The sequence below is a fragment of the Cavia porcellus genome, unplaced genomic scaffold (assembly GCF_034190915.1).
Source record: "Cavia porcellus strain 051 isolate PalLab524CR breed Dunkin Hartley unplaced genomic scaffold, mCavPor4.1 scaffold_33, whole genome shotgun sequence".
NCBI classification, from domain to species: Eukaryota; Metazoa; Chordata; class Mammalia; order Rodentia; family Caviidae; genus Cavia; species Cavia porcellus.
Window position 1 is genome coordinate 9,759,312 of NW_026947516.1, and position 144,179 is coordinate 9,903,490.

Consider the following 144,179-nt stretch of genomic DNA (forward strand, 5'->3'; position numbering starts at 1 on the left):
CTATGTTGGTCCTCTCCCTTTCTTTGGTTCCCTAGAGCTATTGGGTGCTCTGGGGCATGCATTTACCTTAAAATTCCCTTCAAGGGACATTCGAACCTTCCTTGTTTTTTGGGTACTTGGAAGGACATGAAGAGATAACAGGAGTGATCTAGTTTGGAGAAGAACATGGATTAGGAACAGGGGCTTCAGTAAAAGGGGTACAGTCTACGAAAGGTAGGGGTCTTGAGGAGTGTCAAGGGAAACAAAGGGAGGAGCTTGGCTGATCCACTTACCTCGCCCTTCAATCCAGGTGGTGAAGGAACCCCTGTCTTTTCCTAAACATAGGTAATTTGACCTGTTTGTGCTGCGTTTGCACTCTGAGCCAGCGGTATGAATCTAGGTTGTGATGGAGCCTTATTCTCTCTCATCAGGGTGACTGGGCCTTCTTGTTCAGCATCTGCCTGAGGCACTACTGGCTTTCTGCCCATCTTTCTCTCTCCTCCCAGTGGAATATGGGCTGACCTCTCTTTATATACCTGTGCCTAGGATGGTCATGTCCATTGGCATGCTTGGTCATGAAGCCACTAGCTAATAGTAGCTATCCAGGGAGGGGCTGAGATACCACAAAGCATCAGCCATGGGGGGAGATAGGGAGGGAGGATTGATGAGCCCAGAAGGAATGGTGGAGAAGGTAATGATCTGCTCAGCATGCACACAAATCTCTCTCACACTTATCTTCTATCCCTCTTCTCTCCATAGACTCAGCACCACTTAAGAATTATTAGGCAGCAAAGGGGATTTAGGTGCTTTGTGTGGGAAGTGGTAGCAGAGGACAGGGTAGTAGGCTGAATTTAATACTAGAAAAGTCACTGATACCAAATGTTGCAACCGTAATATTTAGCTTGGTGCCTGGTACAAAGCTGTAGCACAAGACATATTTCTCTTTCTTTTTTGGGGGATAATGGGGATTGAACTCGTGATCTTGTGCTTGACAGGCAGGTGATTGTGCTGCTGGGCTAAACCCCCAGCACAAGACACATTTTTTGCACCAAAATAAATGCAAACAAATTGCATTGCTTGGGGTGTTAATCTGAAAAATAATCCTTTTATGGCATAATTTATATAGAACTTATGTTCTAAATCTTTAAAATCTTACAAATAATGTCTTAAAACACAATGTACCCAAGATTTGTGAACTATGTCTTCACATTTTGGAAAATTTATTTTTCTTCCTTGTTCTTTGTAATTTAAAAAAAGGCTGCACCATAAACAGTGGATGAAGTTATTTTCATTGGGGTTCATGGAAATGTGAGTTCTGATGCTTTCTGGACACCATCTCATTTCCATTTGATTTAGGCAATTAGCAAGAGAATCTCAGCTGCTTATCAAAACTTGGTTTCACTTAAATTTCTAACCATTAGAAATTAGCAAGTAGTTTCAAAGGTAGCTGGAAAACAAGTATACTGACTTTTGGTGTTTGAGATGGTTTTCTATCAGTCCTGTTTTAATTTGTTTTTTGTTGATGTCTCAGTTTGTTAATAGAAGAAGTGTTAGGTAACATCACATTCTAATGTTCCAACGTGAAGTGCTGGACTGACACACTTGCATCATAAAGGTGGAAGCACATGAGAGAAGCAGAGATCACTTGGCCAGATTTGAAGCCAGGAACGGAGAGAGAGAGAGAGAGAAAGAGAGAGAGAGAGAGAGAGAGAGAGAGAGAGAGAGAGAGAGAGAGAGAGAGAGAGAGATTTGGTTTCACAACAGCTTACTCTTGGGAGAACTAACCAGGGTCCCATGAGAAGTATTTTAGTCCCTTCTGAGAGCAGCAACTGCAGTAACCTAAGGCTCTCCCACTGGGTCATACTGTACCTCTTAAAGGTTCCACATCAGCACTCACATTGCCATATTGAGGACCAAACCTCCAATGCATGAATAATGGGGAACAAATTACATCCAAACCATAGCAGGATTGATGAGGTCTCTGCTTCTATGACCCAAACTCCTCCGAGTAGCCTCCTCACTTGCCAACCCTGCTACAATGAGGAATCAAGAATCACATACATGAACCTTTGGGGGAACAAACAAATAGCAAAATGATTCATAGCTTCCATCAGTATCAAGGATTGTGTGATTTGAAAAACAGAAAGATACAGAAATTTGAAAATACAGTTATAAAAAATGATTCACAGAGAGATATATGTTGAGTTTCATGGAAATCTATCTTATGTGAGGAAAGAACGCTGTATTCTTCAATGTTTCCTTTGTGCTGAGGACAAGGGCACATATTGTGCTCAGTAATTCAGCGTTTTTTCTTGTGACATTTGCATTGGTTTGATTCCTTCTCGGTTCCTTCACTATTTCCCAGATAACAGTGAAAGGATTTGAAAGTTGAACATAGGACAAAATAGAACATAATGGCAACCCAAAGTAGGTTTATAATGCAGCTTTTAAGACATCAGCCTAGACTGCCAAAATCTGCACTTTTAAAAATTCATCAAATGACTTTTGTGGTATTTGTTTCCAGCCATACTGTAAGAAGCTCTGATCTGTTATTTTCCAAGCATGATGCTGGTTTGAAAAAATAAAACAAATTAAATATATAGGCACACCACAAATCTAATTTCTCAGCTATCTGTGTTTATGAGTGCTGGACATCTCTTTTCTTATTACACTTCCAACTAGGGTCATTTTCTCCTGAGTCCAACTCCCTGGTGCTCTGAGCTTAAATCAGAGAACTTTTTCTTACTTGTGTTTCAAATTGCTCAGAAGAGATACTGTGGCTGGCTTTGCACCTCTTCTCCATATGCTAGGTTGCCAGATACCATCTCAGAGGTTCACCTAGTACTTTGTACAATCATTGTAGTTTACAAAGTGACTTTTAAGGCATTTGTTTCTGAAACATTGCAAAAGACATGATGCAAACAAAATAGCATTCACATTGTAGGCATGTGGTGAGAAATTTCCTTTTCCCCCTAAATTTGAGTGCACATTTGCTGAGAAGTATTTATAGAGAAAAGTGGAGCTCTTTAGGAGTAAAGCCAATAACATACATTGGGGACACGTGCAGCCTGGAGGAAACATGGTGGGCTGAGATGGATTGAGATTTTAGGTGTTATACTTTGAATAGAAAAATGTATCAATTGAGAGTATATGTTATGGCTTCTGTCTAGATGTTTCCCCAAAGTTGCATGCAGTCCTAGGTGTGGCTTCTTCAGAGGAGACTGAATCTAGAGCATGTGACACTGGAATTGATTCAAGGTGCAATGCTAGGACCAAGGGCACTGGGGCTAAAGGTGTGTTGACTTTGATAAGTAGATTGGATAAAATATGAGAGATAGAAAGAGCTGTGCTCATCCCTTGCTTTTTTTTTAATTTATTTATTTTTTTATTTTTTTTTATGTTTTTGCTGCCTCCTGTCCACCACGGAACATTTTTCTTCTTCAATGCCCTTGTCATGCCACTCTGCCTTACAGCCAGCCAATTATGAACCAAAACCCCTACATATTGTAAGCCAAATGAACTTTTCCTCTTTTAACACGGTGTGGCGGTTATTTTGTCTCAGTAATGAGACAAGTAACCAAGACCATGTACTAATTTTCTTACTTGAGGAGCGCCTAGGCCAGGTGTTGAACTGCCTATTTGCTTATATTCCTTTTCTTATCCCATTTTAATCACATTATCATGAGGAAAGGCTTTTTAATTTCCATATTGTGGAAAGGGAAACTGAGATTCAAGGAAACACTCATTTTATGCACATCATAGAATTACCAAGTGAGGAATCCAGGGTTCAATACCAAAACCAACCATCTTCTGGTCACTATACATTTCTGTATGTTAATGTCTAGGAGGGGATGCAGAAGAAGGAGAGATAAACAGAGAAAACATTAGAGACTGAGTATGTAACAAGCATAAGTTCCTCCCTGACTTATCGTTGTGCCAAGTTTTGTGATATTCTTATCATTATGCAAACATTACTCCTTTTATGTTGTGCTTGGAAAATGTTTCCATTACTGCTTAAGCAGAGGCATTGCTGTGAAAACAAGTAGATGGAGGTAATATTTTGAAAATAATAACCCCATATACTTTATATTTCCCTATAAGTGGTATTCCCCTTCCACTCTCTTTTGAACCTTAGAGTTAATGAATGATAGGAATCAATGATTATATGCAAGAAAAAGACAATAAGAAAGAAATACTTTTACTCCCCAAGTAAGGGAAGTTCTCTGCATCTTGAGAGAAAAATAACAGAAAGAGAAAGAGAGTTAAGAAATTAGTTACCACTCTCTTTGCTTCTCATGCTAAGGGCTGAAGATGAATTTGTAAAAAATGTCCATGTAGTTTGAATGGTGATGTGCAATGGATGGGGTTTTATAACCTATCTCATCTTTGGGACTCTAGAAAGAAACCTTATAAGGTGTCTCCAGATGCATTTCATACTCAAAGATTGTCCCAGAAGATAACCTAGCTTTTATTTAATTAATCTGTTTGAATCCTCTATGAAGTATTGATATAATTTCTTTAGACAGCTTTTAATTTAGCTTTTCTAATATGAAGAGTTCTCTTTATCAGTTGTATTCTGGCAACATATGTGCTTTATTTTTTATTTCTGTTTTGCTCTGGTACTAAAATAATGAATAAAATTTTATAAAAGACCAGAAAAAATGTGACATCTTCTCTGGATGCTGAAACTTTTGATATTTTATATGCCAAAGGGTACTACTGTGTTCACCTTTCCTGATGATATATGATAAATATGAGCCAAGACATTGACACTTCAGGTTCACAGTAGATACAACCAAATAGAAGGCAGAAGTTGCAGTGCATCCCATGGCTTAAGGGATGCTTCGTTTGAATTCATTGTACACAAAAAGCCTGACTTGACTTATGAAAATGGAATAGAATATTGCTGTTGCTGAGTATACTGAAGATTGACAATGATCTAAGAATGTCTTGAAGCTGTTCAGTTTTTGGAACAGTAGTCCCTTGGTGTCATCAACTGTGTCCCGAATCTCAACTTTAAATGCTTGGTGGTTTGATTGTAAGGATGATATTTTATGGTTTCCAGTATCCACGCACATTTGTAGAACTCTCCCACATGTCCATGTGGGCTTAATCTCATCGCATAGCTCATTTTGTACTGCTAAGGCCAAAAGCCTGGTTCTTGGTATTAGATACAGAAAAGGAATTTAGTTAGCTCAGTTTTGGAGTCTAAAATTACAAGGTTAGTCAGCTTCACTTGGTTGTCCATGTAACACGAAGAGTGACATCACACAATGGGTGTTCATAGAGAAAATACCGTGATAGATTAAATGCAAAGACAGCAAGAAGTAGTAGAGAAGGATGGGGTCAGGCTCACTTTGATATGACAATGCACTTTTTTGAGAAATTAATGTTGCCCTATAAGAACTACATTAATTCCCTCTGAAGATAGTATCATTAAAATATTTCTTCCCTTAAAGGCCCCACTACCTCAATACATTACTTTGTTACATTGAGGACCAAGCTTCAAACACATGAATTTTTAGGGGACACACACAAGTCATATCTAAATCACGGTCTGAACTTCTGCTTTGATCAATGGGTGAATAATATAGCTTATGATACACAGAGACTCCAAATGTCCTTATAGATTGCATCTTGCCTTCTTATTTTTCCTAAAATCTTAACAACACTTGAGCTACCATGCTGAAGGATGAAGTACCATATTGAGCACAGAGTTGATTCCTTGACAATCACCATTTCTCCAGTCAACCTGACAGCAAATTGCAAGTATATGCATGAGTCCCAGCAGAAGTAAGACAAAGTACATCAAATCACCAGAAATAACCAGAGTAGTCAAACCTAACGTGGTGAGGCACAGATCTATGCATGCTTTAAGAAGTTGTGGTTTTAAGCTACCACATGTTTGTAGTGGTTTGTTATTCAGCTGAATTAATACAGATACCAAGAACATGATTTTGTCAGTTTGTTCAGCATTCTTTCAGTTGGTAGGGATGACCTTATGAAGGACAGATGAATAAAACCAGGAAAATTATCAACGCACTCAAGAGCAGGTCTGATGGGTAGACAAGGTTATTATCTGTGAACTTTTTCCTTTAGAATGATTTTTATTGTAACCTAATTGTACTCAAAATCAGCCTATGGAGTAAAACATCAGGCTGAGGGATGTGACTGCTTGATTTTATGCTACCTTGCATCTATGTCCTTTTTCAAAGTATAAAATATTTTTGGAGAGGAAGAAGAGCATATACACAGAGAGGGTGGGGAGAAGTGAGGAGAGAGACAGAGAAACAGAGACAGAGAGAGACAGACAGAGGGACAGGTAGACAGACAGAGATAGAGAGAGATAGAGAGATAGAAATGGAAAAACAGAGAGACAAAAGACCAATTAACATGCTTCTGTAAATGCTGGAGTCAAATATACAAATTCTTCCATTTTAGGTTCCCCTTACCCGGAATCCAAGAGAACTTCATGAAATATAGGTTTCCAAAGTGAGATCCAGGTTCCTTTGCTTGCATTCAAAATTATTACATCTCACATATCAGTTTATATATTAGGTTGCTCCTACGGCATTTCATGTGTAAGATTTTAGCTTTTATGTATTTTAATGTTAAATGAGGTATAGATGAGATTAAGATGAATAGTTAGTAGACATCAGTCAAGATGCTACTGAAGTGGACCAAGCAGGGAAAATGATGACTACGAGTAAGTTGTTCGCTGTCCAGATGGAGTGGTACATGGTAAGGACAATGATGAATTAGACAATGCTGTTAACTGAACAATGGAGAAAAGCAGATGGGCTAAAGAGAATTTGTAAGCATGGCAGTCAGGATATTATATAAATGTAGGGAAAAAGGGAAGACTCAAGATTGAGGCCTTTTATTTTAAAGAATATGAAACAGAATAAAATCAATGCATACAAACCAGTGTAAGAGATACAGGATGTCAAAATCTTACAAAATCAACAATAGTTACCATAATGCCATTTGATGTCATCGAAACAGCTGCAGAGAACTTTGGACATAGTAAAAATCAAACAATAGAATAGAAATATAAAAGCAAAACAATGAATGCAATAAAGGATTTCAAGACAAACCAATAGTAAATCCAAAATTGCCATCATAATATCACTTGCTATCTTTGAAATAGCTGCTCCTGCCATCAGATTTGACATAATCAGATGAAACATAAGAGAATAAAACCCAACCCAACAAAACAATGAAGCATGACAAAGGGCTTCCTTAACAAGACCATAGTGAATCAACAATGGCTGCCATCCTCAGAAGGAGATACTCCCTAGATGCCATACTGTGTACCACTATCCTCTCAGCCTATGATCAGATCACTGGCTCTACACATGCAACGTTAGTGAAACAAAGCACCAACAGGCGTTGAACTACATTTCACTATGATCACAGCTGATGTTTCTCTGGATAAGGTGGACACTTACGGTGACCAGGGGAATCGGTACTTCTTGTTTGTCAGCGTGCCACTTGAAGGGGCTGGGGTCTGGCTGTTCAAGTCCAGTGGCAGCCCTTGCATGGTGCTGCTTTCTAGACTGGGTTTGCTTCAAGGTGTGGCCATCTCTCTATCTCTGGTCCGCAAATGGCTCTGAATCATGGGGAGAGGCTGAGATCGGGCTGTTCCAGTCAAGAAGCAGCTACACATGGCACTGGTTCCCAGACTGGGCTTGCTTCAATACCTGGTTTTAAGATAAAATAAATTAGTGGTACTATTGCCACAGGTGGTAAGTGTATTTATTTTCATTTTTAATTTTTTTCGTTTGTTCTACTGAAAAAAGGTAGAAGGTCAAAATGTTCTGTAACTGGGATGACTTGGCACACTACTGACACCACTTAGTCTTTAGCAAATGTCAGGATTTATTTTCAGTCCCTAGACACACAGCCAGTCTGTCTTGCTTTAAAGTCTATACTTTAAAGAAGCACTTCTCAAATTTTAATACTCTTACAAATAAACTGGGCATCTTGTAGAAATACAGATTTTGATCCAGCAAGAGTGGAGTAAGGCCTTAGATTCTTTCTTTGTCGTCATATTCTAGGTAAGACTGATAATGCTGATCTACAATGGTTATTTGAGCAACAGGGAACTGGAGCATTTAATCAATATGGGACTATTGTAAACACCATTGGTAGTCATCATGTCACTTTAGATCTAGGAATGGAGGAAGGAAATTAGGAAGCTTGACTGTGGTAAGAGTCTTGGATTAGACATTCAGCAATTTCCTTTAAATATGTGTATCTGTATCCATGGATTTTCATTATTTTAGTGGAATCTGATCTCAGAACGATTATTAGCATAGGGTATTAGTCACATTACTATTTCTGGACAAAGTACCTGATATCCACAACTTAGAAGAGGAAAGTTTACTTTGGCTCATGTTTTCAGGGAATTGAGACCATGATCAGGTGGCTCCAAGACAGAAACTCACAGCAGAAGGGCATGGAAAAAGAAAGTTGCTTGGCCTATGACAGCCTGGAATCAGTAGCGGAACAGTGTTAGAAAGGAAGGAGCCAGGGACCATAGGTAGTACCAGGGAGATGCCTCCATAACTCACCCAGATATATCCAGAAATGTGCTTTATTAATCACCCAGGTGGGTCCCAAATCAATTTGGATGATAATTCTTCTTAACCATTGTAAGTATGACATATTTTTATGATGTTGTTAGTCACAGATTTGACAGGATCTTGAGACTGGTTCCTCCACAGTGATTCCCCCATAGCGTGGCAGAACCCTACAGCGTCTCACCACAGTTGATGACTATGTATGATGTAGATGGACCTATCCAAATTGCATGGAAATACTGAAATTAATGGAATATTTTTGTATGCACTCCCCTGATTTATGCTCACTTACAGACCAGTCAGTCTGTAAGTGAGCATAAATGAATCTGTAAGTGAGTCCAAGATTTGGAAAATCTTGGACTTAGACAATCTTGTAGTGCTGAAACAGTAACAACATATCAACACTGGACTCACAATAGCAAATTTGAACTTTGGGCACCATCTAGTGCTGAAAGGGCAGAAGTAAGTGCCGGCTTGGGGAAAATAAGCAGTCTGCTTAGGACTTCTGGAAATACAGGTACAGACAAAACCTGATTGTGAAGATGGCAATGGAGAACTGATCCTTCTGTGCCAAGATAACATTACACATCAGGTATCAGTAGCTTCCAGGAAACCAGTACCTCACGTAACATTCAAAATTATGGCCTCACAATTGACCTGGTAGTAATCAGTATGACTGACCTCCAAAGTGGGAAATTTAAAACAGTAGTTTTAAGGAAACTCAATGAGTTTCGTTCAAGAAAAGACAAGGAAGTAATTCAGTACTTCAGTGCTGTAATTCAGTGCCTCAAGAAAACATAGGGAATTAATTCAGTAATCTATCAGATAAATTAACAGTGATGGAAGCAATTTGCAAAATCAAACAGAAATTTGTGACCTGAGAAATATCATAAGAAAAATGAATAATATAATACAAGCAATCAGTAGCAGGATAAATCAAATAGAAGAAACAATTAAAGAGCCTGAAGACAGGATATTTGAAAACACAATAGGAGCAGAAAAAGGGAAAACATTGAGAAGGAATGAAGAAAACACAAGAACTTGAAGAACACAAAATTGAGAATATTCAGATTATTGGTGTTCCATAGAGATCTGAGAATTTCAAAGAGGTAGAATGAACAGAAAATTCCTCAAACCTGGAACAGAATAGAATAGTAATAACCAGGTATACAAAGTTCAAAAGTCATCAGTGAAATTTAACTCAACCAAGTCTACTTCAACTGTGATATGTGTGTATATCAATGTCAAGTATTATTACATTTGTCTACATTTTTTTAACAGATAGACTTCCCTTTGAGAGAAGAAAATGTGTCTTACTAATAGTTGTGTATTTATCCAAAGTCAATTCCTAATAAAATATAGCAGGCATTCAATAAATACCCGTTGCTCTGTGGATTTATTAAGGCATTCAGACAAACAATCAGAGAAGCTTTGTATTGTGCCCATTAACACACCCTCCGTCCTTGCTTGCTTCAGGACTGAGGGGGAAGGCAGAGTGAATAGGATTATTTTGTAAAGAAGATGATTCCTAAGGAGCTGCCAAATAGTTTGTGACTTATAATTGGAGCGCTTACTGCCACTAGTGGCACGTGGGCATGGCTTTTAAGATTTCTGCAGTAAGAGGCATATCAAAAGGGGGTATTTCAGGGAATCTTAGCAAGTGGATTTATAGGAAAATTACCTAATCCCAGAAGCCCTTGAAACATAACAGGCTGGATCTCAGAGAGACCACAGAACCCAGTGAAATCCCTCCTAAAACCAAGGAGGTTTTCAATTTTACTTGACTTAATATACATTTTAATTCCTTTCAGAGAAATACCAAAAAGAATTTCTGGGTGAAAAATCAGTGTGTGATTAAATTTATAAGGAAACTCAACTTTGCCCAAGTGATTATACTACTTCATATTTCTACTGCTAATGCATATAGGATTCAATTCCTTTCCACCTCAACACATGGTTTCTTGATTACACTTGTCTTGTTGCTGGAACAAAAGCTGGGTACCTGAAGTTAGAGGAAAGGTTTATTTATCTCACAGTTTGTGGAAGTTTCAATATATAATACGCTGGCTTCAAGGCGGTGTGATGTATGGCAGAGGGCAACAGTTCATGGTTGCAGAAACCAACAAAAGTAAAAAGAACGAAAAGAAAGGAGTGCATGAGAAGACTATTTGTGTCCTATGTATTGTATGTAGGCCACAACCACTTGTGTGTAGCACTCGCATTCATAATCCCAGCATTGAACCATCAATCAATCACAAATTTTAGAAGCCTGCTCCCAGGGCTGCATGAGGCTTTGGGGGACATCCAGATACAAACCACAACATATGGTCTGATATGTGCTTTTCTTTTCCACCAGTACTGTAGATTGAATCTGGAACTTTCTCACTGAGCTACATGGCTATTACTTTTTTTTCTTTGGAGCCAGGATCTTGCTACTTTTCTAAATTGCCCAAGCTGGGCTCAAACTTGAAATACTGCCTCTCTGAAAGCTGGAATTACAAGCATATACAACAATATATGGCTACTTAGTGCTTTACTTTTAATAATTCTGGTGGGTTTATAATCCTAATACATTGTGCTTACAATTTCCATTTTCCTGATGATTAATGATTTTAAAAATTGTTTCATATGTTTACTGACCACTCATGAAGGACTTTCAGCAAAGTACATTTTCAATATTTTTGCCCAGTGTCTTATTGACTGCTCTTTTTATTGGACTATAAGAATTCTTAACTTGGCCATACTTTAAAAAGTGACTCACAAATAATTTTCAGATAATTTTATAAAAAGAAAAGTGTTTTGGTTTATGGTATCTTATTAGGATGCATCCACATGTACTATTTAAAAACCTTAATCATATTTACAAATAGTGATATCTCTTATACTTCCTTGCAGATTAAACTGTCGAATACTTTCATCTTACAGCTAAGTCACATGATTTATACCACATATTTGCCATAATATTCCAGTACAATAGGAAAAATTCAGGTGCAGTGGTTCTATTTTTCATATTGTTATGAAATCTACTGATTGAGAGCTATTTGTATCTGAGAGCCTTCCCTAAATAGAGGGGTCATGTTCATTGTCACAGATTTTGCTCTTCTAAATCAAATCAACCCCCCCACAAGCCTTTACTGATTTTTCTAACTCATTTCTGTAAGTCATTACATATTAAATTCCACTTTACAAATGCAATTCCTTCTTTTTGGCCCCTAGTTTTAGTTGCTTTCTTATGAAAACTTGTATTAGGCACTTTCATCATTTTAGAAGCCAGATAGCCAATAGTGAAATCAAATTATTTTCCTGAAACTTAATGTTATCATAATTTCAGGATAAGTAAAACAATATCATTAATAAAACATTAGTGTTTCATAATAATTTATAGTATGTGCATACAACTCAATTATGCTAGATTACCTTTTCATGGATAGAAATTACTTCTCTGTTTCACTGATAAGAAAAGAATTACAGGAAGAAACTGATTTGAGATGGAGGCCGAGCATAATTGTATGATGTGTAAGATGAGAATGAGCCTTCGGTGATAACAGACTTCTGCAGATCTACCAAAAACTACCTACATTTAAGTTAAGGAAGCCAGGTGCCAGATTATAATGTGAATTTCTAGTATAATAATATGAAAAGATGTATTGAAGAAGGCAGGAAGGAAAGAGTTGCTGATATCACTTCTTGCCCAACTCTACTCATTGTGAATAGAGAGGACACCAACTTGGAGAAGGAGGGGAAATTAAGTTCAGGCCTTAGACTTAAAATCCTGTACAGATTTTGCTGAGGTGAACCCTAGTCTCAGCCGTAGCACCACAATTCCGAGGCCCACAACAGTATCCACAGAATGAACTTTTGGAAGCACATTAGCTAAGAAGCTGACTGCCTCCTAGCTGTCCTTATCCTGTCTCAGGTAGCATTGGTAGAGCTTGACTCCACACATTGTGTAGCAGAATACAGAAGCCAGTACAGGAATTTGTCTGGGAGCTCAGGGCTGGGCCTACTATAGCAAGACTCAATGCCAGGCATAAACCAAAGGCCTTGTGTGGAGGCCAGAGCTCAGAGACTGAGTTTCTAGAACTTCCCTGGTGCCAGGTAGAGAATTGCACACCAGTGGATGAACTTGAGTTTTTTGCTCAGGTCCCTGTAGCTATGTGGAACCAAGCTTAGTATTAGCCTTGGTGGCCTAGGACAAGTGCACCAACCTCAGGTAGCACACTTGTCCCCATGTCAGTATTTACAGATGAGGCCTCTGGTTCTGTTCCAGCACCAGGCACAGATGTTTGACCACAGTATTATGGACTTGTGCTGTGGCCTACATTAGAGTCAACTGTGGTGTTGACCTGTGTGACTTGTACCGCTGAGATTCAGCAATGACCCAGCTTAGTATCAGTCTTGGTAACCAAGGAACTGCCTTCACTAGCACTACCTACCAGGAAGAAGAGCATGGAGCAAGACTGATTTTACTGAGACTAACAAGGGTAGTTAGCACAGGACTTTGCCACAGACTTCAGTGCCAGGCTGGCAAAACCTAATGCATGGCAGATCCTGTCAGTGTCTGTCTCCAGGCCAGTGCCAATAGACACATCGCTGGAAAGCAATGGTATCTGGAAGAGTCTCTCAAACTATTCTAGCCAGCATCAACTGGGGCTGGTTGCAGCAGCCCTGGGCCACAAGTCCACTGCAGCAGTAGGTAGCCCTTAGCTCTCTGGGCCTTGGCCAACCCACATGCTGTGTTAGTCTTGGCAGGCTCTGGGTTCAGGGTGTGTTTGAGGAAGCTCTCCTGTCTCTCAGACACCTCCCTCCCTTCTCACACACCTGCCTGTTCCCTTCCTTCCTCCCTTCATCTCACCCTCAATGAGCAGACAAAGACACACACACACACACACACACACACACACACATTTCTCAAGAAGTTCATTATATTTTCTCCATCATTTCAAATTGTTGGTGTAAAATTTCCCAGCTGCTTCAGTGGCTATTTCTGGAGACATTTGGTGCAGCCTTGAGGTTGGGGCCTCTGGCCCCTGGCTGCCCAGATCACCACTAAGTGTGGTGAGGTCTCCATATGATGCTAGCCCTCTCTTTTTCTTGAGTTCCACAGAGCTGGACCTCTAGCATGCTCTGGGGGATGCCTTTGCCTCCAAATTGCCTTTAGTAGTTCCTTTTGCCTTCCTAGGTTTCTTGGGCATCTGCAAAGAGATCACAGGAGTGATCTGATTTGAGGAAGAGGGTAGACGAGGGATAGGAGCAGGGGCTTCAGGAGAAGGGTACAGTCCAGCTAAAAGGTAGGAGTGGTCTTGAGAAATGTCAAGGGGAACAAAGTGTGGAGCTGGGCTGATCCACTCACTTTCCCTCAAGCCCAAGTGGTGAAGAGGCTTTTCATTTTTCCTGCACACCAGTACTCGGACTTGCTTGTGTGGTATTTGCATATGATGCCAATGGTGAGTATCCAGATGGTGGCACAACCCTTCTCTTCTCTCTAGTTGGGGTGCTTGGCGTGGTTTTTTCACTCTCTACCTGAAGTACTGCTTGCTTCTGTCCCACCTTTAATGCTTGCTGCCTCCCAGTGGGCTACCCCAGGAGAGACTGTCCTCTTTGTATACCTGGCCAAAAGATAGCCACACCCTTGCACTTTATTTGGTCATGAAACTACTAGGTCATAGTAGCAATGGGGGGTGTTTAAGTACCACAAAGCATCACCCATGGGGGGAGAGAGGAGTTTGGAATGATGAGCCCAGCATGTATGGTGGAGAAGGGAGGGATGTGCTCAAGATTCATGCAAATCTCTCTCATACTTATCTTCTATCCCTCTTCTCTCCCTAGACTCAGTACCAGTGGATCAGCGATGATGGAGGGTGATTCCTCCACAACCTTCCCAGGTGCACCTTTCAGCGGTACATTGCTTCCTTCACTGTCTTGACCACCAGAGAAAATAGAGACACACACTGGTAGGTTCACAGAGCTAAGTTTTATTACCACCATCACTGGAAAGTGTTGGTGTATAATTCCAGGCCTACCTCTGTTGCTCAATAGCAGTACACAGACCATGGGTCATTCCTCAGTTTATATGGAGGTTGTGGGCTCTGCACACAAGAGCCTGTGGTGCCCTCTTCTGTGAGCAAGGGCTTCCATGGCTTCAGGCGAATCTCTTTGTGCCAACCTGGTGCTGTTTCTCTTGTGGCCTCTATTGGCCTGGCCTTTCTGGGGCCACACCCAAGAGGCTGGTCTTCCACAGGGTCTCAGGGAAGCACTCCTGCATCAGGGCCAGTGCCTGGCTTTTTTCAGCCAGTAGGTGAAACTGTCCAAACCGCACTGCAACTTTCCATCTCTTCGGGTCACCACAATGCATGGGAACGCCCAGGGAGACATTCTCATCCTTGGTTGGTGGCTCTTGGCCCTGCTCCAATTCTTGCTTGCCTGGAAGACACAGAGATCACACAAGAGCACTGATTTGGGGGAGAAGGGATCAGCAACAGGATCAGGGCCTTCATGAGAAGGGACAAAGTCTGAGGACAGGAAAGGGTCTTGGGAGGGCTGTCAAGGGACAAGGGCAGGAGGAGGATGGGCTATTCAACTTGCACTTAAATTTTGGCACAGGCATAGGCCTTCTCTTCCTTCTCTAGAGGGATCTTGATTTTTTTTTTTTTTTTAGTGGATCTAGGCAGCCCACGTTTCCAAAGCTGATACCTTGCTATCCCTATTGGGTGAGCTCTTCCCAGTGGTGTGCTCAGATGGGCCTGGCCTCCATTTATACACTGTCCCTCTGTGGCCACACCCATGGGCTTTCTTTGGTCAGCAAGTCACCAACCAATGGTAGCCCTGGGTCGACAGAGAGGCTCAGACATCACAAGATAGCAGCTGGACAGCTCCATGGGGAAGAGGGGTACCATGAGTCCAATATGATATGGTTAGAGAAGGGGGGAATTTAATCTAGCAACCCTAAAAGCATTATAGACTGGTCTCCTATCCCTTCTATCAACCTGTAGTCAATTTTCAGCGATCCAGTTCCAGGCAGAGGGTCTTTCCTTCATGTTATTCCTAAGGCCTCCGCCATTCAGTAGTACTTTCAATTCTGTTACTTTTCCTCCCTTTAGCAAATTTGTGTCTTACTTGATCTTTCTTCATATCTCTCCCATGGGAACGCCCAGGGAGACATTCTGGGACTTGCTAGGGTGCTCTTGGCCCTGCTTGATTTCTTGCTTGCCTGGAAGACATGGAGATCACACAAGAGCATTGATTTGGAGGAGAGGGGATCAGCTATGTGAACAGGGCCTTCATGAGAAAGGGCACAGTCTGAGGACAGGAAAGGGTCTTTGGAAGGTTGTTAAGGGACAAGAGCAGGTGTAGGATGGACTACTCAAGTTGCACTTCAAATTTAGGCGCTGGCATAGACACTGCCTTCCAGCTCTGGAGGGATCTTGATTGTATTTTAGTGGATGTAGGCTACCCACCCTGCCCAAGCTGATACCTTGCCATCCCTATTTGGTGAGCTATTCCTAGTTGGGTGCCCTGCCTGGGGCTGTCCTCCATTTATATACTGTCCCTGTGGTGGCCACACCCTTGGGCTTTCTATGGTCAGCAAGTCACTGACCAATAGTAGCCCTGGGTGGACAGAGAGGTTTAGACATGAAAAGAAAGCAGCTGGATAGATCCATTGGGTAGGGGAGAGTTTGGTGCGCCCAATGTGATATAGTTAGAGAGGGGGAAATTTTACTTTAACAGTCATAAAAGGATTCCCAGAGTGGTCTCCTATTCCTTCTATCTACCTGTACTTAATTTCAGGGATCCAGTTCCAGGGAGAGGGTCTTTCCTTCACGCTATTCCAAAGGCCACCACAATTCAGTGTTACATTCTGTTCTCTTTCTTTTACTTCCATTACCAAATTTGTGTCTCAGTTGTTCTTTCTTGCAATCCCATTCATGGGAACCCTGGAGAGACATTCACTCCCTTGGTTGGGAGCTATTGGCCCTGTTCAATTTCTTGCTTGCCTGAAAGTCACAGAGATAACACAAAAGCACTGCCATGGGGGAGAGCGGAGCAGCAATGGGAACAGGACCTTCATGAGAAGGGACAAAGTTTCAGGACAGCAAATGATATTGGCAGGGTTGTCAAGGGACAAGCGCAGAAATAGGATGGGCTATTCACCTTGAATTTAAATTTAGGTGCTGGAATATTGTCTTCCTTCTCTGGATGAATCTTGATCTTTTTTTAGTGGATCTAGGTAGCCCACACTGTACAAGCTGATACCTTGTATCCCTAATGTATGAGCTCTTCCCAGTGGTCTCCCGTGCCTGGGACTGGCCTACATTTAAACACTGTCACAGAGGTGCCCACACACTTGGGCTTTCTTTGGACAGCAAGTCACCAACCAATGGTAGCCCTGGGTGGACAGAGAAGCTAAGACATCACAAGACACCAGCTGGACAGCTGCATGGGGAAGGGGGGTACTGTGAGTCCAATGTGATAAGGTTAGATAAGGGGGAAATTGACCTTAGCAACCCTAAATACATTCCCATACTGGTCTCCTATATATTCTATTTAAATGTACTCAATTTTCAGGGATCCAGATCCAGTGAGAGATTTTTTCCTTCGTGTTATTGCTAAGGCCACCCCCATTCAGTGTACATTGTGTTTTGTTTCTTTTCCTCTCATTAACAAGTTTGTGTCTTACATGATCTTCCCGACTATACCATGAATGGGAAGGCCCTAGGCTTTATTCTTGCTGTTGGTTGGGGGGCTCTTGGCCCTGCTTGACTTCTTGCTTTCCTGGAAGACACAGAGTTCACACAAGAGTACTGATTTGGGGAAAAAGGGAGCAGCGATGGGAACAGGGCTTTCATGAGAAGGGGCAAAGTTTGAGGACAAGAAAGGATCTTTGGAGAGTTGTCAAATGACAAGGGCAGGAGTGGGAAAGCCTAATCACCTTGCACTTAAATTTATGTGCTGAAAAATCCATTGCCTTCTTTCTCCAGAGGGATCTTGATCATTTATTAGTGGATTTTGGGAGCCCACGTTGCCCAAGATGATAACTTGCATCCCTCTTGGGTGAGCTCTAGTCGCCTGCCAGCCTGGGCATACACTCCATTTATATACTGTGCCCGAGGTGGCCACACCCTTTGGCTTTTTTAACCAACAAGTCACCAGTCAATGGTAGCCCTGGGTGTTCAGAAAGGCTTAGACATCAAAAGAGAACTGCTGCACAGCTCCTTGGGTAAGAGAGGTAGGTTGAGTCCAATTCTGATAAGATTAGAGAAGGGGGAAATTTACTTTAGGAACACTAAAAGCATTCACCAACTGGTCTCCTATCCCTTCTATCTACCTGTACTCAATATTCAGGGATCCAGGTCCAGGGAGAGGGTTTTGCTTCACGTTACTACTAAGGCCACCCCTACTCAATAGTATATTCTGTTCTGCTTCTTTTGCTCCTGTTATCAAAGTTGTGTCTTACTTGGTCTTTCTGGGTATCCCATGCAAGTGAAATCCCTGGGATGTATTCTCGCCCTTGGTTGGTGGTTCTCAGCACTGATCGATTACTTGTCTGACCCTAAGACATGGAGATCACAAGAGAGCACTAATTTGGGGGAGAAGGAGGAGTGATGGGAACAGCAACTTCATGAGAAGGGGCACAAGTTTAGGACAGCAAACAATCTTAGGAGTGTTTTCAAGGTACAAGGGTTAGGACTAGGGAGTGCTAGTCACCGTGCACATAAATTAAGGTGCTGGAATATCCCTTGTCTTCCTTCTCTGGAAAGTTGTTGATCTTTTTTTAGTGCATCAAGGAAGCCCATGATGTACAAGCAAATCCAATGCCATCCTTCTTGGGTGAGCTCTTCCCAGTGGTCTTGTCTAGCTGGACCTGGCCTACATTTAAATACTGTCACAGAGGTGACCACACTCTTGGGGTTTCTTTGGTCAGCAAGTCATCAACCAATGGTAGCCCTGGGTGGACAGAGAGGCTAAGACATCACAAGACACCAGCTGGACAGCTCAGTGGTGAAGGGAGGTACAGTGAGTCCAATGTGATAAAGTTAGAGAAGGGGGGAATTTACTTTAGCAACCATAAAAGCATTCCCATATTTTTCTATCCCTTTTTACCTAAATGTGCTCAATTGTCAGGGATCCATTTCCAGGAAGAAGGTCTTTCCTTCATGTTAGTCCTAAGGCCAACCCCATTCAGTGGTACATTCTCTTGTGTTTCATTTCTCCCATTACCAAAGTTGTGTCTTACATGATCTTTCTTTCTATTTCATGCATGCGGATGCCATGCGAGACATTCTCACCCTTGGTTGGGGCCTTTTAGCCATGCTGCCTACAAAACATGCAGATCACACAATAACACTGATTTGGGGAAAAGGGGTGGTGCGATGGAAACAGGTCCTTCATGAGAAGGGGCACAGTCCGAAGACAGGAAATGGTCTTGAGAGCGTTGTCAAGGTACAAGGGCAGGAAAAGGATGGGTTAATCCCCTTGCACTTCAATTTAGGTGCTAAAACATCCCTTGTCTCCCATTACCATATTTGTGCCTTACTTGGCTTTTCTTGCTATCCTAGGCTTTGGAAGTGTCCAGGAGACATTCTCCCATTTGTTGGGAGTTTAAGGCACTGCACGATTTCTTCCTTTCCTGGAAGACACAGAAGTAACACAAGAGCACTGATTTGGAGGAGAAGGAGCAGTGAGGCCAACAGAGCCTCCATGATTAAGGGCATAGTCTGGGGACCAGAAATAGTCTTGGGAAGGTTGTCAAGGGACAAGGGTAGGAGTGTGATGTACTACTCAACTTGCACTTCAGTTTAGGCGATGGTATAGGACTTGTCTTCCTTCTTGTGAGGGACTTGATATTTTTAGTGGATCTAGGCAGCACACGCTGCCCAAGCTGATAACTTGCCTACCTTGCCATTCCTCTTGGGTGAGCTCTTCCCAGTGGCCTTCCCTGTCTGGGACTGGCATGCACACACACACACACACACACACACACACACACACACACACACATATATATATATATATATATATATATATATATATATATATGTATAGTATCCATGATGGAGCCACACCCTTGGGCTTTCTTTCTAAGCAAGTCACCTACCAATGGTAGCTCTTGCTCCACAGAGACGCTTATACCTCAAAAGACACCAGCTGCTCAGCTCCATGGGGAAGGGCTGGTATGGTGAGTCCCAATGAATATGGTTAGAGAATGGAGATATTGATTTAGCAACCCTTAACGTATTCACAGACCGGTCCCCTATCCCTTGTATCTACCTGTCTTCAATATTCAGGGATCCAGTTCCAAGGAGAGGGACTTTCTTCATGGTATTCTTATGGTCACCCCCATCCAGTGGTACATTCTGCTCTGATTCTTTTCCTACCATTATCAAGTTTGAGTCTTACTTGATCTGTTTTGGATCCCATGCAAAGTACAACTGTGGAGATATTCTTGCCCTTGGTTGGGGGCTCTTGGCCCTGGTTGGTTTCTTGCTTGCCTGGAAGACTCTGTGTTCACACAATAACACTGATATGTGAGAGAGGAGAGCACCAATGAGAACAGGGCCTTCATGAGAAGGGGCACAGTCTGAGAAGAGGAAATGGTCTTGTGAGGTTTGTCAAGGCACAACGGCAGGAATAAGATGTACTAACCACATTACACTTAATTTTGGGCACTGGAAAAGCCCCTGTGAATCTTCTCCTGACAGGTCTTGATCTTTTCCTTGTGGATTTATGCAGCCCACGCTGCCCAAGCTGATACCTTGACATGCTTCTTGGGTGAGCTCTTCCCAGTACACTGCCCTGTTAGGGTCTGGCCTCCGTTTATATATTATCCCTGATGAGGCTGCACACTTGGGCTTTTGTTGGTCAGCAAGTCACCTACCAGTGGTGCCCCTGGCTTGAAAGAGAAGCTTAGACATCACAAGACCCCAGCTGGACATGTCAATGATGAAGGGAGGGTTATGGTTTGTCCAATGTGATACTGTTAGAGAAGGGGGAAATTCACTTTAACAATCTAAGAGAATTTCCCGACTTGTCTCTTTTCCTATCTATCCACCTGTACTCTATTTTCAAGAATCCAGTTCAAGGCAGAGGGTTTTTCCATCATGCTATTCCTAAGGACTCCTTCATTCAGTGGAACTTTGTGTTCTGTTTTTTTTTTTTTTTACCCATTACCAAAACTGTGTCAATTATATCTTTCTTGCTCTCCCATGCATGGGAATGCCCGGGAAACATTTATTCCCTTGGTTGGGGCCTCGTGGCCCTGCTGGATTTCTTGCTTTCCTGCAAGACACAGAGATCACACAAGAGCACTGAATTGGGGGAGAGGGGAGCAGAGGTCATACGAGGGCCTTAGTGAGAAAGGGCAGAGTTTGAATTTAGTAAAGGGATTTGGAAGGGCAGCATTTGAGGTTAGTAAAGGGTTTTGGAAGGGTTTTCACAGAAAAGGGAATGATTTGGATGGGCTACTCACGTTGATTTAAATTTAGGCACTGGAAAATCCATGGTCTTTCTTCTAGGGAGCAATCTTGATCATTTTTAGTGAATCTATGCTACCCACGCTGCAAAAATTGATTCCTTGTCATCCCTCTTGTATGTACTCTTCTCAGTTTTGTGCCCTGCCTGGACCTGACCTCAATTTGTATAGTATACCTGATTTGTCTACGCCCTTGAGCTTTCCTTGGGCAGCAATTCACCAAGCAGTGGTAGCACTGGGTAGACAGAGAGGCTTATACATCACAATACACCCCTGGACAGCTACATGATGAAGGAGGGGTTATGGTGAGTCCAATGCGATAGGGATAGAGAAGGCAGAAATTTATTTTAGCTACCTTAAAGGCATTCCCAGACTGGTCTCCTATAGCTTCTATCTACCTATCCTCAATTTTTACGTATCCAGATCCAGGGAGACAGTCTTTCCTTAATGTTATTTTTAAGGCCACCGCCATCCAGTGGTACATTCTGTTCTGTTTTTTCCTCCCATTACCAAAGTTGTGCCTTACTTGATCTTTGGTGCTATCCCATGAATGGGAAAGGACAGGAAAACATTCTTGCCCTTGGAAGGGGGCTTTTGGCCCCACTTGAGTCTTGCTTACCAGGAAGACATGGAAATCACAGAAGAGCACTAATTTGGGGGAGAGGGGAGCAGGGAATGTAACAGGGGCTTCATGCGAAAGTGCACAGTCTTAGGTCAGGAAAGGTTCTTGGGAGGGATTTCAAGGACAAGGGCAGGAGTTAGGATATGTTTCACACCTTTCACTTAAGCTCAGGTGCTGGCATATGCCTTGACCTCCTTCTCAGGAGGGATCTTTATCGTTTTTTTTTTTTTTTTTTTTTTTTTTTGTATATCTAGGCAGGCCAGGCTTCACAAGATGATACTTTGCAATTTCTCTTGGGTCAGCTCTTCCCAGTTGTCTGTCTTGCCTCAGCCTGGCATCCATTCATATACTGTACCTGAGGTGGCAACATCATTGGGCTTTCTTTGGTCAGCAATTCACCAAACTATGGTAGCCCTGGGTGGACATAGAGGCTTAGACATCACAAGACACCAGCTAGAGAGCTCCATCGGGAAATTGGGGTTTTCCTGAGTCCAATGTGATAAGGTTAGAGAAGGGGGAAATTTACTTTAGCAACCCTAAAAGGATTCCCAGCCAGGTATCTTATCCCTTCTATCTACCTGTTCTCAATTTTCCGGACCCAGTTCCAGAGAGAGGGTCTTTGCTTCATGCTATTCTTAAGGCCACCCCCATTCAGTAGTACATTCTGTTCAGTTTCTTTTCCTCCCATTATCAATGTTGTGTCTTACTTGGTCTTTCTGGGTATCCCATGCAAGTGAAAGCCCTGGGATCTATTCTCGCGGTTTCTCAGCCCTGATCCATTAGTTGCCTGGCCATAAGACATGGAGACCGAACAAGAGCACTCATTTGGGGGAGAGGGAGGAGCGATGGGAACATCCCCTTCATGAGAAGGGGCACAGGTTCAGGACAGCAAACAATCTTGGGAGGGTTTTCAAGGTACAAGTGTTAGGACTAGGGTGTGCTAGTCACCATGCACTTAAACTTAAGTGCTGGTATATCCCTTGTCTTCCTTCTCTGGACAGTTATTGATCTTTTTTTGGTGCATCTAGGAAGCCCACACTGTACAAGCAGATACATTGCAATCCTTCTTGGGTGAGCTCCCTGGCTTTGCCTGGCCTACATTTAAATACTGTCACAGAGGTGGCCACACTCTTGGGCTTTCTTTGGTCAGCAAGTCATCAACCAATGGTAGACCTGGGTGGACAGAGAGGCTAAGACATCACAAGACACCAGCTGGACAGCTCAATGGGGAAGGGGGGTACCTTGAGTCCCATGTGATAAAGTTAGAGAAGGGGGAAATTTACTTTAGCAACCATAAAAGCATTCCCATAATAGTCTTCTAACCCATTTTATCTAAATGTGCTCAATTGTCAGGGATCCATTTCCAGGAAGAAGGTCTTTCCTTCATGTTAGTCCTAAGGCCACCCCCATTCATTGGTACATTCTGTTGTTTTTCTTTTCTACCATTACCAAACTTGTGTCTTACATGATCTTTCTTTCTATTTCATGCATGGGGACGCCATGCGAGACATTCTCACCTTTGGTTCGGGCCTTTTGCCCATGCTGCATTTCTTTCTTACCTGCAACACATGCAGATCACACAATAACAGTGATTTGGTGAAAAGGGGTGGTGCGATGGGAACAGGTCCTTCATGAGAAGGGGCACAGTCTGAAGACAGGAAATGGTCTTGAGAGGGTTGTCAAGGTACAAGGGCAGGAAGAGGATGGGTTAATCCCCTTGCACTTCAATTTAGGTGCTGAAATATCCCTTGTCTTCCTTCTCTGGAGGGATCTTGATCTTTTTTTAGTGGATCTACGCAGCCCACACTGCTGAAGCTTACACCTTGCAATCCCTCTTGTATGAATTCATCCCAGTGGTCTGCCCTGCCTGGGCATTTCCTCCATTCATATACTGTCCCCGAGGTGGCGACAACATTGGACATTCTTTGACTGACAAGTCATGAATCAATGGTAGCCCTGGGTGTACAGAGAAGCCTAGACATTACAAGTCACCAGCTGGACAGCTCTATTTGGAAGGAGTGTATGGTGCGTCCAACATGACACGGTTAGAGAAGAAGGGAATTTATTTCAGCAACCCTAAAAGAATTCCCTGACTTGTCCCCTATCCCTTCTGTCTAACAGTACTCAACTTTCAGTGATCCAGGTCCAGGTAGAAGGTTTTCCTACATGCTATATCTAAGGCCACCCCCATTCATTTTCACATCGTAATCTGTTTATTTGACTGCCATTAGCATATTTGTGTCTTATTTGATCTTTCTTGCTTCCCATGAGTGTGACCACCTAGGGGGACATTCTTACCATTGGTTGGGGGCTCTAGGCCCTGCCCAATGCGTTGCTTGCCTGCAACACATGGAGGTCACACAAGGGCTCTGATTTTGGGGAGAGAGGAACAACGATGGGAACAGGGCCTTCCTGAGAATGGGCAGAGTCAAATGAAAGAAAAAGGTCTTGGGAGGGTTGTCAAGGGACAAGGGCAGGAGTAGGATGGGCTACTCACTTTGCACTTTAATTTCTGTGCTGCACAGCTGTTGTCTTCCTTCTATGGAGGGATCTTCATCTATTTTTAGAGGATCTAGTCACAAAACGTTGCCCAAGCTGACACCTTGCATGTGTCTTGGGTTAGCTCTTCCCACTGATCTGTACTTCCTCGGTATGGCCTCAGATTATATAATTTCCCTGAGTTGGCCACCACCTGGAGCTTTCTTTTTCAGCCAGTCAGCAACCAACAATGGCCCTTGGTGGCAGAGAAACTCACAGCTCACAAGAGAACAGCTGGAATGCTCCAGGTGGAGGTTCAGTATGCTGAGTACAATGTCATATGGTTAGCCAAAGGGGAAATTGAGTTTAGCAACCCTAAAATCATTCTAGACTCGTCTGGTATCACTTCTATGTACCTGTACTCAATTTTGAGGGATCAAAGTCCAGGGAGATGGTCTTTCCTTCATGCTCTTCCTAAGGCCAACCACATTCAGTGGCAAATTCTCTTCTGTTTCTTTTCCTCCCATTGCCAGATTTATGTCTTACCTGATCTTTCTGGCTATTCGAAGATTTGGAATGCCATGGGAGATATTCTCACTTTGGCTGAGGGTTCTTGGCCCTGCTCTATTACTTTTTTGCCTGCAAGACATGGAGATCACACAAGAGCACTGATTTGAAGAAAAGGGGCAGCAATGGGAACAGGGACTTAATAAGAAAGGGCATAGTCTCAGGACAGCCTCAGGTCTAGGGAGATTTGGCAAGGGACATGGGCAGGAGTAGGATGTGCTACTCACCTTGCACTTAAATTTAGGTGCTGGAGCAGTGATGGGAACAAGGCCTTCATGAGAAGGGACAGAGTCTGAAGATAGAAAAGTGTCTTGGGAGGGATGTCAAGGGACAAGGGCAGGAGTGCGATGGACTAATCAACTTGAACATAAGTTTAGGCATTGGCATAGCCCTTGTCTTCCTTCTCACAAGGGATATTGATGTTTTTTTAGAAGATCAAGGCAGAACATGCTGCACAAACTGATACCTTGCCATCACCCTTGGGTGAGCTCTTCCCTGTGTCCTTCCCTCCATGGGCTTGGCCTCCTTTATATATTGTCCCTGAGGTGGCCACACCTTTTGGCTTTCTTTGGTCACCAAGTCACCAAACAATGGTAGAGCTGGCTGGACAGAGTGGATTAGACATCAAAAGACATCAGCTGGACAGATGCATGGGGAAAGAAGGTGTAGGTGAATACAATGTGTTATGGTTAGAGAAGGGAGAAATTTACTTTACAAACCCAAAAATCATTCCCAGACTGGTCTCCTATCACGTTTATCTACCTGTACTCAATTTTCAGGGATCCAGTTCCAGGTATAGGGTCTTTCCTTCATGCTATTCCTAAGGGTACCCCCATTCAGTGGTACATTCTCTTCTGTTTCTTTTCCTCCCATTACCACATTTATGTCTTACTTAATCTTGATTGCTATCCTATGCACTGGAAGTGCTGGGAGACATTTTCGCAATTACTTGGGGCCTCATGGCCCTGGTTGATAACTTGCTTGGGTGGAAGACAGGGAGATCACACAAGACCACTGATTTGGAGTAGAGGGGTGCAGCCACGGCAACAGGGCGATCATGAAAATGGGCACAGTCTGAGATCAGGAATGGTTCTTGGAAGGGTTGTCATGGGACAAGAGCATGAGTAGGATCAACTAATCACCTTGCACTTAAATTTAGGTGCTGTCATAGTCGTTGTCTTCCTTCTCTGAAGGAATCTTGATGTTTTTTGGTGGATCTCGCTACCCCACGCTGCTCAAGCTGATCCCTTGCAATCACTCTTGGTTGAGCACTTCCCAGTGGTCTGCCTTGCCTTGGGCTGACCTCCCTGTATATACTGTCTCTGAAGTGGCCAGATTTCTTTAGTCACCAAACAATGTTAACCCTGGTGGACAGACATGCTTAGAAATCACAAGACACCAGCTGGTCAGCTGCAAGGGTGAATGGGTGGTATGGGGAGTGCAAAGTGATACGGTTAGAGAAGGGGGGATTTACTTTATCTACCATAAAAGCATTCCAATGCAGGTCTCTTACACCTTCTATCTCCTGTACTCAATTTTGAAGGATTCACTTCCAGGGAGAGTGTCTTTCATTCATGCTATTTCTAAGGCCACCCCCATTCAGTGGTACATTCTGTTCTGTTTCTATTACTCCCATTACAATATTTGTGCCTTACTTGGTTTTTCTTGCTATCCTAGTCTTTGGAAGTCTCCAGCAGACATTTTCGCATTTGGTGGGGGTTTAAGGCACTGCACAATTTCTTACTTGCCTGGAAGACACAGAGGTAACACAGGAGCACTGATTTGGAGGAGAGGGAGCAGTGAGGGCAACAGAGCCTTCATGATTAGCGGCATAGTCTGAGGACCAGAAATAGTCTTGGGAAGGTTGTCAAGGGACAAGGGAAGGAGTGTGATAGACTACTCAACTTGCACTTCAATTTAGGCGCTGGCATAGAACTTGTCTTCCTTCTTGTGAGGGACTTGATATTTTTAGTGGATCTAGGCAGCACACGCTGCCCAAGCTGATACCTTGCCATTCCTCTTGGGTGAGCTCTTCCCAGTGGCCTTCCCTGTCTGGGACTGGCATATATATATATATATATATATATATATATATATATATATAGTATCCTTGATGGAGCCACACCCTTGTGCTTTCTTTCTAAGCAAGTCACCTACCAACGGTAGCTCTTGCTCGACAGAGAGGCTTATACCACAAAAGATACCAGCTACTCAGCTCAATGGGAAAGGGCTGGTATGGTGAGTCCCAATGAATATGGTTAGAGAATGGATATATTAATTTAGCAACCCTTAAAGTATTCACAGACCGCTCTTCTATCCCGTGTATCTAACTGTACTCAATATTCAGGGATCCAGAACCAGGGAGAGGGGACTTTCTTCATGGTATTCTTAAGGTCACCCCCATCCAGTGGTACATTCTGCTCTGTTTCTTTTCCTACCATTATCAAGTTTGGGTCTTACTTGATCTGTTTTTGATCCCATGCAAGGAACAACTGTGGAGATATTCTTGCCATTGGTTGGGGGCTCTTGGCCGTGCCTGGTTTCTTGCTTGCCTGGAAGCCTCTGAGATCACGCAAGAGCACTAATATGGGAGAGAGGGGAGCACCAATGAGAACAGGTCCTTCATGAGAAGGGGCACAGTCTGAGAAGAGGAAATGGTCTTGTGAGGTTTGTCAAGGCACAAGAGCAGGAATAAGATGTACTAACCACATTACACTTAATTTTGGGCACTGGAAAAGCCCCTGTGATTCTTCTCCTGACAGTTCTTGATCTTTTCCTTGTGGGTTTACGCAGCCCACGCTGCCCAAGCTGATACCTTGACATGCTTCTTGGGTGAGCTCTTCCCAGTACACTGCCCTGTTAGGGTCTGGCCTCCATTTATATATTATCCCTGATGTGGCTACACACTTGGGCTTTTGTTGGTCAAAAAGTCACCTATCAGTGGTGGCCCTGGGGTTGAAAGAGAAGCTTAGACATCACAAGACCCCAGCTGGACATGTCAATGATGAAGGGAGGGCTATGGTTTGTCCAATGTGATACTGTTAGAGAAGGGGGAAATTCACTTTAACAATCTAAGAGAATTTCCCGACTTGTCTCCTTTCCTATCTATCCACCTGTACTCTATTTTCAAGAATCCAGTTTAAGGCAGAGGGTCTTTCCATCATGCTATTCCTAAGGACTCCTTCATTCATAGCAACTTTGTGTTTTTTTTTTTTTTCACCCATTACCTAAACTGTGTCTAATTATATCTTTCTTGCTCTCCCATGCATGGGAATGTCCGGGAAACATTTATGCCCTTGGTTGGGGCCTCTTGGCACTTCTCCATTTCTTGCTTTCCTGGAAGACACGGAGATCACACAAGAGCACTGAATTGTTGGAGAGGGGAGCAGAGGTCATACGAGGGCCTTAGTGAGAAAGGGCAGAGTTTGAGGTTAGTAAAGGGTTTTGGAAGGGCAGCATTTGAGGTTAGTAAAGGGTTTTGGAAGGGTTTTCACTGGAAAATGGCAGGATTTGGATGGGCTACTCACCTTGCATTTAAATTTAGGCACTGGAATATCCATTGTCTTTCTTCTAGGGAGGGATCTTGATCATTCTTAGTGAATCAATGCTACCCAGGCTGCACAAATTGATTCCTTGTTATCCCTCTTGGGTGTGCTCTTCTCAGTTTTGTGCCCTGCCTGGACCTGGCCTCAATATGTATAGTATACCTGATTTGTCTACGCCCTTGAGCTTTTCTTGGGCAGCAATTCAAGAAGCAGTGGTAGCACTGGGTAGACAGAGAGGCTTATACATCACAATACACCCCTGGACAGCTACATGATGAAGGAGGGGTTATGGTGAGTCCAATGCGATAGGGTTAGAGAAGGCAGAAATTTATTTTAGCTACCTTAAAGGCATTCCCAGACTGGTCTCCTATAGCTTCTATCTACCTATCTTCAATTTTTACGTATCCAGATCAAGGGAGAAGATCTTTCCTTAGTGTTATTCTTAAGGCCACCCCCATTCAGTGGTACATTCTGTTATGTTTTTTTCCTCCCATTACGAAAGTTGTGCCTTACTTGATCTTTCGTGCTATCCCATGAATGGGAAAGCACAGGAAACATTCTCACCTTTGGGAGGGGGATTTTGGCCCCAGTTCAGTCTTGCTTACCAGGAAGACATGGAAATCACACAAGAGCACTAATTTGAGGCAGAGGGGAGCAGCGATTGTAACAGGAGCTTCCTGAGAAAGTGCACAGTCTTGTTCAGGATAGTTTCTTGGGAGGGTTGTCAAGGGACAAGGGCCGGAGTTAGGATATGTTTCACACCTTTCACTTAAGCTCACGGGCTGGCATATGCCTTGTCTTTCTTCTCAGGAGGGATCTTTATCGTTTTTTTTAGTATATCTAGGCAGGCCAGCCTTCTCAAGATGATACCTTGCAATTTCTCTTGCGTCAGCTCTTCCCAATTGTCTGTCTTGCCTCAGCCTGGCCTCCATTTATATACTGTACCTGAGATAGCCACATCTTTGGGATTTCTTTGGTCAGCAATTCACCAACCTATGGTAGCCCTGGGTGGACATAGAGGCTTAGACATCACAAGACACCAGCTGGACATCTCCATGGGGAAGTGGGGTTATGCTGCGTCCAATGTGATAAGATTAGAGAAGGGGGAAATTTACTTTAGCAACCCTAAAAGAATCCCCAGACTGGTCTCTTATCCCTTCTATCTACCTGTTCTCAATTTTCCGGACCCAGTTCCAGAGAGAGGGTCTTTGCTTCATGCTATTCTTAAGGCCACCCCCATTCAGTAGTACATTCTGTTCAGTTTCTTTTCCTCCCATTATCAATGTTGTGTCTTACTTGGTCTTTCTGGGTATCCCATGCAAGTGAAAGCCCTGGGATCTATTCTTGCCCTTGCTTGGATTTCTCAGCCCTGATCCATTAGTTGCCTGGCCATAAGACATGGAGACCGAACAAGAGCACTCATTTGGGGGAGAGGGAGGATCGATGGGAACATCCCCTTCATGAGAAGGGGCACAGGTTCAGGAGAGCAAACAATCTTGGGAGGGTTTTCAAGGTACAAGTGTTAGGACTAGGGTTTGCTAGTCACCATGCACTTAAACTTAGGTGCTGGAATATCCCTTGTCTTCCTTCTCTGGACAGTTATTGATCTTTTTTTGGTGCATCTAGGAAGGCCACAAAGCATAAGCAGATACATTGCAATCCTTCTTGGGTGACCTCCCTGGCTTTGCCTGGCCTACATTTAAATACTGTCACAGAGGTGGCCGCACTCTTGGGCTTTCTTTGGTCAGCAAGTCATCAACCAATGGTAGACCTGGGTGGACAGAGAGGCTAAGACATCACAAGACACCAGCTGGACAGGTCAATCGGGAAGGGGGGTACCTTGAGTCCCATGTGATAAAGTTAGAGAAGGGGGAAATTTACTTTAGCAACCATAAAAGCATTCCCATAATAGTCTTCTAACCCATTTTATCTAAATGTGCTCAATTGTCAGGGATCCATTTCCAAGAAGAAGGTCTTTCCTTCATGTTAGTCCTAAGGCCACCCCCATTCAGTCGTACATTCTCTTGTGTTTCTTTTCTCCCGTTACCAAAGTTGTGTCTTACATGATCTTTCTTTCTATTTCATGCATGGGGATGACATGCGAGACATTTTCACCCTTGGTTGGGGCCTTTTGGCCATGCTGCATTTCTTTCTTGCCTGCAACACATGCAGTTCACAAAATAACACTGATTTGGGGAAAAGGGGTGGTGCGATGAGAACAGGTCCTTCAAGAGAAGGGGCACAGTCGGAATACAGGAAATGGTCTTGAGAGGGTTGTCAAGGTACAAGGGCAGGAAGAGGATGGGTTCATCCCCTTGCACTTCAATTTAGGTGCTGAAATATCCCTTTTCTTCCTTCTCTGGAGGGATCTTGATCTTTTTTTACTGGAACTAGGCAGCCCACACTGCTCAAGCTGATACCTTGCAATCCCTCTTGTATGAATTCATCCCAGTGATCTGCCCTGCCTGGGCATGTCCTCCATTCATACACTGTCCCCGAGTGGGCAATAACCTTGGGAATTCTTTGATTGATAAGTCATGAATCAATGGTAGCCCTGGGTGTACAGAGAAGCTTAGACATTCCAAGTCACCAGCTGGACAGCTCTATGTGGAAGGAGTTTATAGTGCTTCCAACGTGATATGTTTAGAGAAGGGGGAAATTTATTTCAGCAACCCTAAAAGTATTCCCTGACTTGTCTCCTATTCCTTCTGTCTAACAGTACTCAACTTTCAGTGATCCAGGTCCCGGTAGAGGGTTTTCCTACATGCTATATCTAAGGCCACCCCCATTCAGTTTTACATCCTAAACTGTTTATTTGACTGCCATTAGCATATTTGTGTCTTATTTGATCTTTCGTGCTTCGCAAGAGTGGGACCGCCCAGGGGGACATTCTTGCCCTTGGTTGGGGGCTCTAGGCCCACTCAATTCCTTGCTTGCCTGGAAGACATGGAGATCACAGAAGAGCTCTAATTTCGGGGAGAGAGGAACAGCGATGGGAACAGGGCCTTCATGAGAATGGGCAGAGTCAGATGAAAGGAAAAGGTCTTGGGAGGGATGTCAAGGGACAAGGGCAGGAGTAGGATGGGCTACTCACTTTGCACTTCCATTTCTGTTCTGCACAGCCTTTGTCTTCCTTCTATGGAGGGATCTTGATCTATTTTTAAAGGATCTAGTCACAAAACGTTGCCCAAACTGACACCTTGCATGCGTCTTGGGTGAGCTCTTTCCACTGATCTGCCCTTCCTCGGGATGGCCTCAGATTATGTACTTTCGCTGAGGTGGCCACAACGTTGAGCTTTCTTGTTCAGCAAGTCAGCAACCAACAATGGCCCTTGGTGGCAGAGAAACTCAGACCTCACAAGACTACAGCTGGACAGCTCCAGGGGGGAGGCGGGGTATGCTGAGTACAATGTCATATGGTTAGCCAAAGGGGAAATTTTGTTTAGCAGCCCTAAAATCATTCTAGACTCATCTGCTATCACTTCTATGTACCTGTACTCAATGTTGAGGGATCCAAGTCCAGGGAGATGGTCTTTACTTCATGCTCTTCCTAAGGCCAACCCCATTCAGTGGCAAATTCTGTTCTGTTTCTTTTCCTCCCATTGCCAGATTTGTGTCTTACTTGATCTTTCTGGCTATTCCAAGCATTGCAATGCCATGGGAAATATTCTCACATTGTTTGGGGATTCTTGGCCCTGCTCTATAACTTGCTTGTGTGGAAGACATGGAGATCACACAAGAGCACTGATTTGAAGGAAAGGGGCAGCAATGGGAACAGGGACTTAATAAGAAAGGGCATTGTCTGAGGACAGCAACAGTTCCAGGGAGGTCTGGCAAGGGACAAGGGCAGGAGTAGGATGTGCTACTTACCTTGCACTTAAATTTAGGTGCTGGAGCATGGATTGGAACAAGGGCTTCATGAGAAGGGGCAGAGTCTAAGGACAGAAATGGTTCTTGGGAGGGATGTCAAGGGACAAGGGCAAGAGTGCGATGGTGTAATCAACTTGAACTTAAGTTTAGGCGCTGGCAAAGCCCTTGTCTTCCTTCTCGCAAGGGATCTTGAGATTTTTTAGTTGATCAAGGCAGCACATGCTGCACAAGCTGATACCTTGCCATCACTCTTGGGTGAGCTCTTCCCCGTGATCTGCCCTCCATGGCTTGGCCTCCTTTATATATTGTCCCTGAGGTGGCCACACCATTTGGCTTTCTTTGGTCACCAAGTCAGAACAATTGTAGCCATGGATGGACAGTCCCTTAGACATCAAAAGACATCAGCTGGACAGATGCATAGGGAAAGAGGGTATAGGTGAGTTCAATGTGTTATGGTTAGAGAAGGGAGTAATTCATTTTAGAAACCCAAAAAGCATTCCAAGACTGATCTCCTATCACGTTTATCTACCTGTACTCAATTTTCAGGGATCCAGTTCCAGGTATAGGGTCTTTCCCTCATGCTATTCCTAAGGGTACCCCCATTCAGTGGTACATTCTCTTCTGTTTCTTTTCCTCCCATTACCACATTTATGTCTTACTTAATCTTTATTGTTATCCTATGCACTGGAAGTGCTGGGAGACATTTTGGCCATTGCTTGGGGCCTCATGGCCATAGTTGATAACTTGCTTGTGTGGAAGACAGGGAGATCACACAAGACCACTGATTTGGAGTACAGGGGTGCAGCCATGGCAACAGGGCAATCATGAAAATGGGCACAGTCTGAGATCAGGAAAGGTTCTTGGAAGGGTTGTCAGGGGACAAGGGCATGAGTAGGATCAACTAATCACCTTGCACTTAAATTTAGGTTCTGTCATAGTTGTTGTCTTCCTTCTCTGGAGGAATCAGGATGTTTTTTAGTGGATCTCGCCACCCCACGCTGCTCAAGCTGATCCATTGCAATGCCTCTTGGGTGAGCTCTTCCCAGTGGTATTCCCTGCCTTGGTCTGAACTGCTTGTATGTACTGTCTCTGAAGTGGCCAGATTTCTTTGGTCTCCAAGTCACCAACCAATGTTAACCCTGGTGGACAGAGATGCTTAGAAATCACAAGACAACAACTGGGCAGCTGCAAGGGTGAATGGGTGGTATGGGGAGTGCAAAGTGATACGGTTAGAGTAGGGGGAAATTTACTTTATCAACCATAAAATCATTCCAAGGCAGGTCTCTTATACCTTCTATCTCCTGTACTCAATTTTGAAGGATTCACTTCCTGGGATAGTGTCTTTCATTCATGCTATTTCTAAGGACACCCCCATTCAGTGGTACATTCTGTTTTGTTTCTATTACTCCCATTAACATATTTGTGCCTTACTTGGCTTTTCTTGCTATCCTAGGCTTTGGAAGTGTCCAGGAGACATTCTCCCATTTGTTGGGAGTTTAAGGCACTGCACGATTTCTTCCTTTCCTGGAAGACACAGAAGTAACACAAGAGCACTGATTTGGAGGAGAAGGAGCAGTGAGGCCAACAGAGCCTCCATGATTAAGGGCATAGTCTGGGGACCAGAAATAGTCTTGGGAAGGTTGTCAAGGGACAAGGGTAGGAGTGTGATGTACTACTCAACTTGCACTTCAGTTTAGGCGATGGTATAGGACTTGTCTTCCTTCTTGTGAGGGACTTGATATTTTTAGTGGATCTAGGCAGCACACGCTGCCCAAGCTGATAACTTGCCTACCTTGCCATTCCTCTTGGGTGAGCTCTTCCCAGTGGCCTTCCCTGTCTGGGACTGGCATGCACACACACACACACACACACATATATATATATATATATATATATATATATATATATATGTATAGTATCCATGATGGAGCCACACCCTTGGGCTTTCTTTCTAAGCAAGTCACCTACCAATGGTAGCTCTTGCTCCACAGAGACGCTTATACCTCAAAAGACACCAGCTGCTCAGCTCCATGGGGAAGGGCTGGTATGGTGAGTCCCAATGAATATGGTTAGAGAATGGAGATATTGATTTAGCAACCCTTAACGTATTCACAGACCGGTCCCCTATCCCTTGTATCTACCTGTCTTCAATATTCAGGGATCCAGTTCCAAGGAGAGGGACTTTCTTCATGGTATTCTTATGGTCACCCCCATCCAGTGGTACATTCTGCTCTGATTCTTTTCCTACCATTATCAAGTTTGAGTCTTACTTGATCTGTTTTGGATCCCATGCAAAGTACAACTGTGGAGATATTCTTGCCCTTGGTTGGGGGCTCTTGGCCCTGGTTGGTTTCTTGCTTGCCTGGAAGACTCTGTGTTCACACAATAACACTGATATGTGAGAGAGGAGAGCACCAATGAGAACAGGGCCTTCATGAGAAGGGGCACAGTCTGAGAAGAGGAAATGGTCTTGTGAGGTTTGTCAAGGCACAACGGCAGGAATAAGATGTACTAACCACATTACACTTAATTTTGGGCACTGGAAAAGCCCCTGTGAATCTTCTCCTGACAGGTCTTGATCTTTTCCTTGTGGATTTATGCAGCCCACGCTGCCCAAGCTGATACCTTGACATGCTTCTTGGGTGAGCTCTTCCCAGTACACTGCCCTGTTAGGGTCTGGCCTCCGTTTATATATTATCCCTGATGAGGCTGCACACTTGGGCTTTTGTTGGTCAGCAAGTCACCTACCAGTGGTGCCCCTGGCTTGAAAGAGAAGCTTAGACATCACAAGACCCCAGCTGGACATGTCAATGATGAAGGGAGGGTTATGGTTTGTCCAATGTGATACTGTTAGAGAAGGGGGAAATTCACTTTAACAATCTAAGAGAATTTCCCGACTTGTCTCTTTTCCTATCTATCCACCTGTACTCTATTTTCAAGAATCCAGTTCAAGGCAGAGGGTTTTTCCATCATGCTATTCCTAAGGACTCCTTCATTCAGTGGAACTTTGTGTTCTGTTTTTTTTTTTTTTTACCCATTACCAAAACTGTGTCAATTATATCTTTCTTGCTCTCCCATGCATGGGAATGCCCGGGAAACATTTATTCCCTTGGTTGGGGCCTCGTGGCCCTGCTGGATTTCTTGCTTTCCTGCAAGACACAGAGATCACACAAGAGCACTGAATTGGGGGAGAGGGGAGCAGAGGTCATACGAGGGCCTTAGTGAGAAAGGGCAGAGTTTGAATTTAGTAAAGGGATTTGGAAGGGCAGCATTTGAGGTTAGTAAAGGGTTTTGGAAGGGTTTTCACAGAAAAGGGAATGATTTGGATGGGCTACTCACGTTGATTTAAATTTAGGCACTGGAAAATCCATGGTCTTTCTTCTAGGGAGCAATCTTGATCATTTTTAGTGAATCTATGCTACCCACGCTGCAAAAATTGATTCCTTGTCATCCCTCTTGTATGTACTCTTCTCAGTTTTGTGCCCTGCCTGGACCTGACCTCAATTTGTATAGTATACCTGATTTGTCTACGCCCTTGAGCTTTCCTTGGGCAGCAATTCACCAAGCAGTGGTAGCACTGGGTAGACAGAGAGGCTTATACATCACAATACACCCCTGGACAGCTACATGATGAAGGAGGGGTTATGGTGAGTCCAATGCGATAGGGATAGAGAAGGCAGAAATTTATTTTAGCTACCTTAAAGGCATTCCCAGACTGGTCTCCTATAGCTTCTATCTACCTATCCTCAATTTTTACGTATCCAGATCCAGGGAGACAGTCTTTCCTTAATGTTATTTTTAAGGCCACCGCCATCCAGTGGTACATTCTGTTCTGTTTTTTCCTCCCATTACCAAAGTTGTGCCTTACTTGATCTTTGGTGCTATCCCATGAATGGGAAAGGACAGGAAAACATTCTTGCCCTTGGAAGGGGGCTTTTGGCCCCACTTGAGTCTTGCTTACCAGGAAGACATGGAAATCACAGAAGAGCACTAATTTGGGGGAGAGGGGAGCAGGGAATGTAACAGGGGCTTCATGCGAAAGTGCACAGTCTTAGGTCAGGAAAGGTTCTTGGGAGGGATTTCAAGGACAAGGGCAGGAGTTAGGATATGTTTCACACCTTTCACTTAAGCTCAGGTGCTGGCATATGCCTTGACCTCCTTCTCAGGAGGGATCTTTATCGTTTTTTTTTTTTTTTTTTTTTTTTTTTGTATATCTAGGCAGGCCAGGCTTCACAAGATGATACTTTGCAATTTCTCTTGGGTCAGCTCTTCCCAGTTGTCTGTCTTGCCTCAGCCTGGCATCCATTCATATACTGTACCTGAGGTGGCAACATCATTGGGCTTTCTTTGGTCAGCAATTCACCAAACTATGGTAGCCCTGGGTGGACATAGAGGCTTAGACATCACAAGACACCAGCTAGAGAGCTCCATCGGGAAATTGGGGTTTTCCTGAGTCCAATGTGATAAGGTTAGAGAAGGGGGAAATTTACTTTAGCAACCCTAAAAGGATTCCCAGCCAGGTATCTTATCCCTTCTATCTACCTGTTCTCAATTTTCCGGACCCAGTTCCAGAGAGAGGGTCTTTGCTTCATGCTATTCTTAAGGCCACCCCCATTCAGTAGTACATTCTGTTCAGTTTCTTTTCCTCCCATTATCAATGTTGTGTCTTACTTGGTCTTTCTGGGTATCCCATGCAAGTGAAAGCCCTGGGATCTATTCTCGCGGTTTCTCAGCCCTGATCCATTAGTTGCCTGGCCATAAGACATGGAGACCGAACAAGAGCACTCATTTGGGGGAGAGGGAGGAGCGATGGGAACATCCCCTTCATGAGAAGGGGCACAGGTTCAGGACAGCAAACAATCTTGGGAGGGTTTTCAAGGTACAAGTGTTAGGACTAGGGTGTGCTAGTCACCATGCACTTAAACTTAAGTGCTGGTATATCCCTTGTCTTCCTTCTCTGGACAGTTATTGATCTTTTTTTGGTGCATCTAGGAAGCCCACACTGTACAAGCAGATACATTGCAATCCTTCTTGGGTGAGCTCCCTGGCTTTGCCTGGCCTACATTTAAATACTGTCACAGAGGTGGCCACACTCTTGGGCTTTCTTTGGTCAGCAAGTCATCAACCAATGGTAGACCTGGGTGGACAGAGAGGCTAAGACATCACAAGACACCAGCTGGACAGCTCAATGGGGAAGGGGGGTACCTTGAGTCCCATGTGATAAAGTTAGAGAAGGGGGAAATTTACTTTAGCAACCATAAAAGCATTCCCATAATAGTCTTCTAACCCATTTTATCTAAATGTGCTCAATTGTCAGGGATCCATTTCCAGGAAGAAGGTCTTTCCTTCATGTTAGTCCTAAGGCCACCCCCATTCATTGGTACATTCTGTTGTTTTTCTTTTCTACCATTACCAAACTTGTGTCTTACATGATCTTTCTTTCTATTTCATGCATGGGGACGCCATGCGAGACATTCTCACCTTTGGTTCGGGCCTTTTGCCCATGCTGCATTTCTTTCTTACCTGCAACACATGCAGATCACACAATAACAGTGATTTGGTGAAAAGGGGTGGTGCGATGGGAACAGGTCCTTCATGAGAAGGGGCACAGTCTGAAGACAGGAAATGGTCTTGAGAGGGTTGTCAAGGTACAAGGGCAGGAAGAGGATGGGTTAATCCCCTTGCACTTCAATTTAGGTGCTGAAATATCCCTTGTCTTCCTTCTCTGGAGGGATCTTGATCTTTTTTTAGTGGATCTACGCAGCCCACACTGCTGAAGCTTACACCTTGCAATCCCTCTTGTATGAATTCATCCCAGTGGTCTGCCCTGCCTGGGCATTTCCTCCATTCATATACTGTCCCCGAGGTGGCGACAACATTGGACATTCTTTGACTGACAAGTCATGAATCAATGGTAGCCCTGGGTGTACAGAGAAGCCTAGACATTACAAGTCACCAGCTGGACAGCTCTATTTGGAAGGAGTGTATGGTGCGTCCAACATGACACGGTTAGAGAAGAAGGGAATTTATTTCAGCAACCCTAAAAGAATTCCCTGACTTGTCCCCTATCCCTTCTGTCTAACAGTACTCAACTTTCAGTGATCCAGGTCCAGGTAGAAGGTTTTCCTACATGCTATATCTAAGGCCACCCCCATTCATTTTCACATCGTAATCTGTTTATTTGACTGCCATTAGCATATTTGTGTCTTATTTGATCTTTCTTGCTTCCCATGAGTGTGACCACCTAGGGGGACATTCTTACCATTGGTTGGGGGCTCTAGGCCCTGCCCAATGCGTTGCTTGCCTGCAACACATGGAGGTCACACAAGGGCTCTGATTTTGGGGAGAGAGGAACAACGATGGGAACAGGGCCTTCCTGAGAATGGGCAGAGTCAAATGAAAGAAAAAGGTCTTGGGAGGGTTGTCAAGGGACAAGGGCAGGAGTAGGATGGGCTACTCACTTTGCACTTTAATTTCTGTGCTGCACAGCTGTTGTCTTCCTTCTATGGAGGGATCTTCATCTATTTTTAGAGGATCTAGTCACAAAACGTTGCCCAAGCTGACACCTTGCATGTGTCTTGGGTTAGCTCTTCCCACTGATCTGTACTTCCTCGGTATGGCCTCAGATTATATAATTTCCCTGAGTTGGCCACCACCTGGAGCTTTCTTTTTCAGCCAGTCAGCAACCAACAATGGCCCTTGGTGGCAGAGAAACTCACAGCTCACAAGAGAACAGCTGGAATGCTCCAGGTGGAGGTTCAGTATGCTGAGTACAATGTCATATGGTTAGCCAAAGGGGAAATTGAGTTTAGCAACCCTAAAATCATTCTAGACTCGTCTGGTATCACTTCTATGTACCTGTACTCAATTTTGAGGGATCAAAGTCCAGGGAGATGGTCTTTCCTTCATGCTCTTCCTAAGGCCAACCACATTCAGTGGCAAATTCTCTTCTGTTTCTTTTCCTCCCATTGCCAGATTTATGTCTTACCTGATCTTTCTGGCTATTCGAAGATTTGGAATGCCATGGGAGATATTCTCACTTTGGCTGAGGGTTCTTGGCCCTGCTCTATTACTTTTTTGCCTGCAAGACATGGAGATCACACAAGAGCACTGATTTGAAGAAAAGGGGCAGCAATGGGAACAGGGACTTAATAAGAAAGGGCATAGTCTCAGGACAGCCTCAGGTCTAGGGAGATTTGGCAAGGGACATGGGCAGGAGTAGGATGTGCTACTCACCTTGCACTTAAATTTAGGTGCTGGAGCAGTGATGGGAACAAGGCCTTCATGAGAAGGGACAGAGTCTGAAGATAGAAAAGTGTCTTGGGAGGGATGTCAAGGGACAAGGGCAGGAGTGCGATGGACTAATCAACTTGAACATAAGTTTAGGCATTGGCATAGCCCTTGTCTTCCTTCTCACAAGGGATATTGATGTTTTTTTAGAAGATCAAGGCAGAACATGCTGCACAAACTGATACCTTGCCATCACCCTTGGGTGAGCTCTTCCCTGTGTCCTTCCCTCCATGGGCTTGGCCTCCTTTATATATTGTCCCTGAGGTGGCCACACCTTTTGGCTTTCTTTGGTCACCAAGTCACCAAACAATGGTAGAGCTGGCTGGACAGAGTGGATTAGACATCAAAAGACATCAGCTGGACAGATGCATGGGGAAAGAAGGTGTAGGTGAATACAATGTGTTATGGTTAGAGAAGGGAGAAATTTACTTTACAAACCCAAAAATCATTCCCAGACTGGTCTCCTATCACGTTTATCTACCTGTACTCAATTTTCAGGGATCCAGTTCCAGGTATAGGGTCTTTCCTTCATGCTATTCCTAAGGGTACCCCCATTCAGTGGTACATTCTCTTCTGTTTCTTTTCCTCCCATTACCACATTTATGTCTTACTTAATCTTGATTGCTATCCTATGCACTGGAAGTGCTGGGAGACATTTTCGCAATTACTTGGGGCCTCATGGCCCTGGTTGATAACTTGCTTGGGTGGAAGACAGGGAGATCACACAAGACCACTGATTTGGAGTAGAGGGGTGCAGCCACGGCAACAGGGCGATCATGAAAATGGGCACAGTCTGAGATCAGGAATGGTTCTTGGAAGGGTTGTCATGGGACAAGAGCATGAGTAGGATCAACTAATCACCTTGCACTTAAATTTAGGTGCTGTCATAGTCGTTGTCTTCCTTCTCTGAAGGAATCTTGATGTTTTTTGGTGGATCTCGCTACCCCACGCTGCTCAAGCTGATCCCTTGCAATCACTCTTGGTTGAGCACTTCCCAGTGGTCTGCCTTGCCTTGGGCTGACCTCCCTGTATATACTGTCTCTGAAGTGGCCAGATTTCTTTAGTCACCAAACAATGTTAACCCTGGTGGACAGACATGCTTAGAAATCACAAGACACCAGCTGGTCAGCTGCAAGGGTGAATGGGTGGTATGGGGAGTGCAAAGTGATACGGTTAGAGAAGGGGGGATTTACTTTATCTACCATAAAAGCATTCCAATGCAGGTCTCTTACACCTTCTATCTCCTGTACTCAATTTTGAAGGATTCACTTCCAGGGAGAGTGTCTTTCATTCATGCTATTTCTAAGGCCACCCCCATTCAGTGGTACATTCTGTTCTGTTTCTATTACTCCCATTACAATATTTGTGCCTTACTTGGTTTTTCTTGCTATCCTAGTCTTTGGAAGTCTCCAGCAGACATTTTCGCATTTGGTGGGGGTTTAAGGCACTGCACAATTTCTTACTTGCCTGGAAGACACAGAGGTAACACAGGAGCACTGATTTGGAGGAGAGGGAGCAGTGAGGGCAACAGAGCCTTCATGATTAGCGGCATAGTCTGAGGACCAGAAATAGTCTTGGGAAGGTTGTCAAGGGACAAGGGAAGGAGTGTGATAGACTACTCAACTTGCACTTCAATTTAGGCGCTGGCATAGAACTTGTCTTCCTTCTTGTGAGGGACTTGATATTTTTAGTGGATCTAGGCAGCACACGCTGCCCAAGCTGATACCTTGCCATTCCTCTTGGGTGAGCTCTTCCCAGTGGCCTTCCCTGTCTGGGACTGGCATATATATATATATATATATATATATATATATATATATATATATAGTATCCTTGATGGAGCCACACCCTTGTGCTTTCTTTCTAAGCAAGTCACCTACCAACGGTAGCTCTTGCTCGACAGAGAGGCTTATACCACAAAAGATACCAGCTACTCAGCTCAATGGGAAAGGGCTGGTATGGTGAGTCCCAATGAATATGGTTAGAGAATGGATATATTAATTTAGCAACCCTTAAAGTATTCACAGACCGCTCTTCTATCCCGTGTATCTAACTGTACTCAATATTCAGGGATCCAGAACCAGGGAGAGGGGACTTTCTTCATGGTATTCTTAAGGTCACCCCCATCCAGTGGTACATTCTGCTCTGTTTCTTTTCCTACCATTATCAAGTTTGGGTCTTACTTGATCTGTTTTTGATCCCATGCAAGGAACAACTGTGGAGATATTCTTGCCATTGGTTGGGGGCTCTTGGCCGTGCCTGGTTTCTTGCTTGCCTGGAAGCCTCTGAGATCACGCAAGAGCACTAATATGGGAGAGAGGGGAGCACCAATGAGAACAGGTCCTTCATGAGAAGGGGCACAGTCTGAGAAGAGGAAATGGTCTTGTGAGGTTTGTCAAGGCACAAGAGCAGGAATAAGATGTACTAACCACATTACACTTAATTTTGGGCACTGGAAAAGCCCCTGTGATTCTTCTCCTGACAGTTCTTGATCTTTTCCTTGTGGGTTTACGCAGCCCACGCTGCCCAAGCTGATACCTTGACATGCTTCTTGGGTGAGCTCTTCCCAGTACACTGCCCTGTTAGGGTCTGGCCTCCATTTATATATTATCCCTGATGTGGCTACACACTTGGGCTTTTGTTGGTCAAAAAGTCACCTATCAGTGGTGGCCCTGGGGTTGAAAGAGAAGCTTAGACATCACAAGACCCCAGCTGGACATGTCAATGATGAAGGGAGGGCTATGGTTTGTCCAATGTGATACTGTTAGAGAAGGGGGAAATTCACTTTAACAATCTAAGAGAATTTCCCGACTTGTCTCCTTTCCTATCTATCCACCTGTACTCTATTTTCAAGAATCCAGTTTAAGGCAGAGGGTCTTTCCATCATGCTATTCCTAAGGACTCCTTCATTCATAGCAACTTTGTGTTTTTTTTTTTTTCACCCATTACCTAAACTGTGTCTAATTATATCTTTCTTGCTCTCCCATGCATGGGAATGTCCGGGAAACATTTATGCCCTTGGTTGGGGCCTCTTGGCACTTCTCCATTTCTTGCTTTCCTGGAAGACACGGAGATCACACAAGAGCACTGAATTGTTGGAGAGGGGAGCAGAGGTCATACGAGGGCCTTAGTGAGAAAGGGCAGAGTTTGAGGTTAGTAAAGGGTTTTGGAAGGGCAGCATTTGAGGTTAGTAAAGGGTTTTGGAAGGGTTTTCACTGGAAAATGGCAGGATTTGGATGGGCTACTCACCTTGCATTTAAATTTAGGCACTGGAATATCCATTGTCTTTCTTCTAGGGAGGGATCTTGATCATTCTTAGTGAATCAATGCTACCCAGGCTGCACAAATTGATTCCTTGTTATCCCTCTTGGGTGTGCTCTTCTCAGTTTTGTGCCCTGCCTGGACCTGGCCTCAATATGTATAGTATACCTGATTTGTCTACGCCCTTGAGCTTTTCTTGGGCAGCAATTCAAGAAGCAGTGGTAGCACTGGGTAGACAGAGAGGCTTATACATCACAATACACCCCTGGACAGCTACATGATGAAGGAGGGTTATGGTGAGTCCAATTGCGATAGGGTTAGAGAAGGCAGAAATTTATTTTAGCTACCTTAAAGGCATTCCCAGACTGGTCTCCTATAGCTTCTATCTACCTATCTTCAATTTTTACGTATCCAGATCAAGGGAGAAGATCTTTCCTTAGTGTTATTCTTAAGGCCACCCCCATTCAGTGGTACATTCTGTTATGTTTTTTTCCTCCCATTACGAAAGTTGTGCCTTACTTGATCTTTCGTGCTATCCCATGAATGGGAAAGCACAGGAAACATTCTCACCTTTGGGAGGGGGATTTTGGCCCCAGTTCAGTCTTGCTTACCAGGAAGACATGGAAATCACACAAGAGCACTAATTTGAGGCAGAGGGGAGCAGCGATTGTAACAGGAGCTTCCTGAGAAAGTGCACAGTCTTGTTCAGGATAGTTTCTTGGGAGGGTTGTCAAGGGACAAGGGCCGGAGTTAGGATATGTTTCACACCTTTCACTTAAGCTCACGGGCTGGCATATGCCTTGTCTTTCTTCTCAGGAGGGATCTTTATCGTTTTTTTTAGTATATCTAGGCAGGCCAGCCTTCTCAAGATGATACCTTGCAATTTCTCTTGCGTCAGCTCTTCCCAATTGTCTGTCTTGCCTCAGCCTGGCCTCCATTTATATACTGTACCTGAGATAGCCACATCTTTGGGATTTCTTTGGTCAGCAATTCACCAACCTATGGTAGCCCTGGGTGGACATAGAGGCTTAGACATCACAAGACACCAGCTGGACATCTCCATGGGGAAGTGGGGTTATGCTGCGTCCAATGTGATAAGATTAGAGAAGGGGGAAATTTACTTTAGCAACCCTAAAAGAATCCCCAGACTGGTCTCTTATCCCTTCTATCTACCTGTTCTCAATTTTCCGGACCCAGTTCCAGAGAGAGGGTCTTTGCTTCATGCTATTCTTAAGGCCACCCCCATTCAGTAGTACATTCTGTTCAGTTTCTTTTCCTCCCATTATCAATGTTGTGTCTTACTTGGTCTTTCTGGGTATCCCATGCAAGTGAAAGCCCTGGGATCTATTCTTGCCCTTGCTTGGATTTCTCAGCCCTGATCCATTAGTTGCCTGGCCATAAGACATGGAGACCGAACAAGAGCACTCATTTGGGGGAGAGGGAGGATCGATGGGAACATCCCCTTCATGAGAAGGGGCACAGGTTCAGGAGAGCAAACAATCTTGGGAGGGTTTTCAAGGTACAAGTGTTAGGACTAGGGTTTGCTAGTCACCATGCACTTAAACTTAGGTGCTGGAATATCCCTTGTCTTCCTTCTCTGGACAGTTATTGATCTTTTTTTGGTGCATCTAGGAAGGCCACAAAGCATAAGCAGATACATTGCAATCCTTCTTGGGTGACCTCCCTGGCTTTGCCTGGCCTACATTTAAATACTGTCACAGAGGTGGCCGCACTCTTGGGCTTTCTTTGGTCAGCAAGTCATCAACCAATGGTAGACCTGGGTGGACAGAGAGGCTAAGACATCACAAGACACCAGCTGGACAGGTCAATCGGGAAGGGGGGTACCTTGAGTCCCATGTGATAAAGTTAGAGAAGGGGGAAATTTACTTTAGCAACCATAAAAGCATTCCCATAATAGTCTTCTAACCCATTTTATCTAAATGTGCTCAATTGTCAGGGATCCATTTCCAAGAAGAAGGTCTTTCCTTCATGTTAGTCCTAAGGCCACCCCCATTCAGTCGTACATTCTCTTGTGTTTCTTTTCTCCCGTTACCAAAGTTGTGTCTTACATGATCTTTCTTTCTATTTCATGCATGGGGATGACATGCGAGACATTTTCACCCTTGGTTGGGGCCTTTTGGCCATGCTGCATTTCTTTCTTGCCTGCAACACATGCAGTTCACAAAATAACACTGATTTGGGGAAAAGGGGTGGTGCGATGAGAACAGGTCCTTCAAGAGAAGGGGCACAGTCGGAATACAGGAAATGGTCTTGAGAGGGTTGTCAAGGTACAAGGGCAGGAAGAGGATGGGTTCATCCCCTTGCACTTCAATTTAGGTGCTGAAATATCCCTTTTCTTCCTTCTCTGGAGGGATCTTGATCTTTTTTTACTGGAACTAGGCAGCCCACACTGCTCAAGCTGATACCTTGCAATCCCTCTTGTATGAATTCATCCCAGTGATCTGCCCTGCCTGGGCATGTCCTCCATTCATACACTGTCCCCGAGTGGGCAATAACCTTGGGAATTCTTTGATTGATAAGTCATGAATCAATGGTAGCCCTGGGTGTACAGAGAAGCTTAGACATTCCAAGTCACCAGCTGGACAGCTCTATGTGGAAGGAGTTTATAGTGCTTCCAACGTGATATGTTTAGAGAAGGGGGAAATTTATTTCAGCAACCCTAAAAGTATTCCCTGACTTGTCTCCTATTCCTTCTGTCTAACAGTACTCAACTTTCAGTGATCCAGGTCCCGGTAGAGGGTTTTCCTACATGCTATATCTAAGGCCACCCCCATTCAGTTTTACATCCTAAACTGTTTATTTGACTGCCATTAGCATATTTGTGTCTTATTTGATCTTTCGTGCTTCGCAAGAGTGGGACCGCCCAGGGGGACATTCTTGCCCTTGGTTGGGGGCTCTAGGCCCACTCAATTCCTTGCTTGCCTGGAAGACATGGAGATCACAGAAGAGCTCTAATTTCGGGGAGAGAGGAACAGCGATGGGAACAGGGCCTTCATGAGAATGGGCAGAGTCAGATGAAAGGAAAAGGTCTTGGGAGGGATGTCAAGGGACAAGGGCAGGAGTAGGATGGGCTACTCACTTTGCACTTCCATTTCTGTTCTGCACAGCCTTTGTCTTCCTTCTATGGAGGGATCTTGATCTATTTTTAAAGGATCTAGTCACAAAACGTTGCCCAAACTGACACCTTGCATGCGTCTTGGGTGAGCTCTTTCCACTGATCTGCCCTTCCTCGGGATGGCCTCAGATTATGTACTTTCGCTGAGGTGGCCACAACGTTGAGCTTTCTTGTTCAGCAAGTCAGCAACCAACAATGGCCCTTGGTGGCAGAGAAACTCAGACCTCACAAGACTACAGCTGGACAGCTCCAGGGGGGAGGCGGGGTATGCTGAGTACAATGTCATATGGTTAGCCAAAGGGGAAATTTTGTTTAGCAGCCCTAAAATCATTCTAGACTCATCTGCTATCACTTCTATGTACCTGTACTCAATGTTGAGGGATCCAAGTCCAGGGAGATGGTCTTTACTTCATGCTCTTCCTAAGGCCAACCCCATTCAGTGGCAAATTCTGTTCTGTTTCTTTTCCTCCCATTGCCAGATTTGTGTCTTACTTGATCTTTCTGGCTATTCCAAGCATTGCAATGCCATGGGAAATATTCTCACATTGTTTGGGGATTCTTGGCCCTGCTCTATAACTTGCTTGTGTGGAAGACATGGAGATCACACAAGAGCACTGATTTGAAGGAAAGGGGCAGCAATGGGAACAGGGACTTAATAAGAAAGGGCATTGTCTGAGGACAGCAACAGTTCCAGGGAGGTCTGGCAAGGGACAAGGGCAGGAGTAGGATGTGCTACTTACCTTGCACTTAAATTTAGGTGCTGGAGCATGGATTGGAACAAGGGCTTCATGAGAAGGGGCAGAGTCTAAGGACAGAAATGGTTCTTGGGAGGGATGTCAAGGGACAAGGGCAAGAGTGCGATGGTGTAATCAACTTGAACTTAAGTTTAGGCGCTGGCAAAGCCCTTGTCTTCCTTCTCGCAAGGGATCTTGAGATTTTTTAGTTGATCAAGGCAGCACATGCTGCACAAGCTGATACCTTGCCATCACTCTTGGGTGAGCTCTTCCCCGTGATCTGCCCTCCATGGCTTGGCCTCCTTTATATATTGTCCCTGAGGTGGCCACACCATTTGGCTTTCTTTGGTCACCAAGTCAGAACAATTGTAGCCATGGATGGACAGTCCCTTAGACATCAAAAGACATCAGCTGGACAGATGCATAGGGAAAGAGGGTATAGGTGAGTTCAATGTGTTATGGTTAGAGAAGGGAGTAATTCATTTTAGAAACCCAAAAAGCATTCCAAGACTGATCTCCTATCACGTTTATCTACCTGTACTCAATTTTCAGGGATCCAGTTCCAGGTATAGGGTCTTTCCCTCATGCTATTCCTAAGGGTACCCCCATTCAGTGGTACATTCTCTTCTGTTTCTTTTCCTCCCATTACCACATTTATGTCTTACTTAATCTTTATTGTTATCCTATGCACTGGAAGTGCTGGGAGACATTTTGGCCATTGCTTGGGGCCTCATGGCCATAGTTGATAACTTGCTTGTGTGGAAGACAGGGAGATCACACAAGACCACTGATTTGGAGTACAGGGGTGCAGCCATGGCAACAGGGCAATCATGAAAATGGGCACAGTCTGAGATCAGGAAAGGTTCTTGGAAGGGTTGTCAGGGGACAAGGGCATGAGTAGGATCAACTAATCACCTTGCACTTAAATTTAGGTTCTGTCATAGTTGTTGTCTTCCTTCTCTGGAGGAATCAGGATGTTTTTTAGTGGATCTCGCCACCCCACGCTGCTCAAGCTGATCCATTGCAATGCCTCTTGGGTGAGCTCTTCCCAGTGGTATTCCCTGCCTTGGTCTGAACTGCTTGTATGTACTGTCTCTGAAGTGGCCAGATTTCTTTGGTCTCCAAGTCACCAACCAATGTTAACCCTGGTGGACAGAGATGCTTAGAAATCACAAGACAACAACTGGGCAGCTGCAAGGGTGAATGGGTGGTATGGGGAGTGCAAAGTGATACGGTTAGAGTAGGGGGAAATTTACTTTATCAACCATAAAATCATTCCAAGGCAGGTCTCTTATACCTTCTATCTCCTGTACTCAATTTTGAAGGATTCACTTCCTGGGATAGTGTCTTTCATTCATGCTATTTCTAAGGACACCCCCATTCAGTGGTACATTCTGTTTTGTTTCTATTACTCCCATTAACATATTTGTGCCTTACTTGGCTTTTCTTGCTATCCTAGGCTTTGGAAGTGTCCAGGAGACATTCTCCCATTTGTTGGGAGTTTAAGGCACTGCACGATTTCTTCCTTTCCTGGAAGACACAGAAGTAACACAAGAGCACTGATTTGGAGGAGAAGGAGCAGTGAGGCCAACAGAGCCTCCATGATTAAGGGCATAGTCTGGGGACCAGAAATAGTCTTGGGAAGGTTGTCAAGGGACAAGGGTAGGAGTGTGATGTACTACTCAACTTGCACTTCAGTTTAGGCGATGGTATAGGACTTGTCTTCCTTCTTGTGAGGGACTTGATATTTTTAGTGGATCTAGGCAGCACACGCTGCCCAAGCTGATAACTTGCCTACCTTGCCATTCCTCTTGGGTGAGCTCTTCCCAGTGGCCTTCCCTGTCTGGGACTGGCATGCACACACACACACACACACACATATATATATATATATATATATATATATATATATATATGTATAGTATCCATGATGGAGCCACACCCTTGGGCTTTCTTTCTAAGCAAGTCACCTACCAATGGTAGCTCTTGCTCCACAGAGACGCTTATACCTCAAAAGACACCAGCTGCTCAGCTCCATGGGGAAGGGCTGGTATGGTGAGTCCCAATGAATATGGTTAGAGAATGGAGATATTGATTTAGCAACCCTTAACGTATTCACAGACCGGTCCCCTATCCCTTGTATCTACCTGTCTTCAATATTCAGGGATCCAGTTCCAAGGAGAGGGACTTTCTTCATGGTATTCTTATGGTCACCCCCATCCAGTGGTACATTCTGCTCTGATTCTTTTCCTACCATTATCAAGTTTGAGTCTTACTTGATCTGTTTTGGATCCCATGCAAAGTACAACTGTGGAGATATTCTTGCCCTTGGTTGGGGGCTCTTGGCCCTGGTTGGTTTCTTGCTTGCCTGGAAGACTCTGTGTTCACACAATAACACTGATATGTGAGAGAGGAGAGCACCAATGAGAACAGGGCCTTCATGAGAAGGGGCACAGTCTGAGAAGAGGAAATGGTCTTGTGAGGTTTGTCAAGGCACAACGGCAGGAATAAGATGTACTAACCACATTACACTTAATTTTGGGCACTGGAAAAGCCCCTGTGAATCTTCTCCTGACAGGTCTTGATCTTTTCCTTGTGGATTTATGCAGCCCACGCTGCCCAAGCTGATACCTTGACATGCTTCTTGGGTGAGCTCTTCCCAGTACACTGCCCTGTTAGGGTCTGGCCTCCGTTTATATATTATCCCTGATGTGGCTACACACTTGGGCTTTTGTTGGTCAGAAAGTCACCTATCAGTGGTGGCCCTGGGGTTGAAAGAGAAGCTTAGACATCACAAGACCCCAGCTGGACATGTCAATGATGAAGGGAGGGTTATGGTTTGTCCAATGTGATACTGTTAGAGAAGGGGGAAATTCACTTTAACAATCTAAGAGAATTTCCCGACTTGTCTCCTTTCCTATCTATCCACCTGTACTCTATTTTCAAGAATCCAGTTTAAGGCAGAGGGTCTTTCCATCATGCTATTCCTAAGGACTCCTTCATTCATTCCAACATTGTGTTCTGTTTTTTTTTTTTTTTTCAACCATTACCAAAACTGTGTGTTCTTATATCTTTCTTGCTCTCCCATGCATGGGAAAGTCCGGGAAAATTTTATCCCCGTGGTTGGGGCCTCTTGGCCCTGCTTGATTTCTTGCTTTCCTGGAAGACACGGAAATCACACAAGAGCACTGAATTGGGATAGAGGGTGGCAGAGATAATAAGAGCGCCTTGGTGAGAAAGGGCAGAGTTTGAGGTTAGTAAAGGGTTTTGGAAGGGCAGCATTTGAGGTTAGTAAAGGGTTTTGGAAGGGTTTTCACTGGAAAAGGGCAGGATTTGGATGGGCTACTCACCTTGATTTAAATTTAGGCACTGGAATAACCATTATCTTTCTTCTACAGAGGGATCTTGATCATTGTTAGTGAATCTATGCTACCCAAGCTGAAAAAATTGATTCCTTGTTATCCCTTTTAGGTGTGCTCTTCTCAGTTTTGTGCCCTGCCTGGAACTGGCCTCAATTTGTATACTATACCTGATTTATCCACGCCCTTGACCTTTCCTTGGTCAGCAATTCACCAACCTATGGTAGCCCTGGTGAACATAGAGGCTTAGACATCACAAGACACCAGCTGGACAGCTTATGGGGAAGGTGGGGTTATGCTGACTCCAATGTGATAAGGTTAGAGAAGGGGGAAATTTACTTTAGCAACCCTAAAAGGATTCTCAGACTGGTCTCATATCCCTTCTGTCTACCTGTTCTCAATTTTCAGGACCCAGTTCCAGAGAGAGGGCCTTTGCTTCATGCTATTCTTAAGGCCACCCCCATTCAGTAGTACATTCTGTTCAGTTTCTTTTCCTCCCATTATCAAAGTTGTGTCTTACTTGGTCTTTCTGGGTATCCCATGCAAGTCAAAGCCCTGGGATCTATTCTCGCACTTTCTTGGGGTTTCTCAGCCCTGATCCATTAGTTGCCTGGCCATAAGACATGGAGACCACACAAGAGCACTGATTTGGGGGAGAGGGAGGAGCGATGGGAACAACCCCTTCATGAGAAGGGGCACAGGTTCAGGACAGCAAACAATCTTGGGAGGGTTTTCAAGGTACAAGTGTTAGGACTAGGGTGTGCTAGTCACCATGCACTTAAACTTAGGTGCTGGAATATCCCTTGTCTTCCTTCTCTGGACAGTTATTGATCTTTTTTTGGTGCATCTAGGAAGGCCACAAAGCACAAGCAGATACATTGCCATCCTTCTTGGGTGAGCTCCCTGGCTTTGCCTGGCCTACATTTAAATACTGTCACAGAGGTGGCCACACTCTTGGGCTTTCTTTGGTCAGCAAGTCATCAACTAATGGTAGACCTGGGTGGACAGAGAGGCTAAGACATCACAAGACACCCGCTGGACAGCTCAATGGGGAAGGGGGGTACCTTGAGTCCCATGTGATAAAGTTAGAGAAGGGGGAAATTCACTTTAGCAACCATAAAAGCATTCCCATAATAGTCTTCTAACCCATTTTATCTAAATGTGCTCAATTGTCAGGGATCCATTTCCTGGAAGAAGGTCTTTCCTTCATGTTAGTCCTAAGGCCACCCCCATTCAGTGGTACATTCTCTTGTGTTTCTTTTCTCCCATTACCAAACTTGTGTCTTACATGATCTTTCTTTCTATTTCATGCATGGGGACGCCATGTGAGACATTCTCACCCTTGGTTGGGGCCTTTTGGCCATGCTGCATTTCTTTCTTGCCTGCAACACATGCAGATCACACAATAACACTGATTTGGGGAAAACGGGTGGTGCGATGGGAACAAGTCCTTCATGAGAAGGGCCACAGTCTGAAGACAGTAAATGGTCTTGAGAGGGTTGTCAAGGTACAAGGGCAGGAAGAGGATGGGTTAATCCCCTTGCACTTCAATTTAGGTGCTAAAACATCCCTTGTCTTCCTTCTCTGGAGGGATATTGATCTTTTTTTAGTGGAACTAGGCAGCCCACACTGCTCAAGCTTATACCTTGCAATCCCTCTTGTATGAATTCATCCCAGTGGTCTGCCCTGCCTGGGCATGTCCTCCATTTATACACTGTCCCTGAGGCGGCAATAACCTTGGCATTCTTTGATTGACAAGTCATGAATCAATGGTAGCCCTGGGTGTACAGAGAAGCTTAGACATTCCAAGTCACCAGCTGGACAGCTCTATGTGGAAGGAGTTTATAGTGCATCCAACATGATACGGTTAGAGAAGGGAGGAATTTATTTCAGCAACCCTAAAAGAATTCCCTGACTTGTCTCCTATCCCTTCTGTCTAACAGTACTCAACTTACATTGACACTGCTTTTTTAAATCTTTCATTCTCCGACTGATGTGGGTTAGCATTCTTTCTGAAGGCCAATGAATAAAGGGACAAAAGTTGGGTCAAAGTCAGTCATGGAACTTGAGTATGAACTTGGGATCCATGAGTAAACATAGAAACCCCATAGGCTGCCCAAAACATGGAGTATGTCATGAAGATGAGAAAGCAAAGTGAGAAACATGGCCAACATGCAGGGAGGAGGAGGGATATGCAAGACTTCAGTGTACACCCACCGTGACCCGCCTCTCCTCACCATGCTTCACATCATAGCATCACATTCAGCTCCAAATTCATCAGTATCACACACCCAGGATTCTATCACCTCCCCAAATCACCATGTAGGAGGGCATTAAGACTTTTGGGGGTCATCTTCAGATAATATATAAGACCCAGAAAAGGTGGCCAGGAGTTTGGAATTGGGGATCTATGCTGTGTGGTCAGGGCCGGCTGTGTACCTCTCCCTGGAGGGAACCAGGAATCATCCCTGCATGGTGAAAATTTCATGTACTCCTTCATTTCCTCACCTGTGGCTGCTTTGTCCTAAGTGTAGTTGAAGGAATGGTTCAGAGTGTGACTCCAAAGAGGAAAGTTGAAATAATCAGGAGGGAGGCAAGGAGAGAGCAATGAGGGTTGGTGGAAGGTAGGAAGGTGAAAGGAAGGAAGGAAGCAAGCAAAGAAGGAAGGAAGGAAGGAAGGAAGGAAGGAAGGAAGGACAGATGGAAAGAAGGAAGGAAGGAAGGAAGGAAGGAAGCAAGGAAAGAAGGAAGAAAGGAAGGAAGGAAGGAAGGAAGGAAGGAAGGAAGGAAGGAAGGAAGGGAGGAAGGAAGGAAGGAAGTGAGGAAGGAAGTGATGGGTTCCACCCAATTGTGGCATCACTAGTTTCACCATAGCAGTGATCATGTACAACCACAGCAAATTTCTCTCTTCTAATCCCAAAATGGACATTTTGCTCTTCTTTCCCACATGTGCACCCAAGATCCTCCAATTCTCTCCCTACACCACAATCCAGTCTGCTCCATCAGCCCTACTCCATAAAAGCCATTCCCCAGGTTCCTCATGGGAAGGTCCTGGCAATTTCCTGAAGGCCTCTTGCGCTGTCAATAAAGGCTTTTGCTCTCAACTGGGCCAAAAAATCTGACAGGGAGGAAGCAAGAAGTAAAAAGTTAGTTTATCATTCTTCATGGTGAACATAAAAGCCAGGAGGGAGGAGGCAGCAGTGGCGCAGGAAGTGCCAATTTTGAAAGGTTGCTGAGGAAAAGCCAACCAAGAAGATGGTATCTGATTCAGAGCTGACAGAGTGGAAGAAGGAGCTGTGGCATTTTCTTGGAGGATAGAAATTGTGCAGTACCTACTGCAAAAGCAAGCAGAGACATTGGATGGATAATGAGGTGGGTGACACTGAGGGGAACAAGGAAGCCTGCACAGAGAAGCTAAGCATCTCTCCTGTTCCAGTTGGCTTGAAAGCTCATCTTCCTAACATGTCACAGTGAAGCTAAGGCCTTTGATCTATGATGCACATGGAATCCCAAGTAAACAGTGAAATTCTGCTCTTCTAAATGGTTCAGTTTTCAGTATGCTGACACAACTGGGTTTGGTCCTACTCTTCAACAATCAAAGGCTCCAAGAATCTTTGAAAAAATGATTGACTCCAAGCAGGGATAGAGAAAATGCCAGCCTGAGTTTTGAGGTTTCAAGAAAGGAGGGAATGGTCAAAAAACAATGCATGTAAGGTGAAGAGACATAAGTAAGAAGATGGGGGAAGAATGGTGGCTCCTGCTTGAAGAAAAATCTGATAACTGCAGGAGGACATAGACATACAAAATCAATATGAGAAAAATGTAGTAACAGCTGGGGTGCTGGTGCATTCCTCTAAATCCAGACTCTCCCTAAGCTGCTATGTTGGGGCCCACATGGGGTACCTTTGTTTCAAAGTAGTCTCACACAAATATTTACCAATTATAAGGGACAGGGAAATAGAAAGTATGAAATTACCCATGGAGAAATCATCAGAACCTCACTGTTTGACTGAGGCCAGTATCACCAGTAATCAGACAGAGTCGCCTAGAGCCCTTCAAATAAATCAGTGGGAAAAACACACCTCATTCCCCAGTTCTCCTTGGCACATTAAATTGCATCATTGTGGTCCTGAGTTAACAACTGACAAACCCAAGCTTGAGGACCAACAGGAGTCAAGGATGGAAGATTTTCACACTCCTTTTACTTGCACTAATAGCCATCCAGGCCCCATGTGACATTGCAATGCACCCTTCAGTCACAGGCAGGAATCTTAAAGATAGCAGCAACAATCACAACCCCTTCAAATGGGGGACTCTCTGAGCTAATGCGAGGATCGAGAGGTGGCCTCCATTGAGGTCCTGTGCACTACTTTGGAGAGACAGATGGACCATAGGATGGGAAGGTTCTGGCTCTGGGTAGAATTTACTGAAAATAGGATTTGAGGACCTCTGGTGATCTCTGTTAAGTTTGGTTTTAATCTTTTCTAGAGTATCACAGGTAATAATGTTACAATTGAATGTGTCCAAAATAGTCCAGGTTTTTGTGTTCCATTCAGAATGAATTGCTTGGCATGCACCTTGTAGTATGCAGTAAGTAGCTACGTATATTGAAAATCAAAATGTGAGTGAGAGAATAGTTAAAAAATCAATAGTTCATGACTCTGTTAAGACAAGATATGCTCATCCAGACCACCACATAGTTGGACTATCAGAGTCACTTAGCCTTGACTGACCATGCCAGCTGCACCTTAGAGAGAGTGCAACCTGACTCAGTCTGGTCACATCCATCTTGTCTTCCTGTACTGTCTGGCATCTAAACATAATCTATTTTCAAGTACACTCTAACTGAGATAAACTAGTCAATACCATACTTAGTTTCAACCATCCCCTCATCCCCAGCTCCCTCCCTAGTTTCTACTGCCTCATGACAAACAATTCCTTTTTAAGTAAACCTGCCTAGAGCTAATCTGCTTAACAACGTATGATGACGTAAACTGATTTGCTATTGGCTTTTGTACTTTCTGCTTGCAACCATATAAAAACTGAACCTAAAATTGACTGGAGGCTGGTGATTTGAGTACACTTACATAACAAACAGTTGCTTTCCAACTCCAAGTTTCAAAGTATTTTCCATTTGGTTTTATAGCAGATTTCCACAACAACAGGACAATAGCAGCAGGAACAGAAAGAGGGATAAAGGGGAAAAATCAGCCTGGATAACTCTGAGTTCTGGTATTTAAAGAGTCAGACGCCTCTGTTTCCAGGTGCTGTCCACTGTCTCTCTCACTAGTGTCAGTGATGTGAAGCCTCTGGCATGGTGATCTCCTAAATTTAAACCTAGGTAATCACTAGAGCAGTGCTATATTTATTGTCCTGTGGCAGGAAGGGTGTGTCTCACAGGAATTCCCTGTTTCCAACTTTCCTAATTTTTTCGGGTTATGGAAGAATGGGTCATCATTTGAGGGTGTGGACTTTAGAGAAGGGAATGATTCACTCACCTCCTTTGTTTCTAACTGTACTATTTCCTTTCTCACTGTACTAAGAGTTCTGGAGTATTTTATGGAAATATATATATATATATATATATATATATATATATATAAAACCTTAAATATTTCATGTGTGTTTATGGTGGATACATGATTATTGACTCATTTTTGTATGACAATTCCAGCAATGATGTGTAGAAATGTATGCATAGATGCATACACTATTCATTTCACCCGGCTAGGAGCAGACTTGCCTTAAATCTTTGCTTGCCCCATCCTCATACGTTTTGCATCTTGGATTCTTGATTGTTAACAAGAGTGCAGTAATAGTAAGTGGATGAGTTTACATAAAATGTTGATTTCATTTGCTTAATTATATGTGCAGCTGACATCTAACCTGTTGATCCAGTGACATTTGGGTAATGAATGTGCAGTAGGGTTTCAAGCTATATTTGTCAACTAAAATATAATACTTATAGTTTATTAAGTCATATATGTCTGGTTAAACATAGCTCCATTTTATTATATACTGACACTTATGTATAACATTTATGATAAAACAATTCTTATAAGATCATCAGTTATGCAACACTGTATAAGAGAGTATGTTAAACCACGTATACTTGACCCAGGTACACGGACAAGTTTCATTAAATTAGTGTTTTCTTATCAAGATGTTTGTTCATTGGCCAGACCATTGTGGTGGTGATACTTCAGGCTCCTGTTAGATTTGTAACATTTGTTGTGGTGATCACCTTTTGGTTTTTGCGACAAAATCTCTGACATCAGAAATTTAAAAGGTGGAAGGGTTTATTGGCTCAGTGATTCCTAGCTTTGGGTTCAGTGTCACTTATTCTATTAGTTTTGGAAATGTGATTAGCTAGCACATCAAAGAAAAAGCAAGTAGTAGAGGAAAATTGGTCACCTCACAGCAGCCAAAAGTTAAGGAAGTTAAAGGAGGCAGTGTGGTCCCAGAATCCTCTTCAAGGGCACCCTTTCCAGTGACTTAACTCTTCCCATCAGGCCCTGTCTCTACCATATACCACTGGCTGTCAGTTTTCCCACTGGCTTTAATACATGATCTTTGCAGCAACACTTGTAAATCACGTTTAAGAATCATCCTGCTTCCTGACTTGATATTCAGGTATTAATATCCATTAATTAAACTTCATCACTGGAATGAAAAGTATAATGTTCTGATTCTATATTTCTTATTTTATTATTTGAAGTTATTTTGAAGCTAGGCATCTTTTCTTATCCATCATTTATATGAAGCAAAATGATAACATAGTTTCAGTGTTTTATTATGCTATATTAAGTGTGTCCTTATTGTAATTATTAAAACATTATTTAATTAATGTTACTAATGTTTATTTCTTTCATAAATGATAATGTTTATGTTTTCTGTTATATATATTTCTACTGTTCAGTTTACAGGTTGATTTTGTCGTTTTCTAACTTATCAAGATAGAATTTGCCATATTTGATACCTTGTAATGTTATACATTTTGTAATTTTAAATTTTATTTATTAAATTTTTGATTTTATTTTGAAGGTAATAAAAACACAACAGAAGAAGACAGAACAAAGCCAATTGAGACAATGCAGTGAAATTGATACAGACCTTAACATCAGGATACTGGCATACTATTAATAGGTATTATAGTATATCTTGTTATATTGACAATAATTGTCCATTCAACTAGGACTAGTAAAATCAAACTCAAAACAAAATATTATAAAACCAATGGAAAGAGAGTACTGAATACAGCAAAATAAACAGAACAAAACAAAACAGTTAAAACAACCTTTGTCTTCAAACAGAAGATAGAAGGAAATCTCCCTTATTTGCTATGTTGCATATGGTCATTCTCCCAAGACATGCTGAGACATCTATCCCCAGCTGCTATGGTGGGGGAGTGTGATTCTCAGCCCATGTCCCGGGAGGCTAACAGGGCCACTGGTTCTCTTACTGGCCTGAACAAGGGGTGCTTGCCAAGATGGCAGGCAAATCAGCTGCCTAAGGGCCATGATGGCTATATCTCAAGAATGTTAATTCTCCTCCTGACCCAAGCTAGGGGCACTTACCCCTAACAGGTAAGCAAGGGTTCAGGCAAATAAGCTGTATAACTTCCAATGTGGCTAGATCTCTGAAATGCTCGTTTTCCTTCTGGCAAAGAACTAGGGTTCTTACCAAAAGGGCCAGTGAGTAAGCTGCCTAAGTTCCACCATGGCCAATCTCGCGAGTGCTTTTTCTGCAACTGGCCCATGCCAGGGGCATGTAACAGGTTGAAAGAAGAATAAGCTACTTAAATTCCACAATGGCCAGGTCTATGGAGCACTGGTTGTCTTCATGGCCCACACCACGGGCACTTACCAGGAAAGCGGACCAATAAGCTGCTTAAGTTCCAACATGAACAGATCTTAGGAGTGCTGGTGCTGATGAACTGTGCCAAGAGGGCGAGTAAATAAGCTGCCTAAATTCTGCCATGGCAGGATCTCAGGAGGGCTGGTTTCTGTCCTGTCAGACACCTGAGGCTGCCTACATTTCATCATGGCTGGATCTGGGGAGCATTGGTTTCCTCCTGGTCCACCTCAGGGGCAATTATCAACAGGGTGGGCAAATAAGCTACCTAAATTGCCCCATAATGGGATCTCAGGAGCTATATTTCTCCTCCTGGCACATTCCCAGGGCACTGGCAAGAGGGTGGGAGAATAATCCACCTATGTTCTACCTTGAATGTATATCAGGAACACTGATTTTCTGCCAAGCCCGAGCCAGGTGTGCTCACCAAGAAGGCCAGCGAATCAGCTTCCTAACTTTCACCATGGCAGGATCTCAGGAGCACTGGTTCCCATCGTGTCAGAGACTGTGATTCTTCCTGCCTTATCTTTATTACTTAGTACTACCTTTCATATTCTAGGCCACTTGTGATTTCAGATAAATTTTTGGAATGATTTCTCTAAAATTCTGGGGTACACTAATGGTATTGTGATTGGAATTGCATTAAATCTGTATAACAATTTTGGGAGAATGGCATTTTCCCACTGTTTGTTTCCACCAACCTTTGGGGCTTCCCAGTGCAGATCCTTGATATAGACTTGCATGAGACACTACTGTGGGCTCTGGGCCTCTAGATGAACTCATGGGTTTGGGGTGGCAGCAGTGGAGATGGTGGTGGCAGTATGGAAGGCTGTGCAAACAAAAGAGGTAGAGGCTGAGGGCACAGAGGAGTGTCTTTATGGCTCTGGCAGGAAGCTGGCATGCTACTCCTGCTCCTGTGTAGGAAGAAAAGGAGAGGAAGAGACAGAGCTGCATCTCCAGAGCCCCAAACCCTGCTGCTGCCTGTAGGGGGAGGGATGTGAAGTGGTTGCTGTCAATTGAGCTTAGGTCTGGGCTCTGGGGCTGGGGGGACAGGGCAAGAGAGAGGTGGAGATGAGGTGGTGCCTGAACAGGCTTACATGAGACATTGTCCTGGCCTCTAGGCCTCCAGCTGAATTCCTGGGGGGGGCTTTCATGGGCTCTAGCTCTTCAGCTGGATGAATGGGTGTGTGGGGGTGCTATCAGTGTGGGAGGTGGTGGTGACTGTGTGAGTGGAGGTGGTGGCACCCCAGGTGGCAGTGTAGACTAAGGCAGATACTGAAGGTGCAGTGCAGTGACTTCAGGGCTCTGGAAGGCAGCTGCTGTGGTGCTCCCACTCCTTGCTGCAGGGAAAAGAGGTGGGAAGGAGATAAAGCTTCTCACCAGGGCCCAAACTTCTGCTGCCCCTGAGTGGGGGGGAATGGGGTGGTTGCTGCAAGGCTGATTTAGCTCTAAGTGGGGGCTGAGGGTTTTGGGGCTGGAAGGAAGAGAATAGGAGGGGATGGGGCCTGAGGAGGAGGGGGAACAGCCCAAGGAAGTAGGTGTGGCAACCAGGCCTGAGGTGGAGAAGGCCAAGGCACCTAACACTGGACAAGGAGGGGCCAATCTGAGTGTCCTCTGTGCTCTTGAGCCACACATCTTTGTTCACCACTTCTGTCTCATTTTCCTTACATTTCTCCATTTGTATTTTGTAAAAAATGACTACACTAATAATAATGAGTCCGTTTCTGGCTATTTACATTTGCTGCAGTGTCTACTAATATGGAGCCACCTTTCCCAGAGTAAAGCCACCCTGTCACTTCCTAGCTGTGTAACCTGAGCAGGTGACCTGGACTCTCTGAACCTTGTGAGCTCTCCTGTCATGGCAAATTTGCTGCTGTGGTAAGTGAGCATGCGAATACCTGGAACCCAGGTCAGCATCACAGAAGTGCCATGCACAGTGTAACCTTAGCAGCCCCTGTGTCTGCAGAGGATGGGCTTCAGGGCACCACTGGATGCTGAAACCACAGACAGGGCTGCAGAGAGCAGAGGGCAATTCCTGCTTCTCTGGGATGTTTTCTGATCTAAAAGGTAATTTACGGAATGACTGCTGAGAAGCCCAGTAATCTGAAATGTGTGGGTGTCACTGAGCTGAAGCCAAGGTGTGAACAGAGCATCCCGGGAACCCTTTCTCTGGGCTCTGAAACAGAGCTCCTTCCTCCCTCCTGGTTTCCCAGCACCACCGTTTCCATGTCTCCCACTTCTTTCTCCCACCACAGAGCCAGCAGCACAGCCTCCTAACATCCTCACAGCCCTCTCCACCTTCATGCCTCCTTCATGGATTCCCATCCTCCTGCCCCCTCCCACAGCCACTTGTGAGGACACGGGGACCTCCAATCACCTGCAGGATCAGGTACCCACCACAGGGCCGTGATTTATTCATACCCCCAAATGCTCACTGCCCTGCGTGCCCCACAACCATCCACCCTCCTCCATCCTTGCTTCCTGTTTCATTGCATCCCTCTCCTATTTATTCTTTCATTTTTCTTCAATTGTTTTATTTTTAACAAAATAAACAGGATTAAGATAATCACATATCTTTGAAATCTCTGTTTTCCTTGGCAAAACTGTGAATTATTTTCTTAATCTTCAACATGAGTATCAGGTTGTATGTAACATCCCATTGTAAGAGTATAAAAATATTGCCTAGGATGCTTCCTATGCATTTTAGAATGCTCCGCTCTGTCCTAGATGTAAGCTCATTTTGTTTACTTGGCACTCAAATCTCTGTACACATCTCTGCTCACTTGCTTGGAAGAAATTTCTCATTACAGAAGTGCATTAAGCAAAGGACTGCACTGGTATTGTGACTTTTTGTTTGTTTTTTAAATTTTATTTAAGGAGAAAAAAAGCAGAGAAACGGTACAAGTTATATAGATTTACAGAAAAAAAATAAACAGTAGGAAATCACTAGTTAATGGATTACATATTGTCATCTTAGGAATAACTGTTCATGTCACAAAATTAAAGCTTGTAAAGTGGACATTTCAACAGTGAGACTGCAAACAGATCTGTTCAATGATCCAACAAAACTCAGTGATATCATTATCTATCTTATACACTTAAATATACATGCAGTTATATCATTTGAGCACTTTCTTTTCCTCTCTTTTGTACAATGACAATTACACATTTTGGGTTTTGTTGCTCCCACAGTTCTTATTACTTTTTTGGAAGGGAGTAGAACCAAATGTGACATAACAGAACAGAGTCAATCAAATCAAAAGGGTGGACATAATAGATAATGTAAAAGCATAATACAAGGTGATCAACAATGGTTACCATAATGCCTCCTGCTATCTCTAATAGAATTGCCTATATCATCAGTTATAATAAAATTGAACAAAACAATAAAGAACAAAACAGACAAAACCAAAACATTGGAGACATTATAGGTCTTCAAAAGTAGATAATAGTCCTCAAGAATGGGCATCATAATGAATCTCATTATCTTCACAGCTGTTGCCTAAACTTTCGAACCTGGTACTATCAAGCAAAACAGAATAGGATGACATCAGTCAAAAACAAGATGGTGATAGTAATACAGGGCTTTAAATCAAGAAAATGGAAAGTCAAAGTGGGTTACTATAATATATCCTGCTATTTTTTATTTATTTTTCCCTTAATTAAAAGGATAAAAATAAAAAAGTAAATAATGAAGTGGAGATTGAGATAAAAGAGGGCATAACAGCAAAACAGAGCAGATCAAAACATAACCATTTAAGCAGAATAGTGTTTCACCACAAGATAATCCTGACATAAAAGTAGTTACCATATTGTCTCTTTCCTTGAAATCTTTGAATATAACTTCATATACTGTAGCATCAAATATATCAAAACAATGTTAAACCATTTAAGAGAATGATAGCATTACAGGGTATTTAGAATCAAGTAACAGAAAATGAACAATGGTTTTTGTATAATCTCCTTGTCTTTAAAAGTTTTTGCTTATATTTTCATACATAATAAAATCCAATAAGATACAACCTGTGACTTTCAAGTGACACTTACTGCTAGGTAACACCAGATTGATATCCTTTGGCTTTGTGGCAGCTGAAACTCTTACAGAGGCTACTTCTAAAGTTGCCATCCCCAAACTTAGCAGGCCACTGCCTAATAAAGGATGACCCTGCCCACATGATGTCCCTGTCTTTCCCACATGCACATCCTTGCAGCAAGTGTGAGTCAAGGCCCACCGAAGGGCTCATTTCCCCTGAAGGGAACAGCACCTGTCCCAGTGTGTTGCACATCAGTGGCCTTTCACATGGAAATCCTGTCCAGTGGGTATCTCTTCTGATAATCCTCACATTTGTACAATGCCAATACCTTTCTACAATGTCCTGACATGCATGTGATGAGGGGAGATCTGTTTCTGAGGGCAAACAAATAGGAGATGGATCAGAGCCTGCTGCTTGGTTCTCACTAATCTATAAGTAGATATACTGTCCTCAAATCTGCCAGAGAGGCAGGGTTCACAGTGAGTTCCAAGGCCAATATAGAGGACAGGTGTCATTGTTGTGGTGAGCTGGCAGCTCACAATTTGGCAGGTGGGAACAGAGGAAGGGGAAAATGTGCTCACCATTGAAACTGCAGAAGAAGGGCTTGGGACTGAGATCCAGGCACATTTCATAGGTGAGAGCTCCTGGCTCCTGGACCAGCTTGAAGAACCACTGATGATTCTGGATGGAGCCATGTCTGGCTGCCCTGCTGGCCCAGTGAGGAGGCCATTTTGCTGCCCTGTGGCTAGGTTGCAAAACACCCTACTTGGGGTATTAGGGACCCTGTCCTTAATGGTTCTTTTAATTGTGATAGAAAGCATAACCTACAATTTGCGTTTGTCACCAGTTATCAGTGTACAGCTCAGTGGCATTAAGTATATTCCCATGGTTACATGACCGCCATCATCATCCATCTCTATACACTCTCACCTTCCCCATGGAAAACTCTGTCTCCATGAACTTCCCCCTCCACTTCTGCTCTGTCTCCAAGCCCTGGCCTCCAACTTCTGTGTGTTTCTGGAGTTCATTCTCTGGGGACCCTGTGAGGGGATACATGCAGGACTGAATGTTTTCTGCCTGGCTTCTGTCATTTTAGGTAATAAGCACTTCAATTTTCTCCGGTGCAACAGAGGACAAAGAGGATGTGGATCCCATTGTGTCTCAACCCTCTCTTCACTTCCCGGAGGTGACAACATGTATTGTCTACATATACAGACATTGTGTATCTTCTGTGTCTTGTTATAAGCCTGTGTCACATATCCTTCTGTAATACTCACAGGCATGGAGCTGTAAATGGTGTATCTCTGAGCTAGAGTGGCCCTAGGTTTGATTCTTAATATGGCAATGAAATGAGTGTGAATATATTTTTACATTTATTATCCCAAACATTTTTGGTAGAAATGATATCATATCATGGAAGTAATTGTGCTTTCACTACTATACATGATAGACAATCACATGGCATTTCCTGTCAGTTTCAATGGCTCCAGTTCAGATGATTTAAAAATTGAAAGGAATTCCAGTGTGGCTGAGACACAGTGGCCTGGAAGCAAACTGGCTGTGTTTGGATTCTAGCCTTGCTGCTGTGCAAATGCAAGAGCAAGTCACCCTACAAATATCTCACTTCTGCCCTGAGCCCAAGAGGGTCTCTCATGCTTGGTGATATTGACAACTGGGGCCAGAGGTTGTCTTGGTGGGGGGCAACTTTATGGTGGGACAATGCAGAATGTTCAGCAGCATCTGTGATCTTAGATTGTAGATATCAGGAGCATATTCTTCTCCTGTTGTTTGCAGTGCCAGGGCTCACTGATCCAAGCAGGACACAGCTGTTTTCCCTAGATAGCCACTGCCAGTGCACTCATGCTTGGATATTTCGCTCTGCTTTCCAGATCCCTACCTCTGAAACTGGAGCAGAAATGCTGTCATCCTCTGACTTTTGTCACACAGAGAAATACAAGGGTTACCCAACACATTTCTCAACACACACTCAACACTCAACACAGGTTAAGTTTGCTGCCTCCACCACTGCTGCTGTTACATAACACATGACATGTATTCATAGATACACACTCTAGTCCTACAGATTTGCTCATTCTGTCTTTATCTCTACTGTGAACAATGACACCAAAGTATACTTTATTTCATATCCTGGAAAACTCATTCATATCTTGCTTCTCCATAAGATTCTAGGGTAGGGTAGAAGTCTAGCTGGAAATCCATGCAGCACATGGTTCACAATGTTTGGAATCTATAGATTGCTATGCTGTCTAATGAAGGCAGAAATGTGGTAAAATAATTAGGCAAACAGAGAGAAAACCGATAACCTGAGAACTGATTGCTTGAGTGATATTGAGACTTGGAAATGATGATCCTTGAACACTGTAATATATGAACGCATTGGACAATGACAATCTTCTGGGAAGAATCCAGCTGATTAAATGTGTTTTTCTTGATTATACCTACCAGTTGAATTGCATGGCACTCTAGGCAGAAGAAGCTGCAAGGCACTGTGGGACTTGACTGGCCAAACTGCTGGGGAGATGGAAGAAGGCCTGGCTCTGGTAGAGCACGGATTATGAATTGTGGGTGTGGTCTCAGAGAACACCTGTGACTCAGGCAGGGTAGTTCTGTGAAGTTACTCTCCTCGTTCTCCCAATAGTCCTGCAGCTGGAACAACAAAGGAGCCCCAAGAGAAGAGGCTGGCAGAAGGCTGGGTGACTGTCACAGAAGGCCCTGAGGAACCCATGCAATATTTGTCTATGACTACATGGACTTTATCGGAGCCTAATGACTATGGGAAAATGCTAACACTGTCAGTGTCCCTGGGACACTGTAAGGGTCCTTGCCCAACATGAAGCAATATGATTTTTTTTATTTTAAAAAGAAAAACAGTGCCAATGATTTGGCTCGACAACATAAGCACTTGCCTGGCAAGCAAGAGGTCCTGAGTTCAATCACTCTCTGGTGTCAAAAAAAAACAAAACAAAACAAAACAAAACAAAACAAAACAAAAAAAAAAAACGGAGATATACAAACAACTACAAGAACAACAAATGACCCCAAATAGTAATATGATAGGTTTTCAAAACAAGATGATAGGAATTTAACAATGGTTGTAATGTTGCATTTTGTTATCTTCAAAATAGTTGTTTAGATTACCAGATATAAACAACAAAATGACAACAAAATCCCCTCCCCCTTAACCTTTCGTCAGCACAAAAGACAATCAATGGAACAGTGATTAGAATCATCACCATGTTGCACTCTCTAGAGATTGGGAGACTGTGGGTGTATTAAGGTTGCTTGCCGAAAACTCACCATGCAAGTCATCAGGTAACGCTAGAAATGTTTCCAGTGACCCAACCCTTTTATTTAAAAGAATTTATTTTACAGGCAGTGCAGTGTGCACGAATGTGTATGTTTCAGAGGTCTTCAGGCTCACAATTTAAAACTAGGTAAATGACCTCATCTTTTGAGCTTGAATTGATTTTCATTTTATTTTATACAATGTATAGACAGCTTCCTATTCTTTTCATTTAGAAATATACACAATATAAATCTGTTAATTATGTAAGCAGTACTTAAAATGATGATGTTTGTTTATCCTATGCTTAAAAATTTAAAATAAACCATTTATGTGCAAAAAAAAAGAAAATCAAGAAAGAATAAATAAGATGTTAATGGAGTGTTAACTCCATGAATTATCATGACTGAATGATTCATATTATGACCATTGTGGCACCAAAAACCAGCTGGTTTCTAGATCCATTTTGAGGTAAAATCATAGTGGGTCCTATCAGTTCTCCTAGAAGCATATGAAACCTCATGTATGTGATGACCCCCTAGATCATTATATTCTGTTTTTGATTCCAAAAAGATGCTGTGGGGGGAACTACTTGTACCGGTGGTGCCAAGCAGTGAGATGAATATTCAGTGCCAGCCTCCACTGGGAAGCTAATGAACAGCCTTCTTCTGTCTAATGATAAGACACTGCATACTAGATGATTACTTCAGTTTCTTAGCACAGCAACAGCTGGGAATCAAAACACAATATATAGTCCAAGCGGATGTGCAGCATTCACGAGGGGAGTGTTCCTTCACACACAACAGCTTCAGATATATTTGATGTGGTTTTTCAAATGTGGGTTTCTAAAGATGGGGGAAACTGAGGTGGATTATCAAGACTGTTCTGGTGCTATTAGATAACAGGATGCATGAGCACCAGCATGGCACCATGTGAACGAGAGTGCAGGGAGCATCTAAATATTAATTTTGCAGCGGTTGTCATCCATAGTTTGAGAAAAAAGTATAAAATTCTTGCAAATTTAATATAGGTTAGCTTCCAATCTGCACTTCCCCAAATGTTTGATTTGGTTTTGGCTCCTTCTAACGTAAAGGTTTGAAATTCTATCTACCAAACAGGCTGCAGTTTTTCATTGTAAGAGATATTCGATGTATATAGGAATTTGAAAACCACATTTGGAAATTAGTTGAGGTTTACAGGATTCTAGTCTGTAGAATTAGTTTAGCTAAATGAATCCAGTGCTTTTTCTAAACACAACAGGTGGTAGGAAATGCCTTCCCTTTCATTGTGGAAAGGTAAGACTTACCCAGGGTGCTTATGTCTGTGGTCCTTTTGGAGGGTCCACTGTTGCCCTGGCACATGTCAATTACTACGTAGAATGTTAAATGTAACATTAAATCCAGAACCACAGAGAGCCTGGAACAGTCTTCAGTTCTCATAGTTTAACTGTGGGAAATTCCATCCAGAGGAAATTCACACTGAAATAGCACTGCAGAGCAACACAGTGTGGAGTTACAGTAACACCCAGCAGTCCCTTCTAATGTACATGCAAATGGCACCATTGAAGCTTTTTATGTTATCTAACTATTTCATGGCCTTAAGGACTTGGTGAGCCAAATGCAAACTCAATCCCCCCTCTATATCCCATCCTTTATTTCTAGTTAAAGTCGGCTCTTGCTTTTAAGGTAGAGTTTAAAGGTCTGTCATTCTTAAGCCATATTTGAGGAAATCATGGTCAATGTTGGATGTCATCTCAGTTCATCTCTACACAAAACTCCCTCAGATTTAATACTGTCATTTGTGGTCAGCTAATTCCTTCCCGAATCCTTTAGATGAATCAGATTCTGGGCCAGGGATACAGCTCACTGGCACAAACACCTGCCTGGCAATTATAAGGTCCTGAGTTGGATCTCCAGTACCAAAAAAGGAAGGAATCAAAGATAGAACTCTCCACATTTTCCCCATCAATGAAAGCAAGATGTGTAATTAGAAAATTAGATGAAGATCTGATTCTTGCTTGCCACACTGGACTTCTGGGGCCATTTCTGTTCAGTTTAGAGGATGGTGAAGGAGAGGTGGCTCTGGGCCCGAGTCTCTACTCATCCAGATGAGGGACAGCACAAGCACAAGGAGGCTGACTGTGGCCCGCAGGGTGCTGCCACCTACCTTGGTAGACACATTAGCTAGACTGGGGAAGCAGTGATATTCTGGGGAGGAGCTACTTGGAAGCAGCACAACACCCACTGGTCTGAAGAAATCTGTGTGAAGAGACACAGAGCAACCCCAAGAGGCTGAGCCCCAGACTGGCTACCATGGCTCTGCCATTGTCTGCCCTGTCCATGTGCAGCACGGCTCCTTGGTGCAACTGACTTTTAGAGAGTTTCTCCTTCAAAGATGTATGACTAGGAGTTCCACACACCAACAAGGAAGGAAATGATGGCCCAGGCTGCCGCAGGGCATGAGGGCACAGAACACGTGCTCCACCTCAGCAGCTGTTAGGAAAACGCAAAGAAAAGTACAATCCTTCCTGTTGAATCCAAACCCCTCCAAATGTCTACACAAGAAAAGGTGCAGCGAGAGTGGCTGAGAACGTGAAACAAGCTTGAGCCTTGTACTCTGTCACATTAATTTAAAGCAGTACAGTCGTTGTGGGAAGCATTTGCAGTGCTCACCAAGTTAAAAAAATGCACAACTATGGACTGCAGGTGACAGACACCCGTGAGTGTATCCAGGAGCAGGGGAACACACGCCCGGGCCAGAAGGCCCCAGCAGTGTGGGTCACAGAGGGCACACCAAAAAGGCACCCTGATTGAATGTGTCAGACCACTCCCTGCTGGGGACAAGCAGACATGGCGAGGCCACACTGCAGAATACCTCACTGCTGGGAGGAATACAGCTCTGGACCTGTTGGAAGGTGGACGGCCGGATGCCCCAGGTCACATATGGTACGGTTGAGTTTGTATGCAGTGGGCTCAGGAGGAGCTCAGGAGGAGCTCAGGAAGCAGAGCTGAACACTCGAGTCTCCTCTTCTAGTCTGAGCAGGTGCCAGGCCTGGGTCGAGGAAAACGGAGGAGCCCATGGGTCCTGGATTCAGCAGTGACTAACAGAAAAGGGGCATGTGGAAACCAAGAGTCCATAAAACTGGCATTCTTGAGGCCATGGTGACTTACGCTTTGTGAAAATTTCCCTTCAATCTACCATCTGTGTCTTGAAAATCATAATTTATCCCATTAGTGTAAAGAAATCTTTTGTGATATTGGGGGTGTTAAAGCAGTCCTTGAATTTCTAAAAGTTTCCTATTATTTTCAACCCACTTCTTGTCACTTGGCCATAGGAGGCGGGGGGAATCTGTTCTTGAACACAGGGCAAATGCGGAGTCTTGGAACAGAACTTTGCACTTCTGAAGGTCTTGTTCAGGTCCACTGAACAGACCAGACCTGGGTTCTCCAAACTGCCCTGCAGCCCACTGCCCTCAGGCCAAGCAGTGGGACAACCCTTGTGCATGCTGCCCAACAGGGCAGCAAATTCCCTGCCCTCCAGGAGGGGCTCCGGAAAAGGTTCCTTTGGGAAGAGGGGAAGGAAGTGACTGCTGGGTTCTGGCCACAGGAGGCCTTCCTGGGATCCGGTTCTGCATGGGCCCAGGGCCTCAGTTTTGCCTGCCCAGTAGAGCCCACACATGCGAGGTTCTTGTACCCTCCCCACAGAGCTAGGTACAGGGCACATGCACCTGCTCGAACCCTTCCCCTTCTCAGCCACACCTGGGTGCTCCGCACCCCGTTGTCACGCCTGGGTCCCCATGTACACCCAGTCCTCTGATGCTGCCCTCACACTAGCTGGAACTGTGCCTTCCTCTGGGGCACAGCTACCATGTCCAGCCCCTGGGCTCCCTTTACATGTGGAGGGCTCCTGGATCACACACACACACACAAATGCAGCCGGCTGGCTGTGTCCTGCCTGGGAAGGGAAAGTGGATTTTGTTGGACCCATGAGCTGCATCTGCATAACAGGGGGGAGCAGAGTGTTCTGTCCTCCTACATTCCATCCCCGACACCCATCCCCAAAATCCCATTCAAGGGAGATGGGGCAGCAGAGCGTCCTGTTCTTCCCTCCCTGTCCCTCACTGGACTGGGCACTGTGCAGCTGATAGAGGCAGAGAGCAGCACACGCCTGTCAGTTTGCATCAGAACTTCCTGGTTCCCAGAGAATGTGGCCAGCATGGACATTCTGGTCTCTGTGACGATCACGATCACAACAAACCACTCCTGCCTTCGAGAGACAGGCACACTTCCCAGAGATAGTGACAGACGTGAGGCAAAGAGTAATTGTAACAGTATCATATCGCAATAAGTAGGTGGCTACCATCCCTGTGTGTGTGTGTGTGTGTGTGTGTGTGTGTTCACATGTGTGGTCTGTGTCAGGTGTGGAGGGATCCCATTCTTCTGGGTGTGAGATACACTGGTGTCTCTTCATGAAGGGCTGGTGCAAGATACTGTTAGCCATTGTATCCCCAGGACCAATTTGTCCTGAAACCACACCTGTTGTGTGTAGAGCTGTTACCTGCATGTTTATGGCTGAGATCACAAAGTGTTTCTGCTTTGACCCCTCAGTGTCACAACTTTGTTCCCTGCTCTCTTAATTAAGGATGTCCCTTTACTCATGGCACAACTCCTAGTCACCAAAGGCTGTCTCCTGCTCTCCTAGGTCAGTGACAGCAAGCTGGAGGACTTAGAGGACAAGACACAGAGGAAGGTCTTCCTGTCTCCAGATGGGGGAGAGTCCTACAACTGGCTGCAGCCTGAGTGCACCCCAGCTGCTAAGGCTGCTCGTGATTACGCCAACCAGAAGATAGTGGAATTCATCGTGAAGACCAAGGGCACTGACCGCCACCTGCTAGACATCATGCAGGGTAGGAAGCCTTCCCGCTGGCTGAAGGCCTTCTTCAAAGAGCACAGGTACTTTGTCTGCATGGAGACCTACCTGGAGGATGAAGACCAGCTGTTCATCGTGGCCCGATATGTGCAGCGCCTCTACGAGCACATGAAGGAACCCATGCTGGCTCTGCGTACAGTGGACAAGGTGAGGCTTGTGATGGAGGTGCTGCTACCAGAGGCTGTGATCTGCTCCATCTCTTCCCTGGAGGGCCTCGACTACCAGAGCGCTGAGAAGAAGTTTCTGAGTGGGCCCTATGTGTGCCCTCATGAGAGAAAGGTGTTAGACAGCGTCATCAGGAGGAGGAGGAAGAGATCCAGGGCCAACAAGGAGCTGCTCTGCACCCCTCCTAAGTCTGAGCCCACACCCTAGTGGGAAGCCCACTTCCCTCCTCAGTCTCTGCACAGAGAAGCTGTGTTCACAATAAAAGCTCTGTGCTCCTCCCTTGCATGTCTGTGTGTTGTACTTGGGGTTGCACCCAGCAAAGGGGAGCACGCAAAATAAAAGGGTGCCCTCAAGAAGGAGCCCTGGCCAAGGATGGCGGCTACTCTCCTCACTTGGAAGGCTCAGTGCAAATTCCCTTCCCATTCTACACCCACTCACATTCCCACAAATGAGGTCCACTTTCAGGAAAGACTGTAAGAAAGAGCTTCCCGCCTTGCATGCAGTGAACACTCCACCATCCCTCCCTGGCTCTGCCCCACAGGGCAAGGCTCCAGGACCCCTGCCTGGACCCTGTGTGCTGCACACTCATGGTCCTGCTCCTCCACCATAGGAACAGACGACCTTGCTGTTCTATGTGGATTCAATCCCCATCCCCACCATCAACTCCACTCCCACCCCCAGAGCTCATCCTCTGGCTTCTCTGAGCCCTGGCCCCTGAATCCTACAAGCTGTGCCACCCCAGCCTCCTCACCAGGCCAAGCTTTCTCTCCAGGTACCCTGTGTCCTCACCCCCACGTCCAGCCCCCTATCTAATCAGGTCTGCTGAGCAAGCCAGGTGCGATTGGAGGCTGTGTCTGCACAGAAGCAAAGGATGAAGATGCATGGACCAGGGGATTCTAGTTCCTCAGGTGACCAGATGCACAGGCTGCATGCTCTTTGTGAGAAATGCCCCAGTGTCATGGCCTGCAGGGCTGCTCTGAGGCCAGAGCCCCAATCTCCCCATATCCCTGAGAGGACGGGGGTATGTTGGTTGGGGTAGGAGGGGAGCTGGCTTCTCCTGGATGTCATCTACAGCCCGGACCAGGGGCCAGCCTACTGGTCATGGCTACAAAAGGCACAGCCTGAATCCTCGCAGAACAGCTTCTTGCGGTACACACTGGAGGCTATGTCACCAAGTGCAGCCCAGACAGACAGGCATATGAGATGCTGGTGGCAGCAATGTCTAGAGCAGCCCAGTGCTGGCAGCAAGGAGTGGAATGCCCACCTCTAGGGCCTGGGACAGGGATCAGGGCCATGACCACAGGGGCATCAAGGGGCTGAAAGAGATGAGCTCAGGCACTTGTGGGAGGACCTTGGGCAGTAAGGGTTGATGGGAAGAGGAAGCCACCAATGCCCATGCCAGCCTGGTGCCTGTCACCAGCTGCATTCCTGCTCCTTCCTGTCTTCTCCTTCCTCCACCTTCTCTTCCCTCTGCCTTATCACTGTCTTCACATTCAGCCCGGGTGCTGGTTCTGTCCTTGACCTGGGCTTTTCTGCTCCTAGCTAGAATGGCCTCCCACATCTCAGATCCTGAGTGGGCCCCAAAATCTCTAGAAATATCTGAGGCCTGCCAACTTCTCCCAGGCATCTCAGAGTTGCATTCACAGGCTCAGCAAGCTTGGTCCTGGTGAAAACCTGCCTCCAGGGCATGTGGTCTGCAGAGGCCAGGGCCAGAGCCATTCGGGGATGGCTTTATCTGCAGCATAACTTCCAGGCACAACACAGAGGCTGAGAGATGCTCACCTGACTGCTGCTGAGCAGTGAAACACTTGAGTCAGATGACCTTGTCTGGGTCCTTTGTCTCCAAACACCCGGATCAGAGCTGCCAGTCAGTCTTGGAGGATTCTTGGCGAGGATCCCATGCAAAAGCCGAAGGGGAGCCCCATGCAAGTCTTCCATCAGCCTCCTCTTGCTCTCCCTTTCCGAGACTTCCTGCCACACAGGCAGCACGTCAGTGTTGTGGTCTAACTATGCCTCCAAGGACCCTTCTCCATGGCCAGCAGCTCCCTCCCGGGACACACACCCATGCGCTGTCCCTCACCTTCTCAAGCAAAGTGGATCTCCTGACTCACAGATCAGAGCCAGCACAGCTCAGGCTGATTCACATGCAGGGAAATCAGCCACACTTGCCACCCACCCCCGTTGCTCTAGCAAGTGGAACTCTGGACACAGAAACTCCCCACCCAACCTCTGGGGCACAAAGCTGACTTTCAGGGAGCCTTTGGTGCGTGGGATTTCCCTGGGGACCAAGCATAGCTGACTTCCAGTCGATCCTGATCAGGGTCACAGCGGCATGACCCTATTCTCCTTGGAACACTTTGCCCAGCACAGTAAAGTGGCCCATAGGCTGCAGGGCCAGCTCCCGAGACTCCTGGAGTTCACTTTCATCTGGTTCTCAGGGCACCAGGGCCGAAGCATGGTCACTGCCATTGCCAGTGATTTCAGTTGCAGGAAAAGGGCCTCAACCAGCTATTGGCAGGGCAAGGTTTCCTGAACAGAAGAGGCCAGAGGGTTGGGGCTGAGGGGCAGGTGGAAGGCACAGGGGTGGACTCCAAGAGCAGCACATCCTGGGAATGCAAAGAGGGCCACAGCAAGGTTACTGTACACCCCACCCCAAATTACACACACACACACACACACACACACACACACACACACACACACATTTACTTGAATGCTGCCTCTACGACTTCTCTACCTGTACACCCCAGTCTACCTCAATTCATCCCAGGGCCCAGTGCACCTGTGGAGCTAGGTCACAGGTGCACATACTAGCACAGGCTCCCTGGAGCCCACAGCCCTCCCCACACGCCCCCATGCCACACAGCCACCTCTAAAAAGTTCCCGCTCCACACAGCCCAGCCCCAAACAGCCCCGCCCCGCACAGCCCAACCCCACATAGCAGCACCCTACAAATCCCAATCCACACAGCCCCAAACAGCCCTGCCCCAAAAGTCCCGCCCCAAACAGCCCTGCCAGAAAAGTCCCACACACACACATCGCCCCACACAGCCCCGCCCAATACTGCCCCCATAGGTTGCCATAATCCAGGCCCAGGGCACCAGAGGGCTAGAGGTCTCCGTGGACACAGTGGCCCTGGCCCTGCTGCTCCCTCTGCCCTTCCCAGGTCTGGGGTGCGACAGCTTGTCATGGGAAAGGCAGGCTCCTTCCTGGAGCACTACTGTGGCTGGCCATGGCTTGCTCTCAGCCCTCAGCTGTCCTGGCAGGGCACGTGGGTGCCTGCTCTCTGCTCCTTGTGCTCGGGACTCCGCGTGAGAGGTGCGTGGGAAGCAGAGCACGGACCCTCACGTGGTGGCTAGAGCCCACTAGGCCATCGATGCTGGCTCCCAGGTCACCTGGCAGGGCTGCTATGGCTGCTGCCCCTGCCTTGACACCAGTGCCAGAGTGACCAGATCTGCAGCAAATCAGGATGTGCTCTGGCCAGGCAAGGATACCTGTGGGGCTTCTTTCTCTGCAATATCTCTGCCCATCCTCATCCAGGACAGGGCTGGTCCAGGGGACAGCCTAGCTGAGGTGCACCTACTACAGGTGAGACGCTGTACCTAGGAACCCTGGTGGCTCCCCTAAGTGAGACCCCTACTGAGGGGCCCCCATCTGGCTGGTTGCTGCCTGTCCATGCTGGAGGGAGCCAGCTGTCCTGGAGCCTCAGCAGTCAGCAAGTGTGATGCAGGCTGGCCCGCTTGCCTGGCTGCCCTGTAGCCTCCATTGGCCAGCACGCGGCAGGTGACCAGTGCCTTGGATGGCCCCAGCCTTCTCCTCTCTGACTGCTATAATCCTAGTACTCTGGAGTTAGCTGCTTCCTGGGTTTGGCACCCAATCCCCTGGGCCTGCCTCTCCTGGACCTCTGAGCCCTGGCTTATGCAATGTGCTATGGAGGCAGCAGGATGAGGAAGGAGTAACTGCCCCTCAGGCAGGGGACCTGATCCCCTCCCCATTCTTGCTCTTGCATCCTGAGCCACTTTGTCCTCACCTCCATGGCCACAGGTGCTGGGGCTCAGCATGTCACCGGCTCTGGGAAGCCATGTAAGGTAGGAGTGTGGGACAGACCCTGTGGTCATCAGCCACTTTTCAGGGACCATGAAACTGTGACTCCAGTGACTTTTCCCAGGTCTGACTGGATGCTAGGATGAAGGGAGCCTGGATTAAGGGTGGGTGACCTGCAGCTAAAGGAACTGGAGCCAAGACTAGGACAGTGGGTCCTGCATCGCAGGCCTTGGCTAAGTGTTGGGCTCTTTCTTAAGGGTTTTAATGTGAATTTTATTCTATGATTTTGAAATGAAGAACGTGTGTCTTGCATAATCATCTAAGGTATGCTTTTTTTTGCCTCAAGGCTCTTATATTGTTTATTTGCCTCTCTAAGTTAACTGACATTCTAAACTTCCTAGAATTATTTTTAGAACACAGAAACTTTTATAGAGCATGTAATACAGCAGTTTTCTCACTTTTTAGTCAATGGAAACTTTTTTTCCTCTCCAAATACAGTTCTGCAAGGAAACTAAGGGAATAACTGGGAGAATTGTAAGATGGCAAGGGAAGATGCCCATTGGTGTCAAAGTGGAAAGCCAAGTCTGGAGATTCTCCAGAAAGGGACTTGTGGGTGTCCCATCTGTGGACATTAGAAAGGACAACTGGGGACACCAGGGCCGTGGTGAAGATGTAAATGTGTTCAGTTTGACAAGTTACTGAGCACTTATGTCACTGGAGGAGACCTGTTCCTTCATTGCACACATCCACTGGACGGTATGCCTGAGTGTCACCCTATGGTATTCCTCACCTGCATTATTGGAATAGTTGTGCAATATTCCACCGCAGAATATACATGTTACTGAATACTGTCCTTTTTCTTCTTTCTGTTATTTATTACCTTAGGAGCTAGAAATCTGTGGAAATGTTTCCTGTGCCTTTGTGTGTCCAGCACCTTGTAAATTAGCTACCACACACAGGCAGCATGGATGGAGAAACATAGCTTCTCAGCTGGAAAGTGTCATAGAGGCTGATGGGGGCAGCCTCTAAGGCATGGCCTTGCCCTGGCTTGGGCCAGCAATGAGTCATGTAGGGTCATTCAGAGGACACATTGTCAGCTGCACCTCTCACAGGTCTGCTCCACTGAGTTTGAATGTGGCCTAGGACTGTTTCCTTTTGCCAGAGCTCTTAGTAACTAAATAGAATACACGCTCCACAGTGTTTAGCACACAAAGATGCTATAAAAAATGCCTCTAATGCTTTAATTCAGTGCCTAGTTCGAGGCCTAAGATCCCTACAATCCCGCCTCTGAGGTCAGCCCTGTCCTGTACTGTCATCCTAGTTAGGTACCAGCATCGCCCTTGTAGAGGGGAGTGCTGTTTGCATTGCAGGATGCTGAGCTTTACTACAGAATGAATATATCCTTAAGGACTGGCAGTACCAGGTTTGTCAGGTTAAGTCATTACAAAAATGGTGTCATATTCTCCACATTCATTCATTTGATAAGTCTTTTTGAGAAAAAAATTTCCATTTGGTATATGCAAATTGGGTTAATAAATCTCCCATTCTGTGCAGTACTCCAATGTGTGTCTGTGAATCAAAATGTATTCACCACTTTCCTTATTGTTAGGTATTCTCATTATTTTCCCTTTTCAGACCACACTGCAGGAAACACCTTGGAGTGTTTCACTAGGCTGTGAATGTAGCCGTGGCATTGCTGGATCGAAGACCATCTTGAGTGGTTTGATTTTTAGTGTCTTTTTTGCAAACATCTTTTGCAATGCACAATAGTTACATTCACCCTGGGGATTTGGAACACTGACATATCACAAATTGATCATGTTTACTTCCTCTTCCTCTCCCTTCCTTCCCATCTCTCCTTATCCTCCTGTCTCCTTCCCATCACCACAAAGTCCAGCTCCATGCTTTCTGGCCTTCTGTCTTTATTTTTGCTCTTTAAAGTATTTATATTTGGATTTCTCCTTTAAAGGAAAAATCCAATACTTAACCTTCTGTGTCTGGTTTATTTCACTTAATACCCTCGTCTCAAAATGCATTCAATTTCCTAATAAATGACTCAGCTTTATCCTGTATGGCTGAGTAGTATTCATAGTCCTTTCTCCATTCATCTAGTGATGGATCTGCAGTATGTACTCTTCCAAGAGTTAGCTGTGATGAGTCTTGCTGTTACGAAAATGCGTATGTGTGGATCCCTGTAGGATGTCTTTTACATTCTGGGGAAGACATCCAGAAGCAGCATAGCTGGATCAGATGGAAGTTGTATTTTTAGGGCATTTCATGAGTACATGTTTGTCAGGGAATGATCAGGTCCTCAACCTCCCAAAACAGTTACAGAAAAGGCTTAAACAAAACGGTAGAATGGGCTACATTTTGGTGCAATCTGGGAAGGTCAGAGCTCTCTTGAGACTAAGACCAGGAATTCTCTGGAACACTCATACTTATTGGGTCTCTACATAATGGAATGGCATACTGATTTAAAGACAGGAACTCAGTAGACCTTGGGAATTTTAGACCAAATTCTCCAAGCTGTAGAAGTTGCAGTTAAGAGAACTGTCCTATGTTTCAGGTTGACATCTATGCCATCTATGACATCAAATGGCTGCAGATGCAGTCTTATCTAACAACTGGAGTGAGAGTCCACGTTTCTGGGCTTATATTTTCTTCAGTGCACTAAGGTTAGCAAGCTAACCCTGCACTCCCAGTCTGCAGCATGTGTTCCTGGTACATACTGTATATATTCCTTGGGTAGGGTCGGTACATACACATAGCACATCTTAATTCCTCACTTCTTGCCTTTCCCCACTCTCCTTCTATCTCTCCATCTGCTTCCTATATAAGCAACATTTACCTCTCTACTTCCTATTGTCTTTTATTTTGCTTTTTACTTCTAATTTGGGTTTCCAATATAGAAGAAACACTGTGATATTTAAGATTGTGCACCTGATTTCTTTCGGATAACATGATAGTTCAAGGTGCATCTGTTTTGTAACTCAAGTGACTCCAGTTCATCTTTTTTTCTTACCAGAGGAGTGCTCCACTGTATGTACATACCACCATTACAATCTCTTGATTGTGAATGTGTTTTATCATCTTGATTGGGGAGGCATTTCTATTTCCTCATGTTTGAAATTCCTACTTTGTCCCCAGTTCTCAATTTGGAACTTTTTCTGTTTCTCCTTTTTCATGGGACTTCCTCACTTAGTATCGATATTTGTTTCCAATCAGTAACTCTTGCTGCATAACTGACTGCCCAAAACATACCTGTTGACACCTCCAAAAAAGGCCACAAGATGAAAAACTGAGCAAGAGGATGACATTTTTAAAAGAAGCACTTTTATTTTAGCTGGACCAGTGACACAGTGCAGATGGAATTTGCAAAGCTGTGCAACTGAGTCAGAATTTTGACAGATATTTATAGCACATTAACCAAGTGATGCCACAGAGCAAGAATTAGGAAGGCCTTTATTTCTCTTTTGTTGAGGTCAGAGATGTTTCCCAGTTGGTGATTAGCCCTTTTATTTTCTTAAGTTACAGCCCTTGGTCTGATAATTCCAGGAACATTTGTTTCTCATAAAGCAAATAAAGGTTGACATAGCATCATTTGTCTCTCACAAAGGGAACAATGATTAACACAGCAAAAATGTTACTAATGTAATGACGCATACAGAATAGTATGGCGATGCCTCAGTTAATTGCTAACAAATTTATAACAATGTGGTCAGTGCTCCAGGAACATGGTTTCTATGGTGATAAGCATAGAGCATATCATTCCCCACTGATTTTTGTCAGTGAACCTAATCATTAGTTCATGGAGTTTTCAAGCAGAGTTATCTGTTCATAAACTTGTGTCCTTAAAATTATGAGTTTTATTGTTTGAACCCGATCTTTGATATAATCTACCAATTTGTTTATAATGTAAGGTCCAATTGTTAGAGAAGTAAGTAAGATTAACAGAGTTTTGGAGGCTGCTGTGATTAATGTTGTCAACAAGGGAGATAGAGAAAACCATCACTCAAACCAAATCTGTTAAGCTTGTCTGACTTGTTCCCATTCCTGCAGCTGCCTTTGAAGGCTTGCCATACTTTGTTGAATAACCCCAGAATGATTGGTATACAAGCACCAAATTTCTTCTAATGCCAAACAGAGGCCTTCTTCCTTTAGGAACAGGAGATCTAGACCCCTGCAATTTTGTGAAAGCATCACAGCCAGTGAACTTAAAGAATCATCTAATTTGGAGACAGGGTCACTGAGGGCTGCTAGGTCTTGGTCAATGAGTGTACTAAAGTGTCCATAATTTTGGTCTCCAATTATTAGGCTGGACACTCCTAAAGCTACTGACCCTGCCAACCCAAATACCAGTAATACAGGTAAGAGCACAGGATTTCTCTTCATTCAAACCAGACTCTTTAAGTCAAAGCAATGGAACAAATGACTCGTACCATTTTCTCCAGAGTACCAATACACTTGGGGAAAGATACGGACCAATATGCAAAGCTCAGGGTGCTGGGAGAACAGGTGATGCATGAAACAAGGAGTTATACCAGAAGTACAGGCAAAGCAGGTTCCCTTGGGAGCAACAAGGTGCGGATTAGCAGGATTGGAAAAATTATGAATCAAAGCTGGAGAGGTAAGGTTACAGAGCACATCATAAGGGGAATTGCACAAGGAGTAGGAGGCAGGGTAAACACAGGTTCCTGGAGTACCCTGTATATTGTCCAGTGTGAGCAGGGGCCCAGCACCCCAGCAACAGGTGGTATCATCTGCAGAGGAATTTAATTGTTGATTTGCCTGTATAAAAGGGTTCCCATATAGAAGGGAAGTCGAGATGGAAGGCATAGGCAGCCTTCAACAATGAAGTTTCGGGCACTAAGATTCAGAAAGTGGTAAACAAAGTTCAGAAACAAAAAGGGGTCTAGGGATGGTGCAGAAATGGCAGAGGGCTAAAAGGTCTCAGGAGCAGGAAGTCTACTGGAGGACATTGGAAGATGGGATCTCCCGAGTGGGGGAAAGGTAATGACCCCATTTATTTCCATGCCAAGCAGATATAGATTCACAATCCCAATGTCTATAAAAATATTTTGTCATAATGGACTGTTAACACCTGTGATCAGAGGCTGGCTATTGCTTTTGGGCCAAAGATACCAGCCAGTGGACTGTAATTCCTTTTGACTACATAGGTCCCTGCAAGGCCCGATTGATTTCATTAAAACCAGTCATGCAGTATGTAATGTTGACCTAATAACATTTTCTTCTGTCTAATTTTTGCTGGCATGTTATTTAATAGGGCACATAAATCTATATTAATTATCCCATAGACAGTAGCATTGGCTATCAATAATTCACCAGTGAAATAGTAATTTTCCAAGTTCCAAATAGTGGATTATGAGGTGTTTCCCTGGGGTCTGCATAAGGAAGAACACATAAAAACAGGATTATCGGATAAATTTGTCAATTTAAATGTTAAAGAACCCTTGTATGGAACAACAGTCCACTTATCTGTAGGTTGACGGGTGTTGGAAGCTGGAACTGGCTTGAAGTGCGAATGATGAATCCAGACAGGCTTTCCAGTGACTTTGCAGGTGGTCAGAGTGCTGACAACCATGGTGTAGGGGCCTTTCCACCATGGTTTGAGGGATTCACTGTGATGTCTTTTTATGAGGACTAGTGTCCCAGGTTCCTCTCTAGGGCATTCTTCAGAGTGGACTGCAGGCTTAGAATGATGTTGCAAGAATAATCGATGGATGGAAGTTAATACAGGCTGGAGATCCAGGAGGGACTTAATGAGATCTTGTTTAGCCAGATGAGCTAAGTTTTCCTCAGAAATCTTAGGAATAAGAGGAGGAGGTCTCCGATATACAGCTTCAAAAGGGGAAACACCTACAACATAGGGGGTACATCCCATGTGCAAGAAGGCAAAAGGAAGGAGACTCACACAGTTCTCACCAGTTTCCAATGCCATCTTAGTTATTACCATTTTTAAGGTCTGGTTTATCCTTTATACTTGTCCTACATTTTGAGGCTGGTAAGCACAATGGGGTTTCCAATCAATCTGTAAGGCTAGGCTTAGTTTTTGAATTATCTGAGCTATAATAGCTGGGCCATTGTCGAACCCCATGGATAAAGGGAGGCCAAATCGGGGAAACTGCTATCTGGGCTGACTGAGACTTAGTAGGAAGAGCTTCGACTCATCCAGGGAAAGTATCTACCATTACTAATAAGTAATGATTCCCTTGAAGTCCAAGATTTCCCATTTCTGTGAACTCTATTTCCCAATGTTTACCAGGCACAGTCCCATGATAATGAGTGGTTACCACTTGTTGTGGTTGCTTTGGGTTCACCAACTGACACTGAGGGCATCTAAGGCTCACAGACTGTGTAAGCTTCGATAACTAAGGGATAAACAAATGATCTTGAAAAATGGCAGCAAGTTTTGATCCTCCCATGTGAGTGGACTGATGAGCTTGTTGGATGAGTTCTCATCCCAAGGCCTCGGGGAGGAGGATTCACTTATCTGGCAGTTGGTACCAGCCCCAGGGGATATCAGGCTTAGCTTGGAGTTGAGCTGCAAAAGCAAGTCTTTTTAAGTGCAAAAGGCTTCTGAGAGAGTAGGTGGAATCAACAGCAATGCCAGGGTTGTCTCAATCCCCACTGGTTTTATGGCCACTTTTGCGGCAGTGGTGTCTGCTAGATTATTTAATGGCCACCTTCCTTGGCATCCAAATGGCACCTAACAAATCCAAAATTTGGGGAGAATTTATGTTCTTTTGGCCCCCAGAAGTCAATGAACCTCATTCCTGATAAATGGCCCCATGAACACGGGCAGTAACAAATGCATATCTGTTATCAGTCTGACAATTTGAGGACTCCAGTGAGGGCAATGAGTTCAGGCCATTGGGCCAATGTTCCTAGCTCCAAGGTTTATTGCCATAGAATCTGAGAGTTCATGACTGTGGCTCCCTTGACTTGCTTGATAGATGAGACTGCTTCAATCGGAGAAATACAATGGAACTCTGGACAGTGGCTCATCTGTCAAGTCTGGTGAAAGCCCCAAGAGATGAGGAACAATTTCCAGGTAGCAGAGTAGCTGGGTTTAAAGCCACTATCCCCTTGAAACTGATGGTAGTCAGATCCAAAAGTAATGCCTGATAGTGCATGACTCGGATGTTAGACAGCCATCTGTCTGGCAGAGCCTTGATGAGTTTCCAGCGAATGGAAGGAAGCAATTAAAATTTCCATCAAAAAGTCAATTTTTGAACCTCCTTTACCAGGAGGGCCACTGAGGAAATCACCCACAGACAAGGTCGCCATAAGGCTGCCATGTTATCAATCCCCTTGGAAAGACCTAAAGCCCATGGAAGAGCTTGGAACTGTCCCTTTGCCAGCACCCCTCCTCTTTGCAATAAGCACATTTATCTAGGGGTGGAGGAGACTTCTCATCAGTCTGGGTGAATTTTTTGAGTGGCATTCCCAGCACCTTTGTCTGCTTCTGGTCCTTAGGGCCCTCCCAGTTTTCAAATATCTTTAAGCAATCTCTAATTACTAACTGAGGGGCATTTCCTCAAATCCCTCAACCTTTTCAATTTACACTTAATATCAGGAGCTGACAATTACAAAGGCAATATTAATGACCCTTGCCTTTTAGATGCTGCCGGATCCATGGGTGTACAAATGTAATAGGCCTCTAGCAATCTTTGCAGAAATCCTGAAGGAGAGTCATCACCCAATTGTCTCATCTCTGCTACCTTGCACAAATTGGTGGGTTTTCTGGCAGCAGGCTTCAGAGAACAACTGGCGATACTGATCGAGCTTCCTTACATGTGGTTATCCAGTGGGGTGGAAAAAAGGGAAAATATGGTTTTGACATTCAGGATCAGAGAATTAGTTTTCGTCTGGAATGCACACTGCTGGTTATCTCACAGTGTGAATGTTTTCTCTCTCCTCTGTTGTAAAAAAAAAAAAAAAAAAAAAAAAAAAAAAAAAAAAAAAAAAAAAAAAAAAAACCGTGCAGAATCTACTGACAAGTCATCCCAAGAGGGAAGATGAGTGGAGAAGACAGATTCCAAAAGAGAAATAAGGATCTGAGGGTCCTTTGAGGAAGAGAAGTCTGGCGATTCTGAACACTGATGGCTCCTAGTCTGGATGGGACAGAGAATTACAGTCCTTTTAATTTTTATTTTCATTGGCAAATATATTTTATATAATGGTCAACACTGATGTACCATCGTTACATAAACTTGGGATGACAAAGGGCTCCAGTTTGTCCTCTCCCTATTGGAATATAATCTTATTTTAATGGAATATTTTGCAGTAAATGTTTACTGATCCAATTCTGTCAAATTCTGAAAATATTTGTTTTTTTATATTTTTTACTTATTACCAGTCAATTACCTTTTTACAACCTTTTTAGACATTAAAATTTTTAACAAAATCCTTGAAGTGACTTTTTAGTAAGCTAAAGTATATTAAATCATTTTTTGCTTTTTACCATCTTAAAACAGTATCCAAAAGAAATGCAACGTTGGGGGCTGGTGATCTAGCTCAGCGGCATAAGCGCCTGCCTTGCAAGCAGGCAGTCATGAGTTTGATCCCTGGTACTGATAAAAATGAAAAAGACAAAAAAGAAAAAAAAAAAAAGAACTGTAACGTTCATAACTGGCTCAATAGCAGTATGACGTGGTTTCACTTTGTAAAAGTAATATGATTTTGAAAACCATTTATATAAATATTGCATACACACACACACACACACACACACACACACATATTTACATTTTAACCAGAAAGAAAAATACTTTTTAAAGGAATGCCAAGGTTGTAACTAATCAGTTGCAGACTGAAACATTCAACAAGGTGCCACAAAACACAAGAACAATATTTAAGACACAAACAAATTTTTTCTGCCCGCAATTCTGTGACCTAAAGGGAAATCAGTTTTCATTATGACCCATAAGTCCAATAAGCTGCATGTAAATTGCACAGTAGTTTAAAAGAAATAAAAGAAACCTGAATGTTAGTCCTGAGGTAACAGATTCAAACAAGCAAATGGATCCACAGTAATAATATACCAAGCACAAAACCCATTGAAAAAAATCCCAAATCACAAATAGACTAGAAGCCCTTTCCCAGAGGGCATCCCTCTCTGTTGCAGAAGGAGCCAGCCAGGCTCCTCTGCAACTTCAAACATGTGCACTCAAATTACAAAGAACAAAGGACCCAAATACTTACAGAATGTTCAAGCCAATTGATTGGTGAAAAATCATGTGGGGAGGGATCTCTGTGTAATCATGGAGAGCCCCCAAATATTGTACCCCCTAAAAGGCACAGAGATGAAAAACAGGACATGTTGACTTCATTGTAAAAGAAGCACTTTTATTTTAGCTGGTACAGCAACACAGTACAGATGGAATTTGCAAAGCAGTGCAACTGAGTCAGAATTTTTAGAGATATTTATAGCACACTAACCAAGTGATGTGACAGAGCAAGAATTAGGAAGGCCTTTGTTTCCTTGTGCTTGAGGTCGGAGATGTTTCCCAGTTGGTGGTTAGCCCTTTTTTTTCTTAGGTTACATCCCTTGGTCTGCTAATTCCAGGAACATTTGTTTCACATAAAACAAACAAATGTTGACAGAGCATCATTTGTCTCTCACAAAGGGAACAATGGCTGACACATCAAACACGTTACTAAGGTAATGACACATATAGATCAGTATGGCTTCAGTTAATTGATTACAAATTTGTAACAATGTGGTCGGTGCTCCAGGCACATGGTTACTAGAGCGATAAGCATAGAACATAACAGAACCATTTTTCTTTTCATAATTTCATGACAGTAATCAGGAGAAGATTTTCTGGGCAGCTATATCTTTGGATGCCTTATGTGGCTGGAGTACAATGCAAGATGGCAGCGCATGAACTGAATGCCCAAGGGAGCTGAATACCCAAGGTGGCTCACTCACAAGGCTGCCATTGAGTCATCATCTTGGTGCTCACAGCCAGAAGCGCCCTCATTTTTACAGACATTCAGGGCACAAAAGCTCCTGCTGAAACACCATGCTGGCATCAATGAAATTTTTTTTAAATGTACTTTTAGGAACTTCTGTGTGGGTGTACAGAAATTACTCTTCCAAATTTGCTTTCAGGTATTATGGATTGGGTTCTATCTCCTCCCAAATTCATATGGATGCTTCATAACTTCCATGTACTTCACGATATGAGGTTATATGAAAACACTGTCATTGCTGTACACTAGCAAAAAGAGCTTCATTATGTTTGTTTTATACCTAAGTTATATGATCAAAGTACCAGTAACACTGCCATACTCTTCTGTATGTGTCTTTTTTTCTTTCTGGGTGACCTAATTGATATGTTAATTAATACTCCCCTCTGTAAAGAATTGTAAATCGCTGGGAACCTAACCTAATTAATATGTCAACCATTATTGCCCTCTACAAATCACAGATGTTGTGCTAAATAAATTAACACAGTATTGTTAATTACTGCTACACTTCTCTGTCCTCTGCTAATGGAAACAAAGTTCTTCCTCATCCCTTAGCAGATTTCCTGATCCAAGACCATAACCCCTTACTTTGTAAACTGTGCTTTCTACAAATGTCAAGAAAGTGGGCGGCTAGGGATTTAGCTCAGTGGCATAAGTGCCTGCCTTACAAGCAGGCGGTCATGTGTTCAATCCCTGTAACCAATGAAAAGAAAAAAAAAAAAAAAAGGAAAAGAAAAAGTCTGGAAAGCTTTGAAGGAGACACACAGCTTTTGCAAACTCCAAGTGCACTGTGTCATTGGGCCCTGGATAAAATAAATCAGTGCTGCTTTTTAAAAAATATATGTCTTGACCCACTTTTGGACTCAAGGTTGGGAGCTCTGGGGGGGGGCTCCATTGTGGATTGCAAGAGTCATTAAATGTGTAACTCCATAAATGAACATGAATACTGGAGTGCAATATGACCCTTATCTAATATGATTGGTGTCTGTATAAATGGGGAAATGTGAACACAGACACACACACAGAGGTGAGAGAGAGAGAGAGAGAGAGAGAGAGAGAGAGAGAGAGAGAGATGAAAGCAGACCTTGGTGTGATGAACTCACAAGACAAATAACACTAAATTTTACCAGTAAAGCACCTGAAGCCAAAAAGAAGCCTGGAACAGATCTCTCTCATCACCTTCAGAAGGGGTCAACCCTGCCAATACCTCGTGCTTGAACTTCCAGGCTTCTCAGCGAAGACAATGCATAGGTTTCTTGACTGTAGCCACCTAGTGTGGTGGTTAGCTACTGCAGCCTCAGGAAATTCACAGGAAAATTAAACTGCAATCTTCTGTGGGTGAAATGCTGAACGGTTTCTAAAATAGAAAGGAAAATAGATGGAATAATAACCTAATATTGAGCATACATGGCAGGTAGTGGAGAAAAAGGGAATGATTAATGGGCTGAGTGAAGCATGTCCTGGATCTTAGGATTCCTTTACCTAACAAATAATGGCTATGTGTCAGAGGAGCAGAATGAAGAACTGGTTCAAAACAGACTTGATGAGTTCACAGTACTAAAGGAATGTAATGTGATAAACTACTAAGTTAAATTTAAAACTGACTGGGACTCTATGAGACAATATTTGCCATGGTATTTGATGTCTTTTCTCTCACTCAGGACAAAATCACAACTAGGTTACTGTCTTAGTTACTTGTTTCATCACTGAGACAAAATACCCAATACCCAAGTGTTATGGGAGGAAAAGTTTGTTTAGCTCATGGTTTGTGGAGGTTTTAGTCCATCATCCACTGGCTCCAAGGCAGGGAAGTATGGAAGAAGGACATCACAGATGAGAAACAGTACATGGCAGGCGGAAGACAGAAGGGAGAAAGTACCACGCAGGAAGTCCAAGCAACTTGGGCAGCTTCTCTCTGCTCTTTTAAATTCTATGTAGGCTTCTGGGCTGAGGGTGGGTGACAAATAAATCGCTGGTCTAATTTAGTAATCACATGGTCTTAATATCAGCATCACTGACTCTCCATCCAGCCACCTCTGAAAAGGGTCCACCTATGTTTGGATGAGGGTTTGGGGGGACATCTGGAACCAAAATGTATTGGTTACTTAATGGGGTTGTAAAATTTCTGAACCCGTGGATTTTTAGCTCATCAAAGTTAAATTTCCATGATTACTCAAGTAGATCAGAAAGTTCTATGTTAATATTAAAAAGTCACATATCCATAATTTTTCATAATTTTTCATAATTTTGATTTGATTGATTAATAATGTTAGTTTTGAGAAATGTCTTAGGTTTGTCTCTTAGTGAGACAGCAGAAAACAGAGTTCTATGGACCCCTAGACTCCTCACACAAGTTGACATCCTGCACCAGTGGTAAATGTGTCATAAACAGTGATCCTTCATTGACACACCAGCAACAGCTATGGACTACAGCTCACCATAGGAACCACCACTGGTGTATGCATTCTATACGTTATGATGACTATAGGATGGCACATGTCCTCTATTGTCGTGTTGTTCAGAATATTTTCACTCACCTCAAAGTCTTCTGTCTTATTTCTCGTCTTTTCCCCAAGTTGAAAATCACTGGTCCTTTTGTTGTATTCATAAACTTCACTTTTCTAGGATATCATATAGTGAGCATCACACAGTCTATAGACCTTTCAGATTAGCTTCTTTAATTTATTCGGGTGCATGGTATATTTAGCTCTCCTTATTCTCACATAGATTGATAGTTCACTAATTTTTAGTGCTAGCTAATGTTTCAGTGTCTGGATAGACCACTTTATTAATCTTTTCACCTACTGAAGGATGATATCTTGATTGCTTCCAAGTTTTGGCAATTATGAGTAAAGTGGTTATAATTATATGTGTGTAGGTTTTGGTGTGGACATAAGTTTTTAGTTAACTTTGGTAAATACCAAGGAGTGTGTCTGTTGGAGCAAATGGCAACTATTGTATCTCTAAAAGTGTCTTCCAAAGTGGCTGCACCATTTTCCATTATATCAATAAATGAGAATTCCTCCTGGGTGTGGTGGCACACACTTGTAATCCCAGCATTCAGAGGCTGAGGCAGAAATATCGCTGTGAGTTGGAGGTCAGACCGGGCTACACAGTGAACTCAAGGCCTGTCTGAGCTGCAGAGTGAGCTCCTGTCTCAAAAAGAAAAACAGAAAAAAGAATAATAAAGAAAGACAGGAAAGAAAATATTCTAGTGCTCTATGTCTTTGCTGTGATAGACTGACAACTGATGTGCAACTTGTAACAGCTAGCTGAATTGAGTCAGCGTGGTGCTGGGTGTGGAAAGCCCACCTGAGAACTGTTGCCAACAACATAAAAGGGGAAATGGAGAGGAACAGATGGTGTTGTTGGGTCCTGATTTGGACTAAGCTGTTCTCATCACCGGAGGAGCTCAGGACCTCATTGTCACTGAGAGTCACTGCAGTTCACCTTGCAGGAATGCTGGTCATTACTTTGAGATTCACTTCCTAGCTCCAGAGGGGAAGATGTGTGCTGTTTAATCTCCTGGAGATGCTTGTCATGGCTTCCTGATGTGAACTCAGCTTTTTCCATCCACAGAGGAGCTCAGTCCTTCGCTGTCACTGAGGATGGCTGGGGTTCACTTTGGGGCAGCTCCTGTCCTTACTTTGAGGATCTCTTCCTGGCTCCAATGCAGATCACTCAAACTGCTGGTACAGACCCTTCACCCTGTTTGCTCAGCTAGCACCACTCTCCTTGGGCCATTTCAACACAGATCCATGAAATGGACTTGCATGAGTGGTTGTCAAGAGCTCCCGGCCATCAGCTGGACTCACGTAGGATGTTGCTGTGGGATCCAGGCCCTTAGCTGGATTTTTGGGTGTCTAGTGTGTAGACAGGTCTCCTGTGCTCTTTTCTGTTTGACTCTTTGGGTGACTATTATAGGGTAATCTTGTAAATTATGTGTCCTATGTTAAAATATTTTCTTGTAAAATCTGAGTAAACTCTTGCCTAGAATTCAATGTAGCTGATGTTCTGGAGTTTGATCATTTCAACAGGTGTGAAGTATATCTCGTGATCTTGTTGTTAAATGTCTTTTCATATTCTTACTTATCATCTGTATTTCATTTTGATTACTATTTCATTCAAGTTGTTCACATGTTTGTTAACCGAGTTGCTCATTTCCTTATCGTTGAATTTTAAGGGTTCTTTGTGTATGTCCAATAACAGTCCCTTTGAGATATCCTTTGCAGTTATTTGCCCAGTCTGGGGTTTGTCTTCTCATTCTCTTAATTTCTTTCAAACTTTTATTTTAATGAGGTCCAGTCCATCAATTGTTTTGTTCACACATTATACTTTTGGTGTTTCCTATAAAGAGTCCATTACCACACCTGAGGTCATTTAGGTTTTCTGTGACATTATACTCTACAATATTTTATAACTCTGTGTCTGAAATTTAGACCTATGTGTTGAGGTCGATTATCATCAGTCCTCTGACTTTGTTCTTCTTCTGCAATCTTGCCTTGAGTACTTTGAAATTAGTTTCTATCCATATAAAATTATGAATTATTTTGCTGATGTCCACAAATTGACTTGAAAATTTTGATTGGGATAGTGTTGAGTCTATGTATTAAGAGGGGAAGAAGTGATATCTTGTTTGTATTATATTGAGTTTTTCTACTTTGAGGGGTGTGTGTGTGTGTGTGTGTGTGTGTGTGTGTGTGTTGGATTATTTTGCTGTATAGTGGGGAGGAACATGTGAGCTGCAATATTACAGTGTTGGAAACTGAGTCATGGCATGGTACTTTTATGGTTAAGTTTTTTTTTTATTCTTGCAGCAAATCTTACTATGAATCCAAGGCTAGTCTAAAACTCATGACTCTCATGTTAACCTCTTGAGTGCTAGAATTACAGACATGTATCACCACTCCCTGTTTGAAATGGTGCTTTCAATGGAGGTACTGTTGAAAAAATATAGACAGGTTATGTGAAAAAGTGGAAAATAAGTATTAATAGCAGAGTTGCTTGTTTAAAAGTGAAATATGGAACAGAAACATGGAGGGATAGACAGAGGTTCCAGAAAATTAGGCCCTCATAAAAAACATAAACTAGAGATTGTGCATAACAGACATGTGCCATTATGTTCAATACTGCTTTGCAGGGTTACATGGTGAACTTTGGATTTGGGGGGCCCTCTGGGTTTGTCCTGGGGGAAGGTGGGTTTTCCCTTATTTCAGGCTGACCTGTGCTGTCACATTTATTTGATTTGGTCACTTGGGTTCACTCTGATGGCCATTTTAGAGCACACAAATCCTGGATAGTGTCCGTGAATCAAGTCAACTTTGACAGTTTTGTGAAAGATAGAGAAGACACAGGAATCATTTAGGTTTGAGAATGGTACCTAGCTTGCCTTTGGGAGGGTGAAAGGAGATTGCTCTTCAGAGGCAAATTTGAGATCCTACCCACTTGCAATGATCAGAATTTGGGCCTAGATTGGGACCAGCTAAGGTATACACTGTTCATGGAGTAATGGTGTAGGAATCCTCAATCAACTCAGATTCATGAGGTTCAGTCTGTTCCTACATGGTACCATCACAAATCCCAGCCCTGAGGAACAATTCTATGTGTACATGATGTGTAGGGTGGTGGTGGGAACACTGATTCTATTTTGTATTACCCATGGAAATTTCAGAAATATCAGGTTAATTGTCAGTCACTGTACTCCATAGTGTAGATAGGTTCCACAAATTTAAGTTTTCAAACTTGATCCTCAATACAGTGGAGTGGGGATTTGGAGAGAAATGAGAGCTGATTGGGCCATGAGGGTGGATTCTTAAGAGAATCAGACATCTCTGAAAGCATCCCACATCTGAAGAGGAAGAATATGTCTTTATTCTTCCTTTTCTGCCTATCTTTTCTTTGGATTCGAGGTGGGGAGATACTGTTATGCTCTTTTCTTCACAATTTCAGCTTTTCATTTTTCCATTCTCTGAGAGAGTTCCTCAATGCTTACATTATGGTCTGTAATCAATTATCATTGGCCCTTCTATTGATTTATTTCATAGTTTTGGCTTAACTTTGGCTCAAAATATTTGAGACTTCGCATTATTTGTTTTTCAAATCAGCCTGTAGTACTCCATAGATTTTGGAAGTAGGCCTGTTTCTGATTTGTGTCATCATATGAAATACTTCAGGACCATGACACTGGATTCTATCAAAAGTGAGTCCATCTCTTGATCTTCTTCCCTCTGTCTACTATGCACATATATTAATAAAGAAAGAAAAGCGTGTTGAATGAGTACTGTACTTTAACCATAATCATGTTCCCTATTACTCACCTATGAAAACTTTCCAAAAAGATGTGAAGCTAGGGAAGGGTGTGGATAGAGAAGAGTATGAGGGGAATGATGAGACCAAGTTATGCCACTGTACAAATTCAGTGAAGTGAAGACCATTCATCTGTATAATTAGTATGTTCTAATAAATAAAGTAGCCAGATGCAAAAGAGAAAACAAAGTGATTGCACCCTTCATGCTTGGTTTTCATAGGTGCTCACTTGACCTTCTGCTTGTCCACAGTGGGGAGATGCATCCAGAAGGCCCTCAGCAGATGCTGGCACCAACATTTGTGCTCCAAATCAGAAATATGTACTCTTTAAGAATTACCCAATCTTTGGTGTTTTGTTCTGGAAGCTGAAAATGAATAAAGACTCTGGATAAGGCCTTCAACTTGTTTTTCAGCTATCAGATTACAAAGGTTGCTGATTGTTCAGAGCCCTGTAGCTTTGAATCCAGATGTTTCATTAAGTATCATAACAACTGTGTTCCACAACTTTCTGCCTTTCATTTCTAAGGTCAAGCATGGTTGGTCACAACCAAGAGGGGTGGAGGGGACAAACATCTAGTGTGTTGGGCCACAGCATTACACAATCTCTTGATTTCTCAAAGGAGAGAACAAAAGAAAAATGATTGTAACCTATTCCCACTCAGAGGAAGAAAGCCCTCTCTCTTGCCATTCATGATCCTCCTTGACACAGCCCAGATACACTTCTCTATCCCTTGTCTTACTTCTTCTGTGTGCTCCAGTGGGTAAACTGTTGTGCAGAGCATCACTTTAAGTATGGTTGGGACTTTTGAACTGTCTGTCATTTGCCCACAGCCAGATCATATGCATGCCGTGACATGTATTCCTACATTGACTTGAGGAGAAACCTCCATGTTTCCCAGAATTTTGTGAGGTGGTACTTGCCTAGATGCCTAGGCTTGTGAGGGCCTGCAAAAGGCCACATCCCAACACCTCAGTCTTGTTTTGCTCATTGTGGGGCAAAATACTCAACACCCATAATTTAAAGGTGGAAAGGTTTATTTTCACTCACAGTGTGCAGAGGCTTTAGTTACCAGTCAGCTGGCTCCAAGGGAGGGTGGCATGGCAGAGGGCATCACAAAGGACAAATGTCTATGGCAGAGTGTGCAGAAAGCAGCAGCAGCAGAGAGGCTGCCTTCTTTCACTTCCCTGTTGATTCCTATCAGGCTGTATGGTTCCACCCACACCCAATTTTAGCCTTTCATTCTTTACACCCAGAATGGTGATGAGACAATCAGTAGACTAATGGCGTATCACAAACACTTAATCTGGTATCACTCATCCTAGATCCAGCCACCTCCCAAAAGCCATACCTACGATCCCATGAGGCTTTTGGTGGATGTCAGTATTGAAACTGTAATAGCATCTGAGATTTACTGAGGCCCAGTTGTATTAATGATGGTTCCTTTCTTATGGGAGACCCTCATTCAGACTCTTGCTCTGGAATGTAACCCTAGACCAGGCCTTGAGGCTGATGCATAAATTATTCCTCTTTCTGCAGGATGTGAGGTCACTGCTGGACCTCAGGGACATCATCATGGCCTGCTTTTAAAGGTGTGTTCAACATTTAAAAGTCTCACAGTGTAGGCAGGTAATTTTCAACTACATTTGGAAAGATTTAGCTTATGTTTGTGGCCATTAAATGTTTGGAGAAAGCTTCTATTCTAAACTCATAATATGAAAGGAAATACTCATTCAGAGAAATTATGGAAGAAAGCGTAAAAGTTAAAATGGTAGGTAGGATTTGTCCCTGTTTTAGGAGTTGAGCTGGAAAGAATAAAAGCATGAGAAATATAAGGCCTGATGACTAAATAATGTTTGGGAGATTATAGAGTAGAGGTGGGAAGGGCCATGGCTGTGTCACTATAAGTGACATGAGATCTTAGATCTACAAGAGACTCATGTTTAACTAAACAGCTGAGGGTGGAGAGAACCAAGATGGTTACAGTGAAAAAATTAACTAACAGAATGTAAAGGATCAGGATCAAATGAGATAACAAAATAAGACTTAGCCTAAAAAGGTGGATGTTGGGGTCTTGGTGAGATGGAGACGGGGAACAGGAGATGAGATGAACACTTAGAATGCTTAGAGTCAGGGGAGTTAGGGCTAGGAGGGCACTATTTAGGTTGAATGATGTGGAACCAGGCAGTCCAGTGACATTGACCACTGACCTCAGTTGAAGTTCTGAGGAATACCAGTTAGGGGAGACTCTGTTGAGAGACCTGAGGAATAAAGGCTGGGTCATTATCTGACTGACTACTCTGATGTAAACCAAACCTTGGAATGATTTCCTGTAACAGAAGTTTAGGAACTACATCAGCACTTTCCCTGGTTGTGGAAAGTCTTTTATGTATCCTGAAAAAGTAAAAACAAAGGTCAGAAGATATGTGAGAATTTTGTAGCGGGGCATGTACCTAAAATCTACCTGTCAGTCCTGACCAGGGGTGTGTCTGAAAAAGTGATGAATAAGAAAGCAAGGCAGTGCTATTTGTCCCTCAGGAGAGATTCTACGATAGAGATGACAGGTGTGAGTTGTTGAGACCTCAGAGTTTCAGGGTCAGTATACATGAATACAAAGGAAGCCTGACAATCAGAGTGTAGAATGAATGGTTTAAATAGGCATTTTTAAGATCTATGACTGTAAAATGAGTGGTGGAGAGAGGGATATGAGAGAACATGGCATAAGTATTTGACACCACTGTGTGAAATGGGGTAACAGCGTTATTGATTACTATAAGGTCTTGCACTAGACGATAAGACCCATCAGGCTTGAGTATCAGGAAAATGGTAGTATTATAGGGTAGCTTTAAGAAAACCACTGTCTCAAAGGTGCTTGATTATAGGTTTAAGTCCCTGTAAATGTTTGGGAGCTATGAGATACTGGGGAACACAAGGAAAAATGGAAGGATTCATGAGATTAATTAAAACAGGCATGGCATGGGTAGCTTGGGTGGGATTGGAGGTATCCCAAACTATGGGATCAACCAGAGAAGAATGGAAATCAGGGTATGGTTTTGCTGTGCACTGTGAGGGTGTCTGGAGGACGAGAGCTTTGGGGAGGGAGAAGGTAAAGGAGAAGTTAGGATTTTGAAGATCCCTACCAAAAAGGAATGTGGGACATTTTGGAATTACTAGGAAGGAATGGGTGAAGAAGAGGGTCTGGTACCTGCAAGGAATAGGCTCCATCTGTAGAGGCTGTGTAGGTTGGCTGTCAATCCCACTCGAGAGACTGAGGACTTAGTACAAAAACTTGAAAAGTCAAGAAGAACCCCAAACATGGCTTCTATGACCACAAGTAAAGAGAATGTTTTACCTGAGACCTCCAATGAGACTTGAGGCTCTGAGAAGGATACATTAATGGGGGGGGGGGGCTTTTGGCCCAAGCCCCATCAATCTTCAACTGCAAGTACAAGTAGATCAGTCAGTGATGAATCTGGTGGTGATGAGATCTCCTGTGTGGGCAAGGAGTTAGAAGATGGCTTACCTGCTCATTGGTGGTTAGGACAGTCACTCTTCCAATGGCCCTTGAGATTTCAATTGGGTCAAGTCTGAAGAGGAACACTGGGGTTGGTGCACCCTCATGACCAATGTCCTTCTTAGGTGCACTTGAAGCATGGTCCATGAGGGGCTCGGGCAACTCCAACGTATTTTTGTTTTCCTATTTTGGGAGCCCCAAGTGTCACTGCTAAAAAATCAGATTGTTATTTTTTCTTTTGATTTTTACCTCTGTTGTTGAAAACATGAAAAGCCACATTGAGAAGGTCTCCCTGTGAGATTTGAGGGCCAAGTTCAGCCTTCTGTCTTGGAATCTGGCCCATAGTGGAAGGTATCTGTCTCCTCCCGTCACACATCATACGGTTCTCTGTGCTGGCTATTTTGAGGCCCTAGACCTGTCTGACTGCCTATAATAGTTTTAACTGACTTAGCTGCCTGTGGCACTTTTTCTCTGAAGAAGTAACCCAAACTGTTGTGAGGGATGATAGTTGGAGACTGATCCGGCTTCTTCAGGCTAATGAGGGTTGAAGTTGTTGAATGGCAGTCATGGATACTCTGCAGAGCTTTTAACTAGTGGCCCTCAGTAGACAGCAGGGATTTTCATATTGGGTAGGTGTGCAGTTTAAGTCTAAAAGAGACAAAGGCAAAGAATCAATTATGTATGCAGAAGTCAAATAATAGACTCAATAGGATATTTATTAGTATAATGTTAAAAATGGCTTCCCATAAATAGGATAAGGATAGGGTCTGGAGAATTTTTAAACTGTCATACACAAATTTAGGTTTTGCAATTTTGTAAGAAACTCCTGTGCTGTTAGGATGTCTAATGACATCCGATTTTTGGAGGATGGCCTGCTTTATTAATTTTACAGTTTTATTTAGGAGAGATATCAGCTATGGTGTCATTTAAAGGCCAGTTTAGTATAGTTAATTATGGCCCCAATATGCATCATGTAACCTTTTTCTGGAAAAGGCCTGGTGGATTCCAGTAAAAAGAACCTAAAAAGAATGTAATGTATTTGCTATGATGCCTCTGAGCTTGGCACCTTTTTGGCAAGAATAAACTTTAATCAAAGCATGCATAATCAAAGTATAAAACATGTATAATCAAAGCATGATCAGTAGGGCTGACAGTTAAATTTAGAAACTGCTTTTAGGTTATAGCAATTGTAACTCATTACCTCATAGGTCCCTTTTTTGATGGACATTACATAAATTTTTGTTGAAAATTATCAGCTGACTGCTGACCTCATGATGATTTGATTTGAATCTCTTGACTGGAGCACAAGAAAAGGCAGATGTCTGGATCAGAAAGAAAATATTTTTCACCATAAACAATCCCAATTTTCTGTATGAAGGCATAAATATACTGTCAGATCAGCAACAATGAAGTGTGTTAGTTATATGAGCTTAAGTTGAGGTGTCTCCCATAATGCTATGTAGATTATTTGGGCCTCTGATTAATGAACAAGAGCTGGTTTCAGTTGGCCACTTTCCTATTCATCAGTTGAAGTACTGTTCAATGTTCCTTACCTCATGGGATTTTGTTTAACCAGTATTAGCACCATTTTGGCCAGCTGGCAACCTAGGTGGAAGCATGATTTTTAAATGTGTAACACAAATAAACCTTAATTAAATGGTCTCAAAATACAAAAGAAAAAGGAAAAGAGACGATTGAGCTCAAATATATAGGAACAGCTCTTTACAGAGTAGACCAATGAACAAACATGGACAGACACTCTATACATTATAATCAAAGTGGACAAAAGGACAACAGATATATAGACTGACAAACACCTTATATACTATTTAGTGTGCACTCAAATATATTTGGCCAGTTTGAACTGTAATAGAATAGTGTGAAGCTTATTGTAGATCAATTAATAGAGATCTCTTGAAATAAGAATAGCAGAAAAGGAACCTAATTAATGGCGACTGTGAGGTAGGTCAGAGAGGGAAAAAGCCACATGAATACAAACTAATCCCTTGAGGCCAGCCAATTCCTGAAGCAGTAATAGGGACTGAGGCTGTGGAGTAAGGGGTGATACATGGCCACTGAGCAGCCAACTGCCCAGCAGGCATCTGTGTCTGTGGGCAATTACTGAGTGATTGACTATAAAATGGCTGCTCCTCACCATGTGACAGGGAAATACCAGATGGTGACTGATTACCAGGAGACCCACAACTTGAAGGCTGTTGTTGGTCCCATGATGAGGGACCACAAGTTGGTGGTGCACCATCATCTAAGGGGTCTGGTGAGGAGTGAGGGAGAGTTCCTGGTTGAACAGAGCGAGCCAGAAGTATTTGGGCCATCATACAAGACAGAGTGAGAGAAGGACATGTCCTCGAAGTGAAAAGGGCCTTAAAATGAAGGGTTTCTAACAACATGCTGCCTCGGTGACACAAACATACATAACATATCAGCTTTATGGTTTTTATAGCCTTCTTGAGGAGAAGAGCACCATGCTTAGGAACCAGGCACCCCAGAAGTATTTTTTTCGAGGACAGGTCCCCATGACTGCATTAAAAGTGAGCTGAGAGAACAAAATTGCCTCAGGATATAAGAGCTTTAGCTCTACCCCAAGGAAAGGAGAAGCTGTCCTAGATCACACCTATCAAAAAAGTTGTCACCTGTTTTGAAAGTGTGACATGCAAAGTCCCAACACCCATTCCCTCTCTTCTTCTCCTCTCCTACGCTGTCATTGAAAAGTGTTTGGTGGCATCCCAGGTAACAAAATTAACAGTTTTGTTTCAAGTCTTATGGCCTAAGGAGCATGAAAACTGGTATCCCTGTTCAGGGAAGGCAATGATAGGATTTCTGAGGCAAGTTTGGGAATTCTAGGATGGGAAACAGAAAATCCCTGGCAGCATCTCACCTGTGATGACTGAGGAAGGTCACATTGAATGCAGATTAGTGGCAGCAAGGAAACAGTCCAGGTGGAATAAATAGATAGTTAATAAGAACGGGAGGTTGATCGGGGAGTGGCTCCCTGGAGCTAATGCACTCTGCCATCTGAGTCTTGGAGAACTGTAATGTTAGAATATACTGGCACAATAGAGAAGCAAAAGTAGAAAAAATGAACAGGTTTATTGAGTTGAGGATGTGGAAAGGAGCACACATTCTATCACTGCTGGGCTGTCTCCTTGAACCAGATACAGAGAGGGAGAGTTATATGACCTCTGATTGAAGTGGCACATGGGGTCAATATTGATGATGTGGGAGGAAATGAATGGAATTCTCTGTGCAAGCAAATAAGAAGGGGAGGTGCAATTAGGGCTGAAGAAGTGCAAAGTGGTAGGCATTCCAATTTTGGACTTCCACCACATTGGACCACTGCCATAACTGTACAGAAATTTATTCTAGGGCAAAACTCTTTCAATGGCCATTTTTCATGTTTTATTGTAAACAAGTATCTTTCAAATCCAAAAAACTGAGAAGCAAGCAATTCAACAAAAGTACAATGGTAATGAATGCAGAGGTTCCACAAGTTAAAAATGGTTCACCTTAACAAAGTTCAACTTTAGTTCAGTAACTATATGCAATTATTAGAAATTATATTTCAAAAATAGATTCTGGTCTTTTCCTAAGTTGCAGAATATGATTTGATCTTCTCTTTTGGAGCTGGGAATTAGCAGCAGACTGTGAAACCCAGGCAGCAACAGGCCTCAGGCTGGTGGGGTGACAGAATTAGAGGATATGAGTGACAGATACTCTATAGGCCACTGTTGCTAACCTAGGACACTCTAGGTTAAGTGTAGCTGATGCGTTTTTTATTTATTTATTTATTTATTTATTTTTACTTAGGATGATTTCAAGTTACTTGTGTTATGATGAGTTTATCAGAACATAGTCTTATCATAAATCAAAGGGCACTTGTATTTATCTGTGTGCCTTGTTGCCTTTTTTGGCCTACACATTTAGCCACATACAGCTTGCAAGTTTATCTAGAGAAGACTGGTCTTTAGCCAGTGTCTTGTATGTAGCTGATGTACTGTCATGAACAGACATCACATCTTCTCTGGATTCCTTGTGCCCCACCATCTTAATGGACACACTCCAATTCCAAGTCAGCCAGAATTCTGTTAACTCAAAACTCATTAGTACAGTTCACAGAAACATTGAACTGTGACCAATCTTTCACCTTAGAGTGCTCCATAAAATGCAAAGGGCATGGTAAGCTCTATTCATGGTTGGGATTCTTTTGTGTAGCTCACAAACCACTCAAAAAGGTAGTAAAGATTGGCCTTGTTGAACAGCCTTGTTCACCTGGAGGGCATGCTGCAGTTGTCTTTCAGGAAGAGGGAGCTGGGCCTAGCATCTGGACACTGCTCCAGCCTTGCTGAATGCCCTCTCTAATCCTAGAGGGCAGAACAGCTGCCCACCTGAAGGAGGGAACTGGGCCAAGATGTAGAAACCTGCTCTGGCCTTGCTGCAACATTCTTTAGACATGGAGAGCACCAACACTACTGCCACTGCCTGGAGGAGAGAGCAGCCTGCTGAGGAGGTTTGAGGTCTACCTAGGCCATAGGGGGACTCTCTATCAGCCTGGGGAGCTTTGCCAGCCAAGGAGTTGGATGATTACACAAAATCCAATCCCCAGCAGAGTATGAGACCCTGGCTGTAGGGGGTTGGGGGCCCATGGGACTTGCAGACACACTAGATTGGGTTTAGCAGGATTTTGGATTGCCTGGACCATACCAGGCAGATGTATTTATCTCAGGGGAGCTTTGCTGCCAGAGGAGTAGCTGTGTAGCTTGAGGAGGCTTTAGGTCTATCTGAGAGGATCCTGGCAACCTTTTTATACTATGGGGCCCTGCTGTCCAAGGAGGGAGCTACACTACCAGAGGAGTCCCAGGAGATAAGGACATAGAGGACAATTTCCAACACATCCAGGGGAAGTTTTGGAAAAACATTTGAAACATGGAAATATAGGAAAATGACAAAACAAAAGACCAAAATGCAACCTCAAACATCCAGCCCATCCCAAGAAAGCCAAGGAGCCATGTACATAGAAGAAAATACGTGCCATATGCCTGAAATACTTGAAATAATAGTAACTGAAATAAAGAAGCAACTCCGGGAAGCTTTAAATGAATTCAAACTAGAAATAATCTCTCAGGTAAAAGAAGAAATGATAAACCAAATGAAGGAGATGCTGAAGATATCTAAAGAAGACACAGTTAAAAATTTCAGGAACTAAACAAAAAGATAGAAGCCTTAGATGAACAATATAAGAAACAAAAAGAATATATAAAGCAGATGCACAGAGATATATAGGAAATCAAAAATTCCTTTGAAAGTTGTAAAAACCACCTCAACGAATATGTAAACAGAATTTCAGACCTCAAAGACAAGATTGAAGCCAGTGAACAGGAAAGGAAATATCTTTTAAAAATAAAGAGAAACCAGAAAATAACAATAAAACACCTGCAAGATGATGCAAAGAAAAACAACATAGGGTTGATAGGGATAAATGAGAAAGAAGGGGGCACCATAAAGGATGTCAAGAGGATGTTTAGGGAAGTAATACCTGAAAAATTCCCAAACATGAGATTGGAAACTGATATCAAGATCAATGAAGCTTATAGAACTCGAAATAGCCATAACCAAAATAAAACAACATCCAGACATATAATAATTGCCATCCCAGAAATCGAACAAAAGAATAGAATTAATAAGCTGTGAGAGAGAAAAGACAGATCACCTATAAAGGAAAATCTATCACAATTACAGCAGACTCCTCAGCAGAAACAATAATGTCAAGAAGAGCATGGAGTGAAGTATTTCAGATCCTAAAGAAAATGATTTGCAACCTAGACTGATGTACCCTGAAAAACTGTCCTTCAAAATTGATGGAGAAATAAGATACTTCCATGACAAAGAACAGTTGAAGAACTTCATGATCACCAAGCTAACTCTGCAAAGAAAACAGAAAGACAGTTTAGATACACTTAGGAAAAAAACCACTAAACACGCAGACAGTTAAACAGAACAGAGAGATAAAGATGCAACAGCAGAAAGATAACATGTCAACAATAAACCAACATATAACAGTTATAACCATTAATGTAAATGGTCTCAATGTACCAATTAAAAGAAACAGACTGTCAGAATGGAATAAGAAACAAAATTCAACCATATGCTGCCTACAAGAAATCCATCTAACCCAAAAGGATACTCACAGACTGAAAGTCAAAGGATGGAAGACAATACTTCGTGTAACAGGAACCCCCCAAAAAGTGGGGGTAACTATTCTGTTTGCAGACAATGTGAACTTCAAACCAATACTGATCAGAAGAGATAAAGAAGGTCACTACAAACTGGTTAGGGGAAAACTTCAATAGGAAGATATAACTATCTTAAATATATATGGACCAAATACCAGAGCATCAAGTTATATAAAACAAGCATTACCAGAAATAAAAAAGCCAAATTAGCAGCAATTCAATTATAACAGAAGATCTTAACACACCATTGCCAACAATGGGTTGATCAACAAGAAAGAAAATCCACAAAGAAATAAAAGAACTGAATTTCACCTGTGAACAAATTGGCTTGACAGATGTATACAGGGTATTCCACCAAACTACAACAGAATACACATTCTTCTCAGCAGCACATGGATTATTCTCTAAAATAGACCATATATTAGCTCACAGAACATATTGAAATAAATGCAAAAGAGTTGAGATTATCCTTTGCATGTTATCAGATCATAGCACTATGAAATTAGAAATTAATGATAAAAGATACTGCAAAAATCCCACAAACCCTTGGAAACTGAATAACACACTCTAGAGTAATCATTGGGTCACAGAGGAAATTAAAGAAGAAATTAATCGATACCTAAAAACAAATAAAAACAGAAATACAACTTACCGGAATCTGTGGGATGCAATGAAAGCTGTCCTCAGAGGAAAGTTTATTGCACTGAGTTCCCACATCAGGAAAACAGACTGAATACAAATAAATACCATGATGTTACCCCTCAAACATCTAGAAAAAAAAGATCAAATGAAGGCTAAAGCCAAAAGAAGAGAATAAATTATAAAATCAGAGCAGAAACCAATGCAATAGAGACTAAGAAAACAATCCAAAAAAATCAATGAATCAAAGAGTTGGTTCTTTGAAAGAATAAGTAAAATTGATAAGCCCCTTGCCATCTTTATTAAATAAAGGGAAGAAACAGCTCAAATTCATGAAATAAGGAATGAAAAAGGCAAAATCACTACAGATTCTGTAGAAATAAAAAGGATCATCAACACGTATTTCGAAAACCTCTACTCGCAAAGGTTTCCTAACACAGAAGAAATAGACAGATTCCTAGAAACATATGAAGTACCAAATCTAGGTCAAGAAGATGTAAAATTGCTGAATAACCCAATTTCCATTAATGAAATTGAAAGTGTAATTAAGTCCTTACATACGAAGAAGAGCCCAGCCCAGATGGATTCACCGTAGAATTCTACAAGAAATACAAAGGAGACCTAATGCCGATACTCCTCAAAGTCTTCAATGACATTGAAAGGGAAGCAATCCTTCCTAAGTCGTTCCTGGAAGCAAATATTATGCTAATCGAAAACCTGAGAAGGACCCAACTAAAAAAGAGAACTAAAGACGAATCTCCCTAATGAAGACAGATGCAAAAATCCTCAATAAAATATCCGCAAATAGGATGCAGCAAATCATTAAGAAGATTATGCAACATGACCAAGTGGGATTCATACCGGGCATGCAGGGATGATTCATCATACACAAAACAATAAATGTAATCCACTACATTAATAAAACCAAAAGTAAGAATCACATGATCTTTTCTATAGATTCAGAAAAAGCATTTGATAAGGTTCAACATTTTTTACGATAAGAACCTTGCAGAAAATTGGAATATATGGTCTTTACCTCAATATAATAAAGGGCTTCTATGACAAAAAAACAGCCACTCATACTAAATTGCCAAAATTGCAGGCCTTTACTTTAAAATCAGGCATAAGACAAGGATGTCCCTTATCACCATTTCTATTTAATATAGTACTGGAAATACTAGCCAGAACAATTAGGCAAGAGAGAGAAATAAAATGGGTACAGACAGGAAAAGAAGAAGCTAAATTCTCATTGTTTGCAAATGACATGATACTCTACATAGAAGACCCCCAAAACTCCATTGAATGACTCCTAGATATAATAAATTCAAAGTGGCTGGATACAAATTAATACTCAAAAATAAATCGCATTCCTCTACACTAGCAAGAATAGCACATAGAAAGAAATAAGAGAAGCCACAGCCTTCACACAAGCAACCAAAAAAATGAAATATTTAGGAATTACTCTCACAAAAGAGGTAAAAGACGTATAAAAGGAAAATTATAATACACTGAAAAATGCAATTGAAGATGATCTCAGAAAATGAAAAGGCATCCCTTGCTCATGGATAGGAATAATTATTATTTTTAAAATGGCCATTCTCCCAAAACTTTTATACAGATTCAATGCAATACTGAAAAAAATATCATTAACATAACTCACAGATCTTGAGAAATCACTCCTAAAATTCATCTGAAGTGAGAAGAGACCTAGAATAGTAAAGGCAGTTCTAAGCAACAAAGGCAAGGCAGGAGGCATCACAATCCCTGATTTGAAGTTATACTACAAAGCAACTGTAGTAAAATCAACATGGTATGGGAGCGAAAACAGAGCCGATAGATCAGTGGAATAGATTAGAAGATACAACCACAACTACAAAAACACTTAACCACCTTATCTTTGATAAAGGGGCCAAACATGTTCTCTGGAAGTACGACAGTCTCTTTAATAAATGGTGTTGGAAAAACTGGCTCTCCATATGCCAAAAACTAAAACTAGACCCATAACTATCACCATGTACTAAAATAAAATCTAAATGGACCAAATATCTGAATATTAAAACAGAAACACTAAATCTATTGGAAGACAAATCGGGTAAAAACTTGAAGCCATCGGAGTAGATAGAGAATTCACGAACAGGACTCAAACCGCATGGGAAATACTTCCCAGAATCAATATCTGGGATCACCTCTTATTAAAAAGTTTCTGCATGTCAAAAGAAATCTCCAGATTAGTGAAAAGAAAAACCACAAACCATGAAAAAATATTAGTGAACTGCCCCTCAGACAAAGCACTTCTGACAAAAACATATACAGAATTAAAAAAATCAGACCCCCAAAATTCAAAGACTCAATCCAAAAATGGGGATCTGAGGTGAATACATAATTCTCAGATGAAAAAACACAAATGGCAAATAAATAAATGAGAAAATGTTCATCATCTTTAGTCATTAGAGAAATGCAAATTAAAACCACACTGAGATTTCATCTCACTCCTAAAACAATGGCCAATATCAAGAAAACCACAATAACAAATGCTGGATAGGCAGTGGGGAAAAAGGAACTCTCCTGCCCTGTTGGTGGGATTGTAGACTGGTGCAACATTGTGGAGGTCAGTCTCAGATTTCTCAGAAAACTGGGATTGGAAGCCCCATTTGACTCAGCTATTCCACTTCTAGGCATATTCCCAGAAGAACTGAAAGCATCATACCACAGTGATATATGTGCATCCATGTTATAGAAGCACATCTTGTAAAAGCCAGATATTGGAAACAACATAAGTGTCCTTCAACTGAGGAATGGATAAAAAAGCTGTGGTATTTTATACAATGAAGTACTACTCAGCTATAAAGAGTAATCACATTGAGATATTTATAAATAAATGGGCACAGCTTGAGACCATACTCGTAAAGTGAAATAAATCAAACTCACATGTATAACTACTGAATAGTTTCCCTAGTGTAAGAAATGATAAGAATACATAAAATATGTGGCAATCATGATTCCCAATTGTATTGATTTGAAGCCATAAAATGTTTTCACTCATTAATTGGAATGGCTTTAATCTGGGTTGTTTGATTTTATTGTCTGTGATAGTATGAATAGCTATTCTGAAGAAAACAAGACATCATAATAGCTAGTGCTGATGTAATATCATCTTGTTTTGTAGTCCCATCAAGCTGCTGTTCATCTGTTTCCATTGGTTTTAACATGTTGTATCTTATTATATTTTAATATGTGTGATAGTATAAACAAAATTTTTGATAGGCAAAGAGATAATATAGAACCATTGTTCATTTTCTGTTAGCTGATTCTAAATATCCTGTAATACTTTTATTCTCTTAAGTGGTTTCCCACTGTCTTGACATGCTTGATGTTATAGTATACAAAGTTGTACTCAAATATTTCAAGGAAAGAGACACTATCATAACTACTATTATGTCAGGTTATATGGTAGTGAAACACTATGATGCTTAAATTGTTCTGTTCTGACCTGTGTTGCTCTGTTGTTATGTCCACTTATATATCAATCTCCTTTTATTAAAATGAATTTATTTTTCTTATTATATTTTAATTAAGGGATATTTTATAATAACTTTTTTGTTTTCCTATTAACCTGATTTGATCCCATGTATTTCTCTCTCCATCTTGTTTTGACTAATTTTACTCTATTCTGTTTTGTTTGATAGTGTCAAGTTTGAAGGTATAGGCAACCACTTTGAAGGCAATAAGATTTACTGTGTTGCCCATTATGGTTTGACTATTATCTTTTGACGTCCTGTAATATCTCCAGTGTTTAGGTTTTATTGGTTTTGTTCTGTACTGTTTTGTTCAATTCTATTATACCTGATGATATAGGCAACTCTTTAAGACAGCAAGAGGCATAATGGCAACCATTGTTGATCACGTGGTATTCTGTTTTTACATCATATACTATGCCCATCGTTCTGTTCTAACTGACTGTTTTGCTTTCTCACATTTGGTTTTTTTCTCTTCAAAAAAAAAGTAATAAGAACTGTGGTAGTAATAAAACCCAAAAAGTGTAATTGTTATTGTAAAAAAGAGAGGAAAAGAAAGCGATCTACAGGATATAACTGCATGTATATTTAAATGGGTATGATAGAAAACCATGTTACTACGATTTTGTTGGATCATTGACCAGAACTGTTTGCAATCTCACTGTTTGAACGTCCACTTTGTATGCTTTAATTTTGTAATTTGAACAACTATTTCTAAGATGACAATATGTAATCTATTAACTAGTGATTGCTTACTGTATTTTTTCTTGAAATTCTTTCTTACTTGTACCATTTCACTGTTTTGTTTTGTTTGTCTTTAAATAAAAAAAAAATAGTATTAATGAACATTCCTGTGGTTCTGGTATAATAAACCACAACTCTTATTAAAGGAAGTGAGGTGTAATTTAGCTCAGAGATTCAGGGGATTTTGTGCATGGTTAGCAGCATCTAAATCACAAATATGGTGAAAGGACACTATGTAATGGAGCTCCTTAGTTCATGCAGATGCAAAAGAAGTGAATAGCAACAGCACCAGAGAGAAACAACTGGTGAGGGGAGCAATTAGATACAATATCCAGGGTCACCCCTTTCTGATCCTCCAAGTCACACCCAGAAGTGTGCTCTATTAATCCTACAGACAGACTTGAAAACAACCTAGTTGCCAATCAAATTTATCACACCAGGGTTCTGTTCCCAATGTCCTGAGAGCAGTTTCTCAGGTGCAAACACCAAAAATGTCTACAGATCCTGGAAGATATCCCTCAATGATAAATTCATTCTGACTTTAGAATTCTCTGTCTCCTTCACCCTCTTTCTCTCCTCTCTTTCTCGATCTTTCTCCCCCCTCTCATATATATATATATATATATATATATATATATATATATATATGGATTTACCCAAGCATGAATGAAATAGAAGAGAAAAATTATATAAATTAGGTTGTTAACATAAGCTATCTATGGGAAGACAATATGCAAAATAAGTAGAGAGGGTCAAATGAGCTGAGTAAGGAACACAAAAAATGAATAAAAATAAAGAACAGTAAGTGGATTCATACAATTGCATAAAATATTTTATAAAAAAGTAAAACTATCAGGTTTTGTTGCCGGAAAGGGAAGACTATACTCAGCCTTCCATTTTGTCATGAACATATACCATCTAACATACATTCCCCAAACAGTTTGACAGCATTTCTTCATCACTGAGAAGAAAAATAACTCCTAGTAAAACCTTCACTTTAACCTCAAGGAAGAGAAGAATAAGCTAGACTGCAAAAGAGTGTGCCATTTACAGAATTACAAGTATATTCTTTACTTGTGTATCTGAGTTTAACTAAGTAATGCAATACCCTCCTACATGGGTGAACTTCTGTTTAAAAAGTGCATTCAAAAGGGAAAAGTTCAGATCTGGAGCCTGGGGAAAAGCCCATAGAAAACTTCAAAGTTTGCTTATAAGGAAATATGGTATGGAAACAATCTATTGACTCTTACTAACTATACAAAGTCTTACATGACTAAGTTTAATGTGACTGATGCACTCAGAAGTGAAAAATATTCCCCTGTGCTATAGCAGATATCTACATGTGCCCCCAGTGCCTCATGCAACCTGTCATAGGTGAGGCTAATTCGGCATGGCTGGATCTAGAGTGTGTAATGTTAGGATTAAATGTGTGATTCTGGGTTCAAGGGTGTGTGATTCCTACAGTAGCCTGCTAATTAGATTAGCATCAGTTCTGGATAGTATTGAGTTCCCACAATGGGTGTGAATGCTACCTGCCCAAAGGGTGGGTAACCTGTATAAAATGTGATGGACAAAAAGGGAGCTAGTGTGGTTGCTTTTTGCTTGTTGCCTTCTGCCTGCCTGCCTGCTCTGCAATGCTCCTCTGCCATGTCACCTTGCCATGTTGCCAGCAAATCATGGTTTTCCTCTAACTTTGGGTGTTGTGTATTTTATCTTAGTAAGGAAAAAATTAACTAAGACACCCAGTGTTACAGTTTAGAGGTCTCCCAAACATCATGTACTCAAAGATGGGGCTTTGGAAAGGTGACTGAATGAAAGGGTGCTATAGATGAAGAAGGAGAGTTCTGACTGCAAGGGCAAGATCACTGTTGGCATGATCCAGAGTAATATATCTCCCTTCTCAGCTCCTCTCTTGACTGTCTCTGTCTGCAATGCCTTTGTGACATGTCACTCTGTCTGGAGTAGCTCACTATGGCCTGAAACACAAACTGTGAATCAAAAAAAAAAAAAAACAAAAACAAAAAACCTCTCTTTCTTTAAATTGTGATTGGTGGGTATTTTATCCTAGCAACTAGAAGAGTGACTGGCATACCCAGCTTCTTCTTTTATCATGAAAATTATGCCTAGAACAAGCCTCCCGAAATATTCTTTCAAATCAGAATAACATGATTTTGATCAAGCACTAAGGGCGAAGGATGAAACTGTGACTCAGCACAGAAATGTTACAGAAAGGGAAGGTTCAAATTCTACCTTCTTTGGAATTCTTCCTGGGTTTTGGCTATCCTCTGGACTCAGTAAATCAATCTGTGTACAGCAATATCTGCATGACTAGTGAGGATAATACAATGGTGAGCCACAGTATACTTTTACTTCCTTACCTTCCTTCTGGAATTCTGCATACAGATGTCTGTGTCAGCAATGAGATAAGAGGGAGAGGAAACAGTTAGCTCTGAATATAAGCTCTACCAGAAGCTGCCACATAAATTCAGAACTCCCTGTTCTTCTGAGTAAGATGCAGTAGAGGGGTGTAGTAGGCTGAATAATGAACCCCAAGTCTATTGCATGCTAATTTTGACAATATGTAAATATAACTTATGTGGGAAAAGATATCACTTAATGAAGAATCTTGAGATGGGGAGATTACCCTGGATAATCTGGATGAGCCTTACATGGAATCATAAATGTCCTCATAAAAGAAATCAGAGTGTTAGACACAGAGAGTGATGTGCCAGTGGAAGTAGAGGTGCCGAAGGTGACGTATTGCTGATTTGGAATATGGAGGTAAGGGTTCACAAACTGAGGACCATGGCTCTATAAAAGAAAAGATAGGAAAATAATTTATTTCACAGGGCCTGTAGGGGAAGTATGGCTGTGCTGCCACCTTGGGTTTAGCCAAGAGTAACTGATTTTGTATTATATAATTTTAGAATATTTCTAAACCCCCAAAAGTAAGCACATACTCATTGATTTTTAAATGTAATGTTTAATAAATATGCAAATCTAGGCTTAATCATACAAGTTTGGTTTGTATTTCTACCCCTACTATCTTTATCCTCTGTTCCTTTTCAAAAGTTGTTTGCCTAAGCTTTCTTTTATTCTTATAAACAAATATGTATAGTTACTTCATATTTTCCAATTTAATTAGAAGAATTGTATATATAATTTTCTTTTTTATTTTAAAAAGATTAAGACAAAACAGGACATAACAGAGCAGATCAGAACAGAACAATGTAAGCAAAACAGTATTTCATCAGAAGACAACCCATAATGAACAGTAACTACCACGATGTCTCTTTCTTTGAAATAGTTGAGTGTAACTTCATATACAATAGTATCAAACATAACAAAAGAGTATAAAAACATTCAAGAGAATGAGACTATTACAGGGTTTCAGAACCAAATAACAGAAAACAAACAATGGCTACTATATTATCTCATTTTCCACAGGAAATTTGCTTATGCTTTCACACAAAGTACAATCCAATAAGTTACAACATGATAGAGCCAATGGAAACAGAAGAGCAAGAGCAGGGTAGAACCTCAGAATAAGGTGATATTATGTCAGTACTGGCTTTTATAATGACTTGTTTACCTCAAATTAGCTGTTCAAAACATCACAGATAATAAAATAAAAAAAATAGGACAAGCACATTACAATTGCTATCATTATAAGGTTTCAAAATGATGTAATGGGGAATCAGGATTACCCTAAACTCTTAAGTACACTTACTATTTCTTACACTAGGGAGATTATGCAGAAATTATACACGTGAGCTTGGTTTATTTCACTTATGAATATGGTCTCAAGTTGCGCCCATTTATTAGTAAATATCTTATTGTGATCATTCTTTATAGCTGAGTAGCACTCCATTGTATAAAAATACCACATATTTTTATCCATTCCTCAGTTTATGGACACTTACGTTGTTTCCAAGATCTGGCTATTACAAATTGTGCTGCTATAAACATGGGTGCAAATATATCACTATGGTATGATGCTTTAAGTTTTTCTGGCAACATGCCCAGAAGAGAATAGCTGGGTCGAATGGGACCTCTGATCTCCAATTTTTGAGGAATCTCCAGACTGACCTCCATAGTGGTTGCTACAGTCTGCACTACCACCAACACTGCAGGGGAGTTCCTTTTTCCTAACAGCCTCTCCAGTATTTGTTGTTTGTATTTTTCTTGATCCTGGCCATTCTTTCTGGAGTGAGATGGAATCTCAGTGTTGTTTTAATTTGTATTTCTCTAATGACTAAGGATGATGAACTTTTTTTTTTCATGTATTTATTTGCCATTTGTATTTCTTCCTATGAGAACTGTATATTCATCTCAGATGCCCACTTTTGGATTGGGTCATTGAGTTTCAGAGATCTGATTTTTTTAAAAAAATCTTTACATGTTTTAGACAGAAGTCTTTTGTCTGAGAGAGAGTTCATTAAGATTTTTCCCAGTTTGTGGGTTTTCATTTCACTATGTTGAAGATTTCTTTTGACATGCAGAAACTTTAATAAGATGTGATCCCAGGTGTTGATTCTTGGAAGGATTTCCTGTGTGCTTTGATTCCTCTTCATGAATACTCTACCTACCCACATGACTTCAAGATGTTTACCACCTTTGTCTTCCAACAGATTTATTGTTTGTGTTTTAATATTCATATCTTTGATCCATTTATATTTTAGTTTAGTATATGGTGATAGGAATGGGTCTAGTTTTAATTTTCAGTGTATAGAGAGCCAGTTTTTCCAGCACCATTTATTAAAGAGTCTGTGGTCTTCCCAGTGAACATGTTTGGCCCCTTTATCAAAGATAAGGTGGTTGAGTGTGTTGGTAGTTGCAGTTGTATCTTCTAATCTGTTCCATTGGTCTCTGATCTATTTTTATTGTGGTAGCATGTCGATTTTATTACAGTAGGTTTGTCATATAATTTCAAGTCAGGGATTGTGAGGCCTCCTGTCTTTCCTTTGCTGCTTAGAATTTCCTTTGCTATTCTAGGTCTCTTCTGGTTCCGGGTGAATTTTAGGAGTGATTTCTTTAGGTCTCTGAGGTATGTTGATGGTATTTTTATTGGGATTGCATTGAATCTGTATAGCAATTTTGGGAGAATGGCCATTTTCACTATATTTATTCTCCTTATCCATTAACAAGTGATGTCTTCCCATTTTCTGAGATTTTCTTTGATTTTTTTCAAGGTATTACAATTTTCCCTGTATAGATCATTTTACTTCTTTCGTGAGATTAATTCTCAAGTATTTCACATTTTTGGATGCTAGTCTGAAGGGTGTGGCTTCTCTTATTCCTCTCTCTGTAATTTTGTTGTTAGTGTATAGACATACTATTGATTTTTGAGTATTGATTTTGTATTCAGCTATATTGCTGAATTTATTTATTATATCTAGGAGTCTCTCAATGGAGTTTTAGGGGTCTTCTACGTAGAGTATCATGTCATCTGCAAATAATGGTAATTTAACTTTCTCTTTTCCTATCTTTACGCCTTTTATTTCTCTCTCTTGTCTAATTGCTCTGGCTAGTATTTCCAGAACTATATTGAATAGGAGTGGTGGTAAAGACATCCTTGTCATGTGCCTGATTTTAAGGTAAAGGACTTCAGTTTTTGACCATTTAATATGATGGTGGCTGTTGGTTTGTCACACATGGTCTTTATCATATTGAGGTAAAGACCATCTATTCCAATTTTCTGTAGGGTTCTTACCATGAATGAGTGTTGGACCTTATCAAAAGCTTTTTCTGCATCTATAGAAATGATCATGTGATTCTTACTTTTGGCTTCATTGGTATCTTGGATAACATTTATTGGCTTATGTACATTGAGCCATCCCTGCATGACTGGGAAGAATCCCACTTGTTCGTGGTGTATAGTCTTCTGGATTTTTGCTGCATCTATTTGCCAATATTTTATTGAGGAATTTTGTATCTGTGTTCATTAGGGAGAATTGGCCTGTAGTTCTTTTTTATATATACTTTTCAAGTCTACCTTTTATCACTTAGTACATCCCGAAGTCATTATAAAGTAATACTTAGAGATATTTGATTTTCCTTTTCACAATTTCACTCTTCTCAGTTTTGAAGGTATATCCCAATTTATATTACGAATCTCCTAGTGCTGAACATCTAGGTATTTCTAGTCTTTACTATTACAAAGAAAGCTACCACAAATAGTATTTCACACATACTTTTTGATACTTTTGCTAAAGTTTATAGGAGAATCTCAGAAATGGGCTTGCTGAGGAACACAACACTAACAGTAATTAAAACACATAATACTAATGATCTTAGCTAAGGGAATTTTTTTTTTTATTTTTTAAATGTACACTCAATTTCCTTTCGAAATATTAATGACAAATATTCAATATCTGAATAGATAGGACTTTAAATTTCAAACCATAGCAAATTCTGGGCTTGCATTATTTTTACCTTAAAACAGGTTATTTGGAAACTACTAGGATAAAGACAAGGGAAAAGTGGAGAGAAGAAGAAAGCAGGTAATGCAGGAATAAAAATAATCAGAGACTCTTATATATACATCTTAGTCATTTTTGGCATCACTGGGACATAATATCCAGCACTCACAATTTAAAGGAGAAAAAGTTTATTTTGTGTCAAGGATTTTAGAGGATTCAATCTATAGTCTGCTCTTATGTCAGAAAGGGCATAGGAGAAGGATCTGGCATTAAAAAAAAAACTGCTCATCTCAAGGTGGTCAGCAAGCAGACAGAGAAGTGAGGAGCCAAAGAGTAAGACGTATACTTCCAAATCAAGACCCCACCTCTTCGAACTAGAATTCACAACCTAACAACAAATTTAGTGATAAATTTAACATCCTCAACGTCTAATCATCTTCTAAAAGCCTTACTTCTGAATCATTAGCCTGGTTTGGAGCTGGGGAATTGTATATTTAAACCATCTAATTTTTCCAAAATTCCATCTCATTATGTAAAATGAATTTAATCCTTTTCTGAGAATTCTGAAAGTCTTAACAGCTTCAGAATTTCTGGAAAAGCTTACTTCAATGTCTCATCTGAGACTCAAGGCAAACACTTAGCTGTGTGCCTCTATAAAAGTAAAAAAGAAAGTAAAATATTTCCAACATAAAATGGCAGAGAGCAAACATTGTCATACTGAAAAGGAGAAATAGGAGGCTAGAAAAGAATTGAATCAAAGCAAGTTGAAATACAGCAGTGTAAACATAAAAGCTCATAATTCCATGTCCAGTACCCCACAGATATTGTGGTGAGCTGTGAGTATCAATGGGCTTCAACATACCTGCCACTATGTCATTTCTGGCTGTGACCTTCATGACATCTCTCTTGCCAAGATTCTGCTAATGCCTCTGGCTTTCTTCATCAGACATGCTATGTTTTGAGCATCTATAATTTCATGGGATCTTTCCTACCCTTTAAGCTTCACTCTCACATCTTCATGCACTGCCTAGCCTTCTAGGAATTCTTCTGGAATCTAGGTGGAATCCTCTCTGAGTCCACAGCTCTTGCATTCTTCCTGTCTGTGAAACTACTGCCATGTGGATGGCATCAAGGTCTGCCATAAAATTAAGCTGTAGCCAGGATTCTTTGCATCATGGCTGCAGAGGCCTCTGAAGACCTGAATTACTGAGCATTGCAAAATGTATCATAGAATCTTAGGGAACCAATTCCCTTGGTGACCCTTCTGGACCAGGGGATTAGTGGAGTTCCTTCTCAAATAACGGTTTTACAAGTTTACACCCTCAGGGCTGCAAAGAGTGCAGCCTTCATGATTGCTGAAATGCTCTTAAGTCATCTTTTCTATTGTCCTCATACAAAATACTTAAATTCTTAATGCTAATCTTTTTTGTAACTAACCTCTTCATTGCTCCAACTTTGAAGACACTTTCTTTTTATTGAAACTGCATGCCTTTCAAGTACATTTGCTCTGCCATTTGTTCCAAAAATCTGTCAGCACTACTCATGCCACAGTCTGAATGTTGGTTGCTTTGAAGTTTCTGTTAGATTAATTAGCGGATCACCCTTTTCTCATTCTCCTGCAAAATCTAAGAGCATACTCAAAATGAAAACATATTTTCTCCCAGGATGTAAAGCACATGGTGTGTAGTCCAACTGTTAATGAAAGTTCTCAACAGAGGTCTCCTGAACCTGGACTTTACTGTTGTAATTTCTATCAGCATTCTGCTCTTGTGCTCTCTAACCAGAATCTCCCAATATTCTTTCCTTACAGAGTTCAAGAGCTTTTCATTTTTTAAATAATTTTTAATTTTTTTAAAAAGGGAAATTAAGATAAAAGAGGACATAACAACACAGGTCAGAACAGAACAATTTAAGGCACATAGTGTTTAAAAAAAGATAACCTGACATAACAGTAGTTACCTTAGTGTCTCTTTCCTTGAAATATTTGAATACACTTTCATATACTATAGCATCAAACATAACAAGACAGTGTAAAACCATTCAAGAAGATGAAAGTATTATAGGGTATTTAGAAACAACTAACAGAAAATGAACAATGGTTTCTATATTATCTCTTAGTCTATAAAAAGGTTTGTTTATACCATCACATGTAATAAAATCCAATAAGATACAACATGATAAAACTGATAGAGACAGAAGAATGAAAGCTTGATGGGACTTCAAAACAAGATGATATTAAAACAGCACTAGCTACCTATTATAATGTCTTGTATTCTTCAAACTAACATCATCACAGACAATAAAACCAAACACCCCAGAATAAAATCATTTCAATTAATGAGTGAAAATATTGTAAGTCTTCAAAACAATATAATGGGGAATCATGATTACCACATCATTTTATGTATTCTAACATTACTTACACTAGGGAAACTGTCCAGTATTTATACATGTGAGTTTGATTTATTTCACTATGAGTATGGTCTCAAGATTCTGTGTAAAACATATAAATAATTTAAAAAATCAGACCCCCAAAATTCAAAGACCCAATCCAAAAATGGGAATCTGAGATGAATACACAATTCTCAGGTGAAGAAATGCAAATGTCAATTAAATACATGAAAAAATGTTCATCATCATTACTCATTAGAGAAATTCAAATTAAAACCACACTGAGATTCCATCCCACTTCTGAAAGAATGGCCAGGATAAAGAAAACTACCAACAACAAGTTCTGGAAAGGATGTGGGGAAAAAGGAACTCTCCTGCACTTTTGCTGGGAATGTATACTGGTACAACCATTGTGGAGATCAGTTTGGAGATTTCTGAGACAGCTGGGATTGGAAGTCCCACTTGTTCCAGCTGTTCCACTTCTAGGCGTATTCCCAGAACTGAAAAGATCATAACATAGGGATATACGTGCTCCCATGTTTATAGCAGCACTATTGGTAATAGCCAAGTCTTGTAAACAACCTAAGTGTCCATCAACTGAGGAATGGATAAAAAAAAGTTGAGGTATTTTTATATAATGGAGTACCACTCAGCTATAAAAAATGATCACATTGAGATATTTATAAATAATTCAGCACAGCTTGAGACTATACTCAAGAGCTTTTCTAGATGATATCTTTAGACCTTTTCAAATTCTCTTATAAACCAATTCCAAAGGCTTCTAAACCATATGATCAGTTATATTCACAGCAATGACCCAACACTCAGTAGCAAAATCTGTCCTAGTCACTTTCCTATTCATTGGACAAAATAACCAACAACTACATTTTAAAGGAGAAGAGGTGATTGATATGGTTCAGTTTTTAGAGAATTTGGTCCATAGCTGGCTGGATCCACCTCAGGAAGTGAGTGGTGGAAGGGTTCAGTAGAGGACAGCTGCTTAGGAAGTGTCAAATGCGAAGCAGCAAAAATAGGGAGGATCCATGGAGGAAACTACACACTTCTGTGTCACTCCAGTGATCTGCCTCTTCCAACCAGACCTCACTTCCTAATACCACATTGAGCTTTAAATTTACCAGGGGATTTAACCACTGAAGAGTGTAGTGCCCCCATGATTCAATCATCTTCAAAAGCCCACCTCTGAACTCATGAGCCTTTTGGTAACCATTCTACACCTCAACTGTAATACTGTTAATACATACATACCAAATGAAACTCATTATTTATGTGTAAGTGTAACTAATGTACACTAATAAAAATAATATAAATGATAATGAAACAGCAAAAATAACTATTTTTCTCAAATATTGGGAATATTTTCTCATTTAAAACGATGGCACATAAAAATTCTAAGCACTAAAAATGTGTCATATTTGTTAGAAAGTTGATGGTTTATTCCATGAATGATCTGATACTTTGGCTATGAACATAAAAGGACTTTCTAGATTTAGTAGACTTGTTTTTTTTCTGCAAAAGAGATAATGTCCTTGTATAAGAAGTCAATGTTTTATTCTACTCATATTATTTTGATACACATAAATAGCACTCAAATAAAATGTTTTTGTTTTTGTTCTCTTATTTGAACACTCAATTCACTAGCCTATCCCTTCATAAACTTCTGAGAAATGGAATACATTTCATTGTATTTAGACTCTCAGATTCACCGTAGTGAAAGAAACGGTGTAGAGATAAAAATTACCCAAATCATGTGTTGTTTATATGAAATTCAAAGGGGGCATTCCAGCAAACCAATTCTAACAGGCCATGAATTACCAGAAATTTTTCTGCCTATGAGAAATGTGTGTATTTAATATTTTCTTTGTGAACATTTTATTTGTAAGCCTCAACTTTATGTGCAATATCTGGAGTCACATTCAAACCACACTGTTAATTCTCATGATGCTCTACAGAGTCTCCCCTCTCACCCAGTACTAGGAATTGAGCCCAGGGCCTTGAACTTCTCGGGCAGGTGCTGTACTGCTGAGCTACATTCCCAGCCCTCCTACAGAGGTTTTGTATGTTAAAATTACAACACTGAAATTTCCCAAATGGAGAAAGACAAATGCCCACTATGTCTACCATACAACAAAAATTAGGTTTTGACTTTGTAATGCTTGACTCAGCATTAATAGATTGATAAAAGAAGAAAAATTTCATTGCCTTTGTTGATTTCTACATGTATCCCCAAAAAGGCAATATGGCAATACTCAACAGCCTTCTGTGTTATCTCAATGAAGGTAGTTAGTGATCAACCATCTTCTTTAGATCTAAGTGCTATTAAAATGAAAAAAATGCATTTTAATGATACCAGTATAATTGCTGAGTTTCTTAAATGTATTTTTATACCAAATTTTGACCTAAATTATTTTACTCAAAGCATGCTTTCTAAAAGTCGAATTCTGTGGTTAAAAGAAAGAACTTGGATTCTGTACAATGGCCAGAATTTAACTATCAGTGTTCACAGAATTGAGTGATGTAGCCAATAAAACACACAGGAAGATTGTAACTCTAATTATAGGTATCATATATGATAATCACTGAATATATTAGAATGATTTATAATGTATGATCAATATTTGTAATTTGTACATGTAAGGGCCCAAGTAGTTCAAAGAATTTGGTTGTAGACTCTTATGTCTTGAAAAATTAACCTTACCTAAAAGAATATCAAGGGCCATAGGCTACTGGGAGGTGATCTCTAGGCCCTGGAATGTCATGCCTGATCAAAATGTCTTTGACTATCAGTACTTTGACCATGAGACACATTAATGTTATTATTTCCAGTGGAGACATTGGGATATGTAGTATCAGTTATACCACTGGAGGGACTGAAAAATAAGGCTATTTTTTGAAGACCACTATGAAGTGAAGGGGCTCTCAGCAGGATTTAAATTTTACTAATTGGCCTTCTATGTTTATCTGTGAGACTGTCCTGGGCCTAGGCCTCTTGCATAGTGATGGGAGCTGATTCATAGTAAGTGAACCTCTATGAATCACTGGTCTTGGTTGAGGCTTTTAGTGGCCGGTGAGGCCAGAGATACCTCAAAGGGCAAGATAAGGACACAGCTGTGGACACTCTGGATCCAACCCCAATTAACAAGATAGAGACTGCAGCTTCAAAGATTACTCCTAGTCTCACTTCGACCATGTCTTCATGATAAGACAGTGCTACTGAATTGACTTGATTCATTACTTGGAGGCATCCTAGAAGTGACTCTCACAGTCCTGCTCATCGCCTGCAGTTTTCTCAGTTTCTCTGCCTTTTGTCCATGGTCCTAATATAAGTGGACTGACCCAGAGAATCCTTTGTGTTTAGCCTTGAAGCCTTGAGTTTAATTAAAGGGTTTTGAACCTCCTGGAGCCCTACAAATCATACAATTTGTTTCTTTTGATTTAACCTCTACCGTAGACTCGTTTGGGAGATTGGGGATCTAGGACAGAAGCTGATAGTTATCCATGTGGGTGCTATGTGACAAAGGCTCACCAAAAATTGTCTATAAACTCAGGCAAGTTTCCTGATTGCTAATTCTCTATTGCTCTATAGCAGTGATGGTGAATCTTTTAGAGATGGTGTGCACAAACAGCAATTCCCAGAACCACATCTTTATTGCAAACTACCAACATTGCAGTTAAAACTGAATACTGAGATTTTAATTTAGAGAAAACAACTCACACACTTGGTTTCCATGCCAATAGGCATGGCCTCTGTGTGCCTGCTGAGGTACTCATGCCATAGATTCACTACCACTGCTTTATATACATAATCACACATAAACATGGGAAAATAATACTCCTTTATGACTCCACACACAGAGAATAGTGGGAAATCTGTATTTCACCAATATTTTCTTTTTCCCTTGATTGATTTAAATCTGTATTTTTCCTTATAATAAAACATAACTGAATACAGAAGATTTTAGTGAATTCTCTGTGTCATTCAAATAAATCATTGAGCCTCAGGGCATTTGGGAGAATCTGCTGAATTTGGAATTTGTGTCAAAAACAAAGGCAGTCTTCTGTGAAGTGGACTTCCTCTAATTCATCCTTAGCTATAACTTCTGTACCACATATTCACTGTACACTTACAAATTGTCCGCTGCAACTTGGCCTCCTTACAGTCACATGTTGACACTGGACTGTTTGAAGTATATGTGATTCCCCACCATCCGCATTGTATACTCTCCACGTTGTATTTGACTTGGTCACTTTTCTTGTTGCTGAGACGAAATATCTGACACCCAACATTAAGGGATGAAAGGTTTATTTAGATTACAGGTTGTAGATGTTTCAGTTCATAGTTGGCTGGCTCCAAGGCAGAGAGGGATGACAGAGGGGTATCACAGAGGCTAAACAGTCAATGACAAAGAGTATGAGTAGAAGGAACAGCCAACTGAACTAGAGACAAGTAGCAGTTCTTTACATCCCTTATATCTCACCCAGGAATTCATCTCCTCATTAGGGAGGGTACCACACACACCCTTAATCCTGACATCATACCATGAATCAATCCCAGCACCACAAAACCTAGACCCAGTCACCTTCAAAAGCCCCACCTCTTACCATATGAGGCTTTGAAGAGACATTCAGATACAAACTATAACAGCAAAAAATGTTTAGCTGCTTAAGCTATAATTAAACCACTTATTTCCCAGGTCAACAATATAGCTAGACAGTACATTATGACCTTTTAAAACTTTGCATACATGTATGACTATTGAAAACACAATCAGTACAAAGGACCCTGACTTACCATGATTTGGCTTACAATTTCTTTAGTTTATAATTGTGCAGAAACTGGTATTCATGCAGTAGAAATGGTAACTCAAATTGGAAACTATTTCCTGTGCTGATGGATGTGGAATGATACTCTCGTGATTCTGGGCAGTGGCAAGTGAGCTCCCAGTCAGCCATCCAATCCACAAGGCAATACAACTTCCATTATGCAGTGCAGTGTATTGTAAAGCTAGGATGCTGGGTAGGTTTGTTGTTAACGTGTTTTTGACACATTTTCATACCTTCATGGATTTATTGGGACTTACCTTCATCATAGGTCAAAGAGCTCTGTCTAAACTCATAACAAATCATAGTAGCTTGTATTTCAAATGCAATTAAACAGAAATAAAAATTGAGAAAAATATAAGTACAAATTTACGTACGAGTCTAAAATTTCCTTGATCACATTTCCACTGATATTAGTTACCCCATTCTAACTCTTTTCCTGAGAAACTTTTTTCTTTAACTCTCACTTCAGAATATAAAAATTCTTAGTTTTGATGTCTCCAAAGTTTCCAGGAGACAGACACAATGGAATAGTCCGTTGGGAGCCACTGAAGCTGGAAATTGACCACATGTTCAGGGATGAAGCAGAGCCAGGGCATGATCATTTTTAAAACAGTGACTTGGGCAAGGCACGTAAAGAAATTCCTACATCCCATAAAAACACCAAACCCCTAGGCAATCCAAGCAATGGGCTGCTGGACAGCAAGGTTGAAATTCACATAATGCTTCTGAGTATCTAAATAAATGTGCTGCATTGGTTAAGCAGTTCTTTGTCTCCTGTCAGGAGATTAAGGGCTCCATCTGACTGAACCCCCCAAAAGGAGTGCATTGATTATATCATTGTCTAATTATGGGACAAGCATATTCAAAAGAAGCACAAATGTATACGGAACTGTTGGTTGTGTCCTTGATTCTAGTACTGATATTTTTGTAGTGCATCTGGATTAGGAACGTTCTTAATATTTGAAAGCTTCTTGAGCAAATAACAATGGAATTGGCTCCAGGCACTATTTTAAAATAAAGTCCTGACAAAGATGGTGGAATGACAGCCACCTTGATATTCTGAACTGAGTCACAAGCACCAATCTCTGCTTTTTCAGCTCAGGTAAATTTTGCTGTGTCACAGGTTAAAACTTTCGCCGCTAAGGGAATAGAGTCAATTTCTCCTTCTCCTTCAAAATTGATGCTAAAAGAATCCAGATGGGGTAGGGAGTACATGGAGGGTTTCCAGAATTTCTATTCTGTTACTGTCCTTTGAATCCCTAGTCATCCAATGCCAGGTATTATCATTCAGGTCATGAGTTCACAGCCTAAAAGAAAGAGAAAAAAGCAAAGCTATTTCTTTCATGTGAGGGGAAGGGGCATTTTGCCAAAAGTTGTGCTGTTGCACTTGTGAGAGAAACATGGCCACTATCTTTTCCTTCAGCAAAACCTTCTACTATGTGTCCAAAGGGAAAATGACTGCATCGATGGGCCAGTGGATACAAATTTAAAGCTATTGTGGAAGACCTTCATGTTACAGAAGAAAAACTTACAGCAGGGCCTATAACAGCCCTGCCATAAAGTAGGGTGCTACAGCTCAGCTTCCCTGAGAGGGAAGCAGCCTGCTTGGCGAGTCAGGCTCCAGAAATTGGGGGATAACAAGGTCCTGAATTATGGTTTGCTGATTTTTGTTCACAAAGTTCTCTCACAAAACACAATAGCAAACAACCAATATGACAACAGCTAACCTTTAAAACTTCTAAAAATTCAATATGTGGTTTTCATGATCGGATAATAGGCTGGCTCCAGCATATTACTGTCTCACTTGACTTTAAGTCTTGATAGCTGGGAGTGTAAATTATCAAACTCTACTGTTTTTCAAAATCTTTGTTTCAATGATACATGTTTCTAATTCACGATTAACTTAACTATGTTTATTAAGGTCATTTTGCTTTTTTAAGTCAACTTTAGTTTTCAATTCACTTACACTGCATAGTTTGCTAAATTTCTTGAGTTTGTATCCAGAAGAATGAATTGTAAATTTACATACTTGGGGAAAAAAAGTTTAGAGCAAGACTAGAGAAAATACAAACCAACAAAAATATAGCTGGAAATCTACAGATTTTAAAGCGTTATTTACTTAATAGGGAGAAATCACTGCTCCCTGCTCCTCTCACTACTTCTCACAGGACCCCAAGGAAGAGACAGTACCAAAGCTCTCCACTGAGTACAAGCTGGCCCAAACAAGGAAGGTGGAGAAAGAATTTTGCTTATTTCATCTGCAAGGAGTAATTAAGGTTATGATTCAGTTTACTCAAAACACTGTTCAAATCTCCCCAGGTTTTACTATTGCTCAATTGTTGAGTCTTCCCTTTACAAAAATTGGAAAATCTATAAATAAATAAAGAGTATCTAAAGATTTGGGGACTTTTGATAGTTTTTGAGTTAATACATTAAGCAGGATCACCCTGAGATAAAATTGATAATTAAAGAAAAAACATTTAAAGACTTTAGACACAGGAACAAATGCTTGAACTATTGCCCAATGCCATTGACCTATGGCATGACCTCTGGATGGGACAACTATGGTATATAGAGTGTGAGAAACTCTCTAACCCTAGTAAAATTGGTAAATTTCACTGGAGAGACAAAATGAGTGCCTTTGTTGTAACATGGTTTTGAGTTACAAATTTATGACCAATTTAGAATGGTAGCCATAAGGTTGTGGAAGAGACTTCCTCCAGTGGGTCAAGGAAACATCCCTATATTTGATTTTTAGCCATGAGGGTCTAAAACCATTTAAGAATTTTGCCTTTAAAAATACATATAAATGGTGTAAGGCACAGAGTGTTTTCCCTGGTGTGGACTGACGTGGCCTGACTTGGTGTGGTGGGACCTGTGCCAAGCACTTGGGATTTGGAGTCCTATCTCTGTGTGCTGAGGAGCAAATTCTGCTGAGGCCTGCCAACCCTTTAATAGCTGGCCTGCTGGCAGCACTGCAGCACTCAGCTGGGAGCTGCGAAGGTGGGTTGAGGCTCCGGAGATGTGGGACAAGGCTCCGGTGTGATTTATGCATTAAAAGTTTATACCACACTGGCACTTGGGTCCCCAACAACAGCAGCACCTCCAGGCCAGAGCATAACCTGCATGTCATGAAGGCAAGAGAGACCCCAAGGGGCCTAAATAAAAGATGCAGTGTTTTTTTTTTTTTAATACCTTACCACAAAAGTTCCTTATAATCATCAGGTCTAAATATAGTTAAAAATGCTCACAATTAAAATTTCAAAAAGGGAAAAGAGTTGAACTCATAATAGATTTCACTTGACAGTATATACCATTTACATATTTTTTAAATTCTAATAAAGTTGTAGCTACCATAGCAGAAAGATAATGCAATCAAATAAAGGCAAAAAGAGTCCTTTGGATAGGTCTTCATGCTGGATAATAAAAGCACACCTAGTCCAGTGCTAGTTTCATTTTGAGGGTATGCCTATATTTTTCCAAGAAATGCTAAATGGCCTATCTGGTTCCAGAGTGTGCTGTTTGACTGTACCATGTATCTGAAACTAGAGAACCAATTGATTCGACCTCTCAAGAAGTATATGCAAAAAAAAAAAAAAAAAAAAAAAAAAAAAAAAAAAAAAAAAAGCAGATGCTCAGTCCTAATAACAGTGATGCATGAGGAACCATGCCACAAGTGAGAGAAAAGGGTTAATCTAAAACCAAACTTAATTGACTCAGGATGCCCAGGAGATGGGAACCAAAACAAGACTAAAGGTCTAAATAGGTGATAAGAGCATATAGAGGTAACCAAACACAAAGTTTAATGAAAGAAAGAGACACATAAGTTACTAATATTGTTATGATAAATCAAAAAATATATGTTACTTGTAGATAATATGTTGTACTTTCCAAATTCCATTGTAAGAGATCTCTGTTAATTGACCCACAACAAATCTGAAATAGTCTAATTACAAATTCTAATGTTGTGAAAAGTTACTGTAAATCAATTTGACTAAAATGTATTTGAGTTCACTCTGATTTCTGTAAATTTAATTTTAAAGAGGTTAAAATTAAATGAATAAAATGGAACAAAATAGAGCAGAACAAAACAATGTAAGAGACACAGATTTCAAAGCATGACAACAGTAAATCTTCACTGTCTATCGTATTTTCTCTCACTTTCTTCTAAATAGTTGTACATATCTTCACACACAATGAATTCATACAAAACCAAATAGTATAAGAACAGGATGATGAAAGCATTTTAGGTCTTCAAAACCAGACAACAGGGAAGTCAACAATGGCTGCAATGTCTCTCATTCTCTTTGAAATAGCTATATGTACCTTCATGTATGTTGAAACTAAACAATGCAAAACAGACTAAAGGCTTTCAGTTTTTGCCATTTAATATGATGCTGAGTGTTGGTTTGTCATAGATGGCTTTTATCCTACTGAGGTAAAGACCATCTATTCCAATTTACTGTAAGGTTCTTATCATGAGTAAGCATTGGACCTTATCAAAAGCTTTTTCTGCATCTATAGAAATATCATGTGGTTCTTATTTTTGTTTCTATTGATATGATGGATTACATTTATTGATTTGCATATGTTGAGCCATCCCTACATTCCTGAGATGAATCCCACTTGGTTATGCTGTATAATCTCCTTGATGATTTGCTGTATTCTGTTTGCAAATATTTTACTGAAAAATTTTACATCTATGCTCATTAGAGAAATTGGCTTGTAGTTCTCTTTTTGTTTGTGTCTTTCTCAAGTTTTGATATTAGAGTTATATTTGCTTCCAGGAATGAGTTAGGGAGAATTGCTTCCCTTTCAATTTCATTGCAGAATTTGAAAACTGTTGGCATTAAATCTTTTTTGAATTCCATGTAGAATTCCTCTAGACTCCATCTGGATCTGGGCTTTTCATTATTGGTAAGAATTTAATTACATCTTCAAGTTCATTAATTGAATTTGGGTTATTCACCAGTTTTGCATCTTCTTGACTCATTTTTGGTAATTCATATATTTCTGGATATCTCTCCATTTCTTCTGTGTTATGAAGCAAATGAGAGTTTCAAAATTGTTTTTCAAAATAGGTATTGATAATCTTCCATGTTTTCTCAGGGTCTGTTGTGATGTCACCCTTTTCATTCCTTATTGCATGGAGTTTTTCCTTTACTTTTTAAAAAATAAAGTTGGCTAGGAGATAATCAATTTTATTTATACTTTCAAAGAACCAACACTTTGATTCACTTATTCTTTATTTTCATAGTCTCTAATCCATAAATTTCTGCTCTGATCTTTATAATTTACTACCTTCTTTTGGCTTTGAGATTCATTTGTTCTTCTTTTTCTAGATGATTTAAGTGTGGCATCAGGTTATTTATTTGCGTTTGTTCTGTTTTTCTGATGTGGGAATTCACTGAAAAAAATCTTCCTCTTAGGACTGCTTTCATTGCATCTCACAGATTCTAGTACATTGTATTTTTATTTTTATTTGCATGTAGATGTTTAATTTCTTCTTTAATTTCCTCTGTGACCCACTCATTGCTCAGGAGCGTACTGAACAATTTCTATGTGTTTTTGTGGTTTTTACAGTTTCTTTCATCATTAATTTCTACTTTCATGATGCTATGATCTGATAACATGCATGGAATAATTTCAATTCTTTTGCATTTAATTAAGATTTTGTGGGCTAGTATGTGGTATATTTTAAGGAATGTTCCATATGCTGCTCCGAAGAGTGCATATTCTGATGTTTTTGGGTGTAACACTCTGTATACATCCACCAAGTCCATTTGTTCACAGGTGTGATTAACTTCTGATGTGTTTTTGCTGATTTTATGTCTGGTTTATCTGTCCCTTTGTGTCAATGGTGTTTTAAGTTCTCCTGTTCTAATTGTGTTATTGCTTATTTTATTTTTCATTTCTATTAATACTTGCTTTGTATAGCTGCATGCTCCCAAATTTGGTGCACATACATTTAAGACTGTTTTTCTTCCTCTTGATTTTTTCCCCTAATTAGTATGTAGTGACCTTCTTTATCTCTTTGGATCATTCTTAGTTTGAAGTTCACATTATCTGCAAACAGAATAGCTACCCATGCTTTTTTTGGTTCACAATGCATGAAGTACTGTTTTCCATCTTTTGACCTTCAGTCTATGAGTTTCTTTATGGGTTAGATGGTTTTTGCTGTATACAGCATATGGTTGGATGTTCTTTATGGGTTAGATGGTTTTTGCTGTATACAGCATATGGTTGGATGGTCATATGTTTTTGATCCATTCTACCAGTCTGTTTCTTTTAATTGGTGAATTGAGGCCATATAATTGATATACATTGGTTTACTTTTGACATGCTATCTTTCTGCTGTTGCTTATTTACCTTTCAACTCTGTTTAATTGTTTACCATGCTTAGCAGTTTTCTCCTATGTCTAGAAAGTCTTTCAGTATTCTTTACAGTGTTTTTTTAGTGGTCATGAAATTCTTCAGCAGTTTTTTGACATGAAAGTATCTTATTTCTCCATCCACTTTGAAGGACAGTTTTGCAGGGTACATCAGTCTGGGTTGGAAGTAATTTGCCTTTAGGATCTATACTTCACTCCATGCTCTTATTGACTTCATTTTTTGGGCTGAGAAGTTTGCTCTGATTCTGATAGTCTTTCCTTTATAGGTGATCTGTCTCTTGTGTCTAACAGCTTTTAATATTCAGTTCTTATGTTGGATTTCTGGGGTGGTGATTATTATATGTCTGGGTGTAGTTTTATTTTGGTTATGGCTATTTGGAATTCTATATGCTTCACTTATCTTTACATCAATTTGCATTTCCATGTTTGGGAAGTTTTTATGTTAGTTCTGTAAATAGCCTCTTGATATCATTTTTGTTTTCACCTTCTTTTTAATTTATCCCTATAAATACTAAGGTTTTTTTTTTCTTTGCATCATCTTCAAGCTGCTGAATTGTTGTTTCCTGATTCCTTGTTATTTCCAAAAGTTCTTTCCTTTCCTGTTCACTAGCTGCAATCTTGTCTTCAAGGTCTGAAATTCTATGTTCACTTTCATTGAGACAGTTTTGCCAACTTTCAGTGGAATTTATGATTTCCTATATGTCTCCTTGAATCTGCTTCATGCATTGTTTGTTTCTTCTTTTTATTTAAGAGGAAAAAGAGAAAAGCACAAAACAAAACAAAGAAGTGTAAGGTTACATATAATACAGAACTACAAAAAAAAACATAACAGTAAGAAATCACCTGTTAATAGATGACATATTATCATCTTGGAAATAGTTGCTCAAATCACAGTATCAAAGAATACAAAGTAGACATTCAAACAGAGAGACTACAAACAGCTGTGTTCAATGATCCAAAAACATTAATATAGTCAGCTATTCAACACCCCTATACACACTTGCTGTTATATCCGTTAGAGCTCTTTTTTTTTCCCTTCCTCTTGTTACAACAAAATTTACACATTTTAGATTTTATTACTCCTTAGTTCTTGTTACTTTTTTTGGGGGGGAGAATAAAGTCAAATATGGCAGAACAAAGCTGTCAGTCAAAACCAAGGATAGACTTAGCACATGATGTAGAACAGAGTACACGGTTATTAACAATAGTTATCAACGTTGTCTCTTGTTTCCTTAAAAAGATTTGTCTATCTCATTAGATATTATAAAGTTGGACAAAACAGTAGAGAACAAGACCAATAAAACTTAGACATTGTAAACATTATAGGACTTCCAAAGGAGACAATAGTCAAACCTGAATGGGCATCTTAGTGAATCTTATTGCCTTCAAAGTAGTTGCCTATACCCTCAGACTTGATACTATCCCACATAATGGAACAGAGTCTAATCAGTCAAAACAAGATCGTGGGAGTATTACAGGACTTCAAAACAAGTTAATAGGAAATCGAAAAGAGTTACTATTATATATCCTAATTTTTTTAATTTTTCCCTTAATTAAAATAAACATAAGAAATAACTAAATAATTTTTTTAAAGAATAATAGTTACCATAGTGTCTGTCTTTTTCCTTGAGATATTTGGATAAAACTTCATATACTATAGCTTCAAATATTTCCATATCAAGAAGCCTAGAATAAAGCCTTTCTAATTAATAAGTGAAAATTTTATAAGGCTTCAAGGCCACATAATGGGGAATCATGATTGCCACAAATTTTCATATATTTGAATCATTACTTACATTAGGGAAACTATTCGGTATTCATACATGCGAGATTGATTTATTTCACTTATGAGTATGGTCTCAAGCTGCGCCCATTTATTGATAAATATCTCAATGTGATCCTTCTTTATAGCTGAATAATACTCCATTGTATAAAAATACCACAACTTTTTTATCCATTCCTCAGTTGATGGACACTTGGGTTGTTTCCAAGATCTGGCGATTACAAATTGTGATGCTATAAACATAGGTGCACATATATCACTGTGGTATGATGCTTTCAGTTCTTCTGGGAATATGCCTAGAAGTGGAATAGCTGGAATAAATGGGATTTCCAGTCCCAACTTTTTGAGAAACCTCCAGACAGACATCCACAAAGGCTGTACCAGTCTACACTCCCACCAACAGTGCAGGAGAGTTCCTTTTTCCCCACAGCCTCTCCAGCATTTGTTGTTGTTGGTTTTCTTGATCCTGGACATTCTTTCAGGAGTGAGATGATATCTCAGTGTGGTTTTAATTTGCATTTCTCTGATGACCAATGATGATGAGCATGTTTTCATATATTTATTTGCCATTTGCATTTCTTCATCTGAGAATTGTGTATTCATTTCAGATGCCCATTTTTGGATTGGATCTTTGAATTTTGGAGGTCTGAGGTTTTTTAATTCTTTATATGTTTTAGACAAGAGTCCCTTGTCTGAGAGAGAGTTCACTAAAATCTTTTCCCAGTTTGTGGGTTTTCTTTTCACTATGCTGGAGATTTCTTTTGACATGCAGAAACATTTTAATAAGAAGTGGTGCCAGTTATTGATTCTGGGAAGTATTTCCTGTGTGGTTTGAGTCCTGTTCATGAATTCTCTACCTACTCCTATGTCTCCAAGGTTTCTACCCACTTTGTCTTCCAGTAGATTTAGTGTTTCTGTTTTAATATTCAGATCTTTGACCCATTTAGATTTTAATTTAGTACATGGTGATAGACATGGGTCTAGCTTTAGTTTTCGGCAAATGGAGAGCCGGTTTTTCCAGCACCATTTATTAAAGAGACTGTCGTTCTTCCAGTGAACCTGCTTGGCTCCTTTATCAAAGATAAGGTGGTTGAGTGTGTTTGTAGTTGTGTTTGTATCTTCTAATCTATTCCATTGATCTTCGCCTCTGTTTTGATTCCAATACCATGTTGATTTTACTACTGTTGCTTTGTAGTATAATTTCAAGTCAGGGATTGTGATGCCTCCTGCTTTGCCTTTGCTGCTTAGAATTGCCTTTGCGATTCTAGGTCTCTTCTGGTTCCAGATGAAATTTAGGAGTGATTTCTCTAGATCTATAAGGTATGTTGTTGGTATTTCTATTGGGATTGCATTGAATCTGTATAAGAGTTTTGGGAGAATGGCCATCTTCACAATGTTTGTTCTTCCTATCCACGAGCAAGGGATGTCTTTCCATTTTCTGAGATCATCTTCAATTTCCTTTTTCAGTGTATTATAGTTTTCACTGTATAAGTCTTTCACTTCTTTCGTAAGAGTAATTCCTAAATATTTCATTTTTTGCTTGCTAATGTGAATAATCCAGTTTCTCTTATTTCCCTCTCTGTGATTTTGTTGTTTGAGTATAGGAATGCTATTGATTTCTGAGTATTGATTTTGTATCCAGCCACATTATTGAATTTATTTATTGTATCTAAGAGTCTTTCAATGGAGCTTAGGGGGTCTTCTATGTAGAGTATCATGTCGTCTGCAAACAATGACAACTTAACATCTTCTTTTCCTATCTTTACCCCTTTTATTTCTCTTTCTTGCCTAACTGCTCTGGCTAGTACTTCCAGTACTATATTAAATAGGAGTGGTGATAAAGGACATCCTTGTCTTGTGCCTGATTTTGAAGTAAAGGCTTTCAATTTTTGGCCATTTAGTATGATGCTGGCTGTTGGTTTGTCATAAATGGCCTTTATTATATTGAGGTAAAGACCATCTATTCCAATTTTCTGTAGAGTTTTTATCATGAATAAATGTTGGACCTTATCAAAGGCTTTTTCTGCATCTATAGAAATAATCATGTGATTCTTATTTTTGGCTTTATTGATATGGTGGATTACATTTATTGATTTGCGTATGTTGAACCATCCTTGCATTCCTGGGATGAATCCCACTTGGTCATGGTGTATAATCTTCTTGATGATTTGCTGGATCCTATTTGCCAATATTTTATTGAGGATTTTTGCATCTGTGTTTATTAGGGAGATCGGTCTATAGTTCTCTTTTTTAGTTGGGTCTTTCTCAGGTTTTGGTACTAGAGTAATATTTGCTTCCAGGAATGACTTAGGAAGGATTGCTTCCCTTTCAATTTCATTGAATAGTTTGAGGAGTGTCGGCATTAGGTCTTCTTTGTATTTCTTGTAGAATTCTGCAGTGAATACATCTGGGCCTGGGCTCTTCTTGGTGGGTAAGGACTTAATTACATTTTCAATTTCAGTAACAGAGATTGGGTTATTCAACAGTTTTACATCCTCTTGATCTAGCTTTGGCACTTCATATGCTTCTAAGAATCTGTCTATTTCTTCTGTGTTATCAAACTTTTGAGAGTAGAGGTTTTCGAAATAGGTGTTGATGATCTTCTGTATTTCTATTGGGTCTGTCGTGATTTCTCCTTTTTCATTTCTTATTGCATGAATTTGAGCTTTTTCTTCCCTTTTTTAATAAGGTTGGCTAGGGATTTATTGATTTTATTTATTCTTTCAAAGAACCAACTCTTTGGTTTGTTGATTCTTTGGATTGTTTTCTTAGTCTCTATTGCATTGATTTCTGCTCTGATTTTTATAATTTCCTCTCTTCTTTTGGCTTTGGGCTTGACTTGCTCTTCTTTTTCTAGCTGTTTGAGGTGTAGCATCAAGTTATTTATTTGTATTCGTTCTGTTTTCCTGATGTGGGAACTCAGTGCAATAAATGTTCCTCTCAGGACGGCTTTCATTGCATCCCACAGGTTCCGGTAAGTTGTATCTGTATTTTCATTTTCTTTTAGGTATTGTTTTATTTTTTCTTTAATTTCCTCTGGGACCCACTGATTACTCAAGAGTGTTTTATTCAGTTTCCAAGTGTTTGTGGGATTTTTGCAGTATCTTTTATCATTAATTTGTAATTTCAGAGCGCTATGATCCGATAACATGCAAGGGATGATTTCAGCTCTTTTGCACTTCTTTAAATATGTTCTGTGAGCTAATATATGGTCTATTTTAGAAAATGATCCATGTACTGCTGAGAAGAATGTGTATTCTGATGTTGTTGGGTGGAACATCCTGTATATGTCTATCAAACCCATTTGTTCACAGGTATGATTCAGTTCTGTTATTTCTTTGCTCATTTTCTGTCTGGTTGATCTGTCCCTTGGTGTCAATGGCCTATTAAGGTCTCCTGTTACAATTGTGTTACTGATAATTTGAGTTTTCATTTCTGTTAATAATTGTTTTACATAACTTTTTGCTGGAGTTTGGTGCGTATATATTTAAGATAGTTATCTCTTCCTCTTGGAGTTTTCCCCTTACGAGTATGTAGTGACCTTCTTTGTCCTTTATGGTCATTGTTGGTTTAAAGTTCACGTTGTCTGCAAACAGAATGGCTACTCCTGCCTTTTTTTGGATTCCTGCTGCATGAAGAATTGTTTTCCATCCTTTGACTTTCAGTCTGTGAGTATCCTTCTAGGTTAGATGGGTTTCCTGTAAACAGCATATGGTTGGATTTTGTTTCTTGATCCATTCTGCTAGTCTGTTTCTTTTGATTGGTTCATTGAGACCATTTACATTAATGGTTATTACTGTTAAATGCTGGTTAATTGTAGGAATGTTATCTCTCTGCTGTTGCATCTTTATCTTTCTGTTCTGTTTAATTATTTGCTTTGCTTAGTGTTTTTTTCCTTTGTGTATCTAAACTGTCTTTCAATATTTTTTGCAGGGTCAGTTTGGTGTTCATGAAGTTCTTCAGCTGTTCTTTGTCATGGAAGTATCGTATTGCACCATCTATTTTGAATGATAGTTTTGCAGGATATATCAGTCTTTGTTGGAAATCATTTTGCTTTAGGATCTGGAATATTTCACTCCATGCTCTTCTTGACTTTATCGTTTGTGCTGAGAAGTCTGCTGTGATTCTGATAGGTTTTCCTTTATAATTGATCTGTCTTTTCTCTCTGACAGCTTTTAATAATCTATTCTTATGTTGGATTTCTGGGATGGTGATTATTATATGTCTGGGTGTAGTTTTCTTTTGGTTATGAGTGTTTGGAGTTCTATATGCTTCACTGATCTTGATGTCAGTTTCTGATCTCATGCTTGGGAAATTTTCAGCTATTACTTCTCTAAATATGCTCTTGACATCCTTTATGTTGTCTCCCTCTCTTTCATTAATCCCTATCATTCTTATGTTATTCTTCTTTGCATCGTCTTGCAGTTGTTGAATTGTTGTTTCCTGATTCCTTGTTATTTTCAAAAGATCTTTCCTTTCCTGTTCACTAGCTGCAATCATGTCTTCAAGGTCTGAAATTCTATCTTCACTTTCATTAAGGCGGTTTTTACAACTTTCAGTGGAGTTTTTTATTTCCTGTATATCTCTGTGCATCTGCATTATGTATTCTGTTTGTTTCTTATATTGCTCGTCTAGGGATTCTATCTTTTTGTTTAGTTCCTCCAATTTTTTATCTGTGTTTTCTTTAGATATATTTAGAATCTCTTTTATTTCTTTTATCATTTCTTCTTTTATCTGGGAGATTATTTCGAGTTTGAATTTCTTTAAAGCTTCCTGGAGTTGTTTGTCAACTTCAGTAGCTATTATGTCCGATATATGAGGTGGATGGGATATATTTTCTTCTATATACATTGCTCCTAGGGTTTCCTGAGATGGGCTGGAGGTTTGAGGTTGTAATTTGGTCTTTTGTTTTGTCATTTTCTATATTTCTGTGTTTCAAGTGTTATTTGAAAGCTTCCTCAGGATCTGTTGAAAATCCCCTTCTATGTTTGGAGCTACTGAGACTCTGACACTGCACTACCCCAAGCCATTGGGCCTACAGAACCAGTGGCCCTCCTCTGCCTGCTCAGAACTCCGCAGTTCCAGACAAGCTGGGCCTCAGGGACACTGTGCGCCCACCTGCCCCTTGGAAGATCCACAGCTCTTCAATTGCAGCTGGGTTAGGGTCCTCACCACAGGCCGCAGTGCCTCACGAGCCTGTGATCCCTCCCTGTTTGCAGAGATATCCACAGTCCTCTAGGCAAAGGAAGGGACTTCTGCAGGCACTCCAGATCCGCCCAGCTCCTCCTCTGCAGGCAGATCGCTAGGCGTGGCTGGGCTCCGGGGTTAGTGTAGGCCCGCTCATGTGTCAGGAGCTCAGCAGACTTCCAAGTGTAGCCGGGAGGGATGGGGAGGCGGCTGTAGTGGCCTCTAACCCACTGCTCCACTTCACTGCACCCAGAAGCCTGGGGGTTCCAGAACAGTCTGAGATTTGTGCAGACTGTGATGGGCACTCACCACAGGCTGAGGTGCCTCAGGAACCTGCGATCCCTCCCTGCTTGCAGAAGTATTCAGTCCTTCAGACAAAGGAACGGGCTTCTGCAGGCACTCCGGATCCGCCCAGTTCCTCCTCTTGCATTGTTTGTTTCTTGTATTGTTCATTCAGGATTTCCATTTTTTGCACTGTTTCTCTAATTTTTAAACTTGTATTCTTTAGATATGTTCAGCATTTCTTTCATTACATTTATCATTTCTTCTTTTATCATGGTGATTATTTCTGATCTGAGTTCTTTTGCAGCATCCTAAAGTTGTTTCCTTCCTCAGTTGTTATCACTTCAGGAATTTCAGGTACTGGCTTACAATTTCTTCCATGGCCAAGTCTCCTAGGCTTGCTTGTGAGGGGCTACAGGTTTGAGATTTCACTTTGCTCTTTTTTGTCATGTTCCTTTGTTTCCAGGTTTTCAGCAGTGTTGCAAAGCTTCCCTGTGTGCTCCTCCCACTTCTTCGGCTCCTGGGATGGAATGGAGGTCACTGGACCTGGACCAGTCAGGACTGCAGGGACTTCCTGTGCATCATCCTGTGAATTTGCCCACTGGGTGAGGTCTTACCTGTAGGGAGCTGAGTGACAGCCCATTGCTGCCTCCCTGCCTCTCTCTCCTATGGGCACTGCATCTGCCTACATTAACCATAATCCTCTCCTGCTTATGTCACATAATCGGATGTGGACGGTGACCCTGTTGTATTCATCCCTTTAACCTCTTCCTGTCCCAGATCCTGCCCTTAGCCTATAAAAGGTGTGATCATTTCCTGAATAAACTGGAGGCTTGATCGGATTATCTCCACTTGCCTCTATCTCTCTTTGTCTCCCCCATGTCTTTTATTTAATCCCCGTTTCCCCTTCAAGAGTTCTCCATGGATTGATCTGCAGGCCGTATCACTTACCAACTGGTAGGGATATTCCAAACTTTCTTCATGTTCTTGGAATCTCCGAGTGCACCTTTGGCTCCCGGGAAGTAATACAAAGAATGCTTTTTCATGTAAAGTGAAACCACACATAAGGCATAGTCCTTACATATTGATAAAATTACTTTGTGTAATATGATTTTGGTTATAAAAATAGATAAATATTTATGAAGTAAATTGAGACCATCCAAAAAGCAAAAGCAGTACAAAAACTCATAATTACACTTGATCATTGAACCTAGACACTCAGTTCTTTTGTAAGAGGGCATCATAAAATTCACAATACTGTTGGTCTTTCAGTATTTAAGGCAAGTTTTTTGCAATTTGAGTAACATTGCAGGGATTTATTATGATGTTTGAGTCTTTGTTTAACTATGATCAAAGATTTATTCATGCAAAGAGCTAGTAGTTTGACTACATTCCATTGATTTAAGTTTATTTTCACTCAATTCCTTTTCATCTATTTCATTAAACAATGTATTTGTATTATAATCTTGTTCCAATGACATAAATATTAAGTGTAGTATAAATTTCAAATGAGGTCTTGTTCACAGGTTACATACATTTATAAATATAGTAGAAATTATCATGTATCCTTTGAGAAAGTTGCATTCCTTCAGAGTTTTCATGGGTACATCAGGAATCATTGCTCAAATTCTCACATGAAGCACACAAACTTGCATTCAATACCTTTTTTAATTCTTTCTTAATGTGCATGCTAGAGTATTATATTCCAATATTTTTTAATTTTCAGTTTTTATTTTGACTATGACTTTTTTCTTCCTTTTTGTAACTGAACCTAGGGCCTTTGCACTGAGTATTATCTATAGTCGTTTTTCATTTTGAGGCAGAAACTTGATAAGCTGCCTGCACCTGGGATGCCAATGAGGACAGAAGTGAGAGCTGGAATACCAAGAGTATGGGTGTGGAGAGAGACAGTGAACTGATTGTGTCAGCTTGAGTAAGAAACACCTAACTGAATTGGATTAGTGTAGTTCTGGGTGTGGACAAGGGGACTTACTAAAGATTTTCTGAGATTTTTTAGTTGGGATTACAGCCTGAACGGAATAAAGGAGAAAATGAAGGAAGGCTTGTTGCTGTTACTTCAGAGTATTCCAGTCTTCACCTTCATGTTGGACATCACCTCTACTTCCAACACAGGCCATTCAGCTTCTATCACAGATGCTTTGGTTTCTTGATACAGACTCACATGGGACTGGATGCCACACTGAGCTCCAGGCCTTAACTTGATACTTTGTGTCTCCATGGCCTAGACAGACATTTTGCAGTCTTCCATGTCTTTTCCGTGGTGGCCACTTTAAGTCAATCTTCTATATTCTCTTTTTGTAGACAGCTTCTCTCTATGTAGTATAGGCTGGCATTAAACCTACTAATGTATCCCAGGTTGGCCATGAATTTGCAGTGATCCTCCTGACTCAGCCACCTGAGTGTTGGGGTTATAGATGTGTGCCACCATGCCTGGATTTACATATTTTGGTACTTTGTGTATTTTGCATTAAATCTGTTTTTCTTGTAAGCATTGACTAACAGAGGGATCAACCAGTGCTCAGTGTCACTGCCATGATCAGGAAAAAAAAAAAACCAGAAATGTTACCTGAAGTGTAGCAACACCATTTACATGCAAATGTCAAATTTCTTGGTCCTCAAGGATCTTGATTCTTAAGGAGGAGCACAAGCTGATACCCAGCATTGGCAGTCCACTTGGGACACTCATAGTAGCAGCTTCTGTCCAGAGGCTGTAGGATCTTGAGCCATCCCTGAAGCCACAAGCAGCCATTGACTTGATTCTCAGGACCTCCCTAACACAGCCACAGGGCTTTCTGTCAGCTCCTCTGACAGCAAAGATGTAGGCTTGGTGTGGGGATTGAAGAGAGTGATGTCACACACTCTGCTGTGTCAGTCATAGACAGCTTCTATGTCCACATCCATGACTCACAGTGTTTTCTCTACCACAGCCATGCCTTCTTTCTGCTTCCTAGGGTTCAGCCACTCATATCCCAGAATTTCCTGCAGTTACTGCCTCCTATGCTGCTCAATCCAACTAGCAGATAGAAAACTTTACATAGGTGTGGAAGATCATCATTACACACAGAATTAGTCAATCATATATGGACCGATATAAACAAACTGTAACTGACAAAGAAAGAAACTAGGATTCCTATATATGCCTTTATGGAAGGAACAAAAATTATGAGAAGAGGCAGCAACAAGAAAGTGTCCTCAGTCCCCAATCCTGAGAACACTGATCCAGAAAGTTAAATGCAAAGCAGAATGAGGGCAGAAAACATGCAATATCAGGCATGGCACCAATAGACATAAAGCAATATATCCGGTACCTCATAGACGAGTTCAGAAGTGAAGTATTTAACCAAGTAAAGCAATATATAAGTAGAATAGTTTAAAAAATGCTAAGCACTTCCCAAGGAAAAACAGATGGTGGAATGGATGAACAGAAAGAAGGGAGAATTGTTTAATGTAGAAAATAGTGAAAACATAGAATACATGAAGCAGGTTCAAAGAGATTACCAGGAAACTAAAAACTCTATTGAAAGCTGGCATAACAGCATGAAAGAAACTAAGGATAGATTACCTGAACTGGAGGACAGATTTGTAATGTGGGAGCATGAAAGGAAAAACCTCTTAAGAATAACAAGGAAATAAGCAGTAACAATACAAAGGCTCAAAGAAGATAAGAGGATCTATAGCTTAAGAATTAAGAATGTAAAGGAAGACGCAGTGGTAAAAACAAAGGAACAGCAAAGGCTATTCACAGAAATAATGAGGTAAAATTTCCCAAATATAGGAAAAGGGAAAGATGCTCACATGTATGAGGCATACAGAACTCTAGCCACCTAAAATCAAACCAGAACTACACCAGGCATATACTAATCAAGATTCCAGAAATCCAGTATAAGTACAAAATATTGAAAGCTGTCAGAAACAAGAAAAAGATCAATTACAAGTGAACGCTCATCAGAATTACAGCAGACTTCTCAGCACAAACCATCACATTTTGAAGAGTGTGGGGAGAAATAATCTAAGAATATCCTCCAGCCAAGATGGATATATCCTGCACAATTGTCACTAGAAATTAATAGAGAAACAAGGTGCTTCCAAGATAAAAAGGAAATGGTGGAATTCGCAACCACCAATCCAACTCTACAGAAAATACTGCAGGACATTCTAAAGAGAGAGAAAAGTACCAGGGTACCAGAAACAATGGCTGAGAGGCCGCAATGAGTAAAGCAGAAAGTGAAATGAAAAAGAATCAGACAACTAATGACAGAAAAAAGCACAACAGAAACGAGGCAAAGAAGGTTGACCTAAATTAAGGGGAAAGAGAGAGAATAGCAGGGAAAGTGGATCAAGAGGTAGAGTTCACTGAGACACTCTTTATAGGAAATATAATTAGCCTGATGAAGGTTATATAGACCAAAATCAAATACGAGAAAATGGAGCTAGAAATGATAGGGAACCAGAGAGTAATGATGGTAACCGGGCCAGTATTTATTGATAGGTTGAACAGACAGGCTTTAATAAATGAAGAAATATAATTAAAAATCCAACCCAGGAGTGAGAAAGTACAGTGAAATACTTAGGTAACTAGCAGGTTGCTCCCCCCAATATAAAACCGTGAGTGATGCGGAGACCACAAAATACACAGTTCATTCTGGGGGAGTAATTGGGAGGAATAGTCTTCAAAACAACTGCAGAAAATATAGCTAATAGTGTATCAGGAATTAAAAACCCTTATTACTTGCACCACTCTGCTTGGTTGGAACTTTTTCCATCCTAGTTTATATATAAGCACTGGATCTGAGGGCACAGACAGCTAACCTGGAGATATCGGACATAGCACAGTGGTCATCTGTAATTTCCTGTTAACTCAATCAGGATCCCTGTATGACTTATATATTGTTGTATCATGACTGATCTTAGTTAAATATGTCTTGTTTGAATACTGCTTATTACTGACAGATTTTAATCAAACTGTTAGGTTGCTGGTATCAAGTAGAGGAATATAGAAAACTACACTAAAAATGACAATGATTCACCACAATACCCATTCTGATTTAATTACTATCTGTTTTTGTAGCTCTACACTATCTACAAAATTGTATATCTGCTAATTCTGTTATATACTAATATGCCCAATTATACTTTATCTGATGATATAGCCAATTTGGTTAATGATAACAAGAAACAGCATAGTAACCATGGTAGAACTCCTTATATAGCAGTTTTAAATGTCTTTTTAGTTTTATGTATCTATAAGAAAATATTTAGTTCTGTCCTGCTTTGTTCTGTTTCTCCCTCTAATATACTAAGGATAGAAATATATGTTAAGGCTCATGCATGCGTAAAACCTATAAACAGTTTATGAGAACTGATCTTATGAGAGATGATGAAAGGAACAAATACTTTGAAGGAAATAAAGGGGCACTGCAGTACTCAGTGCTGATTCTGGATTGTTATGATGTGAAATCCAGAAATATTATTAATCTTTGTTCAGAAGGATTGTAATCTAATACGTTCTGTTAGCTCTCAGCATAAATGAAGATATGGATAAATGCATACATGTCTAAGTAGTTTTTGTTGCATAGTTCAACAGAATAGTTTTCAGTCTCCCTGGTTGAATTTCTATCTGTATGTTAAACTTTTGTATCTTGAACAATTATTTGCGGGGGGACAATATGCATACATCAACTGGTGACTTATTACTGTTTATTTCTTTTCTTGAAAGTATGTACTATTTCTTCCCATTTTCTATTGTTTTATTTTTCTCTAAATAATAATATATATATATATATATATATATATATATATATATATATATATATCACTATTTCCTGGTTGAAAAATTACTGAATTCATGTTTATTCATCCTCACATTCAGAGATGTCCATATTGATCTTTGAAAAATCAAGTTACATCTTATCTGTTTTATGTGCACAGCATCTCCACTTTTAGAGTAAGATATATATGCATACCCTGTGCAGAAACCAAGCTAAACCATTAGTGTAGACTGTTATGGGTAAGCCAGCCACATAGAGACTGGCCAAAATGTGAAATAAACGGCATGTGGACAGCACTGTTCACAATACAGTGAAGCCACATGAAGTAAGTGTGTAAGAATAAAGGAATGCACCTGTGAACTATATACTGGAAGCTGCAGTAGCAGCAGCAAAAACTTATCTCGCTTGAGTGCTACAAGTTTGCCTAGGAATATGGCCCAACATCCACTGTACCACTTCATGTCTTCACAGGCAGAGGAGGACAAGAACATTCCTGCTCCAGGTTCACAGATGAGGAACTGAAGGCAGAGTGAAATAAGCAACCTGGAGCACAGTGTCAGTCTCTGTGGAGAGAAACCAGCCACACGCTGATGTGGGCACAGGGCCCTGGCACCACACCTATGTGCAGCAGCAAGCACAGGTGAGCCTGGCCCACAGTGGGTGAGGACAGTGTATGGCTGTTTGTCTGAGGATTTTTTAAGGTAAGGCCTTTACATGGCCCCAATAATATGTGTCCTACTGGCATCATATGGATAGGGGTAGGGACACCACACAACATCTTCCGCGGTCCCCACCATAAGGAATTTTCTGGCCCCATATCCTAAGCATGAAAGACCAGCTTTGTGCCATAGGAGAAGTGACATATTTGTAAGGTCATTTTCGCTTTCATCATCCACAGTAACACAGTGTGCTCCCAAGTCCACCATGCATCAAGGACTCTAGAAGTCCATTTGGATATTAAGAAACACAAAATGAACCTGCATAGACTAAGAGGAATGTTGTCCAGTGTGTGCATCATCTATCATATTAAGTACACAGTTTTCTGTATGCTGTGATTTCATTTCTCTAAATATATGTGCACAATGATAAAAAGAAAAACTTAGTTACATATTTATTTGCAGTGCTGGGAATAAAACCAAAGGGAATATTAACTTTTCTTACTTTAATTCAGAAATTAAAGCACATTTATTATGTACAAATTTTAAAATACATGACTTAGTGGAATGGCTAATTCAAACTAGTTATACACATTATTTCATGTGTTTAGGATGCTATTGTGGAAGAGCTACTAAAATTTACTCGTTGCAATTGCATGAGTAATTTTTATTAGTTTTAGTGGACCCTTTCTATAAAAGACCACTAAATCTAGTTTCTTCTACTCAAAAATTTCTGCCTGTGAGCCAACACCTCACTTCATCTCAGCTACAAGTAGCCGCTATTTCCCTTTCTAATTCTATGTATTCAAAAGTTTTAGAGTCCACCTCCAAGTGAAATTGTGTGGTGTTTTTCTATCTGTGACTGGCTCATTTCCCCTATCAGTATGTCCTTTTGGATGGGCCTTGTTATCAAACATGGCAGAATCTCCTTCACTCTTTAATTGTTTTTTAACTAGTGCATGTTGATTATAGTATGCTTTCTTTTGTCATATTCCATGGGACACAAATGATGAGTGGCCTTAAATATATAGTTGAGACAAATTCAAATCTCCCTATGTACTACACTAAACTCAAGATTGCATATACTTAGATTTTCACAAAGATCGCTGAACATCTTTCTTCCATTTGCAAAATCCTGTCTTTACAATGTAGTGTTTTCTGCAGTAACTGCCAATAAAACAAGGTTAGAAGGTAGATGATATATGCAACATCCTGAGATCCCCTGTACCCTGTCACTCCCTGTGCCTGACGGCACTGTGCAGTGGCAAGAAAACACATTCATATTCCGACTGGTTCTGCATTATGATGTGCTGTATAATTATGTTATTACATATTACTCTGTAAAAGTCATATAAATAACATAAAAAATGTCCTGCCCTTGCCTTGTCTCAAATCTAGTACACGCCAGCATCAATCCCCTTGGAAAGTGACAGTTTCTGCTCTGATGCTGCTCCATTGTGCCAACTTTAAACTTATGACCTAGATTTATGGTTATATAAGCAAATATAAATCAAACCAGAAAATTATCTCAAATGAATAAGTTCTCAATATACCAATCTTACCTTCAAGAGAAAGGATTTAAAATGATTTAGAGGTGAAATAGAGCAATAGGAGGGAGAAATAATAATCAAGGCTATAGGACAAAGGAGGATCATGAAAACTTTGGGAACTGGTGCATAAGACAGGAGGAAAAGAGAGAAGGAAGCAATAAAGGGTAGATCTGACAACAACTAGAAAAAACTAGAAACTGCACTCACACTCAAAAAAATCAAGATCAAATAATGCAGAGATAAACATGAGAAATTTGAAATAGAAAAAAAAATACATCCACTTCCAGTTTAATCTCTGTTGTTACCGATTGACAATGGGTAGAGACAAGAGTCCAGATCCATGCTTACTGATGGCAGCAACCCAGCAGTAGCTTTATGGACAGGTAAGGAATAATCTCAGTAAGCCTACACCTTTATTTCACCTGAAGTCAGGCTGGTTTCTGGTTGTGAGGCTGGAACCAGAAACATTCAGCTGTAAGCAGTCAGCACAGCTTCTGGGGTATAGAAATCAACTGAGAGCCACTGGATGGACCCAGTAGGTGTTCTGAGTCCTGAGGTCATCTAGACTCCTCTTAGTTGACTCAGGGATGATCACCCTCTGTTTCAGGATGCCCAAGTCCATCAACTCACCAGCCAGTGCAGTTCATCACTTCTACTCAACTGTATTGCTGCAGATCTCTTTGGAGGTCTCTGGGAGTGCCAGCAGTGACCATGTTCCACAGAATTCAATCACTCCTCTTTCACAGTGAGTCCTGTCTCAGGGGCTACCCGGAGTCACCCACTATCTCTTTATTCTTTTTTTAAGTCCTCTTTGCCTTTCCAGTGGGCTTCAGCTTATGCTTAGATCCTTCCTGGGTCCAATGGACATGCTTTCTTCCATCTACTATAGTTGTTATTACTTCCTGTTTAAGTTTTCCCCTAAGAAATGCATAATGACCTTCTTTATCCCTTTTCATTTTTGGTTTGATATTCACATTTTCTGCAAGCAGAATAGCTAGCCCTGCTTTTCTCTGGGTTCCTGTTGCATGGCAGATGTTTTTATATCTTTTGACTTTCAGCCTATGTATTTTGTCTTGAACTAAATGTATTTTTACATGTAGCATATTTTTGAACCTTGTCTGTTGATCTATTCTGCCAGTCTGTTTCTTTGAGTGATGGATTGAGGCCATTTACAGTAATAAATGATATGTATTGGTTTATCTCTGACATGATATTTTCATGATGTTGGTTTCTTGATTTCCCCCTGTTTAATTACTTGCCATGTTATGTGGTTTCTGTCTGTTATCGTTATTGGAACTGTAGTCATCTTTGTCTCTTTCTAGAGTAAATTTGAGTACTTTTCATAGGATTGGATTTTACAGTTGTTCTTTGTCACAGATGTATCTTCTTCCTCCATGGATTTTCAAAGAGAGTTTTGCGGGGTACCTCACTCTGGGTTGGATGTTGTTTCCTTTCAGGACTTGAAATACTTTACCTTAATCATTTCTTAATTTGAAGGTTTGTGTTGAGAATTCTTCTGTGATTCTGGTGAGCTTTCTCATTTAGGTGATTTTTCTTTTCCATATTTCAATGTTGATGCTTGTCTATTTCTTGTGATATATAACCATATCACTATTATTAAAGCTTCCCTAGGAGAAATTTATTCTTCTGGCTTTTCCTCTAGATACACTTGGGTTTTTATAACTACTATAAGAACATCTCTTCCTAATATCTAAAGGATGGAAAATTACTAAATGTCTCATCTATCAATCCTTTGATTTTGGGTTATTGTGGTGCTTTTGACCCCGTACAATAACAGTGTCATCATAGAGGGGAAAAACTATTTATAACAGGTATGACATCCTGGATAAAGCATTACAGTTACTATTAACAATTTCAAGAATGTTTTAACTGCTGACAAACTATGGTAATCATTATCCTGCTACCTCCAATATGGATACTCCAATATGGATATATTGGCAAACTGTACAGTTATACAACAAAATCAAATGCATGCCACACACTTGAATGCAGAAACTTCCCTCTCAGTACAATGATTTTACCCTCCTGTAGGTTAGCAGGACATTAAGATGGGACAATGAAGCTAAGGCCTTTGATTTATGAGACACCTGAAATCCCAAATAACCAGTGAGATTCTGCAAATCTAAACGGTTCAGTTCTCAGTGTGCTGACACAATTGGGTTTGGTCCTACTCTTCACCAATCAAAGGCTCCAAGATTCTCTGAAGAAATGTTTGATTCCAGGTGGGACAGAGAAAATATCAGCGTGAGTTTCTTGGTTTCAACAAAGAGAGAATGCTCAAAAACCAATGCAGGTGAGCTGAAGAGACACAAGTAAGAAAATGGGGAAAGAGTGTTGGCTCCTGCTTACAGAAGAAACTGATAGCTGCAGGAGGACATAGACACACAAGATCATCATGAGAACACTGCAGTAACAGCTGGGATGCTGGTGCAGTCCTCCAACACCAGAACCTCCCTAAGCTGAGGCACAGGCTCTGCTAGATTGGGACCCACATTAGGTACATTTGTCTCAAAGTAATCTTGCACTAATATTTACTAATTACAAGGGACATAGAAATAAAAAAGTATGAATTTCCCATGGAGAAATCATTAGAACCTGACTGTTTGATTGAGACTAGTATCACCAGTAATTGGATATAGTCACCTAGAACCCTTCAAATAAATCTCTGGGAAGAACACACCTCATTCCTCAGTTCTCCTTGGCACAAGTAGATAGCATCATTTCCATCATGAGATAACACCTGACAAACTCAATCTGGAGAGCCAGCATGAGACGAGGATGGAAGATTTGCACACTCCTTTTACTGGCACTAATGGCCATCCAGACCCCATGTGGCATTGCCATGAACCCTTCAAGTCACAGGCAGGAATGTAAAAGATCCCAGCAACAATCTCATCCCCTTCAAAAGGGAGCCTCACTGAGGTAATGTGAGGATGGAGAGGAGGCCTCCAATGAGTTCCTGTGCACCACTTTGGAGAGACAGATGGACCATAGGATGGAAAGGTTCTGGCTCTGGGTAGAGTTTTACTCAAAATAGAATGTTAGGACCTCTGGTGACCTCTAGTGATTTTGGTTTTAATCTTTTCTAGAGTATCACAGGTTCCAAAATGGTCCAGGATTTTGTGCTCCATTCAGAAAGAATTGCTAAGCATGCACCTTGTAGTATGTAGTATGAAGCTAAGTATGTTGAAAGATCACAGTGTACATGAGAGAATAGTAAAAATCAACAGTGCAATACTCTGTTAAAATGTGCTCACACATCTCACTACATAGTTAGAGCACCAGAGTCACTTAGTCTTGACTGACCATGCCAGCTGCAGCTTAGAAACATTGTGATGTGACTCAGTCTGATCACATCCATCTGGTCTTCCTGTACTTTCTGACATATAAACATAATCTATTTTCAAGTACTCTCTAACTGAGATAAACTAGTCAATGACATACTTAGTTTCAACCACCCCTTCAGCCCCAGCTTCTTCCCTGGTTTCCCCTGCCTTACAATAAACAATTCCTTTTTAGGTAAACCTGCCTAGAGCAAATCTGCTGGACAACATCTGACTTCACAAAAAATGATTTGCTATTGGATTTTGTACTTACTGCTTGCAACCATATAAAAACTGAACCTAAAATTGACTGGAGGCTGGTGATTTGAACATGGTCCCCCAACACACTTACATAA

The 144,179-nt window shown here is 41.5% G+C and overlaps 1 protein-coding gene and 1 long non-coding RNA gene across 2 annotated transcripts; both read left to right on the forward strand.

Annotated features, from left to right (window-relative positions):
• Positions 1-14,267: 14,267 nt before the first annotated feature.
• LOC134474587 (uncharacterized) lies at positions 14,268-57,002 on the forward strand. Its single transcript, XR_010045432.1, has 3 exons — positions 14,268-14,311; positions 14,394-14,518; positions 56,940-57,002. It is a non-coding gene; the product is annotated as an uncharacterized LOC134474587 (long non-coding RNA).
• A 12,325-nt stretch (positions 57,003-69,327) lies between these two features.
• Positions 69,328-70,388, forward strand: LOC134474530 (PWWP domain-containing DNA repair factor 3B-like). Its single transcript, XM_063242750.1, has 2 exons — positions 69,328-69,434; positions 69,789-70,388. The coding sequence occupies exon 2, from the start codon at positions 69,987-69,989 to the stop codon at positions 70,386-70,388; it is 402 nt and encodes a 133-aa protein (XP_063098820.1). The 5' UTR covers positions 69,328-69,434; positions 69,789-69,986.
• Positions 70,389-144,179: the final 73,791 nt, after the last annotated feature.

What these genes read in the sequence shown, in the direction of transcription:
- LOC134474530 (XM_063242750.1), top strand. Translation starts at nt 69,987, where the DNA reads ATGCAGGGTAGGAAGCCTTCCCGCTGGCTGAAGGCCTTCTTCAAAGAG.